The following is a 144,179-nucleotide window of genomic DNA, read 5'->3' on the forward strand; positions in this document are numbered from 1 at the left end:
GAGTGGTCCCCTGTGGTGTGGGCTGCCTGTGGGGCATGGTGATGGGTGATGGGCTGCCTGCAGGAGATGGTCATGGGTGATGCGGGTTCCCTGTGGTGTGGGCTGCCTGCAGGGCATGGCCAGGGTTGATGGACTGCCTGCGGGGCATGGTCAGGGGTTTAGGGGGGTACCCTGTGGTGTGGGCTGCCTGCGGGGCAAGGACAAGTGTGTAGGGGGGTCCACTGTGGTGTGGGCTGGCTGGAGGCGGTGCACACAGGTCCTCACCACACGAGTGCATGAATCTGTGGGTACACAAGTGCTCTTCTCATGTGATTTGGCTGGCACGAGCGGGGTATGTGTATTCCGGGGTAGGCGAGTGCACTTTTCACACGATTTGGCTGCCACGAGCAGGGTACGTGTATTCTGGGAGTACGCAAGCGCGCTTTTCATGCAATTTGGTTGGCAAAAGCAGGGTATGTGTATTCCGGGGTACGCAAGTGCACTTTTCACGCAATTTGGCTGGCGCAGGCAGGGTACGTGTATTCCGGGATATGCAAGTGCACTTTTCTTGAGGGGTTCTCTGTGGTGTGGGCTGACTGCGGGGCATGGCCAGGGTTGATGGGCTGCCTGTGGGGCATGGTCAGGAGTTTAAGGGGGTACCCTGTGGTGTGGTGTGGGCAGCCTGCGGGGCATGGACAGGTGTGTAGGGGTGTCCCCTGTGGTGTGGGCTGGCTGCAGGGGGTGCACACAGGTCCTCACCACGCAGGTGCATGAATCTACGGGTACGTGAGTGCGCTTCTCATGCAATTTGGCTGGCACGAGCGTGGTATGTGTATTCCGGGGTTCGCGAGTGCGCTTTTCATGCAATTTGGCCGGTGAGAGCGGGGTACATGTATTGTACGCAAGTGCGCTTTTCATGTGATTTGGCAGGCAGATCACACCACAGGGAACCCCTACACCCCTCCCCATGGCCCACAGGCAGCCCATCACCCCTCTCCATAGCCCACAGGCAGCCCACACCACAGGGTAGCACCTACACCCCTCCCGATGGCCCACAGGCAGCCCATCACCCGTCCCCATGGCCCGCAGGCAGCCCACACCACAGGGTACCCCCTAAACACCTCACCATGGCATGCAGGCAGCCCATTACCCCTCCCCATGTCCCGCAGGCAGCCCACACCACAGGGTTCCCTCCTACACCCCTCCCCATGGCCCGCAGGCAGCCCATCAACCCTCCTCATGGCCTGCAGGAAGCCCACACCACAGGGTACCCCGCTACACCCCTCCCCATGGCCAGCAGGCAGCCCACACCACAAAGGAACCCCCTACACCCCTCCCCATGGCCCGCAAGCAGACCATCACCCCTGACCATGCCCTGCAGGCAGCCACACCACAGGGTATCCCCCTACACGCCTCCCCATGACCTGCAGGCAGCCCATAACCCCTCCCTATGGCCCGCAGGCAGCCCACACCACAGGGTACCCCCCTACACCCCTCCACATGGCCCGCAGGCAGCCCATCACCCCTCCCCATGGCCCGAAGGCAGCCCACATGGCACCATGCACCTGCAAGCCCCGACTCATGTCCCCCACAAGTGATGGACACCTGCAAGCAGAGAACTACAAGCAGACCCTGACTCATGACCCCCACCAGTGATGGGCACCTCCAAGCAGGCCCCGACTCATGACCCCCACCAGTGAGGGGCACCTTCCAGCAGGCCCTGACTCATGACCCCACCAGTGACGGGCACCTGCAAGCAGGCCCTGACTCATGACCCCCACCAGGGACAGGCACCTGCCAGCAGGACCAACTCATGACCCCCACCAGTGACGGGCACCTGCAAGCAGGCCCCGACACATGATCCCTACCAGTGACGTGCACCTGCCAGCAGACCCCAACTCATGACCCCCACCAGTGACGGGCAACTGCAAGCAGGCCCCAACTTATGACCCCCACCAGTGACAAGCACCTGCCAGCAGGCCCTGACTCATGACCCCCACCAGTGATGGGCACCTCCAAGCAGGCCCCGACTCATGACCCCCACCAGTGAAGGGCACCTTCCAGCAGGCCCTGACTCATGACCCCACCAGTGACGGGCACCTGCAAGCAGGCCCCGACTCATGACCCCCACCAGGGACAGGCACCTGCCAGCAGGACCAACTCAATGACCCCCACCAGTGACGGGCACCTGCAAGCAGGCCCCGACACATGATCCCTACCAGTGACAAGCACCTGCCAGCAGGCCCTGCAAATGTCAACCCAAATGCCGCATCACGGTGCCCCTCCACAGTGCAACTCCACAACCATCCATTGAACCCACTTCCCAGTACAGTCCCCATGGCATATCATTCACATAAGCACACATGCATGCACCCAAAGACATGTCCCACATGGCCACAACAGCGAAACATGACTGAAGCAATGACGACTAACACATGTGTTAAGAGGGATTTCTGAACTCTGACCTGGAGGGGCAGAGGTTCAGAAGGCCAACCTAGTTTCTTGGAACAGCGTAACCTCTGGACAAGCCAGACCAATCAGGGTAGCTACAGCAGGCGGTCAAGACTAATCTCAAGAGGGGTGAGGGTGACTGAAAGAACTCAATGAGCACACAAACCATGGACACTTACAAATTACTCCAGACAGGTGTTATATTAAAAATATAGACACATTTATTACAAGGCCTTTGTAATATAGATCATAACAAAGAACCACAATAATACTAAAGTAAACCAATACTTCACAATCAATACAATATATATATAAAACCAGAGGGGTCTACCGGATTAAGAAGCACGAAATATGTAGACCACGTAGATGGGGAGGAAAACAGGCAGTGCAAGTGATCTTTAGACCCAGTTCCACATCAAGAATAAACCTAACTAAGAGGCAGTCCAAGCCCTAGGAAGAGAGGAGCCTTATGCTCAATAGTACATGCACGCGCCTGTGCCACGGGACAAAATAGGGTATCTTCAAGGGTCACTAGCAGCTCAAGAAGGGGGATAAGGTTGATGAAGAACAAGTCCCCACTATTCAAGCAGGACCTCCACTTGCGGGCAGAGGCAGGTTGAGAGTGCGGGATAGAGTCCCTATTTCGCAATAGTGGTGGAAAGTAAAGGGGCCCTCGGGGCCACTTCATGCGTAGAACTGGGCTCCTGTGCTAGGGGCCACCGGTTGGGGTATGGACTACTCACCGTTCCCCGACGCAGGCAGACCAGGACTTCGACAGTTCAGTCCACTTCGCTGGCAGGATCGAATGCGCCAATCAGGACATCTCGACAATGTGTAGTTTCCGCGGTAGCAGGATTCTGGGTCAAGGGGGTCACAAGTGCAGCGAACTTGCACTGGTCGTTGCCACAGTAGGGCAGCACGGTAACCGCGTTTACTCCGGTCTGGGCGCACTCGTCTCACTTCAGACCTGGGAATGCCAAGTGTATGAAATTCGATGTGAGGGTGCCATGGACACGGAGCAAGCAGTATACCAAGTTTCGAGGGCCTACTCGAAACCGCGGCAGTAACAAAGCAAATGTCCCGCGTAAGCTGGTCAGCCCACTGGTTGGCCCAGGGACACTTCCGAAGAGGCTTACTTGCGGGATTTGATAAAGGTGCCAAGAATAGTTGGTCCCACTATTCCAATGGGTCGAAGCGTCTTCGCAGACCTTCTAGGATGATCAGATGCAGAGGGGTCTCGCAGGACGACAGTGGGCTCAGGGTGCCAAACCTTCCAGCGGGTCACCAGCGGTTCCTCGACTTGGCTTCTTGTTGCAGGATACTTGGCTCCTTATCCTTTGGTCGTGTGAACTCAGGAGATCGACCTATTAGTGGTGTTCATGGCCTCCTCTTATCCAAAGGTCCCTTTGCGCCAAAATGGAGAGGACCCAATGGGAGATCTGCTCACAAACACTCACTGCATATGTGGACCAATCACTGACCATGGTAGTCCCAGGCATTCAGGACACTCCAGACTCTCTGGCACCAAGGATGTGTATTGGGAACAGACATCCCAGCCACATCCTGGAGGCACACACACAAGGCATGCAGATGCCTGCAAAAGATTTGGGTTTTGCGGGAAAGTGCATGACCAAATAAGGACTGACCGGGTCGGCTCATACTGGGGAAGGTGAAGAGGCAAGATGGCCAAAGGACAGGACAAAGAACCTCGTGGCATGGCCATTTTGGAGCCAGGCCACCTATTAGTGCCAAACGCGGTAAGCGCGGATAACATGGCAAGAAAGGGTTTAAAACATAAGAAAACGATAGCTGCCACCAGTCCTGTCTGTGACACATCTGCCCAGTTCATATAAAGTCCAGCGAGAGTTTCTAGGGCCTTTGGAATGACTAGAGACCCAAGGGTACAGTAAAGTAAGTTACATTGCACTCTTGTTACATGTTGCGCAAAAGCTGCAACATGAGGAAAGGACTAAGGGAAACAAAGTCTCCCAGTACTGACTGGCTTAAGGGCATGTCAGTTTCCCCATAAGAAGTGAGCAAACGCCCAGAGGAGTGCGGTTGAGGGCTGCGTTTCTCTGGCAAAGGTTAGATCAGAGTGTAAAACAGCAGCAAAAAGTCAGGGGGTTGACACATGGAGGAACATTACATTCAAATATGAAATCTTTCCTAACACTCGCCCTTCCCAGACTAAAGACAGGGGGAACTAATCCACCCCTGGATGAGATTCTTGTTCAGGTCAGTTAAACATTCTGGACAACCCATCAGCATTGCTAGGTTGGACACCTGGCCTATGCTCAATAGTGAAGTCAAAGCCCTGCAGACTTATAGACCACCTAAGCAACTTTGGATTCTCTCCCTTCATGTTCATTAGCAACTTTAAGGGCTTATGGTCAGTTTGCACAGTGAAGTGGGTCCCATAGAGGTAGGGCCTCAGCTTCCGTAGGGCCCACACAACAGAGAAACATTCTTTCTCTACCGTGGACCATCTGAACTCTCTGTCCTTAAGCTGGCGACTAATGAAGCCAATAGGGTGTTCCTTACCCTTCTCATCTACTTGTGATAGTACAGCTCCTATCCCAGTGTCAGAGGCATCTGTCTGCACAATAAAAGGTCTTTGATAATCAGGGGCCCTGAGCACAAGGGCCTGGCACAAGGAGTCTTTTAAGCCATTGAAGGCATTCTCACACTCTTCAGTCCAAGTTACCTTCTTGGGTTTCTTTGGAGGAGTGAGAGCAGTCAGAGGGACAGCTATGGTGCCATAGTCTGCCGTGAAATTTCGGTAATACCCAGTGAGTCCTAAGAAGGCTCTCACTTGGGTCTGTGTAGTGGGGGTAGGCCAGTCTTGTACTGCTTGTACTTTACTGGGTAGAGGCTGTATCCTCCCTCCACCTAATTCATGTCCAAGGTAAACCACTGAGCCTTGTCCAATCTGGCACTTACTGGCCTTTATGGTCAAGTGGGCCTTCTGAAGAGCCTGTAACACAATCCCAAGGTGTTTCACATGGTCTTCCCAGGTGGCACTGAAAACTGCTATATCATCCGATATGCAAGACAGAATTCGTCCAACCCATTCAACACATGATTCACAAGCCTCTGGAAGGTGGCAGGTGCATTCTTCAACCCAAAAGGCATTACCCTAAACTGGTAAAGGCCCTCTGGAGTTGAGAAAGCTGTCTTCTCCTTGCTGTGTTCTGCAAGGGCTATTTACCAACAGCCTGCAGTGAGGTCAAACATGCTTAGGTACTTGGAGGCGCCCAAGGTATCCACCAGCTCATCTGTTCTAGGCAAGGGGTGTGCATCTGTCTTGGTGACAGCATTCCAAACCCTGTAATCCACACAGAACCTCAATTCAGAAGTACCTGCTTTTGGACCCAAAACCACAGGGCTGGACTAAGGACTACTAGCGGGTTCAATCACCCCAAGATCCAACATTGTGTTGATCTCTGTCTTATTGTAAGACCGTACTTTGTCTGACATTCTGTATCCCCTACTTTTGGTAGGTACACTGTCTTCTGTGTCTATGTTATGTTTGCACCAAGGTGTCAAACCAGGGGACTGTGAAAACAGGGGGGGAAATTGCCTAAGCAAACTTTTCACCTCATCCTGCTGATCAGAGGTCAGATGAGGGGCCACTCGGACACCCTTGATGGAGCTATCTGAAGGACTGCTTTGGAAAAGGTCAGGAAGAGGTTCAGACTCCTCTTCCTCAACATCGGAAGCCAATAGCAGTGCTGTGATTTCAACTCTTGGGATGAAAGCCTTCAGCCTATTTACATGCAACACTTTGAGAGCCTGTCCGGCCTTCCAAGGTCCACTAAAGAGTTGACCTCACCCAGTGACTCCACCACTGTGTAAGGGCCTGACCATTTATCCTGTAAAGCTCTAGGCCTTATGGGATTCATGATCAGGACTTGGTGTAAAGTTGATGAGGGAAGGTTTATGAGCATACCAATGTTTCACCAGATCTTGTCCTGCCTTCAGCTTGTCACTAACCAGACCCATCAGGAGTACCATCCTTTTTCTGAGCCCTAACACATAGTCTACTGCGTTGGTAGTAATGGGTGGAGTGGCCATCTCCCATCCCTCCTTGACTATGGCTACGGGTCCCCGTACAGGGTGACCAAACAGAAGTTCGAAGGGGCTGAAGCCAACACCCTCCTGTGGTACCTCTCTGTATGCAAACAGTAAGCATGGTAAAAAAAGATCCCATTTTCTTCTTTGAGGTTCTTCCAGAGCCCCAATCATACTTTTCAAGGTCCTGTTAAACCGTTCCACCAGACCGTTGGTCTGGGGGTGGTATGCGGAAGAGAACTTATAGGTGACCCCACATTCCTTTCACATAGCCTGCATATACTTTGACATAAAGTTGCTGCCTCTGCCAGACACAACTTCTTTAGGGAAGCCAACCCTAGTAAAGATGCCAAGTAAAGCTTTTGCAACTGACTTGACAGTCACAGTTTTCAATGGGATGCCCTCAGGATAACTGGTGGCATGGTCGACCAGCACAAGGATAAACCTATTGCCAGAGGATGTTTGGGGGTCAAGGGGACCAACTATGTCGATCCCTACCCTCTCAAATGGTACCCCCACAACTGGGAGTGGTACCAATGGAGCTTGGATTGTTGAACCACTCTTACCAGATAACTGGCAGGAGGCACAACTCCTGCAGTGACTTTCTACTTGCACCCCCATCTTGGGCCAGTAGAAGTTCATGAATAACCTTTGCTTGGTCCTCTTAATTCCAAGGTGACCAGCAAGTGGCACTTCATGCACCAGCTGCAGGAGGAAGGTCCTTACAGCAAGGGGAACCACCAACCTCATATTGTCTCCTTCTGTAGACTCTGTAGGCTCACTATACAGGAGCCCACCTTCCAAATAAATCCAATGCTTCCCAGGAGGTTCACCCTCAAGCTGGGAGCAGGCCTGTCTCCCTAGGCCTTCCAGAGATGGGCATTCAAGTTGGCCTTTACTGAATTCTTCCCTGTCAGGACCACCTTCTACTAACAAATCATTTAGTTCAGGATTGTCATTGGGGTCCAATACTTCAGGCATCACCACCTCCTCGTCAGGTCCTGGTGATTTACCAACTACCTCCACTTCAGTGGTAGATGAGTTAGGGGGAATATTTTCTTTCCCACTTTTTACTTTTCTGACTCCTTTAGCCTTGGGGTTCCCCTTTGGCTGGGGCAGGGCATTGGTCTTGGCCAGTGCTGCCCTCGTTTGAGACCTTGTCTACCACAAGCCCTAAAGCTCAGAGATAATTGCCCAACAGGACGTTTCCTGGGACACTCCTCTGAATGCTCACTGGAATCCTGACTGCTGTACCATTGATAGTAAGATTTACAGGTATTACTGGGAACATGAGAGGTGGGCCATCAGCCAACTTAGTGGGCATCAGAGTAGCTCTGGCAACTTCCTCTGAGTCTACCAAAATAGAATCCACTACAGTTCGACTGCACCCACTATCCCTAAGAGCTGGAGTATCTACTCCATTGATCAGCACACTGTCTTTAAAGTAGTGCTTGGTGTTATCTGGAATCCTAGCATAAGCCTCTGAGACTTTAGGCTCCCAGGAACCCAGGGAAACTAAAACTACCTCAGCTTCTATCCCACTGGGGAAGGAGTCTGAGGAGAAGGATACACCGGTAATATCTTCTTCCTCGTAGGAGGAGAAGGCCAGATTAGCAGAGTGGACCCCCAAGGTTTTGAACTTACATCTGGGATCCCCCTTCACGTGGTTAGTTGCTCCACAAGCAAAACAAGATCCATTGGGTCTGTTCACATAGGGAGGTTTACTATAACCAGAGTTCTGTTTCGGAGGATGACCTCCACTACCTTGTGAGTTCTCTTGTGTCTTACCCTTATTTTTCTTTCTGTGGCCCTTTTGTGAAGACGATTTATCAGTTTCTCCACCCTCCTTATCTTTGGACTTTTTCCCTTCCTCCTGCTTACTAGGATGAGTCTTGTCCTTATGGGGCACTCGATGTGACACCCACAAATCTGCTGCAATGGTTAGTTTCTTAGGATCTATCTCCTTTGAATCTGACAAATGCAGCTTAAGCTCAGGGGAAGAAGATGCAAAAATATGTTCCAGCATGACAAGACTTACCATACCTTCAAAGGTAGAAACCTTATAACCTTCAACCCAGCCAGTCAAGTTTTTTGAGGATTCAGTTACATAAAATACCCAAGTACCACCTTCCTTTTTCTTATACTCTCTGAATATTTTTAAATATTGGGCAGGAGTCTTTCCAAACTTTAAGATGAGAGTTTGCTTCAACATTGCAAAATCTGCTCTCTCAGCTTTCGACATTTCCATAATGGCACTGCAGCCAGAATGGGCAGACTGCTAAGTAAACAGGCAATTTTATCAGCATTGTCAACTTGTTGAACTTCACATGCATACTCAAATGTATTCAGCCAGTCCATAATGTCATTCTTTTCCCCGTACACACTGAGCAGATCTTTTGGAAACCTTGGATGAGAAGAGGCCACAGACCCATGTCCAGGACCCTTGGATCCATTGGCAACTTGAAGCCTGGCCAGTTCCAACTGGTGATCCCTGTCTTTTTGTTTTTCTGCCTGCTTTATCTTTAGTTTTGCCATATTGAACTCAAGCTCCTTCTGCCTAAACAGCAATTCTTGCTTCTTGAATTCAAGTATGGCCTCCCCATCATCACTGGCAGAGGAAACATTCGACATTACATCCTCCATGTCCTCATGGTCGCTGTGGATCAGTGCAGCGGTAGAACCATCAGTTCTACCAGTGAGAGCAGCCCCACCTCCTTCTGCACTGTCCTCGGAAGCTATAGCTCTAAGCTGAGCTTCGTGCCAATCCATGATTCTCTGGATCATTTCTACTTTTGTGGCTTGAGTGGAGACACCTCTCTCAGCACACATCTTTCTTAATGTGTCGGTTTTGAAGCATTTAAAGTTAACAAGGTACTTGTTTCCATACTGTTAGATAGGACTATGGTCTTTTAGAAGTTATACTACAACAATTCACTATGTGTCCTGGTAGAAATAACTCAAAATTCCTTCACTCGTGTGCAACACTGGATACCTTCAGTCCTATCCCACCGCTGTACACCAATTTGTTAAGAGGGATTTCTGAACTCTGACCTGGAGGGGCAGAGGTTCAGAAGGCAAACCTAGTTTATTGGAACAGGGTAACCTCTGGACAAGCCGGACCAATCAGGGTAGCTATGGCAGGCGGTAAAGACTAATCTCAAGAGGGGTGAGGGTGACTGAAAGACATCAATGAGCACACAAAGCAAGGACACTTACAAATTCTCCAGACAGGTGTTATATTAAAAATATAGACCATAGCAAAGAATCACAATAATACTAATGTAAACCAATACATCACAATCAATACAATATATATATCCAAGACCAGAGGGGTCTAATGGATTAAGAAGCACGAAATATGCAGACCACCTAGATGGGGAGGAAAACAGGCAGTGCAAGTAATCCTTAGACCCAGTTAAATATCAAGAATACACCTAACTAAGAGGCAGTCCAAGCCCTACGAAGAGTGCAGCCTTATGCTCAATAGTACATGCAGGCACTTGTGCCACAGGACAAAATAGGGTCTCTTCAAGGGTCACTAGCAGCTCAGGAAGGGGGATAAGGTTGATGAAAAACAAGTCCCCACTATTCAAGCAGGACCTCCACTTGCGGGAAGAGTTCAGGTTGAGAGTGCGGGATATAGTCGCTATTTCGCAATAGCGGTGGAAAGGAAAGGGGCCCTCAGGGGCCACTTTGTGCATAGAACGGGACTCCTGCACTAGGGGCCACTGGTTGGGGTATGGACTACTCACCGGTCCCCGACGCAGGCAGACCCAGACTTCACCAGTTCAGTCCACAGGACGCCACAACACTGTGTAGTTTCCGTGGTAGCAGGCTTCAGGGTCAAGGGGGTCACAAGTGCAGCGAACTTGCACAGGTCGTTGCCACAGCAGGGCAACACGGTAACCGCATTTACTCCGGTCTGGGCGCACTCGCCTCACTTCAGACCTAGGAATGCCAAGTGTACAAAATTCGATGTGAGGGTGCCGTGGACACGGAGCAAGCAGTATACCAAGTTTCGAGGGCCTCCTCGAAACCGCAGCGGTAACAGAGCAAACATCCCACGTAAGCTGGTCAGCCCACTGGTTGGCCAAGGAACCCTTCCGAAGAGGCTTACTTGCAGGGTTTGATGAAGGTGCCGAGAATAGTTGGTCCCACTATTCCAATGGGTCGAAGTGTCTTCGCAGACCTTCTGGGATGATCAGATGCAGAGGGGTCTCGCAGGACGACAGTGGGCTCAGGGTGCGAAACCTTCCAGCGGGTCACCAGCTGTTCCTCGACTCGGCTTCTTGTTGCAGGATACTTGGCTCCTTATCCTTTGTTCGTGTGAACTCAGGAGATCGACCTGGTAGTAGTGTTTGCGCCCTCCTCTTATCCAAAGTTCCCTTCGCGCCAAAAAACGGAGAGGACCCAATGGGAGATCTGCTCACAAACACTCACTCCATATGTGGACCAATCATGGACCATGGTGGCCCCAGGCATTCAGGACACTCCAGACTCTCTAGCACCCCGGATGTGTATTGGGAACAGACATCCCAGCCACATCCTGGAGCCACACACACAACGCATGCAGAAGCCCGTGAAAGCTTTGGTTTTCACGGGAAAGTGCATGACCAAATAAGGACTGCCCAGGTCGGCTCTACCTGGGGAAGGTGAAGGGGCAAGATGGCCAAAGGACAGGACAAAGAACCTCGTGGCATGGCCATTTTGGAGCCAGACCACCTATTCATGCCAAACACGGTAAGCGCGGATAACATGGCAAGAAAGGGTTAAAAACATAAGAAAACGATAGCTGCCACCAGTCCTGTCCGTGACACATCTGCCCAGTTCATATAAAGTCCAGCGAAAGTTTCTAAGACCTTTGGAATGACTAGAGACCCAAGGGTGTGGTAAAGTAAGTTACATTGCACTCTTGTTACATGTTGCGCAAAAGCTGCAACATGAGGAAAGGACTAAGGGAAACAAAATCTCCCAGTACTGACTGTCTTAAGGGCAAGTCAGTTTCCCCATAAGAAGTGAGCGAAAGCCCAAAGGAGTGCGGCTGAGGGCTGCGCTTCTCTGGCAAAGGTTAGATCAGGGTGTAAAACAGCAGCAAAAAGTCTTGGGGGTGACACATGGAGGGAAAATTACATTCAAAAATGAAATCTTTCCTAACAACATGCACAAAACAAATGAGAGCAGACAACAGAAATATCTGAACAAATGAAAATGTATTAGAAAACAGAAATGTACCAAACGCAAAACAACCATGAGAACAAAAAATGTATGAATGTGAACTGAACTGAAATGTAAATGGCAAACAAAATATCTGATCAAAAAAGGAAAACATTGTGCAAAGTGGGCTATGTTCAGAGTTCAGAAATGAGAATTGAAAGGGCAAATAAAAACAAAAACATTCCTTCATGGGTGTCCAAATAAAGATGAAAACAATCCACAGAACCACAACTATTTACAAGGAAATTTTGAGGGTCCATGATCCCAAAAGAAAATTAAACTCACCAAAAACCCTACAAAAACACAACTATATACAATAAGTGCAGCAATGCGCGTTGACTCCAAAAATAATAATAAAACTAAAGGAAACCTAACCCTAAAAAACTATTTACAGTGACGGCGGGCTAGTCCTACGGCTCACCATTCTTCCCAAGAGTCTTGGCCAGGGAATCATTGAACTCCGAGTCACTGGCCCGAAGGTGGGACTGTGCTCTATCCTTGAGGACTCACAGGGACACCACCATGCTCTCCTCCAACTCCCTGCGAGTCTCCATGAGGAACTCTGCCCACCTCAAGGCTCGCCGCATGTATTTCTCTGCCCTGACCATGGTGAGCAGTGTCCTCTCTACCCGCCGCCACTCTGCACCTATCTGCTGGACCAACCACTGCCACACGGCACACTTTGTCCAGGGTCCTCCTGCCCTTTGGCCGATGCCTGCCTCTGTGATGTAGTCAGCCCCGAGTCATGATGCCTCCCATGTTGAGCCTGCTGCCGTCTTGATGACATCTGTCTGTGCCACCACGACTGCCTCCCGGAAGATGACAACACCCGGGGCCGTCGTGCACCTGCCCTGCTTGATGGTGCCTGCACAACCTCTGTTGCCAGGGGTCCAGTTGCTTGGGTGACCACCTCTGCTGGACCTCCAACTCCCGACTGTGGCAGGGATGGGATCTCCACCAGCTTGGCCGTGGTAGCTTGGACAGGTCCACAGGAGGCCCTAGTGGCATGTGGGCTGGAAGAAAGCTTAGATTAAAGAGGAGGAGAGGGTCCCAAGAGTGCCCAGCACATGGTGTAACCCCCAAACAATGAACCCTCCTAACCGGTTCATGTTTGCACTCACGTGTTTGTGATGACGTGCATGGTCCCCCCCATGAAGCATGCACATCATCACGAATTGCGTGTGTGCACAATGTGATACCGATTAGGATGGGCTCAACCCTGTCGCGATCGCCACATCCGCAGGTAGAGGAGTATTATTTGAGTGGAACTCCCCCCTACCTGCAGACAGGCCTTGGACGGGGCATCCCTGCCGGTGCATGGTGATGCAGTCTCAGTATCAGGGACAGGATTAGGCACAGGCCCCTCCGCGGCAACCTGTGCTGCCTCCTGCCCCTGCCTCTGGGCTGCACCACTTTCACCAGTAGAAACACTCCCACCAGGCCCCATGTGTGGGTCTGATGCAGCCTCCTCCTCTTCCTCACTTACCACCAACCCGGATGCCTCCGCACCATCTTCTGCTGTGGACAGCCCCTGTGGGGGCTCACCTGCCCGTACCACTGCTGAGGAGCCCACTTCCAACTTTCGCCTCTTGGGCATCCCCTCAGCAGGCCCAGCCATGGATGCGGCACCAGTCCCCTCGCTCCCGGAAGATGACATGTCTTGGGAGGGTGACCGGACCTTGCGTCCCCGCCTGGTGGAGGAATCCCTGCCGCTCTGCTCCACAGCGCCTTCTCCGCCCACTTCCTCAGTCGCTGCTGTAGAGATTGAACAGAAGCATCAGGGTACTGAACAATAGTCTGCTACACAGAAACCAATTGCGCATGAGTGGCACTGTCAAGCGTCACTTCCATCATAACCCTCCACTACACATGGGTCAGTGCAAGCAACACACATGCAGAAACAGGCATGGCACATGCAACAGACATTTGTATCCATGTCCAAGCCAAGGCACCGTTGAAACATCGGATGGTGACTGAACGTCACATGCATCATGGGACATGCTGATCACATGCACACACACCACCGGACAGTCATGCATCTGGCCATGTCCACCTCCCGACACAGTGGATTCATTGACAACTAGGCCACATCAGTGAATTCACACATTGTGATGGTCATGTGTCCTGCATCGATGGTGTTTCCCACTCACACACACACTACGCCAAGTCTAGACACAGGCATGCAAACATTTCTGCATCGTCATATGCTGGTGCACATCAAGCATTGCGACATAGATACCATTGACGTGGACAAGGCTTCAGTGGACTCACATGTAGCACTGCCATGGTCCTGTACACAGACATACATACATGGGGCATGCTAGACATGAGGCCAAGGCCAAGATGCACACTCCTGCCACACCTCAACATGCATTACGCTGGACAAGAACACATGGACACTTACCACACAACTCCAGATGGGTCTGCAGCTTGAAGACCTGGTGGTGAAGCACTGGGCGTGTGCTCTCCAGGACCCTCATTTGGATTTTGGACAACTGATCCCGGCGCCCCACTTCTCCATGAGCTGCTATGAGGCACCGGGCATTGCTGTGGGTCCTGGTCCTGAAGTCCTCCCAGCGCTTCAGGACGCAGTGGTAGTCGCGGGATGCCACCCCCTCTGTGTTGATGGCATCCATGATGTCCAACCAGATCCTTCTCTGTCCTTCCTTGTCGAGGCACAATGTTGGTGAGAAGAGGGCATCATAATGCCCCAGGACTGCCTCCACCAGGATGTCAAATTCATTTGCAATGAAGCTGACAGCCCTCTGCCTGTCTGTCGGGGTGTTACCACTGGCCCTGGATGGTGTTTGGTCTGACATGGCAGGTGTGGGTGGGCAACTGGGTCCTGGGGCTGTGCTGTGGAGCGATGGTACACCAGTCGGGAGTCTTCTGGGTCAGCATAGGTGGTCTCAGGAACAGGATCCCTGGCAATGGCTTCTGTGCAGGTACCAAATCGCAGGGCACGTTGGCAGCAGGCAGGCTGGCAGCATCAGATGGCTCGTAGGAGGCTGCTCGGGGCTCTAGGGGTCAGGTAACTGGCCTTCTGGGCAGGAGCGTGGTCTTCTGTTTGTTGTCATGTGGCCAGCTTGATGCAGAGTGAGTCCGCACGTGAAAAAACAGCATGTGAGCGTATAATTCGACGAAAGGGCCTTAGTGCATAAGCACGTACGTGACGTGACGCGTGTAGGCGTTGCTTTCCTCGCGGGTTAAAGGTCTGAGCAGCATGCCATTTTGCTGTATGTGCTTATTTTGGAGAGTGAGCGTGTGATTCTTCTACTTCTTGTGGGTTCACGCGCGATTACTTCACAATGGTTACAGTGCGTACTTCTTGTTTATTGCAGCAGAGTTTAATTCTTGTTTTGGCGGGGGAGTTGCCAATGCATGTGTTTTTTTCATACTTTTTCCAGGCAGGCGGTGAGTCGTGCAAGTATTATTCCCACTGTGGTTGCTCCTGTGTGTCATTTACCCCATTCATGAGGTCATAGTAGCCTGCGTGTTCCACGTGTATGCATTTTTTGTGTTTCTGGGTGCCACAGCGTACTGCAGGACCTTAATTCCACGCATGTGGGCTATAGAGGGGTCACGTGTACATTTATTTTTGTTTTGGGGGTGCCTGAGAGTTGCGTGACCCATCATTTTTCCCGAGGGGTCACAGACAGCCTTGCAGGAGCACAGAGGTACCTATTCTATCTAGTACCCTGCCCCCTTTACCCCAATTGCCCAGGACAAATGTTTTCTGCATCTCTCATTCGCACAAGTACATCAGTGCCATGGTTGGCAGGTGACCAAGTGGTAAGGGAGGCAGAGCTGTGCGACCTCCAAGAGGTGTCCGCGGTAGGGGATGTGGCCAGGATGATCAGGGGGGCCAATGTGGCAGCGGTGGGCGACGTTGGCAGGGTGGCCCAAGAGGGCAGTGTGTCCATGACCATTCAGGGACAGCTATGCCCCCTCCCCTAGTGGGTCAGGGAGATGCAGCTGACACCATCCCAGCTAAGCCCCTGCTAGCCCGGCCCAGATTGGTCAAGGAACAGGCATGGGATGACTCACAGGCTGACTTCTGTATCACGAAGTCCAAGCCACGTGTGGCGGTGAAAGTTGCTTTCACCAGGCCACATGTATTTGGGGCAGCAATGTCATCTGCTGCCCCAAGCAGCCAGGTTGTGGAGGCTGCAGGGGCAGCTGCAGTTCACACTACCTTGGCTGTGAGTCACCAAGCCAGGACAGTGTTGGTCCTGGCCCCTCACACCGAGGCAGTTGTGGCACTTGGTCCTGGCAACAGCACCCAGCAGCCAATGTCTGCAGTGAGACCTTTGGTCATCGTGCCATTGCCTGCTTCCAGTGGCCAGTCCACCTGCACTTCAGCCCCTACAGACCGGAGCGTCATAAGCCACTCAGGGTCAGCACCACCTCTCAACAGGAAGAAGCGTGCTCTTGTGGAACAGGCTGGGATCCCAGACACGGCTCAGCCCCCCGGCACATTAAAGAAGCAGAGTTTCAATAATGTGGAACTGGACGCTATGTCTCGGAACATGGCCACGACATGCTGGTTATGGCAGGGTGCAAAACTACGCCTGCTCAGCATAAAGCCCACTGGCAGTGCATCGTAGACAACATTAGTTCCTTGGGATTTGTGAAGCGCACAGCTGATGATTGCTCGAAGCGTTGGAATGACCTCAAACGCCAAGCTAAAAACAATCAGACATTGACATATATGTCCCGTCGCAGGTGAGTGTTTCTGGCAGGGATGTTGTTCTGTCCAGCGCACCTGCACTGGGGGTAGACCCCTCATTGGCCCATTCAGTGTTGGAATGTCCACCTGCGGCGGTTACGGATGCAAGGTCACACTCCAGACTATTTGCTCCTGTTCCTGGGGCAGAAGATCAAAGGAGGAATGCAGTCCTGCAGCCACAGACAGCGCCAGCACAGCAAGGTGCACGTCTCCTTGGGCCCAACAGGTGTACTGTCCAGCAATGCAGTGGCCGTGCACAACTGGGCAAAACTGTGTGGGAAAACTCCATTTATGCAATTGCACAACAACAGGGGGCAACATGTGAGATGATGGCTCAGGCCGTGGAAAGGGTGGCCACTTCCATTCTCCCCCCTGAAAAGCAGGTGGAGCTCCAGCAGCACGCAGCGTGGTCCACGTGCCACTCACACAGACAGGACATGGTGGCCACCAAACAGGGACGGACGGGCTGAACTGGGGGCTCTGCGGACAGCCATATCTGCAGAGGCACAGGCCCAGGAGGATGCCCTGAGGGAAGATAAAAGCTCCCTCAGAGCTACTCTGGGTGCACTTGAGATGGGCCAGAGTAGACGGTCAGAAAAGCAGCTGGAGCAGCTAACAAACAACATCTCAGCTGGGCTCCAGGCAACCCGTGAGGAGATCTGTGCATCACGTGAGGCCATGCAGGCAGAACCCCGTGCTACACCTGAGGTGCTGCGTGAGGACCTCCGGACCATCATCCTGCAGAACCAAAACTTTCAAACCTGCATGCTTGCTGCCATGGAGGAGCATGCCAGGGCTTTGCATGGTCTGCCTCCCATACCACGCACGCCTTCTCATGTTGCACCAGAGGGTGACAACAGCAACGGCAGTTCTCCCACTATCGACTAGATGTGCAGGCCATGAGCCCATTGAGGAATTTTTTTTTCTCATCATCCACGCATGTGGGTGTTGAGGTGCACCCTGTACTTCCTCCCTCCTGGGTGGTCCCCCCCCACCCCGGTCGACCATGGCCATTTTCGATTTTGTTTTCTTTTTTTTTTCTCTTTTTCTGTCTATTGTGCCTTCATGTAACAATGTGTTGCTTTGTGTGGCGTTGAAGGTATCCACTGTGTGTACCAGCTGGGCCCATACAGGCTTGTCTTGTGTTTGAGGCTTGGGGTCCAGACACATATGCCACTTCTGCTTCCCCTTTCCAGGGGCTTGCAAGGAGGGCACTGTGTGACATTATCTTACACAGAGGCATTGGGCATCCATCAGTTGTGTGGCCAGTCTGTAGTCCAAACTGTGTATACACCCCTAGTGGGGATTCATGATGGTTTATCCACTGCATGGTTGATATGTACATTTTATCTAATATTGCTCGTTATGCATATTGATATGTTGGTGTTTTGTGTTACCTTGCCTGCCTCCATTACAGATGCAGGACATGCTGTCTGCAGTACCCTGCCACATTTACCTACCAGCAACACACTGAAGATGAAGGGGTCCATGTGGTGGCTTTGTCAGATTGTGACACGGGCTATTGTGACTGGTCACTGTCTGATCTTGCCACTGTGGGGTCCTGTATTCATGATTAGTCATGCTGGTAAGTATATGTTCATGTGTGCAATTTCATTTTTAGATGGGAGAGGGAATTGTTTGTGGTCTGCTTCCATTTGTAACGGTGCACTTTGTGACAGTTGTGTCACGTGTTGTGCATTCTTTTGGTTTCTTTCATGTTTAATGCCATGCCATGGTGTGTCGGGCAGGTGACATGGGGTTTGGGAGGGGTTAGGTGACATACCAGTATTTGGGTGTGCTGTTTTGCAAGGGGGTAGTCCATTATGCAGTATGAATGTGTGGCTTTTGGTCACACGGCATTGGGTTTCTTTAAGTTGCTAGGGATGCACACAATGTAGCACTTCCAGGGACACATTCTCAGGTTGTTAAGGTTGTGACAGTTGACTATCCCGTTCTCATCATCGATTGTCACCTGGTATGTGCCAGGCCTGTGCATTCCGCAGGGGTGGGATTTTAGGTGAAAAATGTAGCCACAAGATGGGTACGGGCTGCCTCGCTACATGCTCTTTCCCCTCCCATGCGCCGCGGGCGTGCATATGGTTGGGGATGTGGGAGCACCACCATGTTCACTGGTACGCCCCGCCAGGTTGCATCGTTGTGCAGAACACATGCTGCCACAATGATCCCGCACACTACTGGGGGTGCATATAGCAGCTGGCCACCAGAGCGGTCAAGGAGGGGAAACGTGACTTCAGCACTCCGAATGTGGTGCTTTGACTGAACCTATTACTATTAATATGGGAGTAAAACAGGGATGTGTAGCTGTGCCTACGTTGTATAACCTTTACATCTTTGACTTACTCCCTCATATGGGATTAAGGTCAAACTGCCCCCCTAGGTTGGGGCAAACTGCAGTAGTAGTTATGCTCTATGCAGATGACCTGATCGGGCATCAAGAGCTTGCTTGAGGAATTAGCACAGTACTCCTCTGAGCTGGGTTTGACCATTAACCTGAGGAAGACAAACGTAATGCGGATCAGTAGTAAGGGATCTATCCGCCTGGGTATTGAATCTAGCTTGGGCTTGATCGAGTTTGCTGATTCCTACCCTTATTTGGGTCTGGAGTTTGACATAACCTCCAACTACAATAGGATAATTACTTGTAAAAAAAGATGAGCCAAAATACTAACATTACAGGCATGCAAATTCTCAAGAGGTAATGCGGGTTTTAGCCTGGCAAGTACTATAAAGTTATATCAGCAGTGCTTTGTTCCAGCTATACTCTATGGCCTTGAAGGGTTAGCTATGCAGGACTTAGACTGGCTCAATATCTTAGAAGGCCAATATTGGTAAGCTGTGCTAGGTCTGGGCCCATCATGCTCTATGCAATACCTGAGACTTGAGCTAGGTCTAACTTCCTTGAGAGGTATGGCTTTGTGTGCCAGGGGAGTTTTCTATTTAAAATCTGTTTCTTCACCAAAATGTAAACTGCTTGCGACAGTGGGAAATAACTATGATGTCGAGAAGGTAAAGCGGGGATATAACTTTAAAACATTGAATGAATCACTTTTCCTCGAGATTGGTTGATTCACGCAGAAAAGAAAATGCAACCATTTATCCATTTGAAAAAATAATTTATGCGTAAATTAAATCATTGGGATTTGTGTGAAAATTATTCCCACCTTGACAGATTGAAAGGGTATGACGGTGTGGTTAATGTAATACACAGGTACAGGAGAACTCAGCCCTACTTATCATTATGCCCTGATCCGGCAGTAAGAGATTTTTTGCTACGGCTTCGAACAAATCAACTTCAGGTCCTCGCTATTACGGGTGTGCAACAGGGCCTAGTTTTAAATGATAGGACCTGTTGTATTTGTAGGAAACCAAGCACCTTGGAAACTGCCAGGCATGTTCTTACCTCTTGCCCAAAATTGGGTCTGTTATATATGAATCTATTGGGAAAACTTGTTCATAGGTACGAGAGTATTGTTGGAGATTTCTTTTGGGCCTACTGTCTTAACTCATATACAATATCCTCCCAACTTTCCCTGTATAGAGCATGGATCCATGTTAGAAAGTTATTGTTGCTAACCTAATTTAGCTTGGTTGAAACGATTTGATCAGTTTTACTGTTTTAATGTTGAAATGGTTTACTTGGAATGCACTGATAATGTGTTTTTAAGACTTGTGTATATCTTTGTAATATTAGAATATCTTATTAATTTTATATGTAATTGTTTACAAGTATTCTTATAGTATAAAGAATCATGAAGTTATGAAGTTTTATGAAGTTATATGAAGCTATATGAAGTTCTATGAAGTTTGTATTTTTCAACTTTGTATAATTATGAAAGATGTGTCCTACTGTTTTACTATTGTTGTCAGTACTCACTTGGTACACTGTAATGTTCTATGTTTTATGGGATATTTTGTGTAAAGTTCTAATATTTGAACTAAATCACAATAAAGTTATTATTATTAATGTGTGCTCCACTATGCCCCGGGTTGCAATATGGGCTGTGTTGTATCTTACCTCAGGTAGTGAGATGTAAGGTGGTCAACCCTGCTAGATTCATTTCAGAGCCTTGCACTGTGGAAGATATGCAAGCGCATGATTGTGCAACATATCAAGGAGAAGAGAGTGGGGCGGTGACTGTGAGTGAAAATGCACTAGCTGAAGGTGAAATATTTTTCATAGATGGGTCAGCCTCCATAAATTCAGAAACAGGAGAAAAACATGTGGGGGTAGCTATCATACGGTTAGAAGAAGGTGAGTACGAAGTGCTAATACCACATCGCCTGCCAGCCCACTTTTCAGCACAAGCGGCAGAACTTATAGCACTGATTGAAGCGATGCGTGCTGCAAAGGGGTGCGCAGTCACAATTTACACAGATTCAGCATATATGACCACAACAGTACATGAGGACTTTCCAGGTGGGGGAGAAGCAGATTCAACAGAGTTGATGGGTCATCCGTGTAACATGCAGGACTCTTGAAAGAATTCATAGAAGCATTGAAAGATCCCACTGTAGTAGCAATAGTGAAATGCCAGGCCCATACTACTAACACCGATTTCATTTCTTTGGGAAACGCGGCAGCGGACGCTGCCACCAAAGAAGCCTCCTATTTGCTAAAAGAAAGTACAGGTGAGTATTTAGTGAGGAAACAAACAGGAGGGCCTCCTGGATGGTTACAACACTATGCCTGTGTCACAAATATTAGAGCTACAAGAAGGGGCAACATCCGACGAAAAGCAACTGTGGGAGAAGAGGGGATGCAGCCAGTCAGCATCTGATTTGTTATGGCGACAAAACAACACAGCAAAGGTGGTCATGCCAACTAAATTATTAGAAATAGCATTTCAGCAGTTGCATTTCCCAGCGCACAATGCAAAACAACACATTGCTGCAGAAATACAAGAACACTGATTTATACCTGGGTTGCAAGAACAACTATCAAAATTGGCGATGGAATGTACGACGTGCCAGAAATACATTTCAGGCATGACTCTAAGAACACTGAGAGGAACGATACCCAAACCGATAGGCCCATTCAGGGCGTTGCATATAGACTATGCAGATATGGGGGAGAGGTGCAATGGAACAAGGTACATGATAGTAGTAGTTTGCCCCTTTTCCAGGTGGGTCGAGGCAGGACCATGTGCACGTCCAGATGCAAAATGTGCTGCAAAGTTCTTAGTGAGGGAGGTATTCCCCTGCCGGGGAATTTGTGACATAATTCGCTCAGACAATGGCACACACTTTGTTAATGACCTCTTTAAGGAAGTAACATCAATGTTAGGAATAAAATACAAATTGTGTTCGATTTATCAGCCGCAAAGCAACGGTGTGGTGGAAAAAATAAACGGCCTGCTGAAGGGGAGACTCTCAAAACTTTGCTTCACTCTTAAAAAGAACTGGGTGCACTGTCTCCCCTTGGCCTTGTTCGAGCTGAGAAATCAGCCCAGCAAGGACCACCATCTGTCACCTCATGAGATTGTGACAGAAAGACGAATGCACACAGAAAACTCACCCCTCCGCAGACATTCTGATGCCCACAGGAGCACAACTGTACTAGGAGAAGAATTCAATGAGTATCTGACAAAACTTACTAAAGCAGCTAGCATGATAGCGAGACAGCTCGCACCACCATTCACAGGCGAGGGAGAGGCGGACACATCAAATATGGAAAAGGAACACCCAACAAGTCAGCTAGAGCCAGGCGACATGGTTTATGTCAGAAGTTTTGTACGTCGGTGGAATGCCCCAAGATTTCATGGCCCATACGAGGTAGTGTATTGCACGCCCGCAGCAGTAAAAGTGAAGGGCCTGAGGTATTGGATACATTTGACAGACGTCCAAAGAGCTTATGACAGCATGACACAAGTGAACAGCACAGAAAATGATAACGAACAGAATGCACAAGAGTAGAGCAGCGACAGTATAGCCACACTGAATGTCGCATCATTATGTAGAATATACTGAATGACAATTTATGACAAAAACATATACATTATGTCAAGATTTGAAAAAAGAATGTAAATAAGTGAAATGTCTCTCTCTCTCTCTCTTTCTCTCTCTCTCTCTCTCTCTCTCTCTCTCTTTCTCTCTTTCCTTCTCTCTCTCTCTCTCTCCCTTTCTTTCACTTTCCTTCTATCCTCCACTTCTTGCCTATACTATCAAAAGTAAGGAATGCAAAGTTCAATATAACTGTATGCTTAATACTCTTTTATGTTTTAAAATGTAGGAGAAACCATGGCGACGAACAGGCAGCCTGCAACAACTAGGGATAGGGAAATTAGAAATAGACATGTAACGTTTGACTTGCGTACTTATTCATATGAATGTGGCTTGACTGTTGGTGCAATTATATTTTTCACCCTCATGTTCAGACTCATAATTTACTGGGCTGTTGCGTTTATCTCCATTGAGATAAATGAGGGGGGGGTGGAACCAGCCTGGAGAATGGAACAAAAATATTTAAGGAGGGCAATTATTTGATATGGGATGGTTTCCAGCTGGTATGGGGGTATGGCCTTCACCCTGACCAAGCAAAATGCCCAAATGATACCAGCAGCAGCACGACCCCACTCCCAGAGCCCCGACACAATGCTACAAATGTTAGTGTATAAGAGTTAAACAATCGTAATCCCTCTGTTATATCATGGCTATATGACACTACTGCTATCCTGCCCACAACAGCAACCAGTCCACCAAGAGAAAATGACTACATCACAGATAGGATGAAAGAAAATGCGGAAATGGCTAACAACTTTATGACCCTGTATGATGAATGGGAAAAGGAGGGGGCGGGGGAAAGAGATACACTACTACGAGCAGCTAGGGACGCGAGAAAAGTCCTTAGAAGCAGCAGAAGGAGGAGGGAAGTGAGTAGGAAAAAATATGATAAATACTCCGGCCTAGGGCTGGAAACAATAGAACACCCCAGACACCCACGCCAATCGAATAAATGGTATGCGGACATGAGCTCCACAGCAAAGCAAACAACTAACGAAAGTTGTAATGTGTGCTCGTTAATTTCCAATGCCTCAGGCACACCTAAGGTCTTGCTGCCACAAGAACTGACTCTTACAAATGCCCAATGTCTCCCTCATCTTATCCTGTGCAGAATTAAGAACACCTTCCAGGCACACACAGTATCATTCGAAATGATGCAGAATGAGAAAACATGTTACTCGAGAGCCAAAGGAGTGGTGTGCTTGAAAGAACCTTTTTTCATCATAAAAGGAACATTGTTCTCCGAAAACAAATGGAAGGATGACGTGATAACATGCAAAGCAGAGGCACTGTGAAGGTTGCCAGCAGAGAAATTGCAGTGGATTGAGAAAACCTGCACCCGAGTCTGGGCAGAACATATCTCCAAGCTAACATGGGTGAGCGCCATCGAAAAGCCATTCAAACTACAAAAAGAAAAACAGTCTGAACTATGCTTCCAAGGGGAGGGAAACATGGACATGGGGAAAAACAAGAACTGTAGCAAAACATTCACGATTCCAGACATAAGAAAGGGGATGGCAGCCCTCAGGGACACTTACTGGGTGTGTGGCAAATGGGCATACCTGCAACTCCCGCCATCTTGGAGGGGCACATGTCCTCTGGCGACGCTGCACTCTGCTCTAATGGTAATCCCGGAGAGCCACATTGAAGAAGGACGAATACCAGCAGCTCAAAACACAGAAAGTGCACCGCCCACTGAGGAGCCACTGCTGTATGCCCTGTTGAAGGACAACATTCAAGGGGTCGTATCCAGGAAACGAAGGTCGTCAAACTATATATCCAAGGCCTCTTCAGAAATACTGGCGCAAATCCCAGATCAATACAGGTTGTTCAGCTCAGCCGAGACTTTCTTTGCCTCCCTTGTCCCGAGCATCCAGGCACGAACCAACGCGAAGTGGTTGCAAATAACATGCTGGGAGCTGATCCAACTGGCAAACAACACTGAAGAAGGGTTCAATGTGATCAAGGTGGAGCTCAGGGCTCTGAGATTGATGACAATGCAGAACAGGTATGTGTTAAGATTATAAACTACGGTATGAATAAGCAATTGTTTACCAACTCGCTCACCTTGACAAGTCGAAGAATCCAATATGGAAGAGGCAAATGCTGCTGTGAGATTCCCCAGAGGCAATCCTGCCCCCCCGACCTGGAAATAGAATAACCAGGGGAGAGGACAGGACCGCCAGGGAAACCCTCTAATGGGAAGAAAACCCTGGATGAGTCTGGAGTCTCGAGGTTCAGGCGGGTGTGGAGTGAAGATGTTCCTGAGGTGCAGTAGAAAACTGATGTCCTCTGGGAGGCTTCCTCTGGATACACGGAAGGAAGACAAGAAGAGGGTTAGAATGGAAATGAGAGTTGGAGGTTTAGTAAAGGGCAGAAGGAGGATCCTCTCACCGTTAATAGAGTCTAGAAAGGCTTAGACTTGACGAGATGGATACTCGAAAGGTTTGCAGGTAAGTAACAGGAACTCTATAAGAACAGATAGGTAAGTGCTTTGATTGAAACAAAGAGCGGGGAGTTCAAAGGAAACAGGGCTTACCCTTGCGGGTTCCTGGGAAGAAATGAAAGCCGGAGAGACTTCTCTCGAATCGGCTGGATAATGTTGGATAAGCTGGACTGATCTGCACTCGCAAGGAATGGGGGCTGAGTAGAGCAACTGTAGAAAAGGACTGAGAAACAAAGAATCAGAAGGGTAAGAAAAGATTAGCATGGAATTTTCTTCAAGTAGGCAAGAAAAGCGAGGGCGAACTCACGGAGCGTCAGTAGCAGAAGCGACACAAAGATCCGTAGGCTTTGAGTCTGGAAATAGAGTCACGTGAGCGTTCTGCAGCGTCTCGCAGGGACGTGGGATGACTGAACCGCTGTCGTCTGCTCGAAGGTCTCAATGGGCGTCCATCTTGGAACTGCTCCTCCAAAGGATACCACTCGTATAACCGGGTACGAGCCCATAATGACCATTTACGGCCATGTGTAACAGTATACCCCCTTCTGCTGGTGGGCACCCCCGGTTTACCCAGGTGAAGACGAAAAAACCGGCGCACCAATCTAGGTGCATGAACACCAGAGGCCGGTTCTCATGTTCTTTCCGCCGGGGAATAGCCCTTACAGTCAATCAAAAACTGTAATCGGCCTCGTCGATAATGAGAGTCACAAATATCGGCAACCTCAAATTCTGGACCACAGTCTGTAAGGATAGGAGGCGGAGGAGCACTTTTGTTCCGGTGAAATCGATCTCGCACAACCAATTTGATCTGAGACAGATGAAACACAGGATGTATACGAGACCAGGAAGTAGGCAAAGCCAATTTGACCGCCGCTGCATCCACCATGGACAACACCTTAAACGGTCTAAAGTATTTTGTAGAGAGTTTTGATGGGACAAGGCGGCGAGTGTTAGGCGATCCTCTGCACACCGATACACTGCACACCAGAATACTGCTCACATTTCCCCAACACCTCCCTCCAGGGTTCGAGGCTCATGTGATTCGGTTTACCCAAAGGACCGAAAGCTCCGTACCAGGTATGATTTACGGGCTCGATTGCAAACCTTTCTGCACTGGCAGTTGCCATGGAGAACATACAGCAGAAGAGGCGGCGTTACATCTCCACGCCGATCGGTCACTTGCTCACGTGATCCAGAGTGGCGTTCATCATCACGTGACCTTGGTGGACGTCACATGATCCCGAAACGTTCAGTATATAAGGCTTGAGACACAGAACACTCATTGCTTCTCAGCTGTCTTCAGACCCTGTTTGGCGTTACGTTTTGGTTTGCTTTCCTGGTTTACCTTGATCTTGGAACTCTCTCTTGGACTCCTTCGGATTACCCCTTTGTACCTTTGCTTGGAACTGTTTACCTGTTGCTGGATTTCGGACACGACCCTGACTTGCCTTTGGATCATCCCTTGGTACCTTGTTGAACTTTTACGCCATTTCCCTTTTTGGGATTCAAGTCACGCCTTCAGTCCTACAGGTGGTTTATCCTGCATCCACACTTGTCTGCGGTCCTCATGTTCTAGGGACCGTCTCATCTGAGTCTCGAACCTCCCTCTTAGGTTTCCTGGGTTTTCTAAACACCGGATAGGTAAGGCTATTCAGATCCTTTGGTTATTGTGATTATATACTGTAATTGCCTTGTACTTAAACCTCACTCTTTTTGACAGCAGCATTGGTGTTCCAGAGGTTCCGTGGATCCGGGAAGTAACATCTCCCACCTGTGGCCCCAAAGGTCGCACAGCGGGTTTCTTTTAGTTCCCCTGTGCGTCACTTGAGGACGGAGGTTTTAACAGTCTACACGACACTCAAGTCAGAACAGCGAGGAAGGAAGCGGGATGCCAACCAAACAGAGTGACCGCTAGTAAGTGTCGGGGCTAATCTACGATGAAGATCGGCAGATTGTTTAGCACGGTCTTGAGCCGCCAGAAGAGATTGTTTAGCCAGCTTCTGCCCTTCCTGAATGTCGGCAATAAGGCTATCCTCTCCCGGGCAGCTGGAAATAGAAGTCGAAACAGTAGGAACGAAAGAGGGATGGTAGCCATAAGAACAATGAAAGGGACTGGTCCTGAGAGCAGAATGGTAAGAATTATTGTAGGCAAATTCAGCGAATGGAAGCAATTCCACCCAATTATCCTGAGCTGCTGATAAGAAGCATCATAGATATCCTTCTAGGGACTGATTCAAACGTCCCGTTTGCCCATTGGTTTGGGGATGGTACCCTGAGGTGAGGGCATGTTTGACCCCTAAGACTTGACATATCTTTTGCCAAAAAAGGGAGGTATATTGAGGACCCTGATCTGAAACGATGGTATCTGGTAGAACGTGATGAGAGAAAATTTTAGAGAGGAAGATTTTTAACCATTAATGTTGCTCCAGGTAACTTCACTAAAGGGGTAAATTGAGCCAATTTAGTGAAATAATCTATAGTCACCATAATGGTTCTTTTGTTCTCAGATGGAGCTAGATCAGACACAAAATCAGTGGATATGATTTGCCAAGGTCGGTCTGGGATAGGCATCCTTGTTAGTAATCCCAAAGGTGGGGTTCGTGGAGTCTTTGCATGAGCACAGATACTGCAAGCTGCAACGTAATCACGGACATCAGATCTTAGATTTGGCCACCAGAAATGTCATTGTATAAGTTCCAATGTGGAGAGAACCTCACGGTGACCCGCAGCCCGTGAATCATGGCACATTTGTAGCACTTCCAGCTGTAACGAAGGAATGGGAATCAGAACCTGAGTCCCATGAAAGAAATAACCCGTTTCTTTAGTAAGCTGATGGGAGGAAGCGATACTCTCACACAATGATTGATTTTGCGCTGTAGCAATTCACACTTTTTGAAGAAAGTCTGTGATGACAGCGATGAATTGAGCATTGGGAAACATTTTCTCCAAACAGAATTTAGAAGTAGGAGAGTCCTTGCGGGATAAAGCGTCTGCCCTTTGATTGTGTTTTCCAGGCAAAAAGGTGAATTCGATCCGGAAGGGAAGAAAAAAATAAGCCCAACGGGCTTGTTGACTGTTAGTAGTGTAAGCATTTTGGAGCACTCTGAGATTCTGATGGTCTGTGCGAACCTTAATAGGATGGGTAGATCCTAATAGTAAATGTCTCCATTCCTTGAAGGCCTGTTTAATAGCCAACAATTCTTTGTCAAGTACAGAGTAGTTCTGTTCTGCTGTATTAAAGGTCTTAGATAAGTAGGCCACTTGTTGTTCTTCCCCCTGCTCCGTCTCTTGTAGAAGTACGGCTCCTAAAGCATATTGTGATGCATCTGTTTCCACAATTAATTGCTTAGATTGACCGGTTGTGATAAGAATGGAAGCAGAAGTAAACTTTTCTTTTAAAGTTTGGAAGGCTTTCTGAGCTTAATCGTTCCAAGAGAATGTATTACCTTTTTTCAAAAGTCTGGTGATCGGTAGAATGATTTTGAAAAAACAGGGAATAAACTTCCGATAGAAGTTTGCGAACCCTAAAAACCGCTGGACGTCCTTTACACTTGCAGGAGATGGCCAATCCAAAACTGCTGATACTTTCTTCAGGTCCATAGAAATTCTCTGAGACGACAGTACAAAGCCTAGATAGTTAACTTGTTCCAGATGAAACTCACATTTGGCGGCTTTACAGTAGAGTTTATTTGAGTGAAGCCATTCCAAAACTGTATTAACATGTTGGATATGATCCTCATTGTTGTTGGAATACACCAGGATATCATCCAAGTAGATGATGACAAAGTGAAATAAAATATCGGCAAATAGATGGTCCATAAACCACTGAAAGATAGCCGGGGCATTAACCAAACCAAACGGCATAACGTGATATTCGAAATGCCCAAAAGGTGTGCGAAAGGCTGTCTTCCATTCATCTTCTGGAGCTATTCGTATGAGATGATAAGCACCTCTAAGATCGAGCTTTGTGTAGAGAGTCACCCCTCTAACTGCTTCGATGATGTCCGTTATGAGAGGCATGGGGTATTTGTCAGCGAAGGTTATTTTGTTTAGACCCCGGTAGTCAATACAAGGGCGGAGTTCATCTGAGTCTTTTTTGGGGATGAAAAACAGAGAAGCTCCCGCCGGTAACACTGATTCAGTTATAAGGCCATTTCGTAAATAGGTTTGAAGGTACTCTTTCAAAACATTCTTCTCACGTTGGGAGAGTACATACATCCTGCCAAAAGGAATGGGCTGTTCAGGAAGCAGATCGATATGGCAATCATCTTTCCGATGTGGAGGTAACATAGGGAACTCGGGATCTTCAAAGATTGCTCGGAATTTCCAATGACATTTAGGGACAGTTTCTAGTAGATTGATAGTTGCTACTGAAGGATTAGGAGCCTCTACAGAGGGGATATGTAAACCTAGCGACTCCTGAGAAAGGCAATGGTGTACACAATATTCTGACCCAAGGAAAAGAGTACCCGCTGACCAGTTAATGAAAGGATTGTTGAGTCTCAACCACGGAAGCCCCAAGATGATAGGAAAATGTGCAGTTTTGATCAGATTGAAAATTAGGGTTTCCTTATGGTTAGCTATCATGCAGGTAATTGGATTTGTTTGTTCTTTAATAGGGCCAGAGCTTAAAGGACTCCCATTTACTCCTTGGATGGGAGTAACAAAGGCCTTGGTTATGTGAGGAATACCGTGTCTCTGTGCCCAATCGTGATCCAAAAAAATACCTGCTGCACCGCAGTCAATCAACGCGGGAATGCCGGGTAGTAAATGTTCAGATAATATCATAGATAGAGATACTACCACCATCGTCTGGTTATTTGTGGCTTTGTCTAGAGTCATATTGGTTTGACATGGGGAAGGAGGATTCTGTCTCCCTACCGCTCTTCCCCTAACGGTAGGGTCTTGGAGTTTCCCGACTTGGTGTTAGTACTGCCACGTGGGGGAACCAAATGACAATCCTTTAACACATGAGAGGAGGACCCACAGTACATACATAATCCGAGTGTCTTTCTTCTTTCCCTCTCAGTCGTAGATAACGGCCCTCTTATGTTCCCTATTTGCATAGGTTCTTCATTTTGAGGGAGAGTTTTATTCCCTGTAGAGGAAAAATCACTATGTGATCGTAGTCCCTTGCCCTTTCTTCTTTCGTAGGAATGTTCATGCATCCTATAGTCTATCTGCATAGTTAGAGCGATCATATCAGCCAAGTTGGCTGGGCGGGGCACTTTAGAGAGCTCATCCTTAAGTTCTTCTGTTAATCCTCTACGAAAGAGGGTAAGAAGTCTGTCATCTGGCCAACCCAATTCCGAGGACAATTGTTTGAATTGGGTAATGTACCCTAGTAAATCCTTACTTCCCTGTTTAAGATCAAGGAGTCTTTCTTGTGTGACAACTGTTATTTCCTTCCTGCCAAACATAGATTTAAGGCTATTAGCGAAGGCTGGGTAAGAGTCAAGAATAGCATTGTTAGAGGTGACTAAAGGAGTGGCCCAAGCTAATGCAGGGCCCGAAAGATGAGAAATCACATATCCCACTTTGTCTTTGTCTGTAGGGAAAAAGCGTGATTTAAAGGTGAACTGTAAAGTATAACTATCGAGGAATTCCTTAAGTTTATAAGGATCACGCTCATACATGATTATGTGTAGGGAGGATGGGGGAGTGTCTGAAAAAGCCCTTGCGACTTGCTGTCGCAGTTGAGCGTTATCTTGTTTCAAAGATTGCACCTCTAATGACATGGCTTGCATGGCCGCCATTAATTGCTGCATTTGTTGTTCCATGAGGATATCAACTTGTCAATACTTTTATGGCGTCGCTTACTGTTAAGTTTATAAACTACGGTATGAATAAGCAATTGTTTACCAACTCGCTCACCTTGACAAGTCGAAGAATACATTATGGAAGAGGCAAATGCGGCTGTGAAGATTCCCCAGAGGCAATCCTGGCCCCCCTGACCTGGAAATAGAATAACCAGGGGAGAGGACAGGACCGCCAGGGAAACCCTCTAATGGGAAGAAAACCCTGGATGAGTCTGGAGTCTCGAGGTTCAGGCGGGTGTGGAGTGAAGATGTTCCTGAGGTTCAGTAGAAAACTGATGTCCTCTGGGAGGCTTCCTCTGGATACAATGAAAGGAAGACAAGAAGAGGGTTAGAATGGAAATGACAGTTCGAGGTTTAGTAAAGCGCGGATGGAGGATCCTCTCACCGTTAATAGAGTCTAGAAAGGCTTAGCATCGACGAGATGGGTACTCGAAAGGTTTGCAGGTAAGTAACAGGAACACTATAAGAACAGATAGGTAAGTGCTTTGATTGAAACAAAGAGCGGGGAGTTCAAAGGAAACAGGGCTTACCCTCGCGGGTTCCTGGGAAGAAATGAAAGCCGGAGAGACTTCTCTCGAATCGGCTGGATAATGTTAGATAAGCTGGACTGATCTGTACTCGCAATGAATGGGGGCTGAGTAGAGCAACTGTAGAAAAGGACTGAGAAACAAAGAATCAGAAGGGTAAGAAAAGATTAGCATGGAATTTTCTGCAAGTAGGCAAGAAAAGCGAGGGCGAACTCACGGAGCGTCAGTAGCAGAAGCGACGCGAAGATCCGTAGGCTTCGAGTCTGGAAATAGAGTCACATGAGCGTTCTGCAGCATCTCTCAGGGACGTGGGAAGACTGAACCGCTGCTGTCCGCTCAAAGGTCTCTATGGGCGTCCTTCTTGGAACTGCTCCTCCAAAGGATACCACTCAAGCGGGTACGTGTACCGTATAACCAGGTACGAGCCCATAATGACCATTTACGAACATGTGTAAAAGTATGTCCTAGACCTGCTGACGGCGACGGATGGAGGTGTTTGCCAAAAAATTGGGAGTGCGTGTTGCACATTTGTGCCTTCTGAAGACGCAGAGAATGGGACATTATCACACGTCATCACTGCAGTGCACAACCTGGGGGAACGCATGAAGAAGGAAGGTGGTGCGGAGTCAAGCGCATGATTCGGCAACATTTTTTCATGGGTGCCTACCTGGATGGGACTCGCCGTCAAAATACTGATGCCTCTCATCGTGTTTTTCCTTTTAATTTTTTGTGTGTGCCAGCTGGGTCTTCGCTGCTGCACAAACGTAGTCCCCAATGGAACAATGATGATGGTGACAATGGGCAACACCAGAGGAGTGGCACGAATGCAACAGGAGGTACATGTGCAGACTGGTGAGAATTATGAGCCAAAGTTTAGAATGGTGCCCATATATTATGACGGGGATAAAGTGGATAGGTTATATCATACAACAATAAAAGAGCCTTTGGAACTAGAATGGTACACAGAGGTATGGGTAGACCTGGAGGGAGATGGGGGATGTATATATATGTCTTGCATGCCAGATGAGTATGCTAGAAGAGGGGAAAGCCTCCGGGGAGTCTGTAGAGCGTGGATGCCAATAAAGGGAACACCGGCATGGGAAGAAGCAGTCATAGAAGAGAAGGAACGTGAGCGGCTGGGGGAATTACGGTATTTGTTACTTAAGTAATGAAAGGGGGGAAATGAAGGGGAGGGCAGGTCATTAGGATCCCCCCTCACCTACATCTACTACCTATGTGAAGAATCATGACTCGTCGGCAGCCCCCACGCCCCAGAGCCTAGGAAGCGGGGTGGCTGCAGATCGACACGTGAGGTTGCACAACCACATATATGGCAGAGCATAGACACCATTTTGTAGTAGACAACTCCATTTTGTTAAAGGCGCTAAAAACCTAACACATGCAGAACAACTCGCATACACAGAGAGCTGCAGCCTGACCCCTGCTTGACCGTGCTCGCAGAGGCCTGTACTTCCCCCCAGCCTCCTCCTCGTGGTAGATCCGCTGAGAGCTCGTTCTCACAAGCAACCAGACACGAACAAACAACAAAATAAACACTGTATCGTCTAACCTTCCGCAGTACATCATTGTTCCAGCTGTGACCAGGCTCATTCGTAAGCAACTGAAACCAGCCCAATCCTGCATACCCTGACCATGTACCAAGCCCCAAAGCTGGACTGTGTGGCACCCCTCATCCCCGCACACCCTCGAGGCACCTTGCATTGTATGATAATCATTTTGTGATACATGTCGCGTTGACTAAACGTTTGCTGCTATTGTAAAGAAGAGGGGTTATATGATATATGACAGCTTCTGACAGCACCTTTATGTAATCTAATAACGAACATTTGAAACACATCTAGACCCACCAAGGCACTGGAGCCAGATTGTATCATGGTATAATATGTGTTGCCCTATCTGCACACAAACCAACCTAATGCTACCTCATGTTCGTATGTCAACTGCTGTTATGAAATGTTAGGAAATGTGCTAAAGGATAGAGTCCCCCAATTTATATCCTCATTAATGTAAATATACGTGCATAATCCCAGGAGTCCTAAGTGTTGTCGCCCACCCTTTGCCAAAGGTACGATGCGCTTCTCTGTGCAGGGAGACAGGCCCAGAGCTGCAAGGTCGTCTCCCCCTCCTCACGCCCAGGCCCGCCAGGGATAGCTGGTGTTCGAACAGCACAGCCTAGCCTCCCCTCCCAATCTTGCTGCGCCTGCATCAAGCATTCACCTCCCCCATGTCAGAGGCCGCCACAGCCTGACTCCATGAATTATGAACTACCTGGTACTAAATCCCACCGCCTCCAGGGCACCAGTTACATACCCCCACGGCCCATTGGTATTTCTGATGACCCCCAGTTAATGGCCCTCAAAGGGGGGGCACCCACCGCTTGTACCAACAGATGGCAATTCCATCTTCCACTGCACCCATCAGAACAGGGTGATCGAATAACCCCTCCTGTACCCCTGACCCAATGCATGGACTCGTGGGACTAGTATGTTTGAACCCAAGGTGTCACTACAACAGATGTATTAGGGTACTTCCTATCGCATATCAATGTCCCTGTCTCCTTCGTGATCTAAGGTCAATGTATTACAAGAGTTACAAGACAACTGAAACTGCATAGTATAATGAATGGATGTGAGTGTGTGGCCACAAATGCAAAGTAGCAACTCAGCCACCAATCATCACGACAAGCTATGTCCGGCCCAGCACTCCACCCCGATGAGCCCATCTGACCGTACACCCCGCACTGGCACCACATAGATCTTCTAGATTATGCCATCCAATCCCAACGACTATGTGCACCCTATAGCTACTTTAGGCGTGACATATTTTTCTGTAATAAGTATGACTGTCTTTGCTATTGTCAGACAGAGTGCTCTCGGAGTTTGCAGAGTCCTTTGCATGCCCTATATTGATTTAGATAAAAACCCTTTTGATCTCATCCACACTTGGTCCTAGTCTCATTCCCTCCTGGGGTGTGTCCTTTATTGCCTCTCACTAAGGGGGGTTGCGTTTTTGGGGGACGCTTACATTCAATAATAATGACATTGGTATGCAGCACAGTCTAAAAAGTAAGACAGTTAACATGTATCGCTTCATATACACCTAACAGATATTTTCATCTTTAACATGACATACTGGAAATTAATGGAATGCACCACAAGCAGCACCTCTTCCACAACAACATATGGCCACAGGAAATGAAGCAAATTCTGTAAAACCCAACCTAGACAGCCTGGACGCCAAAATGGATCAATTGCTAAACAATTTAGCCGCCTTAAAATATGTTGTACAAGGACATGTTATGGGAAAAATAAAATACCACTGCCCCACCTTCACGTGTACCCCTTCCCCATTTACCAGCCCACCATCCCCAACAAAATACCTGTGAGCAGAGACATTACGATGAGACCTCAATCCTTGGCTCCCCTCATGACGAACTTGTACAAATCCCCAATTCCCCTGTGTATGTATCCATTTCTGCTACCCCTTCCCCTTTCCTAATAGTGTCTATGTATATTTGAAATTAAAGGTGTAGATGTAAAGTTCTGCTGAGTGTGTGAATGGCTTTTCCTTTGACTTTAAAATTGCATTATGAGTCTGTGGCGCACAGTACTGTCCAGGATGGCTCCAGTTAAGCAAAATTGATGTTTCCTAGGGACACTGCACCTACCCGGCATATGGTAGGTGCAGTGTCCACCTACCATATGCCGGTATCCATAGGACGCCAGTACTGGCCGCCTGTCTGCATCTTCTAATGCACCTTTAATTAGTTATGGGAGCGCACGTCTGTCTGTTCCACAGCTATGAGCATGCGTATGTCATCCTCTGTGTCCTAGTAACACCGCCCATCTCCAGCATGGTGGGAAAAAGTGTTAACATACTTTCACTAGTTCAAGGCGTCCACCCACGTCCTAGAGACAGCTGTGTACATGAACATTGCACTTGCTGTAGCCTACAAACACCCAGTTTGTACAAAAATGGTTGCCGGACATGTGTCGCTCTTTTAATGATTTCGGTGAGGCCAACCCTGTTCGTAGGACACCCATGCACATCCGTACAAAGTATTCCACCCAAAACCATCCTGCGGACAGCCGTTCCATTTGAGAACATTCACGATGTCACTATGTGACCACATCCACACTGCGCGTGGGCCCTTATTTGCCGGACACGATCCAGATTCTCGGACATCTGAAAAGTACTGTGTTCTGCAATGTAAGGAGTGTTATTGTGAAAGCACATGCTTTCAAACATCCCACACTGTGCCATTGTACATGTAACTATTTGTTTGAGCGATTTAGGCCCGCTTTTGGGTACCAACGGCTCCACAGCAGCCCTACAAAAGGCCACATCCCAGAGCCGCTCCGCATTCTGGTTTTGGCTTTGCAGAGCAGAGTAGCGGGCCACATTGCTTTGTGCTGGAATTGCTTTCTGATCAATACTGCTGTGCTATATTACCTTTGCTACTAATGGCAACCATGCCAGCAGCACCCACACCACCACCACATCCTTCCGAAGGGCCTGGACAAGGGAACAGGCATGGTGATGTAGATAGGGTTCAAGAGGAGAACGAGGATGAAATAGAGTAAATCCCCAATCTCTACAGCCAGTGTGACTGCTGGGTGTGGAAACTGTTTACCAGCATAGGAGACATGCCGAAATGTCATGCTAACCAGGTGAGATGCACTGACTCAAGCGCAGAAAACCTGGCTTGTACAGCTAGGGCACCACCTCCATGCAACGACACCTCAAATCGAAACATAAGGAAGCAGTTCGGGGGTAGTGCCCTTCAAACAAGACAGTAGGTTACATTCCTCTACAGCATTCTCCACATCTGCTACTGCCAACACCAGGGACACTCCTGTGGGGCAGCGGATCCCTAAAGCATCCTTGCAGGCCATATGCACTGCTGCAGACCCTTACTTGTCATAGGTCATTGTATTGTGCATTTACTGGGACGTTGTACTCTGCAGGGGGGAGCAACTTCAAAGTACTTTCGAGGGTTTGGTCCGGGAGCATGAGAATGACTGCTCCCTAACTAAGTGAGGGCCACCCAACTCATTACGAGGCACGCGCTGACGGCATGAAGGGGGCCAGTACGGGACCGGCCCCCTTGATTCCGTCAGAGCTGATTATGAGCTTCCCATCGTGGGACCCGGATCAGACACCTGATAAAACCAGGCGTCCTTTCCGGGTCCCGCCAGGGGAAGAGGGAGGTAACAACGGGACACTTATAATGTGCCTGTTATTACCTCCATCGCCATTCCCATTGAGCCCTTTGGGGGTATCCCTTACCGCCCTACTCGTAATGAGGCCCTAGGTGTACAAATTGTATGAATTTTCAATATGATAAATTCAAATAGAGCAGACTTATAAAGATGGAATAATACAACAGAAATTAGGAGAAACAGTAGATATTTATTTTCCAAACTGTTTCTTTTCTATAGCCAGATAGAAGTTGGTATGAAACACCAACAAATTAAGGAACATCGCCATCCACACTCTAGACAATGCCTCACCCATGGTCAAAGGAATTGAAAAGTCAGTGATGAGCCACACAAGCCATATAGACATACAGAATATTTCATAGTTTTTAACCAATACGCTTGCGTTTTGGTTTTTAGATTGTCAAGATTAGAAGATCTTCATACAATGTGCCATTTGTAACTTATCTGTGCTACTACAAGGTGTCCTGAAGACGGGTCCATCAGACATTGCAAACCAGATTGAGTCGGCTGTATACAGTCACAGTTCCGGGACCTAGAAACACATTTTTAATGTCGACCAAGTCAAGGAAAACATATATATATATATATATATATATTAAAAAAGAGGTTTGACCAACTGATTTTGATGCTCCCCTAACTTCCCTACTAACCTCACAATGTTCAATGTTAGGATGATTAGAAGTCACTTGGTTAAACTTGGGTACCATCACACTAATCCAATAAGGCCATTGTTAATAAATTATGGTTTTTAATGTGATTAAACTTTTATGATTGAATGTTCTGTTTATATTGATTAAAATATATGAATTTAAAACATCTCTGTCTATAATACATAGTGGCATTGATTTGGCGCTCTTTGTAAGCTATCTGACACAACACGTGGGAAGGTGGGAAAGTGGGAAGCTGTTTTGTGGATTCTTGTGCACACTAGTGTTATTTGTCCTCCTCCACACAGCCCCGAAAAAAGAGGACTCTTGTACTCTTTACCATATATTTCGTAAAAGTAAGTTCTACGTAACTGGAGCACTTAGCATCGGAAATGTATGATGAAATGGTAACACGTTGCCACCTGATTTTGTTTTTGTACCCGCATGGTGGCCTGAAATGGAAACCTACCATACCTCTCTATCAACAGGGGAAACGCTCATTTTAAAATAGGCTTGAGAGGTACACATGAATTGCTCCAAATGTAGAGGTTCTATGCAATTTAAAAAGAAAATAATAGATAACTTTGTGTCATTGCAGTGCACATTTTCCGCAAAGGTAGTCTGCAAGTGTTTAGTACGCCATACAGTGCGATTTCCTGGAGACACAGTGTAACCATGGAATTTGCAGAAATTATGTAAGTAGAACTGTGCATAACATTTGCGTAGGGATTAAAATGCTTTGTGCGCATAACTATTAACGTACCGGCCGTGCACTTTGTCTGTTTGCAATGTTGTGGGTTTTTTCAGAATAGTCGTGCACGCTGCATTACAGTACCATTTCTGCAGCATTCAGCCTAAATGAGTACTATGATTGGTGTTCATTTTGTTCACATGCTTCTCCAGGCAATTCAAACCTATGTATGGAGTACAACAGTGAAAATTAACGCAACTCCTCCACTGAAATAGTACACCTTATGTTCAAGTGTGTGCTAAAAGATTTGTGGTATGGTCCTTACAATGACCTTTCAAACATTTAACAGTTTTAAGTGCCTTCATTGTATTAAAAATAATAACGGTCAGAGGCGCATATAGCACTCGGCTGGCACATAGATGTTGACAGCTAGTATTTTACTGTTGAATGGTATGGAGAAACACCTCCTGCATTGTCCTGCATTTGGAGCGGTCCTGTAGGAAAATTGTTTTGTTTTGTATGTTTGTTTGGGCACACACAAAGAGAAGGTGCCGTGGTTCTGACAACACTTGCTGCCAGTGCCATCTGTTGTGAAAAACAAACACATGAAAGAAGGGTCTGTTCACAATGTTTGAAAGATGAAGAGCATGTGTGTAGCCGTGTAAGGAGAGTGGCACCTACAAAATAGACAGCAAGCCTGTGGGTGAGCATCCAACAGTACTCATTAACACACAGTACCTCACCGTAAGGTGCATGAACTGGCCATCTAGGGCCCTGTTTGACAGCCTTCCCTCAGAGTCCTTGTCCTTTATGCTGCCACTGAAAATGGCTACTGAAATGTATTATTTTTCTTCTGCGTTCGCAGATACCTGATACCTTACTGGCCGTGTGACCCCTTCCACATGGCAACAAACGGATTGTGGAACAATCATTACAAGTGTACCATAAGCGGTGTGTAGATGCTCATCGTTATCTGGAGGATCGATGCTGGATGGGGGAGAAAAGAATAACAGCATACACATGTAGCTGAAGAGATTTGTATAACCAATTATGTAGAGCAAGGGTAGGTCATCGTGAATTTCTCCTTTTGTTGTAATGGGACATGTTTGTTTCCAAAGCATTTCTATAAACAACACATCTCATAAATGTGTATGTGAACTACACCTTCAACTATATCTGGGTGGCTGTGTACATTGTCCATATTTTAAATGTGTGATGCAGAGGAATTGCTTTCATGGCACAATTCCTTACTGCACTTCCTAAAGAAAGGGTCTTATCAGGTGCAAACTGTAGCAAACGCAAATTGTGGCATGTCACTCCCTAATGTGCAACAAGTACAATAACTTACAACATATGGTAGTGTATGCATGTCAGCTCACTTCTGGTGCTCTAGCAAGTAAAAAATGTCCTCCACAACCATTCTTGAAAGGTGACCACCCTCGGAGAGATGCACAGTTAAAACTGTACGATGCAGCCACGTATGGTTGTTACAACTCATCCTAAGGAGCGAAGGTAAAAAATAAATGACCCCATAAACATATTTGTAGCATCCATATAGCAGTATCACAGTGATGGCATGCATGGCTGCATTACGTTGCAGTGGGTGTGGCCAAGGCCTACCCTCTTGGCTGCATGGCCTATGGCCTACGGCCTTTCGCCATGCACCTAAGAGCCTAGGCCTTGCCCACACTCACCACAACGTAATGCAGCCATTCATGTGAACATGTGGCTAGGTACCAGAACCCACAAATGTAATACAGCCACCGGCACTCCTACCTAACCCCGTACAATAATACAGCCATGCATGCAAACATGCAGACAGTTAGCAGAATCCACAAACATAACACAGCCTCTGGCACCTCTACCCACTTCCATTCACATAGTATTTTACTACTGCCAACCAAACTACAAAATCTTCAGAAAATTGCCCCAGCTCCCAGCAGTCTATTAAGTACACAGAACCAATACATCAGAGTACAGTAAAGTACTCTTTACTCAGTAATCTGCGCAAAGGCCACAACCCAACCACATACAACATCCACTGGAACCCTATGCACCTCTATACACACAGTATTCCAACACTTCACCCAGTGGACACACTGCAGGACTGTTGACTCCATCATTTCCAGCCAATCACCCAAAACTGTAGGATGTGCTAACATTCACCACACCCATACAACCAACAATGTGTACAATGCTGGCAAACCACACACACAAGGCAACAATGTGAAACCTACTTGCAACCAGTGGACATACTTTTTGGTGCAAGGCCTCCAGCCATGCATCCAAGGTGCTAGGGGCTTACCACACACAACACAGCATAGTACATTCTATGTGAAAATGCTCATGTCATGTGCAATCCACTCCCCATCTGCAAATGAGCCTGCCAGCACTCACCACAGAAAGAGGATGCCTCAGGACCTATCGTTTCATAACGAAGGCTGTCTGCAGTCACCACAGAAGCTAGTTGCCTGAGGAGGTACCCACGAATTGGCGCAGTGCACATGGATACACTCCCCACCCTTTCCATCTCCTCTTCCCACCTCCAGATCTTGGAAAGCATGTTTTCCACCCCTTTCAGCGCTGCACTATCCTCAGATACAACATGGCTGCGTTACCCAAAATTATGACGCACATCACTCTTTTCTCCAGCCAACCACCAGGTGCATGTAATCTCAATCGACATCACGCCACACTCCAGCCAATATTGACCGCGGAGCGGACAGGGAAATGGGACCACGGAGCGGAGCCAGATATCAGTAATTTCTTGAGACGTACATTTTACATGCTTTAAAAAAAAGTACAGGACAGATTATCACCACATTTACAAAAGCATGCTTTCTTCACCAAGCCGCCACTCCTGCCTCAAATTTGAAGAACATCCGTCCAACGGTTTGGTCTGTACGCGTGCGCACAGTTTTTGGTTTTTGTCCATTCAGTCTATGGAAAAAATAGAATTTTGGGACCCCCCCTATAACCATCCTTCCGATGTTGATAAATGAGCACACAGTGGGTAATAATAAGCAGTGCTCAGATGCCTGAGGGTTTGTAGCACTATATAAATGCAAATTATTATATAATTTACAACACAGTCCTTCCTTCTATTTTTGGACTTTCCATTTTCTACTTACGCCCGTGGCTCAGCCTGAGTCCCTTGGCATCAACTCTCGTTCAACCGATCTATACACCTTCCATCCACGGGGCACCGGCGGGGACCGGGGACCGGACAGGAATTTCGTCAAAGTGGGACCTGCCAACCGTATCTTTTTACATGTGTTTTGTTGTGCACCATTCTCCACAAGAAGCTCTATGGTCTTCTGGCTAATGGCGGGAGCAGCCAAAAGTCCTAAGATCGGGATCTGTGCCTAGGTCAATTAGACCTGAACCATCCATGCCGCTACCAACATGTGCTCTAGCACCTTGAAGCGTCTCTTGTGTGCTAGATGGAATTACCTATCAAGATCTCAGACCAAATAACCATACAGACTTAAAGAATATGGCAAAGTACTACTTTATTCTCAAATTAATAAAGCAGGGTCAACTCTTAGACATCGGACTGATGCTTGCACACTCACGCACAAACATGATTACACAGAGGTCTTATACCCCAATATGCATCATTTATTATGTCATCCTATGTGGCAAACTATAAAACGTATCAGCAGAAGAGATTGGTTAGGGGAACAGGTCTACTTATAGGAAACATTGGGGTTAGTACACCATTGGCTGTCTCTTATCTGTGAGGCATGCCTGGAACTACCTCTAAATACATATGATAATGATTATAGCGAACAAACTGGCAGCAGATTGGTCTATGCAACATTGTATAGCAGGTTGCCCAATAGACCCACTGATTGGATGGCTTTCTCACCCAACCCTGGACTTTCGGCTCAGCTCGCTGCACGTAAGTGAAATGAAACCCAGGTGGTTGAATCACGTCAGATTGCTCCCCACTTTCCCAATTAGTCCATCATCTCTCATCGGTACGGCCACAAGCCAAAGTTTCTCATCTGTAGTTTACCTTGTAGCCTGCTCTCTGTTCTGGAACATTCAGGGGAGTGTAAGGACACCACCATCTTGATCTGAGGCTTAATGCACACCGCTTGTTTTTTACTTCTGAGTCACATGGGAAGAGACCACACATTTGTCCATTTCGGCCTCTTTACTCCTATTTCATTTAATTATATCGAGTGTCATTGCTCTTCTCGGCCTCTAGAGACTTGCTCAATCTGCATTGTATAGACTTTACACACTTTTAATTGTCCAATACTTGGCTCTTGCAGATGTTCTTCTTCTTTAATCTAAGATAAATATGTCTTGTCCATGGTTTATCCATCTGCCTCCCTTAGTGCTTTGCAGCTATTCCTTAAAAATAGCATCCTTGATCCCAAGCCAACATAGGGTCCTCTTGCTTTGCACACAAAGCTGTTGTTCCAGCGTCTCCTGACTCTTCAACACTGATATTTTTCTGAGGTAGCTGAATTGAATCTTAACACGAGCCGGCATCCATTTTTCAATTATGGTCACCCTTGCCACTTTATATATTCCTCTATAGCAAGCTTCTATATGTTTTTTGTACCATACGTTACTGTGTATTTACACTTATTGGTTAGCAAGTTACTTTGTATTCTTTTGCATTCATGATTGCTTTATCATTTTGTACATGTTTCTCTTGTTACTTCAGTTACATCATCTTTCTTAAGTATTTTAAAATCATTTCAGTATGGGTTGGTATATTTGCTTGGATGACCTCACTCTGCCCTCATCAGTTTTCACTTGATGTCCAATGATCCGTGTTGACATCCATCCAGATGGCATACTTCCACATTTTCAGTGCAAGGGTGCATTCAGTATGGCTGTCTGAGTGCATATTGTCTCTCATACACTTGATGTGGTATAGGAACAACACAGTGTCCCATACAGAGCTCTTCTCCTACTGTTCCAGTATAATGGTGGTGAGGGTGCCGGAGTTAGGGATAATGCATCCACCTGCTTCTCTACAACCTCATCCCATGCTGTCTAATCCTTGTTTGTAGGTCATTAAAACGGTGTCCAGTCAAATGGTCGACAGTGATTTGGTCGACAGACAATTGGTCGACTGAATTTGGTCGAATGCCAAATGGTCGAATTTTTTTTTTTTTATATATATGTGTTTTGTGGGTGTTCGTGTGGGGAAAAAAAATAAAAAAGAAAAAAAAGGGGGTTGGGGGGGGACCCCCCCAAAAAAAACCAAAAAATGGGTAAAAAAAAAAAAAAAAAAAATTCGACCATTTGGCATTCGACCAAATGGTGTCGACCAAATTGTCTGTCGACCAAATGTTTTCGACCATTTGACTGGTAACCCATTAAAACCTCTGTATTGCAACTTCAACTTTTAATTCCTTAATGCTACCGGGCGAACTTTGAAGTGGAACTTAGAGCAAGTTTGTGGCTTACAAAAAACACACACACACACGACTTAAACATATACACTATTAGACTTGCTGTATGTTTACCTACACACATGCAAATTGTGCATTAACACACAGACATACACATAGGTACACATGCCACACAAACCTGCATGCAAAACAAAGCACATTTGAAACATACAGAAAATGATACTTTTACCTTTATGTACACAATACACAGAAACAGACACACACACACACAAAAGCACACCATACACATATATATAAATAAAACCATAAACACATGGACACCCACATTATTTAAGCTCATACACTGTAAACTATGTACTATATTTATATGTTTATTGTATTGCAAAATTGCACACAGACATATTGATGAAAAATCATTTGAAACAACCTTTGTAAGGCAACATGCTTTATGCATTTTCACTGGAAGGTATATTTCACACCCACAACTTTACAAACTTTAAAAAAGATGTGCTAGTGATTTTTTTAAATTGTAAAGACATATATTCTTCCTACAATTATTTAAATGCACTCCATCATCTTTGAATATCTCATGAATTTTACTTTTAATGTTGTAGTGATATACTGTAGAGACACTGGTCCTGATCACGACTTTGGCGGTAACCCTTAAATCTGGCGGTAGCGCTAATACCGCCAGATTTAAGGGTCCACCATATCAGGACTTCGGGGGACTTCGCTCCAGCTCTTAGCTGGGGGGAAATCTGCCAAAAATTCACACAATTACCGCTGGCGGGAAATCCGCCAGCGGTAAGAGCGCGGTTTTTCCCCATTGAGCCCAATGGGGACTAGGACATTGCCGAATGGGCTCAATGGGGAATGGGGAATTACATTACCGCCGAACTCGTGATTCAGCGCTATTAGCGCCGGGGAGTTCGGCGGTAGGGCTAATACCACCGGCAGTAATACGCCAAAGTCGTGATCAGGCCCACTATGTTCAAACATACATTTAAACATACATATGTTTACAGTTACGCAAGCCCAATTAATTTGACTGAGGAACTCCACCTCAGCATATCCATATTTTATGCACAGAAAAACCAAAAACAAAACGTGGGAACTTGGGAAGATAAAAATATATTTTTTTCTTATGTACTTGCCGGTTAAGTTCAGCTATTTTCGTGTATCTGAGGTAATTCGCGTCAACATGTAGAATAATTATGTCTGGATTATATCCACTTCTGTAACACCCTTGCAAAAATGCATATAATGTATTGCTACTTTGCTTGATCAAGGGCATGCATAGTTTGTAAACAAAGGGTTCAAGAATCGGCAATATTTCAAATTAGCTTTTGCGCGCATCTAAATGGAAAACAAAATTACACAGGCACATTAATATTATATCCACACTCACACTACATCACAACATCACCACATGTACATTAGGAGGATACTGACCAAAAAAGAAAACAATCCCCCACAAAAGCACATCATTGCACTAGACAAATGTAAAAAAAAAATATATACAAAGATAGCCTTACACCGTACACCATCACATAAATCATACACGTCACAGCAACACTGCAACATGGTGATAGGGTCAAAACAAATTAAAACATATACATCACAAACTATGGTTAGAGGAACATGATGAAATAAGGAAAATCATCTGCCACACAACATCCACTATTAAATCACAACATTACAGAATGGAAATGAGGAGTATATGGTGCAACATAGAAAATAATATGTTTAAATAGGTATAAAGAATCCCTATTAACATGAAAACATCCTACTCCACCAACGGGGATATAGATATATGTAATACAATAAAGAGCAAGATGATACGTGTTGTTTACTTGCCTCCAACCCCCTCACACAGGAACTCTATAAGGTTTTCCAGCATCACTAGTCCTGAAAAAATGGACCGTCTGCTATAACTGATTTACACAAATGTATAACAAGTTTATTATTCAAATAATTCAAACTGAATTTAAACAAAAAACACTACCCTCACCTAACACAGTGTACTAAACATTAAAAAACAAATATAAAACAAATATAAAACATCAGATAACTTATTTATACGACACAGAAGATATCACATAACACACAAAAAAATCTCAATGTGTCACTAAAACAACAAGCATCCCAACATGTTTCTGTTCTTAACTGCCCAGTTCAGGCGAACATTCTTCAGGGGATATATTTAAAAGCATCCACTAATCTCTTCCACACTGTGTTGAAAGGGTAGATTCAGGCACCCAAGAGGGTAAAAGGAAAACAACCTCCAAGCCTGTAAAAATAAAGGAAAGGAGAAACCTAATGAGTTCCAAAGAGGGAAGGAAGTACTACAAAATGTAAATGGAGGCATGGCACAGGGATTATGCCACACTCACAAGGGTCCCAAAGGGCACCCGCAGATTTACCTTTAAATGGTGAAACTTCAAAGCACGTCACAGGATGACAAATTTGCTGGTTTCCCTCCAAATGAGAAATCAATACTTCAACAAAGCGTCACAGTCCGCTAGAGTATCACCACACCTAAGTAAGACAAAACCAATACACAGAGACCACATGCTCTGTTATATCCAGAAATCACACTGGCTTCAATACCACTGCACATAAAATCAAGGCTCCAAATAACAAAGTGAATTACCTCCACAAATGTAGGGATCAAGACTGCAATTCACAATTCAGTAATGAACAAGTTGAAATGGAAACATCCATACGATCAAGCAATAAAGTACAGAGTCAATCTGGAAAGCAATGGGAACATAACAGTAAACACCATTTATCTGGCATTACCAAAACCTCAGCTAACAACATGCCGTCAACATGCACTAGAGGGCAAACAGAAGGGGGTGCTTATATTTCACACACGTGAGGAGACCATGCATTATCTAATGTGTAAAGACAACTACTCAGCGTCCATGCTGTCCAACCTCCACAACGTAAAAGAAACGCGGAAAATGGATAGCCACACAACATGTGTAAAATAAGTGTAAAATAAAGTACCCCAACCACCAAATAATGCAAAAGGTGTCCCGACATGGAGACAATATCATGCACAGAGTCACATCCAAAGGCGAAATGCTGGTAGCGTGCTCACCTATACACACGGAGGGATTTATTCACTCCACTTGCAGCATTCAAACATACTCGGCCAGCACTCGATTCAGAGGAGCCATGGCTGCTGCACAATCTCAAAGCGTCTATGGTTGCGCAGCAACACAAAGAGAGGACTCTGTTAAAGCGTCTATGGTTGTGCGGCAACACAAAGAAAGGACTCCACTTCTCGAAGTTAATCAGGAGTACAACAACCAAGGGGGCCATATTGGAACAGACCCAGGATCAACTGGTGTAGAGGAGTTTAGTGGACACTCAGCGCATCAAAAAGATGTAAATTGCACTAACTTCATCAATTGAACTAAAAACCAAATTGTTCACCAAAATTAGGTGCCCACATGGTATATGCACCACACAATGTCCAAAATTATATTTGGCTAACCAAATGCCAATCAATGCTTTCATTGAGCCCTAGCACATTGCTTTGTAATTTGAAAATTATTTTTTGCTCTATATTCAATAATTTTCGATCTGTTTCAATTTTGGTATTTCCATGCACCTTTTCCAAAATCAGCCAGAGAAGTGGAGTCCTTTCTTTGTGTTGCCGCACAACCATAGACGCTTTAACAGAGTCCTCTCTTTGTGTTGCTGCGCAACCATAGACACTTTGAGATTGTGCAGCAGCCATGGCTCCTCTGAATCGAGTGCTGGCCGAGTATGTTTGAATGCTGCAAGTGGAGTGAATAAACCCCTCCGTGTGTATAGGTGAGCACGCTACCAGCATTTCGCCTTTGGATGTGACTCTGTGCATGATATTGTCACCATGTCGGGACACCTTTTGCATTATTTGGTGGTTGGGGTACTTTATTTTACACTTATTTTACACATGTTGTGTGGCTATCCATTTTCCGCGTTTCTTTTACGTTGTGGAGGTTGGACAGCATGGACGCTGAGTAGTTGTCTTTACACATTAGATAATGCATGGTCTCCTCACGTGTGTGAAATATAAGCACCCCCTTCTGTTTGCCCTCTAGTGCATGTTGACGGCATGTTGTTAGCTGAGGTTTTGGTAATGCCAGATAAATGGTGTTTACTGTTATGTTCCCATTGCTTTCCAGATTGACTCTGTACTTTATTGCTTGATCGTATGGATGTTTCCATTTCAACTTGTTCATTACTGAATTGTGAATTGCAGTCTTGATCCCTACATTTGTGGAGGTAATTCACTTTGTTATTTGGAGCCTTGATTTTATGTGCAGTGGTATTGAAGCCAGTGTGATTTCTGGATATAACAGAGCATGTGGTCTCTGTGTATTGGTTTTGTCTTACTTAGGTGTGGCGATAGATACTCTAGCGGATTGTGACGCTTGTTGAAGTATTGATTTCTCATTTGGAGGGAAACCAGCAAATTTGTCATCCTGTGACGTGCTTTGAAGTTTCACCATTTAAAGGTAAATCTGCGGGTGCCCTTTGGGACCCTTGTGAGTGTGGCATAATCCCTGTGCCATGCCTCCATTTACATTTTGTAGTACTTCCTTCCCTCTTTGGAACTCATTAGGTTTCTCCTTTCCTTTATTTTTACAGGCTTGGAGGTTGTTTTCCTTTTACCCTCTTGGGTGCCTGAATCTACCCTTTCAACACGGTGTGGAAGAGATTAGTGGATGCTTTTAAATGTATCCCCTGAAGAATGTTCGCCTGAACTGGGCAGTTAAGAACAGAAACATGTTGGGATGCTTGTTGTTTTAGTGACACATTGAGATTTTTTTTGTGTGTTATGTGATATCTTCTGTGTCGTATAAATAAGTTATCTGATGTTTTATATTTGTTTTATATTTGTTCTTTAATGTTTAGTACACTGTGTTAGGTGAGGGTAGTGTTTTTTGTTTAAATTCAGTTTGAATTATTTGAATAATAAACTTGTTATACATTTGTGTAAATCAGTTATAGCAGACGGTCCATTTTTTCAGGACTAGTGATGCTGGAAAACCTTATAGAGTTCCTGTGTGAGGGGGTTGGAGGCAAGTAAACAACACGTATCATCTTGCTCTTTATTGTATTACATGCAACATAGAAAATAACTCAACACCATACACTCAGTACATTTAAACATACATTTAAACCTCATACAAAAATGCTACCCAACAACATTTAATACCATAAACCTTAAAACTATAACAGTGACACAGCAGCTATGTCACAGTGACCATATGGATTAAAACATGTACACACAATCATAAAGGCACAAATAATGAGGAATATACTGTATGACAAACATAATTATCAGCAACAACATATCCACAGCATGGAAGCAAAAACAAATCCCACAAAATATGTGAACATACAAAGGAGAACATCACAACATGCAACCATTAAAATGCAGAACAAGCAAAGACATGGATAAAGCAATGCATGTCGTTGTCATGGATGTATGGGGACTCAGTGGCAGCATATTCCTAACTTCTCACAAGCACAAATAGTGCAGAATAATTAAAACGATTGGCCCAACAGACAAGCAACACATCATTGCATCACATTTTCACTTTTTGCAGACATCAATAACAATCCCACCAACCATTAAATCGCACACACATGTCAGAAAACATGCAAACACAAACAAATATGATTGATCAAGCTGTGGAAAACACCCAAAATAATGAAACCCTCCAACTTTCTGGATGCCAACCCAGAAACAGAAAAGATGTATGACTGCTGAAGCTGAAGCAACATTTTGGAGACTTGGGCTACACATAAAGATGCTCACCATCATAGTCATATATTCACTAAAATATGTTAACAAAAAAAGAAAAAAGCATAAACTTGGATGTAAAACTAATCCATAGAGGCCTAACTCAATTTTAATTCCACAAACATATCACAATGAAACTATACATAAAAACAACTGTATACTTGGTTTAACTTTACATACCTGTTTTTAATATACATAAAAAACAGAGCAAATAGAAAAGACTGATGTTCTATCTGTTAAATAAGAGGTCACGTAGAACAACATTTTTTTTTAAATTTGACATTTTCCATCTGTTAATTCTCACAGTTCAGACAGTGGCAAAATAAAAAATATGATACCCACTTGTAACAGAATAAAACATTGTTTGCATGGAAGGATTGATACGCTCATACTAGCAGCATTCAAAACAATCTAGATTGGCGACTGCACTGTGCAAACACCATATATTGTGGAAATCACCAAGGTAAATCAACAGCAAATAAATGTACACTGTTCAAATCACAAACAGGTAAGAACAAATGTGTATAAACACATGCTTGTGAGCTATAAGTAAATTTATGTTTCACAGAAAAACATGGAAATAGGCAGAACATTTTTTAAAACATTAGTTTCTTTGTACAAAATATTAAAAACCATAAACATAGGGATGCCAAGGTTAAGCTTAATACAGTATTAAACACTAAACATAACAGGCAATTAAAGCAATATTGTTGGATCTTTAACTCCTGAAATACCTTTGCATTATAAATACCCAATAAATAACATATATAAATGCAACTGACCCTAGTAAATAACATTAAAAAAATATCATCAGTGCATATGTATGTAGATATAACACAAAAACAAAGAAACCAACAGACATTGTAAGCACACAACACTTATATCCACACTCACACTACATCACAACATCACCACATGTAAATTAGGAGGATACTGACCAAAAAGTAAACAATCCACCACAAAAGCACATCATTGCACTAGGCAAATGTAAAAAAAAACATATACAAAGATAGCCTTACATCGTACACCATCACATAAATCATACACATCACAGCAACACTGCAACATGGCCATAGGGTCAAAACAAATTCAAAAATATACATCACAAAATATGGTTAGAGGAACACAATGAAATAAGGAAAATCATCTGCCACACAACATCCACTATTAAATCACAACATTACAGAATGGAAATGAGGAGTATATGGTGCAACATAGAAAACAACTGCCACAACACAACACCATACATTCACTACATTTAAACATACATTTAAACCTCATACAAAAATGTCACCCAACAACATTTGATACCATAAACCTTACAACTAACAGTGACATGGCAGCTATGTCACAGTGATCATATGGATTAAAAAAAACATGTACACACAATCGTAAGGGCACACATAATGAGGAATATACTGTATAACAAACATAATTATCAGCAACAACATATCCAGAGCATGGAAGCAAAAATGAATCCCACAAAATATGTGAATATACAAAGGAGAACATCACAACATCCAACCATTAAAATGAAGAACAAACACAAACATGGACAAAGCAATGCATGTCATTGTCATGGATGTATGGGGACTCAGTGGCAGCATATTCCTAACTTCTCAGAAGCACAAATAGTGCAGAATATTTAAACACATTGGTCCAACAGACAAGCAACACATCATTGCATCAAACTTTCAATTTTTGCAGACATCAATAACAATCCCACGACCATTAAATCACACACACATGCTTGAAAACATGCAAACAAATATGATTGGTCAAGCTGTGGAAAATACAGTCTTAAAACACCCAAAAAAATTAAACCCTCCAACTTTCTGGATGCCAACCCAGAAACAGAAAAGATTTCTGACTGCTGAAGCTGCAGCAACATTTTGGAAACCTGGGCTACAAATAAAGATGCTCACCATCATAGTCATATATTCACTAAAATATGAAAACAAAAAAGAAAAAAGCATAAACTTGGATGTAAAACTAATCTATAGACGGCTAGGCTAACTCAATTTTAATTCCACGAACATATCACAATGAAACTATAAATAAAAACAACTGAATGCTTGTTTTAACTTTACATACCTGTTTTTAATATACATAAGAGCAAATAGAAAAGACTGATGGTTTAGCTGTCAACTAAGAGGTCACGTAGAACATTTTTTTAAAAATTTGACATTTTCCATCTGTTAGTTCAGACAGTGGTGAAATAAAAAATATGATACCCACTCGTAGCAGAATAAAATATTGTTTGCATGGAACATGGAAGGATTGATTCGCTCATACTAGCAGCATTCAAAACAATCTAGACTGGCGACTACACTGCGTAAACACCATGTATTGTGGAAATAAAATCAACAGCAAATAAATGTACACTGTTAAAATCACAAACAGGTAAGAACATATATGTATAAACACATGCTTGTGAGCTATAATTACATTTATGTTTCACAGAAAAACATGGAAATAGGCAGAACATTTTTTTAAACATTAGTTTCTTTGTACAAAATATTAAAAACCATAAACATGGGGAATGCCAATTTTAAGCTTAATACATTATTAAACACTAAACATAACAGGCAATTAAAGCAATATTGTTGGATCTTAAACTCCTGAAATACCTTTGTATTATAAATTCCCAATAAATAAATAACATATATAAATGTAACTCACCCTAGTAAATAACATTAAAAAATTATCTTCACTGCATATGTATGCAGATATAACAAAAAACACAAAGAAACCAACAGACACAGTAAGCACCCAACACTTTGTAGAAACACAGATCATCATTTATATAAATAATAATATTTACCTTACATTAAAACATCTCAAAACATCACTCATTCTAAAAAACGACCTTGCAACAACATAAACTATTTCTGTCATCATGTCACACTTTACACCAGTCAACAAACATTCTCAAAGCAATTATAAAAATATAGCATCAGTATACCAATTAAAAACAAAATACTATTAAAATATCAACATATATACACATTACCAAAAATCAAAAAAAGGAGAGCAAATTGAGGTTTCAGAAATATCGTTTTTATATATTATGTTTATTGTTTATCATTAATTTTTTAAAAATGAACATGACATTTGCAAAGTGTGTCGATTTTGTTCTAGATAGTTTCAATAACTTTTCAATAAGTGCATTCTCCAAGGTGTAGAGGTCACCAAAAACACCTTGAAATAAAGGTAAACTGTGGTCTCTCTTAAATGAACAGCTAACATTGAATGGAAATAGTTCAGTTAAACAGATGTTATGGCTAAACACCTTTCAAATACCCACTGAAATTCAGTGAAAAAACACCAAAATTATCTGTAATGGTCATTTCAAAACAAATATTAGATGACCACCCCTATGCATCACTCATAATGTCTCTCTGTGTGATGATTACATTGAGCTAGGGGTCTGAAACCTCTGATGATTCAGATGTTTTTGACTATGAATGCCATGCTCCATCTCCACTGATTGTGCTGGCTAGGGCTGATAACAAGTTGTAGTTTAAACCACCTCAGGCCTTTTTATTTTTGTTGGAGGTGTTTGTTTAAGTTTGGGCTGTAAATAAATGAAAGGCATACAAAGGAAATTAAAACATTGAAAGGGCATGTGCACCATAGAGCAGGGGTCTACAACCTGTGGCTCTTGTTGTTTTGGACTACAACTCCCATGATCCCTAACCTTTGCATAAGTTAACAAGGGGTGATAGACCTTTTATACGGTGATAAACCGTATAAAAAATAATTGGTTCACAGAGGATATCAAACAACTGAGGATTCTAAAAAGGAAAACCTTTTATAAATGGGGAAATACAAAAAAGGAAGATGATAAAATAACGTATTCAGGTGCAGCCAATGCCTTTAAAAAAGTGGTTGTTGACGCAAAAAAAGCAATCATATGAGGTACGTATTCATGAAGCTCAACACGACACTAAAGAAATGTTTACGATTTTGAGGGAACTGGAAAAGCCAGATGTCCTTCACCAACTGGTTTTACATCAATCAGGTAAGTTCCCATTTTTGTTATAGGGGGATCAGTGCTCACAGGGAACTGGAATCAACACAGAAATATTCAAAGATGAGACTGATTACCCCTCTTTACTTCACCATGGAGTTAGAGAGACAATGCTTATAAACTCAACACATATGGTTTTTCAAATATCCATATTATAAAACAAGGTGTGATGAGGCACAAATGCAACTGATGTGAGAACATTATTTTATTAGTATCTCAAATTGTTTTTAAAAAAAATTCAAAAGCTCATGTTTAGATTATATAGTTTTGACAGAGTTAACATAGATACAATCTGGACTAAAAACAAGTTCCGTACACAACATCAAAAATCACAACAAGTGAATAGAGAAAGTTAACAAAAAATTGGGGGGGGGGGGGGTAAAACAGAGGCATAAACTTAGTCACCCTATAATTTCACAAAAACTACATTTTTGGCATATAATTGCACAAAAACAGAAGAACCCAGAGGTTGTTACTATGGGTATCTTAGATAGTTGTTGACATGTTTCTGCCTATTTGGTACATTTAGACACTATCCCTAATGCCTTTTTAGCTCTTAGATTTTGGCAATCTTCAGGACAACGATTTCTTCAAAATTCACATGGTAATTTCTTTTTACCCCTGGTAGATATTTGTGTGTAGTATTTCCACAGCTTGTATCCATATTATTTTGAGTAAAGTAAGTGACTAAACGCCCATGAGACTTTGTTTATTTTCTTGAGGCCCAACCTTATGCTGATTGTTAGAAGTTATTTAGTCAGCTCCACCGCAAACTGCTTTTTTTGGGGCTTTTGGTATGGCAGATGGTGAGGAGGACAGTGAATTCCCTCTGTTCAGGCCACACTACAGATCAATTGCATTAGTGCGACAAAGTAGCTGTCTCGCCGTCTCCCTTCTTAGCCAGGTGAGGAACAGGACAAAAATCAGGAATGGTGTTCTCGCATCCCACAAGCTATGATTGAGAAAACAACTAAGATAAAAGACACCATTGAAATAAATAGGAAAGCAAATTTCGTAAAACCACCAGACTTAATGCCAATTACTGACAAATCTCATACAATACCGGAATTTTGCTTTAAGACCATTTCAGAGGATGAACTAAGGGTAATTCTCACTAAATTGAAACCGCCGTCCTGCAAAGGGGATCGATTCCCAGCCACATCCATTAATGCATGTTCAGAACTACTTATTGGATCATTAACTAAGATTGTTACTACCTCGTTTAAAGAAGGAAAAGTACCCAACAGGTTGAAGGGCTCGTGGATTACCCCCTTCTAAAAAAGCCGACCTAGATCCTGGAGAGGCAAAAAACTACCGGCCAATTACAAACTCTGCATTTATTTTAAAAATGATGGATGGAGTAGCATATGAATAGCTGGCAATCTTTATTAAGGAACATCCTATTTTGAATAAATGGCAATCAGGCTTTTGGCTGAGGTATAGTACGGAGTCAGCCCTAGAGCTCAAACCCAAAATGATGGCAAAAATGAATGAAGGATCCAACATGCTACTGTTGTCCTTGGACCTTCCAGCAGCATTCAACTCGGTTGACCAACAGCTCCTCTTGGAGAGACTGGAGAATAGAGCTAATTTCTGCGCAAAGGCAAGAAATTGGATGCAGTCTTTTTTAGGCTCTAGGACAATATGAGTTTGCAGTAAACAAGCAGAGGCAGACCCAGTAGCCATGCCCTATGGTATCCCACATGGAGCTGCACTATCACCAATTTTGTATAACTTATTTACGGTCCCTTTTTTTGACAAGCTGGGAAAAAAAGAATATCTGCTTTCCCAACTACGTGGATGATTCTCAGTGCCTCATCACTCTGTCAGGGAATTATGAGAAGGATGCATTACTGGTGACAGAAATCTGTGATTTTATTCGCGATTGGATGGACGCCAATGGCATGGCTCTCAACCATGGAAAAACAGAGCTTATGCTGGTCGGCTCTAAACCCAGACTCACCAAACTGGCACCAGTATACCAATCCTTTAGAATTGCAGAACATGAAAATTCTGGGCATTTCATTCGATCAATCTCTGAGCATGTCAGCCCATGTGAATAACCTGGTGTCATCATCAGCATACCATCTAATGCTGTTAGCACACATACAACCTTTCCGATCTCAGGTCGGTTGTGAAACTATTGCCAGGGCCAATATATCTGCAAAAATAGATTACTTCGGCTCCCTCTTTATTGGCATAAATAGGGCTGAAGTAAATAAAACTGCAAGTAGTGAAGAACAGCGCAATAAGAGCTATTATGGGCCTACGTAAAGTTGCACACGTTTCTGAGGTACGAAAAAAATTGCACTGGCTGCCAATTGAAGAACGAGTGGAGTTTAGACTACTCACTATGACATATAAAACACTCTCCGGTGATGCCCCACCATACATTGTTAATAGATTAAAAATCAAACAGAAGCTGCGATCACTTCGTTCCAATGTAGACAGGGACCTACAGGTGCCAAAAACTTTTTTGGAATTTGTGAGAAAGGATGCTTTTTGGTGGAGTGCTCCCATCAAATGGAATGCACTACCTCCAGTGATAAGGAATTGCAGGACAATTAAGGAGATTAAAAATAAACTCAAGATGCACATTTTTAAATAATTGGTTCATTTCTGTGTGTGCATGTATGTTCCACTCATTGCACCCGTATGCCTCCGGGCCATCTTTTTGATTGCAATTAAGAAATAATCTAATAATAATAATAGGAGCTGTAGTCAAAGGCACATACAGCTCAATGGGATAATGAGTATTGGGAGGTATTAATTTGTAAAAAGACTTTTAAATGGTTGAAGTTGATGGGGAGTCAGGAGTTGATAACAATTCCAGGGGTGGTTCTTCAGCCCTCCCCAAAAACCCACCGCCCCAAAGTGATTTTGTGTCTATGATGGCCTCAAGCAGGCACCCAATACGATGTTGCTGGGCTTAACCTGCACTCCTGCTTCACTTTTGAAACTCTGCATGTGGTGTGGACGCCTTTCCCTGCCACACAGTCTGTTTACCAGCCAGATCACTGGTGTCACACTGGGTATACAGTCTGAACTGTCATTAATGGAACTAGTGCAGCAGCCAGTGGAACTGCATCAAGGAGGCTGATCTGCAGATGTCTGAGGCCCCAGAATGAGGTTCCAGGAGGAAGAGAGTTCTCCCCATGGCCCACTCTCCTTGTCAGTCAGCTCTGCCTCAATCACCAACTATCAACTTCACAGAGAAAGCTCTTTCTGTGCGGCAGATTGGAATGTTCCATCAGCAACAGCTTTGGAGGATGGATCCTGGCTTTAGCCCTTACACATTCAGCGTTGAAACACACCATTTTCAAATGTACCAAGCCTTTAAAATATAACTACAGTAAGCTGTTACTCATAATCCTAGTAGGATGTCACAGAATTAAAGCTGATGAGCTTCCATTCTTCTCGTCAGTGGTACACATTTTTAAAACATGTTCTTCAGTGATCTTTTTCAGTGTCTGCGACAGTGAGCTGTTACAGTGCACTGCTTTGCACATGTTACTCCATAACTTCATTCATGGTCCTGACACCTGCTCATAGTACATATTTTGATACCATCATGACAATATTTATACCTGCACAGAGGCAGCTCTCCTACTCCAGCGGTTGCATGCATACTCAATTGGATGTAAGTTGTATCTCTTTGATCATTTCCCCTCCAGATACTCAGCATTGTTCTTCTGTATTTCTGTACAATGAAAGTATTCAACTCCGCAAGTGAGCATGAAATACCAATCACACAGCCTGTAGAATTATTGTGATTCCTGTCAACCGAAAATACACTCTCAATCTGAATTGTCATTGATGGTGGAGTGATACTGCTATCAGACAACTCCAGTTTAAGGTGAAGGTCAAAAGTACCATTCACACTGCTGAATGAAGTGACAGTGTGCTAAGGACCAGCTTAAATGCACCCTTAACAGTGTGGAATCCACTATTATGTGTTGGGGTAAAACCACAGCTTGCTCAAGTGTGCACTACCCCGCGCTGGAAGTCTTTCACTCCATCCTGACAGCATTTCTGCCCAAAAGTGAACATTGTGCTTCATTTGGATGTGTGGGTGTCGACAAACAAATTTTGGAAGAGCTGGAACATAAATGACAATTTGCATAGCCTCTGGATTCCTGGCATGGCACGCTTAAGGTCTTAACTGGACCCCTGTAACTCTTTGCATTTTTTACCTTTAAAGGTACACGGTGACTCTAATTGTTGCTTTGAAAATAAAAAGGGTTTCCTCTGGGAAATACACTGTTGTGGATGGTATACTTTTACAGAAACAGGTTATGCTTTCGTATAAGGCAGTGTCATTAATCAACGTAACAGCCCCGAGCAGATCTGGGAGGGACGAATGCAATAACTGTTGGTCAAGGCAGCAGGCATAGCTTTCTTAAATGTCACTTACATCCTTGTAGTTCCAGATATTGCCATCATACGACATATGCACATATTGTACCAGTACATGCCAGGTAAAGACACAGATGTCCACCTACAGCCAGCATTTGAATGGATCAGGGCCTACATTGAGAAAAAGACCTCACTTCACGTTGATGAGACATGAATAGCTCCTAAAGTCTTAAAGAAACAGGACATGTGAACATTGGGGTACAGATATAAACCATCATCCTTCTAGATGTTTACTCGAAATTTGTCATTGGCATAACATCCACAGACTTTTTTATTTTAAAATATAGTTTTCTACAGTTTATTACAAACTTTCCACATTCATCAAAACATGTAAACATTTAAAAGGTCATACATTTCACACAGAAATTACAATCATCCATCAATATATTGCCATATCTTTGTCAAAGAAAGAATCGGAGAAGTACTCCTCTCTGAAATAGATCTTTAGCCCAATTCATTTGGACCAATCATTTTAACTTCATGCACTAATTTACTTCGAAATAACTGACACAAATTTACCATTTCTGGCATTAATTTGGACTGTTATTAAAATTGCACCTGTGTTCTGTGGATATTGATTATTTAATCAAATGAATAGTACATATTTTAAACTAATTAATTGGACAGTTGAAGAAAGTGAAGATATAGCTGTTATTATAAAACAAATTAAGAAAAAAACTAAGCAAAGATATTACTTGATATTTAGGTAAGTTAAAAATATGTAATAGCCCAGAATTGATAGGCTATACATTTTTATATCCCCAACCATATTTTCTAACTTTCCAATATTTGAAATTGAGAAGAATGTTCATGTATAAGACATTTAATGTAACTCCTGCCTTAAATTTAATTGGTCCTAGATTCGGATTGGCATCTGATAAAAAATATTGCAGATTGTGCAAAAATAAAGGTGAATTAGAAGCTGCACGAAATGTTTTAATCGCAAGTTATGTTGGGGGGTGCCGGAAATTGCATTTTCCCTTTCATTCTCAATGGACACATATTTAGTTGCAGCTACAGCCCAAATTGTTGGATGGATTTGCGTCAAAACCTCACGATGACCACACATCTTGTCTGACTCTAAAATTCTTTTGTGTTTTGGCAGATATCTGCTCAAAGTTTTCTTTTTAAAGTTTAAAAAAATAGCCACATTTGAATTAGCTAGGCCTTAGAAAACATGGTATACTCTACGGGCCTGTATGACCATGTATCTGCCTGCTGGTTTCTTATGGCCCTAAACCCAGGTTTCCAAACACAGTGATGGATAAACAGATTGCCAATCTGGTTGCAGGCCAGTGGGAACTTTCTGATATACTGGACAATGCTTTTTACAGACGCTTTGCCAGGTTATGCACACTTTTCTCTGCAAAGTCTTTGAAAAGAGATCAATTGCAGCTCTGTGAGAAATTCGCCAACTCTAAATAAGGTCACGAAGGAAACCGAGGAGTTCAATATGCTCTCCAAGGGCAAAGTGGCCACTTGCTCACAGACTCGAATGTCAAGAAATAAGTGAACATGACTGCACAGAGAATGGCAGACTTAAGACACAGAGTACTCCAATGAGAGCTTGACACAGAGAGTTAGTCTAAATAAGGATCTAATGTAATCAGAAATAACTTTCACAAAATCAAACGCCCCCCCCATGAAATAGAAACCACAAAGAGGAATAAGGCTCCTGTTGAATGTGCATTAAAGGAGAAAAAGGATATAAGTCACTAACGCTCAGTGAAATGGTCTGTGGCCTACGATTGGTCACACATCATAACTTCTCTTCATGAGCAAAACTGTGTGTCAAGGGGTTCAAATTGAGCTAATTCCATTAGATTCCTTTCATGGAATGCACGCGGCTTTAACCCTCTCTGTAATAACGATGTGATCTGGAAATCAGCTGATTTGATTTGTTTGCAGGAAACGTTTTTGTCAGATAAAGCCTATGTTGATGGGTTCTCAATTGATTTCGAACCAGCCAGAAGAGGTATCAGAGACAGACCTGTTGGGGCACTCATCAGTGCCTTGAAGGTCTCCCTTGGGTCAAATATTGAAAATCTGTCACTGCCGCTGCAGCCTATGTGGGAGATTTTCTGGCCATATCCAATCTTATTGATCTACATAGTTTCACCAAGAACTCTCCTTGTGTTATTATGGGAGATTTCTACTCATAATGCTGGAATAGCTATTATCATGAGTGTGAATTTAATCAGCTACATTCTGCCGTATCTAGAGCTTGTGGGCTTCCATTTTACTCGGTTTTTGATGCATGAGACCCAAAGATTCTTAATGGTACCGTTAAAGGGGACATGCCCCATAATTACACATGGTCTAATGGCCCTGCTAGCACCACCTTAGACTACGTATTCTGCCCCAGCATTCTATGTTCTAGCTTTGATTACTTTGAAGTGGTGTCCAATGCATGCAGTGATCACTCCCAATTGCTGTTTTGTCTGAGAGGGCCTTGTCTCCCTATTTTAGGGACACATGAATTGGTTTCAATTGAGGTCAGACCCAGAGATCAGGCGATTCTGTGGCATCCCAAAATATCTAAAAGCTTCAATATTATTGTCGGTCAGGATCTGACTGATGGTGTTTGCTCTTTAATCCTGCCACAGAATTTTGGCTCTCATGTACAGTCTCTGCTTCGAGGTTTCATTTCTGTAAAACATTCAGGAGGGTCCTTGAGAAGTGTGCACCTCGCTCATAAATAAAATAATATGCTGAGCTCGAGGAAGAAACTACTTAGAAGAGAGATTTGGCATACAAGGAAGGCGTAGCAGGAACTCCCATTATTAGGAGTTTAAAGTCAGTTTACAGAAATTGGGTGAGGGGCTTTAGGCACATACTGGTTCAAAGAGACGCTGAGCCTATGTTATCCACTCTAGCCAATAAGGACTCTATTGTTTATGGAAACTAAAAAGAGGGGTGTGTGTGCAATCCAGCCTGCAGTTGCAGCCAATCTCTGGCTCAACTTGGGAATAGTATTTTGGAACATTGTATGCTGTTCCGTCCTCAATGGTCGGCTCATTGACACAATGTAACCGTGTTCATGTGGGGCTGTTAACATTGGGGTGCCTGGATAAAGACATTGTGGGTATCTTGTCAGCTATAACAAGGACTAAATCAACCAAAGCACAAGGGCCTCACAGCCTTTCCAATCTTACTTTGAAATTGCCCCGCAGCTGTGGGAAAGGGCCCTTTTGGTTCTCTTTCAGAAAAGTATCTTGTTTTCTCCATCTTTGTGGCCCTTAATGCTCTCTATAGGGTGGGCAATTGTTCTCCTCTGAATGCTTGGATGCAAGGTATTTTAATCACTCTGGAAGCAAATGGTATATTGTTGGATGATTTAGAGTATAGACCCTCAAGGGTTAAGGTGAAACTATTTCAGAATGCCTGGATTGCCAATAGGGAATCCGTTGAGACGTATACAATCGTCTCACATTTCTTGTGGGATATTAAATCATACAATCAAATTCTGAAATGATTGATAAGATACCCATCCAAACAACTAAGGGAGTGCTGGGTACGCATGAAACTAAATTTGTTGTTAACCAATGATGCCCTTGGTGCAAGGAATAGATTGACGAAGGAACTACGGATATGCTACTTAGGCCAGATTAGCATCAAGACTATTAAGCATATAATTATTGAATGTCCAGTCCTAGATGAATTGCAAAATGAAATGTTTCAATTATTTTGTAAATCAAGACCTTCGTTTACATGTGACATTTTGTGGTGGAAATTTCTTTCTGATGCTACTGACTGATTGCTGCTCACTATTATGAATTTTATAAAAAGCATTGTGATTGACTTTGTTAAGCTACTATCAGAGTGTGAAACGTAAGGACTCGAAATGTTGTCTGTTCAAAGATTATCAATATGAGCTGTATTATCTAAATGAATTGAGATGATCTAAACCATATTTTAGTATTGAATTTTATGAATTGTATTGTTAGGAACTGTTACTTTGCGTCTTCTTAACTATGAGTTTTTACTGTTGCTATTTTTCATATTTCATGTTCTATTTTTAACTGCCATTGAATGTTTAGTATTGTTGTGTGTAAAGTTTTACTTGTTGAAGCTGTATCATACAATAAATAAATAAATTAAAGGAGAAAACATGACAGAAACATGCACATATAAGGCAAATAAAATAGTCAGAGTCCTATGTAAAATGACAGGCTTCAAAATATGGTGAGAGTTGGCAAGTATGAGTCATAGAATGTTGTAAGAAATGATATCAGCTGTAAAGTTCTAAATTGCGCATTTTAAATAAATGTTTAGGTAATTGTGTAATTTTTATATATCTATTGTGGTAACCAAGTTCTGAATACTGTTATGTACTTTATACACTGTATGCACTTTAAGTTCACACGACACTACAGCACTTTCATATGTCAGTATTGTACAGTGCCACTGGCTCAATGCAGAGGGGTATTTGCGTGGTTGCTGGAACTAGAGGTTGTTTTTAAATGGATTTGTATTAAATAATTGAAATGTTAAGTTTATCATTGTGATATTGTTGAGATTAGTATGATAATAGATACTAGTGTGTTCTGTGGGATTGTACATTGTGCATAAACAAAAAAAAAACAACAACCTGATGTAATTATGCAGGTGAAGTAGGTGAACGGCCATTGATGTGGGGAGAAGATGGCAGCCCTCAGATGTTTTAAAGTTATGGTTTCTAAAGTAATCATAACTCTATTATAACAGAGATTCCCAGATTAAAACATGCTTTCAAGTATAAGGTCCCCACTCTATTGCTAACATTGTACAGAATGATATACGTCCCAATTCTAGCCTCAGTAATTGTAAGGGACACATTGTGGGAGCCCCAAAACAGACCTCCATATCTTACATATTATAACAAGCTGGCAGTTAGGTCATAAAATATGGTGGGTACCACACTTTGTTTACATTCCAATGTGATCACCTTTAAGCTATATTTAGCAGATGTGAGTGAACATTTGTCAAAAGCTAATATCAACTCTCACAGCTCTCACAAACAGAAAAACAACAGGCCTCAAAATGTGCACCTGCCACTCGCTTTTGCAGGGGCTAGTTGTCTCTTGCCGAGAGGAGGTGGTGTGTTGTGTGCACGTGGTGAAATTAGAGTGTGAATGACATTTTGTGGGCGACTAGCAAAATGCAATTTAAAGTTCTGACCACTGGAAAAAATATAAACCAATTAAAATCAATGTCAGCAAATAAATAACATCAAACATTAACATAGGTAAAACAATTATTATCTGCTGCAATAGAAATTACAAACACTGAAGTAAAAAAAAATCATGTCTTGCTGTGTCAATATATTTTTTCTGAACCATCTTTTATATGGAAAGTGAGCTACTGCAAAGACAGCATGCAGGTGTGAAGTGCAATTTGAATCCTGAAGCAGGCGAAAGCATTGTCTAACACAAACAATATGAAGTCACTAATACTGAACCTCATTGTGCAAATGGTTCTTCATGCACTTTAAATACGTTCCAGCCCAGGTCCAGACTTTTTTGCACTTGCTGGTTGAAATGTTTTAGTCAGCCAGCTACCAGCTAGCCAAAACTCACCACGCCATGAGAGCCAATTCCCCATGTGTTTTAGGCCTGCACATATATAGCTATCACATGCCAGAAACTTAATTTGCTAAATACAAACAACGTTACATGTATTATTAATTTATTTGACATCTGTAATAAGTGGAGCAATCTGCCACTTAAGAGCACAGAATGGAAAAAGGCAGGATGATCATACAGAGTAAATAGGAGGGTGATGGGAGGAAAGAGTAGTGAAGAGGGAAAATGGAGACCAAATCCATGCCCCCGCACCCCAAGCGCCCCAGCGCACCCATGGGTGACAAATATGCTGAAACACACCCACTTCACCAACAGTGCAACTTCTATGCTACATTAGAATCAATGCTGCAATATCAGAATCTACAAACACAAAAATCCCTGTTTAAAGGCTTGCAAATGCCTATATGAACTAACATGGACTAAATGCACAGTGTAAAGCTATGTTTCAGGAAAATTACAGCTAAGTTCATTTCGCTCACTGAACACTGAACACTGGCTGCGGGAGCCTTATCAACATTCCTCGCAAAAGAAGTCCGACTTGCCAAGGCCGCAAATTCAAGATAAAACTACTTTCTGCAGACAGACATTTTTTAATTATCCACAAATGCGAGTAAATCACGGCAACCCAGTGTGCTTTTTTTTTTTTCTCTTTCTGGGAAAGAAAGACATTTTCTCAAGGACACGCACAACATTGAAACATAATTTGTAACAAGCCAGAACCAGGTGCGAACTGCTTGTCCAGCTAAAAAGTTATGGGAACAAAGTCACATTGCAACATGATTAGAATTAGGTAAGGGGGGCTGGCACAGCTAAATCAACCCACTGACGCAGGAGGTAAATATCCAATTATCAGGCTCTCTATAAGTGCTACATATGTAACCCACCACTCTGCAGCCAATAACAGGAGGAGATAGGTTTCTGGGAGCTGATCCAATTCTGTGAGGTCAGCCTGCAGTGTGATTATAAAACTTACTTGCAAGACAGCCCCGGGGGAGACGGCGCCTGAACTCACGATGCTTTTCTTTGGCTTTTTTCTCTTTTCTGTGCTTAGAAATAAAGCAGTTTGAAACATGTTGCTGCCTGCTTGGAACTCTGGTGCATTTCTGGGGGCCATATGGGAGGTGTTGGGGCCTCCCATAGCTGGTGAGGATATGGCTGCTGGCCCCCCACTGCCCTGGGGGTGGGGGGGGATCCAGCTTCTCCCCGACAAGTTGGTGCCCTCTGTGAGGCTCATTGCTCATTGTAACATGGGTAATTGAGCTCTGCCTGCGCAAGCCCTGTGATGGACTGAGCTCCCTGCCGCCGACTCAAGGAAGCTGTGAGACCCTCGCCTGCACCTGAAGACCACCGGAAAAACGCGTAACCGGCTAAAGGCTTCGGGGGCCACTTGGAAATACCCCGCTTGAGGGCAGGTGAGAGCCCTGCAGGAGAAGGGGTCCGGTGAAGCGCATTGAGGGAGTGTCCAGCAGTGGTGCAATTGCCAGTGCAGCATAGGAAAATGTAAGTAAACCAGCAACATGGGCTCTGAGGGGGGGAAATGTTTAAAGTAGAAATGTTAAAGTGTTTTTTTTTAAAAAATTTTTTTAGGGAGGGATTGTAAATTGGGTGGTGGGTGATTGTACATTGTCACAAAATTCAGCGCATTGGTAGTGATCGGCACGTGAATTGTAGTTGGGACTGGGGTGGTGGCAGTGGTCCCTTCTTGTGTTTTTGAGCATATTGGGTGGGGTAGTGACTCCCTACACATAGAACAGGAGTGCCGCGCTGATTGGTCTAGAACAGGAGTGCCGCGCTGATTGGTCTAGAACAGGATTGCCGCGCTGATTGGTCTGGATGGTGATTGCATGTACGGGGTCTGGATTTCCTATGAATTGACGTTATAGATCAATGAGTAGATGAGGTTCCCTGCTAATTGAGCGTTTTAGTTCAGTGAGTGGATGATGTTTCCCCGCAGGAGGTAGCTACATTGTTCCCGAGTGCGGAAGATAGTTGGCTGGTTAAGGTCCCCTGGTGAGGAGCGTATCATGCACTAGGCGACGCAGTGTGTGCAGTCCAATTATAAGAGTTTATTGTGGTTTACCTTGTTCCAGTTGAGACAGGAAGACAGCTGTGGGGATTGTGGGGTTTTATTTTGGGATTTTTTTGTGGGGTTGGGAGAAATGGGTTATTGTTCTGTGTATGCACATTTGTCTTTTCATTTGCATTGTGTGTTTAGTTTGGTGACGTCACCTTCAGATTGATGTATAAGGACACAAAGTTTTGATGGTGAGGAGATAGTGGTGTGGTTTTGGATTTGGAGAATAGGTGACCAAGAGGCGGTGTGTGGAAGACACATGCGCAAGATTGTGGGAGTGTGCCGGAGAAGGCAATGGTTTGGTGAAGATGGATTGCACGCGGAGTGCACTGGCTAAGGTGCGGAGCCAAGAAGGCTCACAGAAGTTGAATATTGTTCAATTATCTTCTAACTTTTGCTCCCTGAACAGCGGACTACCGAAATTTTCGAATTGAATAGAGGTAAAATGTATCACACAATACAGAAATGACTCCCCTTCACTTGTTGTGTAGCACACAGCTTCCATGCTGAAATAAGTCAGTAAAACATAGTGTGCAAAGATTCAAAAGTACTGAAGGTAAATTAAAAAGACCATGGCTGCTCATAGGCGGCTTCTCCAGAAGCGTGCAGCAATCGCTAAGGACACACATACACAGCACTTACACGGGAATAGCTTTAAAAGCACATGTGCAGCAATCGCTAAGGACACACATACACAGCACTTACACGGGAATAGCTTTAAAAAGCACATGGCTACAGTTGAACTGTGTGCACGAAGGAAAAGGAAAATGCGAGGGGTCAGCTGATGTTGAAAAAACACGAGCAGAGGGAAGAGGGGACTCACCCTTCTGAACCTCCGGGAGTGTAATATTTGATGACACAGGGGCAGAGAAAGGCAGTTGAGGACAAGTAGGCACAAAATAAATAATTCAAGCATGCGATGGGAGGGGCAGTTAAAAACAGCTTCAACACTCACGCACACAATAGCAGTGTCAACAATCACCACAATATGCACCGCCCATGTGGGGAGGATACATGGGGCAGGATGGGATCATTTCAGCAGACACCACAAGCACCAATGCAGGTACTGTTACCACTACATGTACAGACACAACAAATGACAGCACCACTACCCCAGGACTGACTAGAATGACAACACAGGGGCACTGCACAGCAGCCAGCACCCATACAGAACACTGACACAATAGCAATGGTACCGGTTACATGACTGGGTGGGGTCTTCCTGATGGGGAACAAATCTTTCAAAGGACATAGATTGACATTATACCGCTAATAGGACAGCCCAAGACAAACTTGATTTGACTCACTCTGCCACACACACTCATGCTCCGCTTCACCGACAGAGCGGGCGAGACGCGCGCCGACACACACACTCACGCACACTCAATAATGCAGAGGACAATTGCATAGGGGTGGTGATAGGTATCAAAACATTTTCTTTTCTGGGTGACAGTGGGGCGACTAGGCCATGCATTAGGGAAGAGACATTTGTGACATCATGAGCAATGTGGATATGACCACCTTATTAACCGAGAAATACATAACTTGTTAAACACCAGACATACACATGTTGAAAGTAAGGAAGATTGTTTAAGAATAATGGGGGTGCACGGTACAGAGGGGGGGTGCATAATGATAGCGCATCACAAGAGAGTACATTTAGCTACATTTTGAGCACACATCTTTCAGTGAGGAGACTGGGCTCATGAATACACGATTAACACAGAACAATTAAATGAGACACACAAGGTGGAAGAAGGTGCACTTGAGGGGGGAGGACTACATTTCATTGACAGTTCACCACAGGAGGAGAGAAATAGGGGTAAAGGGTGGATGATCCATGTTCCCAACAGAATTAATTTGGCGACAAAATAACAGTGCAAGTGGTACTGCCACTAGCGCTTTTGAAAATAACACTGGCACAAATGCATTAGCCAACACACATAGGGAAAGAGGTCATTGCTGCACGAACTGGAGCATAATGGTTGCATTAAAATTTGAGAGCAGATATTGGGGGGAGAAATATATATTGTTTAAATGTAACAGTAATTAGAAATATATATATTGTTTAAATGTAACAGTAATTAGAAATATATATATATTGTTTAAATGTAACAGTAATTACAGTAGTGGAGTAATAAAATACTAGACTAAATGAGTAATTAACAGAGTAGGTAGGATTTAAAAGGTGGACATGGGGTGGGATAGAGAGAATGGGAGCAAATTGGTAGCGGATTTCATTAGTACCAGCTTAAAGTGCCTGCAGTTCACTGCAAGGCACACCCTGAGAAGTGAGAGAGGAGCCATAGAAAAAAAAAAAGATTTTAAAACCCTGCGATTATCTTAACTAAGTAACATGGTGCACTTAATTTAGAAACACAGCCACCCTATATGACAAATTTACCACCCTGATGTTTCCCTATTTAGCTTGTCAGTGCCTGATGCCCCACGGGACAAAGGCACGCACTATAAATAACGTATAACAAAAGCACAGTAAATACAAAGATCCAAAGGCCCATTTGTACACTAGCACCCAATTTGCATATATATGATCAAAGTGTGTAATGAGTATCTTCACAAAAATTAAGTGCCTACCCATTTTCTGGGTACATTCCGAATTGTGTAATAATTTACAGTCAGACCGCCATTGAACGCCACCAGGTGGTGACAGGATGGTGCATAGGTGTACCATTGGCTCCTCCCACTAGGACACTGAATAGTGTGAGAGTAGTGCAGAGAGGTTAGGTCAAGAAATTGAAGAATATGTAAATTCTCAGGTCTCAAGCGCTTCCATTTCATTTCTCGCCAGATACAAAGGACCCAGGGCAGGCCTGAAGACAACGGACAACCAACACCCAATGGCTATGGACTACAGTGGGACATTTTCCCCTCCTGACAGACTTTGTCAGAAGTGTAAGGCGTCAAGCCCTACAAAGCGGTGGCCACCCTGGCAACGAGGGAGCAACGATCAACAGGGCCAACGCAAGAGATTTTCATGAACTACAAAGTAGCACGAACACTCCCGAGTTAGGGAAACATGGCCATCCCATGGTCCAACGCACACCAGCAACTAGAATAGGGACAGACACACGCATTTCCAAAGTTTAATTGAGTTTCATATTACATTTTGTGCACCTACAGCTGTAACACTGTTTTGTTTCTTCTCTTTTCCCCGCACATGCAGGTTGTTGCGTATATATGCTGTTAGAAATGTGTAGGAAATTTCCTTAATGTTATCTTCCATTAGAAACTGTGAGGTCCACTGAGTAAAACATTGTGAAGCATTCCCCACTCAATTGCCCACCCTATCAAGAACCTCAGACCCCTTAGAGCATGTTTCCCTGAAGTATATTTCCTTGCTTCCATTGAATAAACAGCCCAAGATTTTCCCTACCCATATGGAGAAATTTTGAAAACACGAAATGTCCAGGGGGAGGTTTGATTTTGCCCTTAGTGATTGTTTAGTTCGCGGAGCTTGAGGTCACTAACATGTACTAACGTATTAACGCTTTTCTTGCGATTTTCAGGCGGGCAACTTTATCATCTCATCAGCTGCAAGGACCCAGCAGCGTAAGTGGTTATGGGCACGCAAATAAGGACTTTTACCTTCACGATGGAACTATTAATGATGAACGAAATTATGGGGGTGGTACTTTGAAAATTATTTGTAATAATGAGCATTACCGCTGTATCCCCTGCTAACATTCCCTAACCTAAGCAGGAACAGTTACGGCGTCAGTGGGTAAGGAAAAGCTGCTGCTAAAGTAAGGAGAGTTAAAGGCAGACACAAGGGGAGTAAAACATACACATAACACACATATCAGAAGTGACCAACAACATGCACACATGTACAAAATTGGTAGGGACACCACTGGAGAGAGCTGTCCTGACTGTTCTTTAACATATGCCGGAAGAGAATTGATTACAACAGAACTTACTACAGCAGAGCACGACGCCATGTATGACAAGGTGTGAAGAAGATTGCAAGGGAAGACAGCAACATTGAGATTGAAAAATAAATAAATAAATAAATAAATAAATAATAAAAGAAGAAAGAAAAACAAAAAGAGAGAAGAAAAAATAAAATGAAAAAGACAAAAATATGATAAGTGCCTAACAGTGTGAGAGAAAAGAGCAAAGATGGTCACTGAAGAAGGACGTATACTGTTAAGGTACCAACGTTATGTTACCAGCACAACAGTGACAAGAAGTGGACAATCATGCTGGATGCAAGAAGGTTGAGAGAAGTTGCGAGATGAGAGCAGGAACATCACTGCTTATGGACTACTATTGAGCACATGCCTCCAAAGGTCAAGAGAAACTACCACTGAATTGGGGAGGAGAGTGTTCATTGGAGCGCATCAGCATGCCCTTGTTGGTGATGACCAAGGAAGATGTGAAGAGTGACACATTCACCAAGGTGGAAAACAACGGAAGAAGAGAAACAGACAGAGAAGTAAAAAGAGGGGGGAATTACTTCTCGAGCGAGAAAGAAGAATGAGTGGGTGCAGTACCAGCATACCAAAGAATGATCAGCAAAAAATGTATCTGAAAAGAGAAAGCAAAGAACTAGCTAGTGCTTGCATGGTGATGGATGACATCATAACTGCCTGGTTGCTTGAAGGTGATAACGGAAGGACGAGTACCGAGCACAGCACCATTGTGCAAGATAGAGATACATTGCAAGAGAACAACAGAGGAAGTTATCGGAATGCAAATAAGAGACATGGTGAAAGGAAGAGCCGGACTAAGATAGCGGTGCGCAACATGGTTCCAGCAGTAATAAAGGTGGCCACTCCCTGTGATCAGAGGAAGTACGAAGGGGAGTGAGTGTGGTGGAACACAGAAGGGGAACACTCCTATATGTACTGTTGATCAACAACAATGCAGAAAATTATGGACACTTCAAGGAATTGGCAAAGATATGCAGACCGGAAGGAGGTGAATGTTGCTTGGTGGTGTGGTCGACAAAAGTCGACCAGAGGGGGGACTGAAGAGGGAAAATGGAGACCAAATCCATGCCCCCGCACCCCAAGCGCCCCAGCGCACCCATGGGTGACAAATATGCTGAAACACACCCACTTCACCAACAGTGCAACTTCTATGCTACATTAGAATCAATGCTGCAATATCAGAATCTACAAACACAAAAATCCCTGTTTAAAGGCTTGCAAATGCCTATATGAACTAACATGGACTAAATGCACAGTGTAAAGCTATGTTTCAGGAAAATTACAGCTAAGTTCATTTCGCTCACTGAACACTGAACACTGGCTGCGGGAGCCTTATCAACATTCCTCGCAAAAGAAGTCCGACTTGCCAAGGCCGCAAATTCAAGATAAAACTACTTTCTGCAGACAGACATTTTTTAATTATCCACAAATGCGAGTAAATCACGGCAACCCAGTGTGCTTTTTTTTTTTTCTCTTTCTGGGAAAGAAAGACATTTTCTCAAGGACACGCACAACATTGAAACATAATTTGTAACAAGCCAGAACCAGGTGCGAACTGCTTGTCCAGCTAAAAAGTTATGGGAACAAAGTCACATTGCAACATGATTAGAATTAGGTAAGGGGGGCTGGCACAGCTAAATCAACCCACTGACGCAGGAGGTAAATATCCAATTATCAGGCTCTCTATAAGTGCTACATATGTAACCCACCACTCTGCAGCCAATAACAGGAGGAGATAGGTTTCTGGGAGCTGATCCAATTCTGTGAGGTCAGCCTGCAGTGTGATTATAAAACTTACTTGCAAGACAGCCCCGGGGGAGACGGCGCCTGAACTCACGATGCTTTTCTTTGGCTTTTTTCTCTTTTCTGTGCTTAGAAATAAAGCAGTTTGAAACATGTTGCTGCCTGCTTGGAACTCTGGTGCATTTCTGGGGGCCATATGGGAGGTGTTGGGGCCTCCCATAGCTGGTGAGGATATGGCTGCTGGCCCCCCACTGCCCTGGGGGTGGGGGGGGATCCAGCTTCTCCCCGACAGTAGGAAGATGCATCAGTTACTTATAGTCATTAATGATAATTGGGTTAGTAGGCATGGCAAACTGGTAAATGGTTCGATTAATTTGGCAGTGAGTGGTGGAGAGCATCCCAAAAGCCTGTAGCTGGAATTGCAAATCTGATCTCTAAGGTGGTGTTTATGAATCCTTTGTATGTGTAAGAGTAGGAGGAATCTGGAGGATTTCAAAGTGCTTGAAGGTTGGTGGTTCTTGAATGTTAGAGGGGCTTAACGCTTGTTGTTAGGAAAAGCGGCCCCATGGGACTACACATTCCATAGTGCAGTGGGCCTACATTAGGAAAGAACCATAACACCACATTTACCAGAATGCATGCTCCTTCTCGGAGTGCAGGATCCCTAACAAGACTGCATATAACAGAATGTGACCTACTCTAGAAAAGTGCATGGCATATTACTGTATGTCCCACTTGTCTTTCCTAATATTTTGATCCTATCCTGAAAACATTATGTAACTTCTGTTTCACCTCCCACCTTTTTAACCTTTGAACCTTGTAAGGCTCACTGAGACCTTGTGGCTAGGTCCAACACTGAACAGCATTTCTAATAACATAAAATAAAATACCTAGACATGCATTTGTTGAGACTTTGGGTGGGGTATTGGGTGGATTTGGGAGCTGGGCTGACACAAATACAAAGGAGTGTAATAACTGCAGCAAGGCAGGAGGATCCAGCCTGTAGCTGACCACTTCTTCCTGCCTTTGCACACATTCCATATATAGATGCCTTCATGGAAGAAAGCATACCCAACACCACTAAACTGTGCAATAAGCCTCCTGTCATCATGTGGCTGTTGTTTGCACTCCAGATGTGTTTATTTTCACATGCATTACCTCTACCTGAAAAGTAAATCATTCTTCATATGGGCTTTACAAAAATACAAGGAGCATTTTATATTCTGGGACTTTTAGTTTGGACTATCCCATTTTAAATGTAGTACTCAATGACATGTGACCGTGATTGGCTTGTTCACTGTTTATCCAAGCGACCTAAGCCCTAACCCCAAATTAGTCTCATTAGGCTTAATTGTTTTATCCCTGAAAACCTGCTCGTCTCCTTGTATATACTAACATTTCGAAACAATACGAGCTAAACTAAAACCCATAAATAAGCACCTCGTTGGAAATTATCATCTATATTTGCTTCTTTTTTGACAGTCTCTGAGTGCCACTAAATGGAAATTTTTTTTGTGAAAGTCCATGGACGGGATTGTGGATTTGGTCTTCTCATCCTAAATTTGTATCCAGAATTACGGACTGGCAAAAAGCAGGGCTGAAGGAGGCACTTATGCTGGTCATGCTGATCATGGGGTAAACTGGGATCATGGGATAAACTGGGATCCCTAAAGTTTGCGTTACTTCTCTGTCCGAAAATTGACCCGTGATGCATAAAAGATATGTAGCCATCTTTGCATTTTAGTGCACATCACTTAGAATGTTGGACTTAAAGCCGTGTGTTTATAATTGGAAATGTAAATCTACAAATACCAGGTTGAAAAAACATTGCATGCTAAACCGTTCACGGGTATTTTTTGACCACATGTTTCGCAACGCACACTTCTTCACACGTCAACATCTTAGCGCTGGCACATCTTGCTAGCTGGCTTGACAAAACTCACCTTTCCTTGTTCATAGGAGTGGATTCAGATAAACCATACTGTGAAAAGCTTCCACATTACGACACCCTGCTTATATATATCTGAAGCCCCTCATGCAACCACACGACACTTATTTCTAGGAACAAACAGCTCCAACCCTAGATATTGCCAATCATGTAAAAGCAATATTTTACTACAAGCTACACATCCATCTTAGTTTCTTTCAATGCTGTTTTTTAGCAAACACAGACTGTAGACAACCTATCTTACTACCTCAAACATTCCCCCTTTTACCCCTCTATTAAAGTAATCCTTCGCTGTTTGTTAACTCTGTTTCTATCTTTACCCTTATATCTTTCTCTCACGCGTATACATTCCTTACTACCAACAAACTATGATATGGACACAATCTGATGGGGTCATAATACCATGATACAAAGACAAGGATAGGTGCCTTAAGATCACTAGGTGGTGATGGGCGCAGTATAAATATATCTTAACGCAACATCGCATAACATTTTATTATGTTTGTATTGGCACTCACATGAAATTTAAAAATAAATATAAGCATTAATTTTAATTATTTGATGTTTTTCATTGTTTGAGTCTGGTTCAAAGTTTGCTTATATGCATGTTATTTTTTTTTTTTTTATTGGTTTGTACAAGCCTTTAAAAAGAAAACACAAACAAGACAACATATATATATTTTCCACAAATTCCATTTCTTCATCATCTGATCAGTTCATTCTCCAGTTTAGTGCACAGATTTCAAATCTGAAATGCAAGGATCAATCCACATTGGACTTTAACTATGACTAGGCTTTGGATTTATGATCACAGTGTCTAAACCGTCCTTTAGAACATGAAGAAACGCCTCTAGAGCGTATAGGGCAGGTCGGTTAGAGCCGTCAAATAGTACTCTCCACCAATCGTCAGCCATCAAGGTTTGGTATTTGCGAGTTATTGGACCAAAAATGTTTGTTCTTTGGTGAACAAACCCAGAGCATGACGTCGTCAAATGTTTTAGGGTCTCGTTATCAGTGTGACAAAAGCGGCACTTTAAGTCCAAGTCAGCATGCTGTGACTTAAATGTTCCTTAGTTGCCAGTATGTTGAGCCTAAAATGCATATACAAGGCTCTGGTATGTTGGTCTGGAAAGCAGTTTAGATAATTTTGCAACTGCTCACATACTTTGTTTTCTCCGGGGACATCCTTCATTGTTTTAGATTCATTTCTTGCAATGCATGTGTTGATCCAGTCCAATCTCCACATCTTCTTCTTAGGCTGATCTGGGTTGTCCATCAGGATCTTTATCGAAATGTCGTACATTTCTAACACCTCAAGACATAGGGCCTCATTACACGGATGGCGGTAAGGATTTACCGGTACCGGTAAAATACCGGTACCGGTAAATCCTTACCGCTTTACTACGAGGTCCCTTTGCGGGTTGGGGGATTTAATGCCTGCTTTTTCAGGCGTTAAAAACCAACCCGCAAAGGGACCCAGGGAGCTAATTACGGTACCGCAATTTGCGATACCGTAATTAGCGCCTTCCCCATTCCCATTGAGCCCTATTGGCAAAAAATGGGAATGGGGAAGGGCAATGGTGGAAGGGGGAATTACCGCCCCGCCAACCTTGGAATGGGGCGGTAATTCCCCTTTCTGCCAAGGCTGACAGTCTGTTCCATTGCAATAAAATTGTTTCAGATTTTTCTTTTTCCAATGTCTGTAGTATACGAATTTGAGGCAGTGGATCTTTTTGCTTCGTTTTCCTGAACAAACTTACTAGATTCCAGGCAACTCGTGCTTGGACCGAGATGTAGCCGAGTTCGAATCTTATGCAGGCCGTGGAGGTCCCCTTTGGTAGGCGTAACACTTTGGACTAGAAGATATTTTCCAATGAGTACCACAACTCGTGTCCACATCCAAAGGCATTTTCTCCACCATATATAAGTGCAGGCACCACTTTTTGTTGAAAAAAGGTGACAGTTGGTTTCAAGGAAAATTTGCCAAATTTTCTGTTAATCAAGGAAGCCTGACAAGCCAACTGGCGACATTTATTTTTAGTTGCCTCGACCCAGGATGCATCATTTCTGCTCTGCATGTTATTTAATGTATTGGGCATTTGTATAGTGCCATTTTTACAATTTGTATGATCTCAAAGCCCTGTGAATTGAACACCATCAGGGACTGTAGTCCAGGTCAGTGGCGAGAGTAGGGTAGTAAGTAGTGCTTGAGTGCACTCTGTATGTGTGCAGCCAGGCTGAACTTTGACGGTGGGTAGCTGCATAATAGTGCTAGGAGTGGTGTGGAGGATGTGTGAGGTCAGTAGCATGTATGCAGCGAGGCCAATTGACTTGGGTGTAGCTGCAGTCTGGCGGTGGTGGTGCTTGTATATAAGATTATGTGTGCAGCTTGGTCAATTTCCCATTGTGTGTAGCTGCGTCCTAAAGATGGTTGAGGTGTTTGTGGTGGTGTATAATTATGTGTGCAGCTATTCTGAATTAGTCAAGGTGTACAGCTGCATTCTATTGTTTGTTGTTGTAGAGGAGAGAGTCAGCGAATGTGTATGTGTAAGTATCTGTGCAATTCGAGGAGCTCTCTTGTTCCTGATTACCTTCCAGTGCCTGCCAACGTAACTCTTTCTCACTATTTTAGGCGTTCAGTGCTTTATTTCTCTCTAAAACATTCTCTGTCTAGTGTGGGTTTAGTTCTGTTTATCAAGCTTGTCTGTATCTTTCTTGGCTTAACAATATCATCAATGTTGAGTTTGCTGATTCCAAACCTTTATTGGGCCCAGTGATTGCAGGTCTATGATCATCCCTGTGTATAATTGAGTCTGCAATTTCGTATCGGTTAACGCCTTTTCGATGTGCAGTTACAACCAGTTCTGTTCTAACAGAATTACAAGTACATCCTAGATACGCAGACTCCTTCTCAGTGAACCTGAAGGTCCAGCATCAAAGCCAAGCTGTGGTGTTGGTGCTGTACTTGTCTTACATTATTACGTGCAGCAGAGGTTTGAGTGTTACAGGTGTAGTGTTTGGTTTGAGTATTGATAACAGGAGAAAGCACATCGTTGTCACTTGAAGGAGTTTGTTTTGCCAGATTCATCACCTAATTTAAGAGCATAATACCTCAACGGTTATACAATGCCAGTCCATTTCTAAAGCTAGAGCATAAGTGTCTGTGGGCCCATTTTCTTTTTTTTTTGGCATGTGTGGCATCATCAGGAGTACATGGTGAGAGTCCAATTATGGTTGCTTTACAATGGCAATGGCAAAGTTATGATTGCTTTGGAAACCGTGACTTGAAAACATCTGAGGGCTGCCAGCTTCTCCCCACATCAATGGCTGACCACCAACTATACCTACATAATTAAATCAGTTTTATGTGGGGGGTTTTATGCACATTGTATGATCCCACGGAACACACTAATATCCACTATCATTCTAATCTCACCAATATTACAATAAATAAACCTAACGTTTCAATTATTTAATAAAAATCCATTTAAAAACAACTTCTGGTTACATCAACCTCCAAAATACCCATCTGCATAGAGCCAGTGGCACTATACAATACTGACATATAGACGCAATACTATGGGCCTCATTACAAGGTTGGCGGTAAGGCAAAAACGATGCCGGTATGTTAATACCGGCATCGTTTACCGCTCCGGTGTATTCTGACCCGGCAACCCGGTATTAGCGGCACCCTAAGTAACGGCGCCACGAATAGCGGCATGGGCGCATACACGCGCCTCTTCGGGGAGCAAATACCGGCATGCCGGTAATAGGGGGACATCCCAACCCACGCGGACATGCGAATACCGGCATTGCGAAGCCGGTAATCACGGGCTGCATGATGCCAGCCATACAGGCATCGTGGACCACCCGCAAACAGCAATCAGAAACAAGCCAACTGCCACAGGTGCACACAATCCCCACAGGTGGAGGCAATGGAGGCTGGGCCAGTATAAAATGAGCACACCCACACACCGCACCCCTTCCAACACCAAAATGCCACTACTAGCTGTTGCAATCATGGCGCTGGAGGACATGCCAATACTTCTACAACTACAGCAACAACACCAACTACAACAACAACTACAGCAGCAACAACAGGCAGCACAGAGGAGACGCAGGAGGAGAAGGAGGGTGAGACAGGCCCAGCAAATACCACCAGCGCAGCCAGCAGTGCCTCGTAGGCAGCCACCAATCCCTCGCACCAGACCCAGCCCATTCAACCTAACCCCTGAGCAGATCCACACCCTGTACCGGTTGGACCGGGACACCATCAACACCATAGTGGACATGATACACAACGACATAGGCAGCCTCATAGAAATACGCACTGCCATCCCCCCGCTACTAAAGGTGGTGTCCGTGCTCCACTTCCTGACCACAGGTACCTATCAACACAGAGTGGGGCAGCTGCATGGCATTTCCCAACCACTTTTTTCATGCATGTTGAACCAAGTCCTGGATGCCCTTCTGAAGCACGCAAGAACCCACATATCCCTACCACGGACTGGCCAGGAGATAGCCGACACCAAAGTAGGCTTCCATGCACTGGCAGGCATGCCCAATTGTGTTGGTGCCCTGGACTGCACCCATGATGAATTGGTAGTCCCCCATGCCATAGAGGCGGTGTACCGCAATCACAAGAAATACCACTCCATCAATGTGCAGATGGCATGTAACTCCAGCAAGATCATCACACATTTCTGCGCCCGATATCCCGGATCAACACATGATGCCATGGTACTGCGCAACTCCACCCTACCCCGTCACATGGAGCTAAATGCTGGACCAGGTGCCTGGCTGCTTGGTGAGTTGCACAACTGGGCCATGGCATTGCTCTGGGGTACTGATGTGTAGGGATGCATACTCCACCTGGTTGGGAAAGGGGTGGGAGGATGCATACCCCACTTGGGTGGCAATTGTCAGTGATTGGAGAATGCATGCAGAGCTAAACACTCCAGACATGAACCTCACAAATGGAACGTCACACATCACTGGCACAAATTAAACAAATAATGCATATCGATGACAACAAGTAAGAGGCACAACCAGGCCACCATGGTGATGGCAAGCAATGCATGACTGTACAGGATGGCAAATGGGCCAATGTGGCTAGTGTGACCATGCATAGAACTAACTGCTTGAATGAGAGGCTAAACATTGTCGTACTACCACAGTACATCCGCCTCAGCATGCATGATTACACCCTGCATCATCTATTGAACGCCATCCAGACTACCACACCTCGTCACAGTTTAGAATGCATCTAGGTGACAATTTTGCATACTTACAGGAAAATATGCATGTCCACACCAAATTGCTGCCACCATGACTGTGCTTCCTGAAGGTGCCAGCTCAGAGTGACACACACCTATTTGTATTTGCTTGCAGGTGACGGAGGATGTCCCTTGAGGCCGTGGCAACTTACCCCTGTGTGGAACCTGCAGAACAGCCATGAAGAGGAGTACATTTGTGTGTACACCCGCACCCGTGTTGTGATAGAGCAGACCTTTGGCCTGTTGAAGGCGCGTTTCCGCTGCCTAAGCAGGTCTGGTGGGGCACTCCTATATAGGCCTGAGAAGGTGGCAAAGATCACCATGGCCTGTGTCATGCTGCATAAATTTCTACAGGGGTATTACCCCACACATATCTGGTATTCACCCCTCCTACTAAGTGGGGATATAATCAAATTATTTTACAAACAAAGGAGGAGTCTAATCCCTAGTAAACATTAACAATGTCCAAAATGTTCCAAATCGCATATTTTAATATTCAAAAAGAACTCAAAAACACAAGACCGTGACAAAAAGATCTAAAACACATAAAAAGCATATGCACATGTTACAATACAATATATACAAAGCAAAAAAAACTATTTTAAACAATTAAAAGACACAGGTAACAAAAGTTGGAACCTGAAAACCTACAACAGTGCCAAATTAATTGTTATTATTCCACACTGTGCTCGTCATAGCCCGACTTATATAAGTTTCTGTCCTTAGTGTTGTATGTTAACTGGACATTCCTCAGGGGCAATCATATCTCTTGTGCTCTGAAATGGCAGTCCTTTTCCGCTCAAAATTCTATTCTTAGTTTTCAAAAAAGGTATTCCAAAATCTGTGGGTGCAACAAAGACAATATAAACATATCAATATGTGGGCGTCACAGGTTTACATTACTACACCTAGCCCTAGCCCTCAATATCAAAAGGGGAAGAAAAAGGTAGGAAAATGTGACTATATCTCTACCTGAAAACTGGCGTCCCAAGAGAATAATTTTCTTAGGCCAAATAAGGTTACAACTCCTTAGTTCTGTAGACACTGGTCGTCTAGTCCAACAACAGACCCCACGATTGAACTGTACCAAAACAAATAACGGGGCGAAAAGCCCCCAGAACAGACTGTTAACAAGCATCTACACAGATCTGTTATACAGATACACACAGAATCTCAAAGCAATCTAATGGGACACCCCGTGTCTCCAACACCTCTGGTCCCTCACCTTAATAGAGCCGTAGAGAAACGTGACATTTCCAATGGATAAAGTGTCTCAAAAGGCTTCAAACGTCCTCCAATGGATCAGGTAACAACCTGATGTTTCGCCTCCAAAGTAGGTCCTAAACACAGAATAGGCAAGTATCCATTACAACCCAATATAACCAGGCAAGGCCTTATTCAAAGAATAGGCTCCAATATGGGGTTATACTCACCTCCCTCAACACGCGCTCGTAGCGTGTCTCAGTATCCACTCCCTTCGCTGTGAGGAGCAAGCGACTTCGTTGACTCGCATCGTAGGGAAAAACAAGTTTGAGTGCAGGTACTTCCCATGCATATGACGTATACTAGTCTTGCGACCGTCGGTTGCCAAGCAACCATACGTATCGCGATCACGTGATATTATCACGTGATGGCTTGTGTACAAACAGACAACGCCTTAATTTGCTGAACTAATTCGTGCTGTCTGAACGTAAACGCTTCTCGCACATGAGTCGCTAAACAGCCACCTCACACCATTTATTTCCGATCACGTGAACCCGTCACGTCTCAAAAAACCGTATCATAGCCAACCCAAACAGGGTAAAGGCTACTCTCTGTGTACTCCAGTGTACATGTCCAGCCAAAGGGACCCAACAACTTCACAACTACTGATCCACATAACTACATATGGATCAGAAACGGGGATTGCAAGATCTCACTAGGGTATGGGCTGCATCAAGGATAACACATGGAAAGTGAGCCTCTTGATCAAACCGGGAGCCTGGACATATGAATAAGCCCCATCCTTGGAATGGACAAAATGGTCATAAATATGAGTGCACATAATGCATGTATCAGACAAAAGTCCCAAGAAATGACACACAAATTACATTATGCCTGTCCCAAAATCAGGGTCAAAGAGGGCATGGAATATCGCCACCAGGAAAATAGATAGAACCAGGGTAGGATTAGGCTAGGGAAATGTCCCATCTCACATTATGCCATTCAATACTTTCATTAAGTCCCACCATATGACTTTTGGTCATGGAAATCAGTTTCTGCTCTAAATTGACCAATTTCCTGTTAATCAAATCTTGACATTTCCCTGTTACTTTCTGCAAAATACACCACTCAAAATAATTTTCTGAGTGACCCAACCTTCTAAAATGGGACACCAAAGGTGCGGAATCAATATTGTTCCTAATGCAGCTCCTGTGTTCAATCATCCGTGTTTTACATTTCCTGTTGGTCTTCCCAATATATATCAAAGAACACGGACACTTAATCATATAAATTACATTGTTGGTATTGCAATTAGTATGTTCTTTTAATACCAATTCATGTTTAAGACCCAAATTGACTTTCAAAACTTTCTTAGTCAAGGGACACATTACACAATTCCCACACGGATAGTGGCCCAACACTTGTGGAAGATTCCAAAGAGTGCCTTGTGTGCGTGGATAGACTGTAGTATGCTGGACATCATTTTTCATTACAAGGTTCCTGATGTTAGTACTTTTCTTAAAGGCCACAATAGGTGTAGGAAAAGGCATACATTTTTTCCAGTTTTTGCAAATAATACCCTTGATTTTATATGACAGGTTACTGAAAGTGTTAACCAAAACCAAAGGAGGATTAGAAGTGTCTTTGATCTTTTTCTCAAACAGAGAGCCACGATCATTATTAAAGGCTCGTTTTGCTGCTTGTTTCACCACTCTCGGAGGATAACCCCTATTGTTCAATTTCTCAATTAGTACGTTTGCCCCTTCTTCATAGTTCTCTTTGGTACTGCTATTTCTTTTGATTCGCAGAAATTGCCCAAAAGGTAAGTTATCGCGGACATGCTTTGCATGGTGACTCTTGTAATGGAGAAGTGCATTTTTATCTGTTAGCTTCACAAAGGGTTTGACACATAATTCCAAATTGTTGTGATAAATTGTGAGGTCCAAGTAGTTAACTTCCATAGTACTGAACGTGGCCGTGAATTTTAGGTATCTATTTTGGGTGTTCAACCATGTCATGAATTCTTTGGCTTCCTCTAAAGAACCATGCCATACCACAAAAACATCATCGATGTACCTCACCCATGTAATTATCTGATTTTTGAAAGGATTCAATTCTGAGTACACTACTGTCTGTTCAATCATGTCTACGTACAAATTAGCTAAATTCGGGGCCATGGCAGCCCCCATCGCTGTACCTTTCACTTGTACATAATATTGTCCGTCAAATTGAAAAAAAGTTGTTAATCAAGGCAGTCTCAGCACACCACAATATGAACGAATTGCTCACAGATGGTTATCTTCCCTTAGTAGCAACGTTTCCTCAATCACTTCTAGGGTGGCTCGCTGGGGAATATTAGTATAAAGCGATTGAATATCCAAACATATTAACACATCTGTGGAGGGATTGAATGGTACACCTTCTATTTAGGAAATCGCATCTCGGGTGTCTTGTACATAGCTGCGCATTTTCATCACAAAAGATCTTAAATACATATCCACAAATTTGGACAGGGGTTCTAAAAGGGAGTTAACCCCCGAGACAATAGGTCTGCCTGGAGGTTTCTCTAAACTCTTGTGGATCTTGGGGAGTATATAGAAGACCGGGGTCTGGCTGACTCCCTAGCTAAGTATTCTCCTTCCTGTTTACTGATCCACTCTAGTTCTACAGCTTTTTCGACCTTCTCTTTGATCATTTTCTGTAATGTCGGGGTGGGATCCCGATCCACTTTGCGGTAACTGATGTTATCTGAAAGCAGTCTTTCGCATTTTGCCAAGTAATCCTGTTTATCGAGAATAACTATCGCCCCGCCTTTATCGGCTTGGCGAATCACGATACCATTGTTATTCCCTAAATTCCGTAATATAGAATTTCTTTTTGGCTAAGATTAGAATTTCTGGGGATGCCTTTTTGTTCCAAACACTCTATTTCCTTTAACACCTTTTTATCAAAGACTAAAGATTCAGGAGAATGTGTATGAACAGGAGGGCAAAAAGTAAAGGGATTTCTTAAACCACTAAAGTTAGTACAAATATTAGATGGTTGGTCACCAAAAAACTTCCTAAGTGTCATGCTGCACAACATGTGCGACCGGAGAAATGTACCACTGCCACCTGACATTGACATGCATGCCCCGGGTGGGGATGATGAGGATGGAGACGGAGGTGAAGTAGCCCACCTGCTAGTACATTATGCATGGGATGGCCATGCAGTACGCCAATACAGATTCACGAATACTCCTGACCCACAGGGACTATGAAAGACATGTGTCAGTCAGACACTGGGCCAATGTGGACATGCACACAGGGAATGTTGGGAGTTGGGCACTGAACACCGTAACACATTAAATGGATGCACACGAAAATAACAATGTCCAGCCATGGATTTTTCTTATCACAATGTGTGTATTATTTACAATAGCAAAAATGTGCCCACTCCCCCTCCCTAACCCCCCAACAAACTCCCAGACCCCCAACAAACTCCAAGACCCCCCCAACCAACACCAATCCCCCCAATGGACTCCACAAGATGCACCCCTTCACCCCCAACCTTGTGTCCCACACCCATTGTCCGCCCACACTACTTCTGGGACTTCTTCCTGTCCGGAGGCGGTATTTCAGTGTGCCTTGCACTCCCATGTGTCTGGCGCGCTGGGCTGGTGGGGAAGATGAAGCTGGTGTGGAGGTAGTAGGTGAGTCGCTGGCAGGTTCCACACCTCCTGCAAGACGTGGCAGCTGCATATGGAGCAGCATTGAAGTCAGCACCTGTGTCACCGCCCCCAGGCAGTCCCTCATTAGCCGAACCAATGCATTAACAGCGGCTGTGGTGGCTGCGATGGCCGCTGTGGTCCCTGCAATTGCTGTGGCAATACCCCACCTGGTTTCCTCCCCGTCCGCTATGTACTGGCGGAGTAGGTCTAACATGGCCTCCTGTCAGGCCTCCACCATCGACAATCGTGTCTCCAGGGTTTTGGAGGGGGCTGGAGTGGTGGGTTGTGCAGTCACGTGGATGGCATTTTCGGGACTGTACTCATCAGAGGTGGGTAGGTCACAGTCACGGAGGCAGGGATCAGCTTCACAACAACAAGTGTGGGTATGGCCTGCTGGGTCAGTAGTGTGTTAGGCACACTGGCAGCAGGTGTTTCTGGCTGTGTCCCAGCTCGCACAGGCACACTGGCAGTGGCTGTGGCCTGCTTGCCTCCAGCGGAGGTGGTGGTGGTGGTGGTAGCCCTCTTCTTAGGGTGTGAGGTGGATGTCCTTGCGGTGGTCTCCTGGGTTGCTTCTTCCTCATCGGTGCCTGGGGGATAGAAGAGATGCAGGGCATCAGTGATGGTGTGACATGGCAGAGGCACACGATGGTGCTGTTCATTATTAATTTGCTCATGCATTCATGTCTTACAAGTGTGTCACGCAGGATATTCAGAGGGGGCATGTTAGCATTCACTGCATGGCAGGTGGCATGCCGTTGATATGGGGTTTGTGTGTTGGGTTACATGGGCACGGTCCTGGTATGTTGCCTGTTTGTAGGTTATGCGATTGGTACTCAGCATGCATTTCTGTGTGGCAGGGTTTGGGCCGCAATCTTGACTTGGATATGTTGATGTGGGTGTTGGGACATGCATTGCCTTGCCTAGTCTCACATCCACGCCACTAGTGCTAAGTCATGTTTTCCCCTACAGGGATGTGCAGGGTCACTCACCTCTTTCTGTGGATGATGCTGCACCCATCTCCATCTATCCAAATCCCTCTATTGACTCAGGATCAATAAAAGTGCTGGCAGTCTCCTCCCAGGGCATCAGCTTAGCAGGTGAATGTGGACCCCACCTGTCTCCATGGCCGTCCTCCTGTTGCTCGATAGGATGTTTCGCACCCTCAAGCGGAGGTCGTCCCACCTCTTGCGGCAGTCATGCACGGTGCGTGGGGTGGTCCCCACGGCTGACACCTTCCGGGCAACCTCCTGCCAGATTTCCTTTCTCCTCATCTGGGCTTCTCGCTTCATATCATTGCTTTTCATTATGGCTGCATTGCAGCCAGAGTGTCAGCAAGCATAATGAGCTCAGCATCTGAAAAACGCTTCTTCCGCTGCCGGGTAGTCATCTTCCAGGTGGCCTTGGACATCCTCAGGGTTTTCCAACACAGCACGACACGAAAAGACTGGTGGTGAGGGAGGATGGCAATGGATTGTGTTTTTAAAGATGGCCGCCGGCCCATTTCCCGTTCCTGCTTGATGACGTAATTTCCGGGTCTGGTTTTGCGAACCCGGTATTAGCATGGTGGTATTACCGGGCCGGTATTTAGGGGTTGCTCTGAGGCGGTGCTGGTATTGGCGGGTCCCGTGATGCCGCTATCGGGGGGTTGGAGGGCCTTTAGCGGCATGCCGGTATTACCATTACCGGCATGGGGGTTTGCGCGTGCTCGCGCACTCGTAATCACCCGCTATTAGCGGGTTCATACGAGCATGGACCCGCTCTTACCGGCATGCTGGTAATGAACCCGTTTTTACCGGGCTACTCGTAATGAGGCCCTATGACTATATGGCAAGTATTAGGGACTGCAAACGGGACTAAAGATACTTTAATTGCCAATTTCAACAGTGAGGAATGTTGGAAAAACTATATCCTTAAGAGAATGAACACAAAAGAACAGAGAGATCCTATAAATAATAAAGGTGGTGACCACTGGTCTATAATCATAGACGGAGAGATTAGCCGAAGTGCAATAGTAAAACTAAAAAGTTCTAAGGAGCCAGACCCTAATCTACTGCCAATGAGGTGCTCAAGGGCGATCCTAAGTTGTGGTCTGCGATACTTGAAGTACTCTATGGCAAAGTCTGCAGTATTCGATCTATCCCTGACTCATGGATGCAATCAATTTTGATTCCAAATGATAAAAAAGGCAATTGTACATCACTAGCTAATTATCAATTGCCGTCTATGTTAGATGCAATAAGGAAGCCTTTCCCTACCTTTGTACTTAAAGAACTGTGCACAAATGGACTGAAAGGAATTGTATTTTAGATACCTTCCAGAACGTATTTTGACCAGGTTCTTCCACACTACACAACATGAGATTGTTGGACAGACTGTCAATTAAAGCTAGACGTAAAGGGAGCCCTGTTGTATATGCATTTTACTTTGGCTTCTGGGCCACTTTTGATTTTGTTAACTGTAGATTGCTCTGGTATAAATTGGAGAAAAAAGGTTGTCCGGCAGACTTGTTACACATTATGAAACTTCTGCACCATGAAACAAGGTCCAGATTAGGTTGAGTAGGCAAGCTCTCAGTGCGTGTGCCAACCAACAGGGGAGTCAAGCAGGGTTGCATGCTGGTTTAATTTGTATCTTGCTGACCTTCCTACCAGATTGCGTACTGTGTCTAACTATCCTCCTTAGATCGGAGATGAGCATATTGTATGTCTTTCTTGGGCTGATGACCTAGTCATTTTTGTTAAGAACCCTAAAGGAATTGTGGTTGTATGCAGACTAATAACGACCTTGTGATAAACATAGAAAAGACCAATTCTATGCTGTTCGCGAGCCAGTACATAAATAGGCCTGCTTTGACTGTGTCAGTTGGAATAATTTAATATGTGGATAGATATCCCTATTTTGGAATTGAGAAAAGCCAGCTGGCTGATTACACCGAAATAATTATAGCCAAAAATAAGGGCCATTCAACCCAGTGCACTTTTTTTTTAATTTTGCAAGAGGCGGCCTGCTAGATATAGCTTTGAAGGTATCCTTGGCCTTCATAAGCAGAGTTTTTGTTCAGCTATGCTGTATAGTCTGGATGCCCTTACATTGAGAGATATTAATTGACTGAACAGACTTGAAGTGACATTTTGGTGGAAAATGTTTAATCGTCCCTCATCTGACCCTATGAAATTTCTCAGGCTCTGAAAAATCAGGGGGAGTTATTAATTAAGTCCAAGTATTCTCCAAAATGTCCCTTGCTCTCCAGGATTGGAGCACATTTTGGTTTTGAGCTCACTAACAAGTCTCAAAACTTTTAAGATTTGGATAAAGAACAGTTCCAGCGTATCAGTTGGAACCTGAGCTGGATAGTGGGGAAAATGTGTTAACATAGAAATGTTCGAAAAAAAGCTGAATGGAAAAAAAAGACAAATTCGTCACGGCAAAAAAAACAAAAAAAAAAGGAAAATGAAAATGTTGAATTAGGGAAGCCCTGTGGCCGGGATGGTTTCCATCCATTATATGGAAAGCAGGGCGACAACAAAGAAAAATTAAAAAAAAAGAGAAAGTGACCCGCCAGCGTCAGATCCAAACCATAATTGGTAGATGGAACTGACGTTGCAGGGACAAGCCTGATACGCAGAGTTTAAGGCAGGTAAGTGGGGGTATTTAGGGATAATTATAAGGGATAAAGAGGTGGTGGGTGGAGGGGACAAGGGCATACAAAATATGTGTAATTCAAAAATTTCAGTGGTTATTTCCTCTGTGGTAAAATCGGACACGATTTTATCACGGACATCCGAGAAAATTATCATCTGCATAAATTAGAGTTTGACAAGTAAATCGACCTACGGAACTGGAATTTGAATTAAGCTCACTTCACTAAGCTACAGTATTATCAGATAGTTTCTTTTGTAGTTCATAGATATAAGAGAATGTAAAGTCCTAATCCTGCTGTACGTAAACTGATTTTAATGTTACACATAAATCAGCTTTCGGTTTTAACAGTGTGTGGCCCTCAACAAAAGCTACCACTTGTAGAAAGATGCTGTCGATATGCAAGCAGAGTCATGTTTTACAAACTGCCAAACACGGGTGGGAACTGTATATATGTGTAACTTAGAGAACTTTGTCAGAGACTATGGCATGATCAAGAGTTTGGACTTCTGGGTCTGGGGTCTCAATTCTGGTAACACTTCATTGCACATTGCATTGTTACGTATTTGGTTACATGTCACTAAATTACAAAAAAAAATATAAATGTGACTTGAGAATCAACGATATTGAATGATATATTCAGATTGCTTTTATGTACTAGTTTAGATTGGATTTAAACATGATTTTAATATGTTTTAAAGGATGTTATATATGCACACTTGGATTTTAATTAATGTTTTCTATTTTCTTTGCAAAACAATGTTATGTAATTAATATTTGGGAAATGTTCATATCAACTATCACAATAAATAGAAATACATACAATACATAATTCTGACATATGAAAGTGATATAGTGTCATGTGAATGTAAAGTGCATACAGTGTATAAAGTACATAACAGTATTCTGAACTTTTTCCCCACAATACATATGCCAAAATTACACAATTATCTAAATATCTGTATAACATACACAATTTAGAACTTTACAGCTGATATAATTACTTACAACTTACTATATAACACATATTTGCTAACTATCACCATATTCTGAAGCCTGTAATTTTAGATAGGACTCTGGCTATTCTATTTGTCCTACATGTGCACGTTTCTGTCTGATTGACTCGTTTAATGCACAGACATTCAACAGGAGCTTTTTTTCTGTTCTTGGCTTCTTTTTTGGGGGGTTGATTTTTTAAAAATTATTTCTGATCACCTTGAATCCTTATTCATAATAACTCTCTGTGCAAGCTCTCAGTGTAGTACTCTGTGTGTTAGGTCTGCCATTCTGTGTGCAGCCATGTTCACTTATTTCTAGATTTCACTCTATCCTGTCCTTCTTGCTTGATTCATGTCTATGAGGAAGTGGCCACTTTGCCTTTGGAGACCAAATTGCACACCTTGGTTTCCTTCATGAACTTATTTAGAGTTGGGGAATTGCTAATTGATGCAACAATATGTGCATTTTCAAATATTTTGCAGTGCAAGGTGTCCATAACCTTGCAAAGTGTCTGTAAATAACAATGTCCAGCATCGCAATAAGCTCCCACTGGCCAGCAAACAGATGTGCAAGCTATTCATTCATAACTTTACTTTACTTTACTTTAATATATTTATATAGTGCAACCATGGTCCCATGGGCCTCAGGGCGTAAACAAAACATTAAAACCAAAAAACTAAAAGGAGAAAAGAATCTCAAACAAGGAGAATCCTCAATCTACACTGCCCCAAATGTTTAGGCAAACATCCAAGATTTCAGTTTTTTCTTAAAAGGTTCCAAGGAAACCTGGCCTCAGAGATCAGGGGGAAGCAAAATCCAGGCTTTGAGCTGCAATAAAGCAGGCTCTGCTTTCAGCCTTCTTAGTCCTGCATCTGGGGAGGATCAGATAGTTCTGGTTACTGGACCTAAAAGGTCTACTGTTCACCTTGTTAGAAATTAGATCTTGCAAATACAAGGGCATAAGGCCAAGTCTACATTTTAAAGTAATAACCAGAAGTCGAAAGAGGACCCGCGCCTCCACAGGGAACCAATGCAAAGATCGTCTAGCAACCGAGATGTGGTTGCAACGAGATAGTCCAACAACCACTTTAACAGCGCTGTTTTGAACTACTTGTAATCTATTGGTGTCAGCTTAACTAAGCCCAACCAGAAGACTACTACAGTAATCTATTTTTGAACTGATAATTGCTCTGGCAATTGTCTTGGTGTTAGCCTGGAAAATGATAGGTCTGAGATGAGCCAAAAGCTTTATATACTAAGCTGCCTCTGAAACAAGACTCTCAACATATGCTTTCATAATCAGTTGCTGATCAAAAACCACTCTCAAAGTTTTAACTTTCTTTGCGGGGATTATTTTTACCTCTCCTAGATGAAAGCATTTATAGGATGCCCCAAGCTTGGCCAGCATTGAATGCATGCCCACAATCAGCAACTCCATTTTAGCTCTGTTTAAGGCAAGATTGCTCCACACTATCCAATTTTCCATCATAGTATACACTCTATTGAGTTCTTCTTCATCCTGTGAGTGAGTGCCAACAATGGGGACGACACACTGTGTGTCATCTGCGTAGTTGGTAAACATCACCCCCTCCTGCTCCGAAAGAGCAAAGAATGGGGCCATAAAGATGTTATATAAGCAGGGAGAGATGCACGCAGCCTGCAGCACTCCAAAGTTGACCGGGGAGGCCTCTGCCACCTCAAAGAAAACTGTTGTCAAGAAAGGAAATAATCCATCGAAGCGCAACTGGGGGAAAAGTTGGCTACCTCTTCCATTCTGGTGACCAAGATGGAGTGGTCAACCAAATCAAATGTGTCCGACAGATCTAGTAACATTAATATAGATGATAAAACCCTGTCAACACTCTCCATGAGCCTCGACTTCAACTCTAAGAGTGAAGTCTTGTTTCTAAAACCTTGTTTAAAGCCTGACTCGTAGTGATTAAGAATTGGATACTTATTCAGGTGTTGAGAAATCTGGCTGTAGGCAATGTGATCCAGGATTTTTAACACGACTGGTGTATTCGTTATAGGCCTGTAGTTGAGCGGCATCTCAACTGCAAGACCAGGTTTTTTTTAAGATGGGGGTGACCCAAGCCTTTTTAATGTCAGCTGGAACATGGCAATCCAAGAGAGAGGAGTTCACACATTTGCGTATGGCATCCAATAATAAAGGTGGGCAGGACTGAATTATCATGGAAGAACAGGGGTCTCCTTTATATCTAGTTGCCTTCAACTGTTGCACCACAGCTGACAAGTCGCCCACAGTGATGGGGGAGAAATTAAATTGGGGGATAGAGGGACATCTAACAAACAACCCTTTTCCCGCTGTTACTGGAAACCAAAAACAGATTGTCTTTTTTATGGCCTATGACAGTCCTGATGCCATTTAATTTGTTTTGCATGACTTTCTGAATTTCCTGGCACCAGGCTGCAGCCTTAATTAGATGATGACCCAGTGGGTGTTTAATATTTTCTTGTTCTTTTAGAATTTGAAGAAGACTTCAACATCTGATTTAGCATTCTGAATTCTAGAATTGTGGACTTTTTTCACCTCTACAATCGTCAGTTTGTGTTATTTAGCAGCTACTTTATAGGCTGCCAGTGACCCTGGAACAGGGTTTAATTTCCACACATGGAACAGCTTAATAGTTGAAGATTTTCATTGTCGTAAATCAGGTGAAAACCAAGGTTGACTTTTCTTTAATTCAACAAATTTTCTCTGTTTTAGTAGTGCGAGAGAATTAGTAATGAAATCCAGATTAGCAACAAGAGAATGGGACATTGCTACCGCCGAGTCAGTAGAAAGAAAGTTGATGGAGGGAGCTAACAAAGGTTGAATTTTATCTTGTGAAAGCAGCCTCAGGTTTCTTGCCAGGGAAACCTGTGTTCTCCTGTTCTTCAATTTCATTGGAAAATCTGCCAGAATGGTAAAGTGCACAAAAGCATGATCGGACCAGGGACATGGGGAGACCTGAAAATCCTTGCTTATGACATATTGGAAGTAGAAACCCAGTCAATAGTAGGACCATGGTGATGAGTGTGAAAGCAAATATTTTGTTCAAATCCCAGATCTTTAAGCACCTGCTCCAAATCTGCAGCCAGAGCGTCCTGTGCATGACCCAACCAATAATTAAAATCTCCTAATAAAACAAAACTGGAGTTGGGCTTAAGAGTGGCTAGCAAATAGTTGGATAGGGCCTGTATGAAGTCTTCAGTTAAGGAAGGTGACCTATAAATTAAAAGAAAATTCAGAGTAGATTCTGTATTAAGACCCAACTTAATGTGCCGCGACTCTATGCCGCCATTAATTTGGCCACGTACTTCCTAAATACTCAAGTTAGCTTTGACGATCAGAGCCACTCCCCCTACCTTTCACTCTATCTTGCCAAAACATGGCGTATCCATCAGAAATAGCGTGGTTGGGAGAGGGGCCTGCTGCACTGGAACCCCAAGTTTCGGTCAGAGCGCAGACATCAATATTGTTATGTTCAATGTATGCGCACACCTCATGAGTGTGTTTGACCAAAGATCTTGTATTCAGAAGTATGCATGATAAATTATTAACCGGAGTAATCTGATCAAATTCATAGCCTCTCCCCCTCCAGCATTTGTGTGCCAGGAACAACATTAACAATGGAGGTCAAACTGACCTCAGTCTGCACCCCTCATAACAAGCCCAAGTCCGTCAGTGAAAGAGGGGATAAGTGAGACGAAGCACCCATCGCCAAGTCATGAACAGAGGAATTGAGTGGTACATTGGAATGGGGCATATGTCTCGTTAAAAGACAGACACCATAATATGAATCATGAGTTTAGGGAGCAGGTGTCACAACTCCTGCCCTTGGACTTGGGTGTCAGTCATGTGGGCTGCACCCAGTACCTCCATCAGGGCCTCAAGGGCCTTGACATTTGCCCCCAGACTCACTTGGAGTCAGTCCTGGCGCCTTTGGCACCAGGCTCATGTGAAAAGCCAATTCCATAACTGAGTCATGCGGTCTAGCATTTTGGGTGTGGCAGGCCCAGGGACACCTGGGATACCTGCAGACTATATAAGCCACGCCCGGATTGCAGAACACGCTTCGCATTGCTCTGCTTGCTGCAGCGTGACGTTCACCGCGGTCAGCTGGAATCTTCATACACATGCCAGACCTGATCTCCTGCAAGAAACAAAGATAAAACACCATTAGTATTCGCTTACCTTTTGGAATCAGCTCTCGAACTCCGCTCCAGGATCGCAGCAGTCAACATCTCGGCGGATCTCGCTCCATCAAGAAAACCGCTACCTGGGAAAAGAAACAGAGAAAACAAAATTAGTAAGTGTTTATTCTTCACATTCAATCAGCACTCGCGTACCTGCATAGAACGGCCTCCAACGCCTGCAGAAGAACGGAAGGGCTGGTTCCAACTCAAAGTGCCAGTAAGCGGTTCGCTCACCACTACTCACCACTCTCCATCTTCTCGGCATGCATATTCCGGATCAGCACCGCAGCCTGCAAGAAAGACATTATAAACATGTTAGCACAAGAAAAGCATGTAGTGCCGCGCTCTGCGCTTTCTTACCATCTCGTGCACAAACTGCGCGACATCACAAGGACAGCATCCACACCTATAAACAAAGGAAAGAGTTAAATAGAGACAATTACTAAACAAAGAACACACCATCAACACAGATTTACCTGAAGAATGGAGTTGCAGCAGGTCTGGACTCTGTGGAGTTGCTCCAGTGAAGTAACTAGGTAGCGACAAACCCAACCCCAACGCACCCCTGCACCGACTGGCAGGACGGAGAGCGCACCTTATCAAGAAGCAAGGTGAGAAGTGCGCCAGGAGGTCCTTAGGTCCATATGGGATGTGGGCCCCGGGTCAGAGGAGAATACCAAGCTAAAATCTAACTACTGTGTTTCAGAACTGGTCTTCAGTTTACAAGGGTCCAAAGGAAGAGGTCCAAGGTGAAACAGTTCAGACTGGGTGGCGCCCCCGTGGATACCAGGCGAGCGTTACAGCAGAACATACCTTATACTCATCAGCAGGCTTCGAGACAGGGGCATCGAAAATATTTCTAGTGGCCACAATTGCGGCTAAAACTTCAGTGATCCCGATAGCAAGCGTACAAAACAAGCAGAGTCAGTGGCCTCACGGCCCAAACACGGACTGGCACAGACCGGCTGGGCTCCTTCTCACCGGCGCGTTCGTGCCAGGGTTAAATATGTTGCTGAACTACAAAATGTATGGGTAATGTAGTTCAGAACAGCAGGTACGTGCAGAGTCAGAAACAAAGACTCTGTTTAAAATCGCACAATGCAAATAATGTATGCCTATTTTGCAAAATGGCCCTGCTTATTCTTTTTATGCCATTGTTTGTTGGAAAGGTCCTTCTTGATATTTACTCTGCGTGCCAAACCAGGTTTGGTCCCTTTGTTCATTTTGTCTTTGGCGGGGTTCACTGGTGAAACCCACTTCTGGCTCCAGCATGTCTGGCAGGGCAGGAAGCGAGGGAGGTTCCCAAAGCTCTCTGTGCTTAGTCTCCTTAGTTACAGGAATGCGCCCAAAGGTGATTGGCTGCCTGGCTGTCCTTGAAGGAAAACCAACCTGCTCTGTGAGTGACAGCCAGGCTGCGAATGAATGGGATAAACTTGCATAAAAGGCGAGGTCTTTTGGACAGAAGGCAGAGTCAACCACTGGACGAAGGAATCCAAAGAAGAACTTGGAAGAGAAGCTTGCTGCAACCCCTGGATCATTGGTTTCCCCAGTGAAGCCCTGCTGCAGTGCTGAAGCTCCAAATCCACCTTGACTAGAGAAGCCCTTCAAAGGATGACTTATTCCCTTGGTTTGGTAGGTCCAATCAACTCCAAGATTAAATCATCTGGGAATCCTCACGTTGCTGGCTGTACTTCCATTGCTGCTGCAGGAACCAAGTGCCAGGGACAGGAACACCAAAATCGAGTGCATCATTTTTAAGTCAGTCCCGAGCTCCAGGAAGTTCCTGCGGACTCCCTAGAAGCAGGACTAAACAAGCCAGAGCCACCCCAACAGAGTGTTGGACCCCAGAAGCAAGGAAAGCCCACAAGGTATCGGAGAACCACGTGGTGCTATTCGTGAAAAGCTTAAACCGCAAAGTGCCCCTGATCTGAACTTTGCCCATTGCTGCCGCTGACCTTCAAATTGTAGTGTAGGAGTCCCCAGATAACCTCCATCTTGTCTCCACGACTGAGGCCCAGGAACAACAGGATCTGCCATTCTACAACAGGAACAGAAGCCAGCTGAAAGCAATTTCTTCAGACCTAGGGTACTGTAAATTAAGGGGTACTTACCTCCTGTTGTGTAGCTTGCTAGCTCTCAGTTGAGACTTGCATTCGCTGTCTTTTGCAGAGTTGCTTGCAGCTTTGCCCTTCACAAGCCTCTCAGCTTGTGGCTCAACAGTGATTTCATTTTCCACCAAACGCTCCATAATATTGTGCAAAACGTTTTACTTACCTTCAAGAAGTGCCTCAGCTCCCCTAGACTTTGCTCAATTGACATTGGCTGTCCTGGCTCCTGAGGACTCTTCTAACCTCTGACTTTGTGTTTTAACTATCCCTCCAAAAAGTCATACATTCTTTACTTGTGTAGCTGGGAAAGGATTAATATACATTGCATTGGGGGTGGACGGTGGGTTCAAAAGTGCTTACCTCGTTGAGAAACTTGTTAACCATTGTTTCCTTCCCTAACCTTTTCCTTTTCACACCAAACTCAGTATTTCTCTAAATGTACCAGTGATATATCAATGTCCACAGTGTCCTAGTTATTGAAGTCGCCTCAGGGTGTAGGAAGTGTCAGTGTGACATCACACATGGGTATCTACTGATTTATTGAAACTGAGAGTGTGTATTTTTAAATATATTTCAGTGTTACATATTTGCCCCCTTCTAAAGACGGCTTATTCAAACTGACTGTTAAATTAATAAATAATTGTTTAATCATGAAACCCTGAGTGTAAGTGTTATTTGGATACTTGTCACTTTTAAACTCTATGTTACAACCTTATTGCTCACATTGAACCCTCTTGAGATAAGCCTGGCATCTCAGTCACTCTACCAACGTGTGTAGTACATGCTTATACCAAAGGTTGGGTTAACTATTGCCAAGAGGACAAGGCTGGTGCAGTCTCCCAGAGGGTGCTGCGTACAAACTTGCCTAACACCAACATAACTTTGCTCATCCCTCAATGAAGCTGTACAAAACATTACAATTACATTTCATAGCCAGATCTACATTTGTGGGTAGTTTTTTGGGCAGATTGATCAACTGGCACAAAAGTTATGTCACCCACAAAGTGCTTTTCTAATTGGAACTTAAATGAACCATATATCTGCATAGATTATCCCGTTTTTACTTAATTGTAATTGTATACATGACCAGTGATTTAACTTTTAATCAGGAATAGTTGATTTACAATTTGATGCAATTATTCAAGTTTATGTACCATGACTAGCTTCTAAAGTGTGGAAAAATCCACCTTTGTTAACTAATATAGACGAATCTTGCAAATGTGTAGTTATATGCATTTTTCCAAAATTCGTACGTGTTGTAGGTGATGCTTACACATGTGAAGTAATTGCATTTCTCCAAAGCGACAACTTATTTTATTGCTGCCTACTAATGCATAAAATAGGTCTCCCCAAACTTTACTGCTCACAATTTTGAATGTATACGTTTGGTGCAATACTTCTCTTCGTTTTAAAACCTTGAACCTCAATGTCTCTTTGTCAAGGGATGGCCGAGTACCAGCGCAGTCATTTTCCGAAGTATTTGGCATATGTCCCAGTTTTTCTGAATTTGAGAAAAGGACACATAAAATTCCAATGCAAGCAGATTTGCAGTTTATTATACCTGGGGAACCATTCACCATGTGCAGTCAAAGGGAAAAAAAACGACAAATGGGAACAAACCAGAGAAATCTATAAAGAACATAAGGAAGATTCAATTATTTTGCCTCCCTAGACAGTTATGAACATCAAATAAAAAATAAGACATTTTTAATGCAAAAATGTGAGAACACTGTCAGAATCTACGTGAAATCGTGACCCACTGTTTTTGGATTTTGTTTAACATGTGGTTTGTCCATGGAGCATTTGTATTAAAATGTGATCGGCACGAGTTGAAGACTACATCAGGTGTTATTAATGTGCTGATTCCAGCCGCATACACAACTGATTGTTTGGTAGAGGAGTTGGAGTGAAAGTAAGAGTTGGAGGAATAGAACACAAGTCAGAATGAGAGAGCTCAGAGAGAACTACAAGGAGAAAGCAAAGAGACAGTGATGCACTTAAACAGAGACTGGGAGAGACAAAGATCTGGAAGGAAAGAGAAGGTGAATATATAGTGAAAGAGACACATGGGTCAGAGCAGGGAAAGTGGCTATAAGGGGGAATGAATTACAGAGAGTGAGAGAACATAAAGAAAGATGAGAGAGCGAATATCATCAAAAAAGGGACAGAGTTAACGAGAACGATCGAGAAAAGCTAGAGAGAAACACACCGAAAGAGCGAATAGATAAAAGAAAATAAGAAAGAGAAGACACGAGGCAGGGAAAGGGCCTGGGGAGAAGGAAAGGGGAAATGGGTGGGATACAAAGAAAGATGTTAAAGAAGGATTCATAGAACAATACAAAGATGAGTGAAAAAGAAAGGGAGATGAACAAGAGAGAGAGAGGAGAGATAGGAGAGAACAAAAAATGAGTGATAGAGGCAACGAAAAATGGAACGAAGGCTCCAGAAAGGGATAGAGAGGGAAAGATGTGCACTTTATTTATTTGTGAAATGCTGTACATATGACAACAGCAGAGATAGCAGAGGTTGTCCTTAGGCATAGTTGCTTAACATAGGTATAATTATTGCAGAGTTGGGAATGAGTCAATTGGTGAAGTGGTATTCCATAGTACATAGAAAAGGAGCATTTGTATTATGTGTTAACATAGTTAAATGAGACCGATATTTAGACAATGGTCCAGTATTTACAAATATGCCATATACATGCGTACATTGATATCTCATCCAGGTAGGGCAGGTAGAACAGTCAGACGGGCAGGGAATCACAGGTTGTCAAGGATGCCCCTTAACAGTGAAGCAAATAGAGATTGAGCGTAGGCTCGAATAGTTATGCAGACTGGATTACGTTTATGGTGGTGGGAGAACATTCCATTGAAGTAGGGGCAGTATTTAGCAGAAGCAGGAGATGGTGATGGAATGCTGGGGACAGCTATGGGGTTGGGAGTTGAAGATGGTAGAGCTGAAGAGGCAGAGTGGAGAGAGATGCAAGGTAGTTGGAGACAAGCCCTTTGAAACACATTCAGCCTGATTCATGGAATTATTTGCGTAAAAAACGCAGATTTGCCGGCCTTTCTGACCGAGAATCCCCGTTTGAAGTATGGGGATTTTCGGGCACAAAGGAGCGCAAATCTGCGTTTTTTACGCAAATAATTCCAAGAATCAGGCTAATTGTGTATAGGCGCTATATACATAAACTATCATATCATATCATAAGGTCATGGATTGTTTTAGGATGAGGACTAGGAACTTGAAGGGGGAGTGAATTTTAAATTGGAAATCATCTTGTATGGAGCCGGTACTTTCAGATCAGAGAGATTCTAAGTAGATTGTTAAGGGTGCACATTGTATAATTAACTAATTTGTTGGGGGGCAAAGAGTAGATGGGAAATCTCAGGACTAAGTTAAACCAGTAATTCAGTTATCTAATGACTTGGGTAGAGACAAGAGTTTTGCATAGTGGGGAGGAAGATGTGAACTGATTCTCCTGATATTTGGAACGGTAATGCTGGAAGCTGCTGCAGTGGTAATGACGAGGTGCTTGAGTCCACTCTCAAAGAGGCATAAAGGTCGCAGTACTTGCACAAAAGTTAGAGGAAGTCAGGATAAAAGGATATCTCATTACACGGTAGGCGGTATGGATTTAACGTTACCGGTAATGGAATACCGGCAACGTTAAATCCCCATGCGAATTACGACCCAGCTCACCGCTATTAGCGGCACCGTTAAGTACGGTGCCACTAATAGCGGGCATTCCGCGTGCGCGCGACCCACCATCCCGTAAATTACGCCATGCTGCTATCAGCACAGCATCACAAGGCGAGCAGACATGCCAATAGCGGCATGGTAAAGCCCCCAAAACCCCTTACCGCCATGGCGCAAATACCGGCATCGCGAACCACACCTTAAGAGAACTGAGCAGTGTTCCCAACTGCCACAGGTGGACACAATCAGCACAGGTGGAGGCAATGGAGACTGTGGCAGCTCAAAAGGAGCACACCACACCCCTTCACACACCCTTCCCACACCAAGATGGTTCCAATACTAGCAGCATTACATGGGCTGGAGGACATGATTGCAGCGCAGCTGCAACAACAACAGGCAGCCCAAAGGAGACACAGGGGGAGGAGGAGGAGGGCAAGACAGGCACAGCAAGCACCACCACGGCACTTAATCATACCACAGAGGCACCCACCAATCCCCAGGATCAGAGCCAGTCCATTTAACCTAACCCCTGAGCAGATACACACCCTGTACCGTCTGGACCGGGATACCATAACCAGCATCGTGGACATGATACACAACGATATTGTGAGCCTCATAGACATCAGAACTGCCATCCCCCCTCTACTCAAGGTGGTGACTGTGCTCCACTTCCTGGCCACAGGCCCCTACCAGCATACAGTGGGCCAGATGCATGGCATCTCCCAACCAGTATTTTCACGCACGCTGAACCAGGTACTCGATGCCCTCCTGAAGCATGCACCTGAACACATATTCATGCCACGGACTGCCCAGGAGATTGAAAACACCAAAGTTGGCTTCTATTCACTGGCAGGCATCCCAAGTTGCATTGGGGCCATCGACTGTACACATGTGGAATTGGTGGTCCCACATCGCAATGAAGTGGTCTACCGAAATAGGAAGCAATTCCACTCCATCAATGTCCAAATGGTATGTGATGCCAACAAGATAATCACACATTGCTGTGCCCGATTTCCCGGATCAACCCATGATTCCATGGTCCTGCGGAACTCAACTATCCCATGCTACATGGAGCGACAAACCGCACAACGTTCGTGGCTACTTGGTGAGTAGCAGGGCAAGCACATGGCAGTGTGTTTGGGGGGGAGAGATACATACTCCAACTGGGAGTAGCTTGTTGTCTGTCTGCAAAATGCACATACAGATGTACGCCAATGTCCATCTGGGAAGTCCGCAACGTACTTGAGTTGAACTGACATGCAAGTATGAGCCACACAACACAGATGACATTTCAGGTCTAGTAACATCAAACACCCATCCACATACACATTGCACAACATTCCACGCCACAAAATACACAGATTTCATACTTGCCATCAGGATAGTCATCCGGAATCAGTCCAGCACAACATCTATAATGTGATGTGCCCTATGATGTATGCAAAGGGATCAGCCCTAGCCATAGACATAGCATTTCACCACACACCTTTACCACCACTGAAGTGATGCCTCCCTGCATGGCAACATCTATGTTGGAATGGCAGTACAACAGCAGTGAGGAACCAAATCTGCCTGGGCTCAGGGACACCTACGACCTCGCCTCACCCAGGACATGTCAATTACTGTTGGAGGCATCAATGGGGCATGTCTACTTGCAGGGTCGAGCTCACCCTTGCACATTGCTGTCACACAGACCATCTGCATGTATGCTGTTGACTGTGTACTTGAATCACAATGCAATGTCAATTTGTGTGATATGAACAGGCCGCTCTTGAGGTGAACAGTAACAGGACCCCATTCGTTCCCCCATACAGGTGATGCAGGCTATCCCCTGAAGAGCTGGCTCCTCACACCTGTACGGAACTCACAGAACAGGCACGAATAGGAATACAATCGAGCACATACCCGTACCCGCATCGTGATCGAGCAAACTTTTGGCCTTTTGAAGTCACAGTTTAGGTGCATTAGCAGGTCTGGTGGCGCACTCCTGTATGGCCATGAGAAGGTGGCCAAGATCACCATGGCATGTGTCATGCTGCACAATATGTGTATCAGATGGAATGTGCCACTGTCCCCTGACATTGAAATAGAAGCACCTGATGAGGATGATGATGGTGAAGAGGACGGAGGTGAAGGGGATGCAGGTCTTGCAAGAGGGGATGGGCAGGCGGGACGTGCTGTGAGACAGCATCTGATCAGCCAAATATTCTGAGGAACATGTTTTGGTACTGCCACATGGATATGTGTAGTAATGCACTGGTGTATGTTTAGAAGCACGCAATGGACCCTGTCGCCAATAAAGTACCCATACACAATGAAGATGTCCAAGCCTGTGTTTTGATCAGACACAAGTGTATTAAGTAACGGAAAGATGAAAAAGTGCATGTCCCCAAACATCCCACCACCCTTCCACCCACCCCCCACAACAGACCCATAACACCTTCCACCCCCCCACAACAGACCCGTAACACCCTTCCACCCCCCCACAACAGACCCATAACACCCTTCCACCCACCCCCCACAACAGACCCATAACACCCTTTCACCCACCCCCACAACAGACCCATAACACCCTTCCACGCACCCCCCACAACAGACCCATAAGACCCTTCCACCCCCCACAACAGACCCATAACACCCTTCCACCCACCCCCCACAACAGACCCATAACACCCTTCCACCCTTCCACCCTTCCACCAACCCCCCACAACAGTTCCTCATGTGTCTGCCATGTTTGCGTTGGCCCATGCACGCAGAAGAATCGCCATAAACCCCCTATTGGCCATTATCTGCAGCAGCATTTGGAGGATGGGCAGACATGCGCCTGGTGGTGCGTGTTGAGCGGCGGAGGGGGCTTGTCTGCGTTGAACCAGTGGACGACGACGTGGCAGACTGTCCTGGTGGTGTGAAGTGGCGGTCCATTGTGTCAGCTATTCGAGTGAGGACCTCCCTTAGCCTAGCTATCTCCTCACAAAGCCTGTCAGTACAGGCCTCCATCCTCTCACTGGAGTGCCTTGCCGTCTCCACAATATCCTCCCTGAGATGGGCAGCCTCCTCAACATGCTGGCCAACCAGCACAGTAAGTTCCTGTTGACGCTGCCGGATGGTGGCCAGCTCGAGGGCAGTGCTGGGTGATGGTGTAGTGGCTGTTGTGCCCTCAGATGCATCCATGACAGCAGGTGAAGCCACCATGGGGGACATTATGGCTGGAATGTTGTCCTCACGAGTGATATCAGACCCAGGTGTCTGGAATGGTACTGGCTCAGGAGTTGTAGGGGGGCTTGGGGTGTGCATCTGCATTGTGCCAACTGTTGTGTCCTCAAGGTCAGATAGGGGGGCAGTGGCGGCTGCCTCAACTGCAGAGCTTGGCGCAGCTGATGGTGGGCCCTCGGTGGCTGGTATTGGTGGTTGTGGGTTCACCTGCGGTGGTGGGGCTCTAGTTGGTGGTGTGGCTACTTCAATCCTGGCAGTGGCACTCCTCCGAAGCTTCACACTCATCATGTGGCACCTTCCCCCCTTGCCCCTAGATGTCGTGGGGGTGTCCTCAGAGTCCTGTGCCCTTGGTCTCTTTGTTGTAGGTGGTGCCTGGGATGCATTTGCAGCATCCTCACCATCTGTATGTGAGCCTGTCAGGGACAAGAAGGGGGATGGCATTGGTTACGTTTCTATGTACTTCATGCAGGATACATCAATAATGCAGTTGTGGCCATTGGGACTTAATAGTTGTGGATGCAGGTGATGTGTCAGTTCAGTGCCTCATCCATGCATGGTTGTGTTTGGCACTTGTCTACGGTGATGTGTGCATGTGTGTGTGTTTGGGTCTGACACTGCCATGAGCAGGGATGGATGCATGTGTGGATGTGTGTCCATGCATGAGAGGATTCTGGGCTCACATTTGGGGGGAACAGTACATTCACATAGCATCCTGTCATGTGTACACTCACCTCCATCCGAAGTGGTTGACACGCGTAGCTCCATAGTGCCTACTCCCTCAATGGATTCCACTGCAATTAGGTTTGCACAGGTCTCCTCCCATTCCTTTAGTCTGATGGGTGAACCGGCTCCACCTGCAGTGGCTATTCAGTGGTTTTCGGAAAGGATGCCCCTCACCCGCAGTGTGAGGTCGTCACACCTTTTCCTGCACTCACGCACCGTGTGGGTGCTGGTGCCCACTGCACTGACTTTGACTGAAACTTCTTCCCAGATGGCCTTTTTTTTCAGTAGTGTCGGCCGCCGCATGTCGTTGGCAAAGACAACCTCAGCATTGTCAGCCAGGGTCTGGGTCAACATGTTCAACTCCTCCGAGGCAAATTTTTCTTTGCGCTGCCTGTTAGTGCTTTTTTTAAATGCCTTGGGCATGTTGAAGGTGTCCCGGATGATTTGCAACTGCAACCTACTCCAAACAGGTCCAGGGGGCAGTGGATGGCAATGTATTGTGTTTTTAAAGATGGCTGCCGTGCTCTTTCCCGTTCCTGTGTGATGACGCTATTTCCGGTTCCGCAATTTAACGGTCACCGCTAATTGCGGTGACCGCTCTTTGCATGCAGCATATGGGCGGAGGTGCTATCTGCACTTTCGTCGAGGGCAGTAAGTGACTTTTTTGGGTCTTTAACGGCATGGCGGTAGGGTCTTTACCGGCATGGCGCTATGCTCGTGTCCGCGTACTCATAATGGTACGCTTTTAGCGCCCTCTTGCGAGGGCGGACACGTTAAGAGCGCCATGCCGGTAATTTGAGGTTTTTACCGCACAACGTGTAATGAGGCCCATAGTCTTTCTTGGCTCTCAGGTGCCATGTGGTCCAGTGTGGTACAAGTGTAGTCCCTGGGCTTCCAATGTAAGGGAGACTGGAGTACACTTTCAGAGGTCCTCCTCCATGATGAGGGCCTTTGCATTGGACACCGAGTCTTCACTTCACTGGCAGAGGGTTTTGAAAATTCAACTCTCCCAAAATAGGTCCAATGAATTCAGGTGTCTGTTTATGAGTGCATTCTAGAAGGAGTGTGAAATCCCTTATTTTCAGGACAAGGTCTACATGTGATTGGGCTAAAGGGGTCTAATCTCTGACCTTGAGACAATGACCTTTGCCTTCTGACATCACACGCTACATGCATTGTATTAAATTAAGTGGGATGGGACAGAAAGGAAAGATAGAGATTGAGAGAAACAAGATGGTGGAATCTTCCTCCCACTATGCAGAGCTCCCTCTGTCTACACTAACTCCACCCATTCACTTGTCAATAGCATCAGATGCCCTTTTGCTATGCAGCACCACGATGTAAGGCTAGTCCTTTTGGAATGGGTGTGCCCTTTGATTCCTGCTTCTGAGGACAGATCCTGCTATGAGGGTGTCCTGCTGGAGACAATTGTTACCAGACCTCAGAAAGGATCAAATGAGAAGTCCAGAAATGCAGTCTCTTGCCCTGCAAGCTGCCATGGCCAGGATATCTGACCAGAATACACATTGCCATTCCCAACTGAGATGAGCTCACAGGACTGAAACATGTGTGATATCAATTTGATGCAGCATTAAATGTATAGGAGAAACAAGCCACCATACCTTAAACTCAGTTATGGCTTATTTTTCAGGTTTACAACTGCCACCAGGCTAGTTACTCTCATAATAATGTAGTTTTGGGAATGTGAGTGAACATCTTATTAAATGCAGCCTGTGCACTGCAATGACTTAGTTGGCTTTCACTGCAGTTGTCAGAGGGAAACTGTGAACACTGAACCTAGTATCATCCACATTTTTGAAAATTCAAGATGCTAAAAGGTAACACCCTTCGCTGTTCCACAGATTTGTATGATAACCCTACTATTTCCCCAATACTTTAATCATATTAAGACTTTCTGAATTTCCTAAATATAACTTCAGAAAATAGGAACCAAACCTCAGTCATAACAGAGTTTCTATACTGGGAATCCCCAATTCAAATCATACAGCACAGTTTCTGAAAAAAGCCCTATTAACCCAATTTTTTATTTTGTGTTATCTCAAGCTGAGAGAAATTTGAATGACCCCCATAAATCACTCCTGTATAACAACAAGGTACACATCTTGGCTTTATAGACAGTAGAGTTGGTAGAAGTAGTAGTTTGACATTTATATAGCACCTTCATCACATTAGTATGGCCTCAACGTGCTTGTGGTGGTAACAGCCTCGAAGTCCACGGTATGGGGTAATTGTCTGAATGATAACAATGCATGGGTGCATTTGTCCAAGATAGGGAGTTAGGTGGGCTGGCTGAGCTCCAGTAAGCTACCCATGAAGGTCATGCATGTGGATGGGTGTTGAGGTGGTCAAGAGAGTGCACAAGTGCAAGAAACTCATGTGTCCAGCTAGACCGAATTTTGTTGTAGGTCATCGCTGCATTCTGATGGCAGATGTGTTGTGCTTTGTGTTTTTAGTCTGGTGTATGAAGCTGAAACATTACGGGTCATCCCTACTTTCTGATTCATGCGGGTGGGTAGCCTTGCCTGCGGCTTATGTCCACCAAAGTCGTGCATGAATACGTACCTTGAGGCTCACATGCAGCTTTGTTTTTGATGTATTTCTGTCATCAGATCTTCTGTTTAATAAACAGGCTACCCTCATATATCCCTTCAAGTGCAATGTACAGGTAACCCTCATAAATCTTCTAAGTGCAATGAACAGGCTATCCTAATACATCTTCTGAATGCAATAGACAGGCTGCCTCAGAAATATTCTAAGTGGAATTTCAAGGCCGCCCACACAGATCTTCTGTGTGCAGTTCATTGGCTATCCTCATTGGGCCTTATTACAAATCGCCCGGTATGGAAACAACGGTGGCGGTAAACCCGCTGCCACCGTTGTTCCCATGCCGGGCGATCACAACTCTGACCTGGCGGGTTTAACATTGCCCACCTGCAGGCGGACGAGGAAACACCGGCAGCATTACGAGATGCTGCCGGTGTTTCCATGATCCCCATTCCCATTGAGTCCGATAGGACTCAATGGCAATGGGGATTAACACCATTCCGCCTCCGTGATTCCCGGGAAACCGGGGTTGTAATGCCTCGGTAATTCCGGGAATCACGGAGGCGGGATGATAATATGAGTCCGGCGGTAACCAGGTGGTTTTACCGCCTCAGTTACCATCGGACTCGTAATGAGGCCCATTGATTTATAAGCACAATAGATAGGCTAACATCATGAATATTCTAGGTGCAATACCAGGCTAAGTGCAATAGACAGGCTATTCTAATACACCTTCTAAATGCAATAGACAAGCTACCCTTAGAAATCTTTTAGGTGCAATATTAAGGCTACCTGCAAATATCTTCTCTGTGCAATACATTGGGTAACTCATAGGTCTTCTAAGTGTAATAGACACGCTATCCCTATAAAATGTTTAGTGTAATAGACAGGCAATCTAATAGGTTAAACACATTTCCCACACCAAATTCCATCTAAATGCAGCACATTGCCCACCCCCAAATTCCATATAGGTGCAACACATTGGCCACCCCCAAATTCCATGTAAAATTGAATCTAAGTGCAACACATTGCCGACCCCCAAATTCCATCTAAGTGCAACACATTGCCCAACCCCAGTGCAAAACATTGCCCACTCCAAATTCCATATAAGTGCAACACATTGCCCACCCCATAGTTTGTCTAAGAGCAACACATTGCCCACCCCAAATTTTGTTTAAGAGCAACACATTGCTAACCTGCAAAATCCACCCAAGTGCATCACATTGCCTACCCCCAAAAATTCCCGGAGTGCAACTACTGCCTGCCCTCAAAGTTCCTCCCTGTGCGAGACACAGGCCTCCCCCATGACTCCTCTGAGCGCAATATCCTGCCTACTTTTCCAGTTGTTCTAGTGTCACATTATGGCTAAAGCCTCACAGTAGTTCCAAGTGCTATACACAGGCTACCCTCAGAATCACTCTGAGTTAAACACATTGGCTAATTACCGAGTGCACAATGTAGGTCAATCATCATGTTAGGCACAGTGAATAGTAATGAGGACTGGCAGGGTTTTACCAGGCACAGTAATGGATGTACCCCCGGCCATACCACCTTACCTGGCTGTAACTGAAGGTTGTCCTGCCTGATGTCCCAGGCAAACAGGGGCAAACAGGGAATGGGAGCCACTCAGAAAGGAGCTGTCCTTAGCCTGCTGCCCCAGGCAAGGCTACCCTGGGAATCTCAGCTAAAAGGTGCTTCCTGGATGCAAGGCCACCAATCACGGAGGAGGGTGGTTGGGAGCTGGGAGGAGAGGGGAGGGAGTGGGAAGAAGCGAAGGAGAGCGGGCAGCAGGGGCAGAGGGAATGGTCTAAATAGTTAAATAATGCCACAACTGCATAAGGGGTCACAGAGGTTACGCCTCAGTAAGGATGCCGCAGATGGTTCATGTTCAGCCCACGGAGTGTAAAGGACATAAAAGCTCCCAGGAGAGCGATGTATCTATGTAATGGTCCTTCCTGGATGTGAGGCCACCAATAATGGAGCAGGATGGTCGCGAGCTGGGAGGAGAGGGGAGGGAGTGTGAGGGAGCGAAGGAGAGCAGGGAACAGGGGCTGACAGAATGGCCTAAACAATTAAATAATACAGCGCAAACTGCTTAAGGGGTTGCAGAGGCCTTACCTGAGCAAGGATGCAGAAGACGGTTCATGCTCGGCAAATGGAATTGATGCATGAAATTCAGAAGATAAAATAGGCAAATTACAGTACAGTTTCCCTAACACGTAATGAGTCCAACCCTAAGATGGTTTGGGGCCTTGTGCCCCAAGGTCATCAGTTCCAAAGTTATGGTTTCCGGGTAGGTTTGCTAAGATTTTGGATAATGCAAGTGGTTAGGATGCAAACATCAAAAAGGTAAGTAAAGTGCTGGTAAGTGTACTCACTCAATCCCAGACACTAGGATAGGCCTAAGAAGGATTCCTTGACCAAGTCTACATTGACCAAAGTCAGCAAAGTATAATTTGGAGACAGGTCTTTACTCCTATGTAATCCTATGGGGAACAGGGGAGAAAGGAGCAGATATGTGAACTTACCCTCCTGACTCCGATTTCTCCATAGACCACTGGTGAGGTTCCAGAATCCATTGAGGTCACAATCTTCTACGCATGGTCTGGCTGAGGAAGGCACAGGGGTCACAGGTGCCGAAGATGTACTTTTGGACTCAGGATTTACTTTTGGTTGGTTGCGGTGCTTAGAAATCAGATCCAGACACCTTTTGGCTGAGCACCCTAAATGAAGAAAAGAAGAAGACATCTGCTGAGCAGGTGACCTCAGGACACTTCTAGAATGCAAAGAAAATAGATTGCAACAGAGTAACCACTATCAGGCAGCTACAGGTGATCTTCCAGTGACAAGCAAAGGCTTTGGTTGATGCATGAAGACTGAACATTCAGGAGTAGGAATCTTGTTGTACAAGTTAAAGACCCTCCAAGTTGTAAGAATGAACAGCAATGGCTACAGTGAGGTTGCTTGGGAGAGAGCTGGTCATTTCTCCGGTTGGTCCAATCTCATTTCTGATGGCATGGATCCTCGAGCAGAGGTAAGGACCAGCTGTATCTACTGGGCCAGGGTCTTCTTGAAATCAAGCAGAGTAGCAGGGCTTCACCAGGGCTTGCCTGTAGTTGGTTCTGGTCAGCTGCAGGGGTCATGTTCAGATCAACAAGGCTGTTGCTGTTCTTAGAAGACTTGGGTTCACTGATGATCTGAAGAAGGGCTGCAGGATTCCTCCTTTTATCAAAGAACAGGACTGGAAGGTCACCTAGCTCCACCAATGGTAAGCATCTGCACCATTCAAACTGGTAGTGGCTATTCCAAATACCAGTTTGAATGGTGACTTCAGTGCAGGGCATACGACACCCTGGAATCGCCTCATCAACAAGTAGTTGCTTCCTGTGAATGTATAATACATGTGTGCAAATCATACCACCAATGTTAAAGCTCTGCAGGATTTTAGGAACTTACCAAGTAAGCAGGCTCCATACTTATGATAAAACCTTGAATGGCCTTCAAACCATGATGATGCTTTCTCAGTGATCATTACTTCCCTTTTTTAGAGAAAATAATGCCCAGATATTAGTAAGAGTCTACCTCCTCAATATGTTCTCTCTTTAAATACCAAGCATAGGGATATGTACCGTTCCCAAACACCATGCTTTTATTTTCATGCATATTAAGCTTTAAACAATGAGCTCTTAAATATTCCTCTGCATGTCTGAGTCTTTGCTGAAAACCCCATGGCGTCAAATCGTGTAGGGCTGTATTGCTTTCTGATAAAGGCACCCCGTTTAATGTACTTTGTAAAATGATGGTATGAACTTTTCTCTGAGTAATGGAGGGGTTACAATCAGAGAGGGTTTAAGTAGATAATAGAGGGGTGAGAAAAGCAGCCTTACTTCACCCCTTTGTTAGTTGGACAATCTGCTGAAGGGCTTCAGAATCTCATACGCTGCACTGCTGTGCATGTCACGTCCACATAAGAAAGTAGGATAGAATTAAGCAGCCTCTTCAGAACCTTCAGTGTATCCAACCTGTGCCGCAGCAAATTCCAGGGTATGGAATCAAAAGCTTTCTCTAAATCAAGAAAGGCTACAAACAACTTCCCTGCCCTGATCATGCAGTATTTTTCAATATCGACATTTAAAAGAAAGCAATGGTCTGTAGCTGAGAATCTCTTCCTAATCTCTGCCTGACATGGGTTCAGTATATTCATTGAGAGGGCCCATTTCTCTAATCTAAACAAGCGTTTATTAAAAATCATACCTGTTGTATCTAAAAGGGACATAGTACAATACGAAAGGGGGTCGCATATAGGGTCTTTTTTTAAAAAAAAGGAATTAACAGACTACAGGTGCATGATTTTGGCAGAACACCAAAATGATTCAGACCATTAAAAGTGTTGTATAAAATGGGTATCCACCAATAAGGAAACCATTTATAAACATTAGACTGTAATCCATCCAGCCCAGCCTCCTTGATATAATCAAGAAGCTTCATAAAATGTAGGATTTCCTCCTCACCAAACACTATGGCCCTCCTTTCATGTTTGCCGGTATCCCAGTGGTAATTCTTCCAGGATACTGGCAAACGGTCAAACTGTTACTGGCACAAGGTACGGTGGAATGTCCACAGGATTCTGGGTTCCTCTGATGGTGGTAACTCCCCATTCCATGGAGTTCTACAGCACTCCATGCAGGAGTTTGCCGGTATTACTGGCACCAGTATTACCAGCGTCTGTAATAATGGTGTCTTTTGCTGGTAAGGTGGTGGAATTTTGGCCACCTCACTGCAAACTCGTAGCTGGCCAGTGCGGTAACGTGCCAATATACGTTAATACCAGCACGTTAATACTGCACTGCCCAATGTATAATGAGGGCATATATCTTTAACACAGTAACCCTTAACACTGTCCCCAATCTGTTCTGGCTCAAAAAGACCACCTGAATTATGGATTATCCATTTATCAAGGGGAATAGAGCTATGCTTGTTCTCACTTGGCAAGTCAAACCCATTAGCCAATAAATCCCAAATCAATGTACAATTTTGCTTATATACATCCTTCTCCAGCAAATCCCATTGCTTAGCTGCATAATCCACTTTTTCATTTTGAACAACTTTTCAAAGTCTGTCTTCAAATGAATTAATTATCCTGACCGATTACCAGCATCCCTTAACTGCTCTATAAGTCATCAATGTTCTACTGCTGCACTCATAATCATACCAGGGAATCACTTAACGTATTTGAATTACTTCACTGGGAGTCTCTTAGTGGTGTACATTTTAATCAAATAGATTCAATCAAATTTCCAAACTCCTTAACCACAACATTGTCCATGGTTTGATTCAATAGAATTCTCCCTATGATACTTTCAGTTTTAGGCAATTGAATAATTCCCTCAAAAGTATCCTTCCCATCTCTTTTTAAGGGTATATGTTAATTAGTTGGGGACTTCTTTACAAGAGGTTTATTATCAATGCATATTGGAATAACAGTGTGAGTAAGAAATGGTTGCTATCCATTTGGTTTGCCAATGAACAATTTACACCTCTAGTGAACAGGTAGCAATCTATTCACCAATAGTCTATAACAGAGGATGTTATCCCTCATTTGAACATAGATTTAGGGGGCATGTCTCTGGAACATCTTCCATTGGGCTTAACAAGATCTTGTTCTCTCAAAAAAGTGTAAACTGCCATCCTCTGGAGTCCTGATTCATATTTAATATGTTTTCAACCTGACTTCCACAAGGCTCTTCTAGGAGCATTATTTCATTACAATTCTCCTGGTTAGGGCCCAATTGTGCATTAAAATCTCACATCATTATAATGTTCTCAGTAATCTTAAGGTTTACTAGCCTCTTGACCCTATACTTCAGACTGCGATAAATAGATCAAATATTTTTAAGTTCGAGATACACATGAATAATTCTTAAACATCAAGTACCATTCTTTCTACTAACAGATATTGCTACCATCTATTCCAAATCAACCCAAATCCTTTTGGACTAAGTGGCAGAGACCCCCGCACCAAAGGTGTGGCACCCCTTCTAGAGTGCCCCCTTGCACTTTGCCCTATCATTAAAACAAATGTAACCCTTCAGGGTGACATCATCAACCATTCATGTTTCTTGTAGGCAGATGGTGTTGTACGTCCTGATTACATAAGATAACCACTCCTTATCAATCATTTTGTCTCTAAGCCCCGCAATGTTACATGAGATCAATTTTAATGAGTAGGTGTACAGCCATTTGGCAGAGTTACAGATGTGTTGGTGGGGTTTGATTAATGCAACCAAAAAGTTAGTCACAAGCTTGTCTAGCAATCTCATTACTACTTCCTCTTTGGTGTAAAATTTGCTCCGGCACCACTGGTTCAAATCCATACTTGGAAAATTAGTAATATCTGACTCCTGCACACTTCAATGTACCAAAATGTGTGCTCGAGGTGATTGCATAGCACCAGAATAAAGGACTATTTTTTAATTTTTTATTTGTTTCTTTTTTTTTAAAAACTTTACAAAATTACATCAGAAAATTAATAATTACAGATTACATCTTCAAATTACATCATCGGTTGCACTAAAATTACAATGTTAAAACCATTTACGACTTAAAACATTAAAACTTTAGAATTTACATTTTCTATTGCTTGCATTTACATTATCTAATTTTCATTCATCATTATTCACATTACTATATTTTACTAGGTATATAGCAGTCTCATTCTCAATTTGCACCTTGAATCGTCTCACTCAAAAGCTTTTTACGCTTAGAGCCTTACGTACTGCCTGAGATTCAGAATTCAGGCAGAATAACCAAAAGGCATCACTTTTGATATTATCATTATCATGTACTAGATTGCCTATATGTATCATGTATTCGGTTCCTAAACCAGTGCATTGAGAAAGTACATGTTGTGGTGTCTCCAAATTATTATGCTTCTTCCAAATTCTGCATATTCTCTCATCTCGTGGTATTTTCAATTGTGCCCCCGTCACTGCTAGTAAAGGCAACTGATTAGTTGTTAACCTTAATCGAAAAGATCTAACTGCCGGACTTGGACATCTTCTTAGATATGCTTGGGTTTGTAGGTACTTATGTACTATTCTGGTCACATATTTGTTACTACTTACAAACTCGTAAAGAGGCCCTTTGTGTCCTTTCTAAACACTTGTTGTTGGCAAAGACATAGGGGGTCATTACGAGTGTGGCGGTAAGGGGTTAACGGCACCTGTAAGGATGACAGTGCCGTTAACCCCTGACTGCCGCATTCCGAGGTCCCTTAGCGGGTCCCACTAAGGCCGGCTGGTAAAACCAGCCGTCCTTAGCGGGAGCCACTAAGGGACCAGGGAGCTAATAACAGGCCCGTAATTTACCGGGCCCATTATTAGCTCCTTCCACATTCCCATTGAGCCCTATGGGGGCTAGAATGGGATTGGGGAATGGTTTTCGGAATGGGAATTTAGCGGGTCCTCCAAGGTTGGAATGACCCAGAAAATCCCCATTCTGAGAACCTGGACCCGGATACGAGTTTGGAGGCAGCCATGGCACTAATAGGTAGCACAAAAGATACTTAAAATGGTGACAGTGAACATTTATGTTACACCAATTGCCATAATTTGGATGATATACAGGAAGTATTGGGTGAGCTTTTGACCACTAGAACTGGGCAGGGGGACGAGCAGATATTTCTAGTAGGTGGTGACTTAAATGCTAGATGAATGGATGATAAAGAAAGCCCCATATATAGACAGGTAACACAGACATGCCATATGATTCAAAAAGAAGGAACACTTTGGGGAAAGGGTTTTGAGGTTGGCAAAGAATACCTTGATTGAATACATAAGACTGGAATTGCGTTCAGTATCACTGCAGGGACAATTACTTTCTCTGCAGGGTGGCATGCACTTAAAGGCTAACTCTAACCCTGGATTAACATTGCTGGCCATTTTGGGAGTAGATAGCTGTAAAAACAGGAAAAGAGGGGATGATGAATTTTCCATCATAATCAAGGCTCTCTATAATGACCTTGGATGGTACCCTAAATTCGAACGGGTAACCAAGTATGAAATACTTAGATCATTATTTGGTAATAAACTGGCTCAGTGGGACTGGAACAGTAATTACTCTCGACTAGCAAAGCTAATATCCCATGCATATGTAAAAAGGGTGGTGCATAGATACTTAAGCTTACAACCCTATCTCTACCAAAGCCCTTTGCCGGCAGTTCGAAGCCTCATCAAATACCAGCTGAAGAAAGAATATGTCGCATCTGCAAAATGCCCAGAGCAATTGAGACTCCGAAACATGTTTTTACCCAATTTCCAACTATGAGCAACACTTATATGACAATTTAGGGCAAATATGTCCATAATTATCAGTCCATAAAGAGCGAGGATTTCCGGATGAATTGTCTTAATTCTGATGTAGAATCCTTCCATATTAGCCTTTATTGGCTTTGGCAAAAAATCACCAAGCGATTATTTATTAATGAAGTGGAACCTCTATCTGAAGAAGGCTGCGAGTAATAATCTTGTCTATTTGCCAAATGTTGCAGTCTCTTAGCCAGATATGCTTGTTTTAATGTTGTATGTATTTGCTTTTCAAACAAAGATGGTGTGCGTGCAAAATACAATCGTAATGATAGTTATAGGAAGCTTAGCAAACCCTAATACGTTTAACCCTGCACTGTTGGGTAACTTGAGACTGGATCACAAGTTCTGGGGACAGATACACTAATATGCATCCATCAGCACCACTCAATCTCTGTTTTAATTAGTAAAAATAAAAAAAGGCATGGCTTATACACCCTTGTCAGATGGCAATCCTTCACAGTCATGACCTTATTAAAATACATTTTTTTAAGGTCTGAATTAAACTTGAATTTGTTGATAGTTGAGGAAGGGGTGTGTGAGAGCACAGAGATTGTGCAGTGTATGAGTGATCAGACGGTAAATCATTGGTGAGAAAACACCAGCAACGTTAATAGATGTAGAAATGAAGATGAAGTCACACACATTAGCATACGTGTGAGTAAGGAGATTGTGAAAGCTGATAAGATAGTGGTATTAGATTAGGGAGTGTACCTGTAGCTGAAAGCTTGGACAAAGGTGCCAGGTGATACTTGGTCGTGATAATGGAATGGACATGAGCTGGAAAAGTTTGAAGCACTAGATCCTGTCAGAGGAGGAGAAGTTATGGGTTGTTGGAGAGGGAGGATAGGTGGATTGCGAGGGGGTGGGAGTAAGAGGGTAGAGAAAGTGAGTTGTTAGTGACATGAAGTAGACAATTCTGTCAAATGTAGTTTGAATGGATAGAGTGGATGTGAGTGGAATGATGAGAGTGACATTTAAGAGGGATGTTTGAGGATGGAATTACACATATACACTGGTTTGAGTTACAGCTCCCTAATGGAATTCATGGGCAAACAAACACTAAGGCAGGATTGGCAGTAAAGTAAAGTGTAGAGTAAATGCTAGTGGAAGGGGATTGCTGTTGTGTAGTTAAGCCAGTTAACTGCTGAACCCATATGCATGCATTTGTATTGGCCGAGCCTCAAAACCTTCCCCCAAAATAATTAGCTCACAACTTGTGCCAAGTGTTGGCAATAAAAGGCCGTAGGATTTTGATTGTACAGTTGTGGTTATGGCATAACAATAATTACAAGATAATAACAGTATCATACTTTTGGGCACTGGGTCCTGAGGTTACCCCCTCTGGCCAGTGCCGCCTTCTTGTGTCCCCCGACTTGTTGTGGGTACCACACAGTGCCTCGTAGTTCTTGTTCTTCTGCCTTCTTTTTGTAGGGTGGGAGGGTTCTGCGGTAAAGAAGCAAAAAGATTGGAAGACACTGAGTAAACAGTGAACCTCCTGTTTGTTTCGGTCCCCGTTCAGGGTCCACAAACAGATTGGCCCTCATTCCAACCCAGGTGGTAAGTTCCCTACTTCAGGGTGAGTGGGGCGGTAAATCCCCAATCCCCATTTACTCTTGGTTTCCCATTATTGCCCAGCATTCTGCTGGTATTGGTGTTTAATTTTATTATTTATATGGCGCGCCATACCCTGGGGTATCAGGGCGCAAACAGACAAGGATATGCTAAACTTAGTTACAAGTACATGAAAAGTAGGAAAAAAAATACAGACATCAACAATGTTACAATATAGGCAGGTAAGTACAAGGTAAGGTCAGGGTCAAGGAACAAAGGGTAACAGGGTACATATTTTGAGCATAGTCATAAGGTAGTGATATACAGTTATGTACAGTGTGACATATCAGGTCACCAATGTCAGAATGATGTGCTGCGCACAGAGTTTCAATCGCATGGTAAGTAGGCTCCATGAGCAGGGAGTGGGAGTCAAGGGAGGAGCATTTAAAGGGTCATGCAGGTTAGAGTCGTTAGATGTCATTGGCTCTCAACCACCTAGTTAGGTTCTGTCTGAAATTGGCAAAGGGCTGAGGTTCTCTAATGTCATGGGGGAGGGAGTTCCATAGCTGCGCAGCCTTGACTGGGAAGCTATGCCCTCCTATAGTGGAGAGTTTGAAGCGCGGAACTTGGAGGCAGTTTGCGTTAGCTGTTCTTGTTGGTCTGGAAGAGGTTCTTTTGCATAACCTGTCCATGAGGTAGGGAGTGCTTTATTATTGAGGCATTTGTGGGTGAGGGAGGCAATCTTGAGTTGAATTTTATCAGAGGTGGAAAGCCATTTGTGTTATTTTCTTATAGCGGATATATGCTTATTTCTGTTAATCTTGAGTGCTGCTCTCAAGGCATTATTCTGGAGGACTTGAATTTTGTGGATGGTCTGTTTATTAGCCCCAATGTAGAGTCTGTTACAATAATCTAATTTGGATAGTATAAGGGCTCTGGCAAGTGTAATGCAGCTGTCTGTGGAGAGGAATTGTTTACTAGCTCTTATAAGTTTGCATGTGTATCCTGTAGCAGAGGCTAGTGAGTTAACTTGTTTGGTAAAGTTCATGGTGGCGTCTAGGTAGAATCCTAGGGTTTTCACTTCGTTAGCTACTTTTATGTTGTTCCCATCAATAATGAAGTTGGCATAGTCAGGGCTGAGTTTGGATATATAGGTTGGGATGCCTAGGATGATAAGCTCGGTTTTATCATTGTTCAGGCATAGGCCGTGTGTGGCCATCCATGCCTGAACGATACTATAGATTCTGTTCACTAGGGCCAGATCCTTGGCGTAAACTCCTGAGAGCGGGAGGAGGATCTGGGTATCGTCTGCGTAGTTGGTGTAGGCGATACCCAGATGATCGATTTCATCAAAGAGGGGCTTCGTGAAAACATTGTAGAGGGTGGGTGAGACACAAGATCCTTGTGGTACACTGCATGTTATAGGGATTGGGTCTGCTGAGGCTGATGGAGCGAAGACTCTCATAGTCCGGTTACTCAGAAATGACTTGATCCATGTTATCGCCTCTTTTGAGAAATGGGCAGCAGAGTCAAGGTGGCTAAATAGGACTGTGTGGTCAACTAAGTCGAATGCCGCTGATAGGTCCAGAAGGAGGAGAAGGGCTGCTTGGCCATTATCTCTGCATTTGTCTATTTGGGCCTTAAGATCTATTAGAACTGTCTCAGTCCCATGTTGCGGGCGGAATCCTGATTGGCGGGTTCCGAGTAGGTGGTTGGATTCTAGGAAGTTTTGTATTTGCATGTAAGCCACTTTGTCTAGAATTTTTAGAAGAAAGGGCACAGTTGTGACGGGCGTCATCTGCTCCTGGGCGTGTGGTGCTAGCTCTCGGAATCTTGGCCACTGGAAGCGAGATAAAGCATCAGCAATGTTATTATACGCCCCCGAAATGTGCTTTGCTTTGACCACAATGTTTTCTTGTAGTGTGACTGCTGTAATGGCTCGTGGGACTTTCAGCACTAAAGGGCATTTGGTAGACCTTCTGGTTATGGAGCCAACTACAGCCATGTTGTCACACCAGACCAGTAGTTCCGTGTTAGCTAGCTGCCTGCCCCAGATGTGCAATGTTAGCCAGATGGGAAATATTTCTAGGAGGGTGATGTTTTTTGTCCACCCTGCCAGTTGCATGAGTTGGGCCAGTGGCCTGCTACCTATTCTGAGTCTAGTATGGCTCCAAAACCTTTGCTCCCGGCTGCATCGGTGAATAGGACCCTGTTTGACCAAGTGTTCAAAGGCGTTCGCCAAAGTGCGGTCCCTTGAAATCTCTAGGAAAATTTGCCCAGGTTTCCAGGTCCTGTTTCACCTTCTTGCCTAGCCGTATGTGTAGGTGGGGTTTGGTGAATGTTTCGATTTTTAGCTACAGGCTTCTTGGAAATATCATCCCTTGGCATATTATTCTGGATGCGAAATTGAGACTACCTGCCAGAGATTGTATTTCTTTCACTGTCCGCTTGTCTTCAGTTATCAGGCCTTGTATTTTTTCCCAAAGTTCTGTTATTTTTATTGTGGGAATTCTGCACAGGCCTCTTGCCAAATCTATTTCAATCCCCAGGAAAATATGGATGTGTCTGGTTTAGTGTTTTTTTCTCTAGCCAAAGGGATTCCCCACTTGGCGGCCATCTGTTCTAGATTTAATATGGCCTTGCCGCATTCTTCAGAATTCGGTGGTCCCATTACCATGAAGTCATCACGGTAATGTACCATTTTGGTCCATGGTCTCTGTTTTTGGAAAGCCCATTGGAAAAAAGAGCTGAATTGTTTGAATAGTGCGCAGGATACTACGCAACCCATAGGGAGGCATCTGTCCACATAGAATTTGTTCTTAAAAGAGAAACCTAGCCACTGCTGTGAATCTGGGTGGACAGGCGGTAGTCTGAAAGCGGATTCGATGTCTAGTTTGGCCATCAGGGCGTTCCTGCCATATTCTTGTATGAGTCTTACCGCCTCTTGGAAATGCGTGTAAGATACGGCGGATTCCGTATGTGGGATGTCATCATATAGTGATTGGCCCTTGGGATAGTAGTGGTGATGTATTAGCCTCATTTTACCAGGTTCTTTCTTGGGGACCAGGCCTAGGGGAGATATTAAATAGTCCTTTAGTGGCATGAGGTCCCAAGGACCTGCTATCTTGCGTAATCCTAGTTCTTTTTCAATTTTGCTCTCCACCAACAGGGGGTTGTCGCTGGCTGATTTTAGGTTCATTGGGACGGTTTGTTACCCTGTGCCCTTTAACGGGATGGGGAAGCCGTTGGTGAAGCCCTGCCAAATTGCCTTGCTGGTTTCTTTGTCTGGGTAGTTGTTGAGGGCTTCTCTAAAATTGCTTGGGTTGATGGATGTTTTTCCTGGTACAAAATTTGGGATGTCATTCTTTTTTGACTGGTAATCTGGTGGAATTGCTTGCTGCGTGGTCACCGTTGCAGTTTGTGCAGGTGTGTTTGTACCAGCATTCTTTTCCCCATGTACACTGGTTTCTCCCAAAGTTCCTGCATGGAATGTTGGATTTGGCAGACTGGTTTTTGTTCTGCCTGTGGGTATTATTTTTAGCCGCCCATGGCTGGTTCTTCCGAAAGGGCTATTACCCTTTCTTGGGTTTATAGTTATCATTTAGCCTGTTACCCTGTGTATTCTTGATATTTTTAGACAAAGTTAGCGGGCCCTCTTCCTGCGGGGGAGGTTTAGCATTGAGGGTGTACAAGTTATTCTGGACCTCGTCCCACTCAATGGCTGGCCTCTCTGACATGCTTCTCCTGAACCTAATATCATAAGCCAGCCATGTATTCCCTTTCTGGGTGACTTTTGCTTCCCTTATTCTGTCCATATATGCCCAGAGTTTCCTACATTCCATTGGGAATTTTTCTTTGTATATTGTTGCTAAGAGGGCAAAGGCTTGTAACCAGTTGTCCCAGTTTTGTTCCACTTGGGCATTTCTGGCAATCGCTTTTTCTTCTATTTTCTTGGGGTCCATGAAAGCATCTTTCCCTTTACGCTGTGCTTCTATCAGTGAAAAAATGTCTATGAATTATTTGGCCCATATGGCTTCTTTGATTGTGGTGTCCATGTTCCATGCTAGGCATATCTTGTATATATTTAATATTTCAGTCTGGAAAGATTTCATTTTTAAATCTAAATGTGCGTTGCAGATTGTTACTATGTCTGTTGTGCTGTTGCCGGGTGTCCCTGTCAGGCTTGTGGTCTCTGCGATGGGGGTTGCCCACGCCTTTAGCGCACCTGCTGCGTCTGTTGCTGGGGTAGTTGGGGCCACTGTGGTGGCTGGTGTGGGAGTCAAAAGCACCTGTTGGAGTGGGGTTGTTGGGGCTGGTGTTGCCGGGGTGTTGACTACCGTTATTGTAGGTTCTAATATGATGGTGGGGTTAGGGGCCCCAGGTTCTTTTGCGGGCAGTGTTTGCTTCACCCTTATTTCAAGCATTAGTTTCTGTAATTCAGATATATTCTCACATAGTTTTGCCAGTTTTTTGTTACCTTTTTGGCACCTTCCGATAGTTTTCTCTTTTTTGGTGCTGCACCGTCCTCAAAGGTGGGTGGCCTGGGGGATTCCTTTTCTGGGTAGACCGTACATGTTTTCTCTAACCCATGCACATCCGTAGTGCTCGACTGCTTCGATGGCTGCTAAAAGCTGCAGTGATTTGGGCTTTTGTGTCGGTGTTGTGGGCGCTTGTGTTTTCCGCTTGGGACCCATATTCTTTTTTGGCCTGTTACATGAAAAGGATACAAAAAGGAAGTTTTACCAAAAATTCTGGCTGGCTGCCTGCAATTAGAGTGTTGCTTATGGTTTGTTATATCTAGCACCCGTGTTGGGTAACTGGTAGCTGCTGTGCCACCATTGTTGCAGCTTATGCTCTTTGCCAACTGGCCCTATCCCTAGCGCTGATTCAGCCCTGCGTTGTTTAGGGAGGTATTATTGTTGCGGTAGGTCAATAGAGAACTCTTGGAGCAATCTTGGTAATTCTCCCCTTAAAGAAAAGATTGGGCCACAGGAAGGTTTTAAGCCTATTATTATCCCTGTCTATGTGCCCATTTAAATACTTAACCATTAAAAAACAAAAATGTTTTAGATGTCTCATTGCGTATGGATTTTGGAAGAAAATGATCAGCTGGGTTTGGTCCTGCCGTGGTTCGAACTTGCATTAACAAGCTCTGCCCGGATGTTAAAGTAGGCTCTCTGTTTGCTGTGCTACTTGACCGGCTGTATAATTTTCCATGTCTTTAACTGGAAAAAGCGTGTTTGGCATGTGCAGGCTTTTTGTTGCTTATTATTACTCCTGTATATGTGCCCATTTAACTACTTAAACGTTAAACAACAAAGAAATGTTCAGCTGTCTCATTGATGACTTAACTATCACCCTCGGTGCATGAATGCACGCGTATTGATTTTGGAAATAAAAAACAGCTGGGTTTGGCCCTGCCGTGATTCGAAACTGCGTTAGCAAATTCTGCGCTAATGTCAAAAGCAAAAAACTCTATTTGCTGTGCCACTTGACCGGCTGTAACTCTTTCTGTTTTTAACAGAAGAAAGCGTGTTTGGCATGCGCAGACTTCTTGCAGCCCCGGAGCTCCGCTTGCAACATTCTTTCCTAATGATTTATTTGCAGTTGTACCCGTGGAGCCTTACGACTCCCGGGAACTGATGTCTTTTCCCCTCCTGTGCTCCCAGCGTGGCGGCTCACCTGCAAGTTCTCGCCTGGGCTGAGTTGAAATAATTTCGCACATCATGTGTCCCTGGAGGTTTATCTTCTTGTTTCTCCAGTGCTCGCTGCTCGTTCGCCCGTCTTGAGTGGTTTGAACAGTACAATGTTTGGAAAAAGGAAACAAGACGCTGCGGAATACAGCAAACTCAAAGGATTTGCTAAAGAAGCAAAAAGATTGGAAGACACTGAGTAAACAGTGAACCTCCTGTTTGTTTGGGTCCCCGTTCAGGGTCCACAAACAGATTGTGTTTACTCAGAGCATGATGCTCTTATTTATAAGACGCACAGAAGCCCTGGGTCTTTGTTATGTAAGTGGTGGGGGCTGCTGTTGTCACAGCCCCCAGCCGGATAGCCGACTGTCGGGCCCTCTAATGGGGGCAGGTCTTTGAACCTGGGCCCTGCCTGATTGTTGGTTTCCTTATGGTGCTTAGCACCTTGCTGTTTGGATGAAGGGTGAGCTGGTCGTTCACACCTCACCCTTCCTTGGCATTTGTGTTGCAGAGACTGTGTGTCTCTGCAGCTGAGTGGGCGGAGAGGAGCAGGCTGAGGAAACGGTGGGGGATGCCCCTCTCCCAGGCTGCTGATGGTAACAGCAGTTACCCTGCCTCACTTTGGGCGGCCCTGCAGCATTGCCCAGACCTGACAGCTGTGGGTGTTGCCCCCCTTGGTGGCCCAGAGTATGTCTGGGTGGGGTGCACCACACATCAACAAAGGGAATGCAGGGACTACTTTTCATAGACAATGCAAGCCTATATTGCATCTGGAGGGCCCAGCAAGAATAATTTACTCAAAGGGATATGAGGATGTCTTGGAAACAATAATTGTACCCAAGGCCTGGCTCAGTATAAAAACGCTTGAAGACCACTGAGTTACGGTATCACTCTACAAACACTGGAAGAATGTTTCCATGGTAAGGTAAGGCGACCCGATAGTACTAATTTTCTGTGAACATATTTTCAAACAAATGAACAGGATATCATGAGACAGGGTAGAATAATGATTATTTTGTACAAGATACCAGAAAACAGAAGAGGTTAATGAGAGATTGTGTGCCTAACCACCTACAGGAATGTAAAGAAAATCAAACATCATTATATGATCTTCAATTCTGCCTGCAGAACTTTCATGTAGGGGATCAGGTATTAGTTATCCTTCCAAGTCCAAAGAGAAAAATCCTAGAACAATGGCATGGCCCCTATCAATTCCCCAAGTGCTAGACTGGATGTCTTATGAAGGCTCTGTATAATCTCCCAGAAGGTTTTAGAAATTGTGAGGATTGAGGCATATTCAATGACCTGCATCTATATGATCATCAACACAAATTGGACATGCTACTTCTATAGCTACATTAGACCTGATAAAAGGCTTCTGAGAGGTACCTTCTTCTCCAGAATGATGATAAGAAGACAGACTTTTTGACCCATGTAGGACTATTCTATTTTATGGATCTACTGTTCTGTTTCTGTGAAGCCCGTGGTGAGCTATCAAAAAATGTCCATCCTTGCATGTGGGGGTAGCGGGCAACACCGGACTTGACTGATCTTGCTGATACACAATGTGCCTCACAGAAGGTGTAATAGGGGCGATGCCAGCAGCTCATTGTCCCCTCAGTTACCCGATCAGGTATCCCATTGCAAATCTTTAGCCTGCAAGAATAAAGTATGTGACACAGTGTTAAATCAGAGAACAGAGGAAAAGTCTAGAGTTGGCATGTAAAACGGAAATAGAAGAGAAGATATACCTTCAAGAGAATAAGTCAATGGCATGTTGCAGACCTGGAGTGCAGAGATGCTTAACAATGTTCATGTCGAATCAACTCAGAGGAGCTCTGGAGCAACACATCACAGCTGTCTACATCACTGACAATACTAAGATGGCACTTATATACACAAGCCTGTGTAAATGGCCCAAAAGCCCATAAAACAATTAGCCAAGATGAAACCACTATTGATAAGTCTTTTATGAGGGATATATAAATAAATCCTGAGAATAGCCAGTCAGCAATAAGATTTCAAATGATAATGAAGAATAATCATTCCGGGATAAGATCGGAAACCAAGCCACAGACCTGGTGTATAAAGAAGACTGGAAACAACTCAGAAGGGCATCCACTCAGAGAACACAAACTGGGATAACCATGCTGCCTTGATAACATGGGAGGTACCTGGAAGGAAGAACCAGAGAAGAGAGTAAGGGTCCTCTTATGCAGGCTGGAAGCAAGTAGGCTGAAGACAGTACATGCATAGAGACCCTGGAAAGAGATGATTAGTAACTTGTGTGCTGGGCTGCTCTCATCAGGAAAGGAATTGTTGTTGCGGATCCTGGAGACAAGAATACCAATGTGCAGGAAGGAACGGTTTGAATCATAAGAGAAAGGTAAAGTTGAGGACCAAGAAGTATGACTTTGAATACTGAGAGAAAGTTAATGCTCAAGAGGGACCTATTGGAATTTTGATGAAAGCCAAAGTCTAGGTGGGACATGTTTGAATTCTGACAAAAAAATAAAGGTGCAGGAGGGACCAATTGTGGACTGTGGGAGAGCCAAGATCCAGGAGGGACCCGCCTCATGAACAATGTTGTTAAAAGTCAAGGAGTGACCTGTTGTGAGCTGTTGACAACTCGGGAGTCTCTTGAGGAGTCCAGAAGGAATTGTAGTAAGCTCTACATAAGGCTGACATGAGAAAGAGTAATGGAAATTGAAACCCTGGGTAGAAGGCTTCAAGAAGCATGTGAAAGCACAGAACTAGACTGTAAGCAACTACTACAAGAAACTTCCACAAAGTGTATTTCCTTTTGTTTAGAATATGGTTAGAATTTTAAGAATAGGTTTGAACTGTTATTTTCACCATTCCATGGGACATTTGACATTTGACAATCTATCATTGGGCATTGATAGAGTAGGGTAGAAGAAAGAGCTGCAGGACTTATTAACAATAGGAGTTGAAACATTGACTTGGATATTGGAACTGTATGGCGTGCATTAGGGTATCCCAAGAGGTGAATATAGCTCAAAAGTTTAGGCATAAAACTAGCAATTTGGAGACTGCATTTTAAGGTCATAGACACCTTGGAGGAAACCTGCCTTTCTGTTAAGGTCCCTTCTGCACTTTCTTTTGTCTAGTAGAATTCCTTTTTGGCTACAGCAGTACCACTAGATCCTAAAGGCATTGAATCAACCCATCATTATTAAGAATATGAGAATAAAATAAGTTGTCAATACTCTCAGTGTATGTGTCACTTGTATCATCATTTGGCCTTAATACAAACCTGAGCCACATTTCAAAGTATGATGGACCATAACTCACAGCTTCACCAGGAATATGTTTGAGCCCACTTAGGCGGCAGTGTGATTTACAGCAAGACCTGTTCAGAACATATGCAACAACACTGCCTTGTAACACAAAGCTTTAGAAAATGAAATTGAAGGCCAACCCTGACACCTGTCAATTGGCTGCACCATCAGTAATTATTAGGGATTTGAGGTGTGGAAAAGAACAATGCAACTAAAGGAGGTCAAGTTCACAGACAATCTGAATGTCCTAAAACAGATGACCTAAAAGGAATTCAGAGCATGTTTGTGCTTTGCGGTTCCAACCAATGGTTCATCCCGTATTCCTCAATTTGGGATGGACCTTTTAAAAACATGGTCCTATGGTCCAAAATATAACCAGCAAAATTAACTGCACCACAAAAGGGTTGAGCTGTTTTGTCAAAGGAGGTAAATGGCTGTGAACAACCCAATATGTTCCTCAACTGCAAACTCTTCTATAGTTTAAATAACTAAGCTATCCGAAAGTTAGAGTTTCTATCAATTATATAGGTCATAGTGGCACTAAGGTAATACCTCACAGGGTGTTAATCCATCTTGATCACAAACAGTGCAGCTTTCACCTGACCTACAAGGAACAAGTATGCCAAATCCCAGGGCCTTTATTGATATTTTCTTTTTTAGCATTTCAATGTATGACAGTTTATAGTGAAAGGAGCTGGCAGGCAAACATGGAATTTCTTAGTTGACATCTATTAGAGAACATAGTAGGTAGCTCAGGTGTGAGTAAGTGGATATATGAGTTTGAAAAGCAAACAGCAGGGGTGCCCCTGGCAGTGGGGGACATCAAGAGCTTGATGGTTGCTATAATTAGGCCAGACCGATGATATGTGGGTAAAAAGCTGGGTATCCGAGAATAACCCTGGGGGACGATGCACATGATGGAGTATTGTTGAATGGGATTAGAGCACAGGTGTGGGATGCGCTATGAAGGGCTTTCCCAGATGCACCTGATTTACAGTCCCTGATGCATTGTACCATGGGCAATGATCAGGACCCAGCTAAATGTATTCTTAAATCACAAGAGATGTGAAGAGCTGAAGCAGGAGGACTGTCGGATTGTTCAATACCATTTTTCTATTTTATCGTAAAGAGGAGTTTGCCAAAGGAAGTGCGGAAGGCTTTAGATAAGATAGATATCGAAGCAAAGGGGTGGCAGAGATCCAGAGTATAATAGTGCACCAATGCAAAAGAATCAAGGCACAGGATAGGGAAACAGCCCAAAAGCGTCAAATGGAGGAAGCAAAATTGGTTGAAAAGAAAATGGCAAAAGTTGTTGTCCAGGCACCTGCATTGACACCAGTACAAGTGGAAGGGATAGAGAGCACCCAGAAGGTCGTAAGCACAACTATTGCTTTGCTCTGAGCTGAAGGAGGACAAGGACAGTGTGGGTGAGGAGCAAGAGAACCCCGGTCCACAGTGGCAGCAAGGTTGACAGGAGCGAGGAAGAGGGGGATTCCGAGGAGCAAGAGGGGAAGGTTTTGGACCCAGATGGGGTTGGTTCGCACCATCACATTGTTGTAATTGTTCGAGGTATGGGCATTTTGCAAGAGAATGCAGAAACAAGTCTGCTATGGTGTATACTTATGGGTCACAGCAGCAGGGCCAGAGAATCTGCAAAAGTTCAAGGCTATCAAAGCCAAGGGTATTTACTGTGAGATCTCCAAACCTATAACCCGCAGCCCCTAGCATTGAACACACCAGTGCGGCACCCGCCACCACAACAGCAGGCACGGTGTGGCCCTGGTCAATAGGGTACAAAGCGAGACTACCGCCCCTTTGAAGGAGCAAAAGTGATGGGGGTAACCCCTTTCACTCCCCGGGACAAACACATATCCCAATTAGGACAGCCCACAGAGAGCACTTGCATGTCCGGTCTTGTCAATGACCATCCACGCTGATGAGGAACCCTTGGTGGGGGCAGAGATAGGAGACAAACTGTTCATATTTATGGTGGACTCGGGTGCAACCAAATTGTGCATCATGGAAGGGAATTTCCCATTATCAGGCAAATATCTCTACATGCATTGATTCTCTGGGGCGATTTCCACGGTTCCATACAGTGAGGAGCTGGACGTAAAGGTGGGAGGGAAGGTGGTGAGGGCTCCCCTACTATATTCTGAAAGTTTCCTTGTCAATTTGCAGGGCAGGGACATGCTCAGCAAATTAAACATGACAATATCATTCACAGATCATGTAATAGTTTGCTCCACATCTGGGATGTGCGCAATAAGGGCAATGTTGATAATTCACACAATGACAAGGAAGGTGTTGGTTTGCAGGACTCCGTGGACCCAGACATGTTTATTTATGGTATTACTGTGCTCATGGAGGCAATGCCTCCGATTGCTAAACAGTGTTGGTGAGTGCCCACAGATTTTATCTTTCATCCAGTTGTGTCACCTGAGGTGGTGGCAGGAACAATATTATCACTGGCTTTACAGGGATTGTTGGTCCCTGACAGGAGGGTTGTTGTGCTAGGAATCAACAAGGATAGGTGTGAGGGGCGCACAGTGCTCTGTATAGATCCAACTGAACAATTAATGGAAGTGACGGATGAAGAGCTGTTTGAGAACATTGCCAAAAATGGGGAGATAATATTAGAGATTTGTGTCCCATGTGACATAATGGTGCAGTACCAAACGGTGCAGTGCCCCCTGATGGCAGTACTAACACCACATCTATTTCTTAACAAAGACTTACAACATGTGCCTTTGCAGTTGTGGACTACATATCCACTTGATGTGGGATTACCGAAAGACGTGACCCCTGTGCTTATAACATTGTAGTCAGATGCGATGCTACCCAGAGTAAAACAATATCCATTATACAGGGAGGCAGAGGAGGGAGTTAGAAAGAAAATACAGGCCCTACTGGAACAGGTGATCATTGTGCCATCGACATCTCCAAGTAACGCAGTGAAATACCCTGTCAAAATTCAACAGGTGGCAAATGGAGAATGATTCAGGACTTGCACCCACTAAATTATGTGGTACAGAAAGAATATCCAGTCATTCTGAATACGTGACAATTGTATGTAGTATCCCCAAAGAAGCCACATACTGCACTTTAGTGGACTTATGATGCATTCTTCTCGATTTCACTCATCCTGAGTCGAGGTACCTCCTGGCATTCACACAGGGCCAGATGCATTTCGAACATACCAGGTTACCTCAAGGGTACTGTGAGAGGCTGAGCATCTTTAACAGAACACTGCACATTGATTTAGCAAACATTCAGGTTACAAGCATAATTATAAAGTATGTGGACAATCTGTTAGTGTGTACTGATAGTGAGCAGCACTGCCGAAGGGATTCCATTAAACTCTTACAATTCTTGGCCTATAAGTGTTACAAGGTCGACAAGGCTAAGTTGCAATACTGCCAACAAGAGGTGTTTTATCTGGGACAGTTCATATAAGTGAATGGTAAAAGGATACTACCAGAAAGGTCATCGTCAGTACACACCACCCCCATACCCGCCTCATTTAAAGAATTGTAGAAGTGTTTGGCGTAGTACAACTACTGTAGGGCATGGAACTTAGATTATGCAGCATACACAAGGCCACTTCTGCAAGCCCTTAAGGAAGCACAGAAAACAAAGGATCATAAGTTACAGTGGACTGCATATATGATCGAACAGTTTGATGATCTAAAAGAAGACATTAGTTCATCACCCGTACTGGCCATCCCAGACTACACACAGAAATTGTACTTGTTCTAACATTCATATGGCCAACTCATGACCACAGTATTGAAACAGAAATGTACTATGGGCCATAAGCCATTGGCCTTTTCCAGCAGCACACTGGATTCAGTGATGCAAGCGCAGTTTGCGTCTGAACAAGTTTAGCAGCTGCTGCATTTGCAATAGAAAAACGTTATACTATTGTAATGGGGTGTTCAGTTACATTGTATGTGGAACATTCTCTATTTGCCATCCTAGAAAGGTCAAAGTCCACCCTGACAACACAGAGATCTTTGGCATACAAGATTATTATTTCAAAGCCCCACATACATGTAGTTAGATGCAAAACAGTGAATCCTGCCACCTTCCTAACAGTTATGCCCACAGCCGAAGATCTAATGGTGCACGACTGCGCCACATGCGAGGGGGAGGAGGATGACATCCCCAAAGTGAAAGATTGCACATTGACAGAGGGTGAGGTATGCTTCACTGATGGATCATCCACATTTGACCAGGAGGATGGACAAAGACATGCAGGGGCAGCAGTCGTATGACTTGAGGAAGGGGAGTACGAGATGGTGGTTATGAAAAGATTGGCCGTGCATTTTTCTGCACAAGTGGCAGAACTCATCGTGCTCAATAAAGCATTGAGAGCACCCCATTGGTGCCATGTCACAATAAATTCAGACTCAGCGTACGTCACAACAACTGTGCAGCCCGGTCTATCCCACTGGAAAAAGAGGGGGATTCAGAGGGCGGATGGATCCGCAGTGCAGCATGCAGCACTGCTCCAAACACTGATAGAAGCACTATCCCAGCCATTTGTTGTGATGGTCATCAAATGTGCCACCTACACTAACGGGACAGCAAAATATCGATGGGGAATGCAGCCGCCGACACGCAGCCAAAATGGCAGTGTATTTGCCAAATAAAATGCCTTCTGAGTACATCCTGACAACCCCACTAGTCAGAGAACAACCAATACCTTAAACAGCATTGCCTATCTCCCAAATAATTGAATTACAAGGAAGGGCACCAGAAAGGGAGAAGGAATTGTGGTTACAGGGGGATGCAAGCAATCTCCAACAGATTTATTTTGGAGACAAGAGGGCTCCGGGAAGACAGTAATGCCCCCGGAGCTGCTAGCAGTAGCATTTGAACAGCTATATTACCGTCCCACAGTTTGAAGAAGCACATCACAGCAGATATAAAGGAGGATCGGTTTAAACCAAATATTCAGGAGAGCATCACAGAAATGCTTGTTCACTGAACCACATGGCAATGGTTCAGCACAAGGATTACACTACAGACGTTACGGGGCACATTGCCCTGCCCTACTGGGATGTTCCATGAATTACACATAGATTATGCTGATATGGGTAAGCGTTGCAATGGCTCCAGGTACCTCATAGTAGTGTTTTCTCAATGTGGGTCAAAGCAGGGCCTTGCGCACATCCCGATGCCAAATGTGCTGCTAGATTCTTGGTAGGCGATATTTTCTCTCGATGGGGTGTGTGCGAGTTCAAACAACGGCACATATGTTTTCAATTTACTGTTTTAGCCTGTCACAACACTACTTGGAAATAAGCATTGGATGTGCTCAATTTACCACCCACATGCCAAGGGCATTTTGGAGAGGATCAACGGGCTCCTCAAATAGCAAATAGTCCAAACTATGTACACATCCCAGCAAAGACCACCATTTGTCAACTTACAAGGTGGTTACTGGTCAGTGTATGCACACTCTCATATCACCTGTAACAAGAGCCTCAGGCACACATAGGGCAGCAGTAGTGTTAGGTGATGAGTTCATAGATTATTTGAGCACACTAACGCAGGCAATCAAAGGTGTTTCCCGAAAATATTGCACCTCCCAGAAATGAGATGACAGACACACCGGATGTAGCAACCATGATGGCGAAGAGATGCAGAGTGCATGACCACACAACCTCTGCTGCCTGGTGACTTTGTGTACATTTGCAATGTTTTGAAAAGGTGAAACAACCCTCGGTTCCAAGGACCCTACAAGGTGGTGTTTTGCACTCCCCTCGATGTGAAAGTAAAGGCCTTACGATATTGAGTCCACCTTTCCACTACCTGCAGGGCACCTCCAGACAGCACGTCTACACTTTAGTTATCTTAAAAGGAGGGGAAGTAGTACCTGCATCTTCCTCACCGGCCTGTCCAGGCATGATATGTGTGCAGTGTCACACTCTGTTGACGGGATGAAGCTCTGCTGCTAGCTCCATATTCTTCTTTTTACCGGGAGCTCTTTTCCTCTCTTTTTCTCTTTCTCTTTCTCTTTCTCTTTCTCTTTCTCTTTCTTTCTCTCTATCTCTCTATTTTTCTGTAAAGGTATGTCTTGTACATCTCTCCTTTTCTTTGTTTTGTATCTTTTGCTTCCATTTCAGGAAAGAAGATGATGAATCTTACAAATGTAAACAATTGTTTGTTAAGTAGGGATCCGAAGTGTAGATGCAAAAAATTACAGTATATGGGCATATGGCTACTATTGTTGAAGGACCATTATTGCAGGTTTATGTATACTATTGATGGCACTGTTGGAGCTTTATTGGGAGAGTATGTTATAGCGGGAGGTCCTATAATGGGGGAGTGGGACTGTTATTTTAAACAGGACAGTATATATGAATGTTAATAATATTAGTGGATTTTCATACATTAGTAGCAACATGAATTCTAACAATAATAATGGAAATGTATATAGGAGTAGCAATAGTGTTCATATGAATATTAGTGATGATTATAGCAGGAACAATATGACAGCAAGCGTGCATGCACAATTGGCAATGAGGGTGATAGTAACGAGCTTGGTTCCAGCAAGTCAAGGATTGTTTAATAATTCAAAACAGTATGGTGATATTTTCGATAGCACTGTTCAAGCAGGCACCCCTGAGAGCGTGTAAAGAATAATTAAAAGGGAAGTACGAAAAAGTATGATACGTATCAAGGTATGGGTTTGGATGTGATTGAGGATATATGCCTTCCCGAATTTATCAACTCTTGGTATACTGATATGAGTGGCTTTGGAAGAAACGTTGTGAATGGAAGTTGATACATTTGTTCACTCATTCCACATGCGTCAGGGGCTCCCAAGCTGTTAGTGCTGCAAGCAGTCCCAATTATAGAGGGAGAAAGCACTATGCAGACTAAAAGTAACTTTCCCGGGACACAGTGTGTAAAACTGCAATTAGTGGGTCAAGATCATGTGAAGTGCAATGTCAATCCAAACAACATCACGTTTGTAGAGTTACCCTATTTGATGGTCAAAGGTTGTAAATATTTTGATAACAAATGGCAGGACAACACGCTACCTTGCCTGGCAGAAGGAATGGTAACATTTAACACGGACATGATAGCACGAGTGGACCATATTTGTGCACATATCACAAAACTGACGTGGATTGCAACAATGGAAAAGCCGGTGCGAGTGCACAGTGTATAAATAAGTGTATAGATTGTGTTTCCACAGCAAAGGTACAGTCTATGGCGGCTCGTACGAACATTGCAATAAGACTCTCCTGATTGCAGGCATGAAGAAGGGAACTGCAGCTGAAATTGATTATTACTGGGTCTGTGGCCAACAAGCTTACTTGCACCTCCCACCATCATGGAGGGGGTGTTTTTCGCTAGCTGCACTGCATACAGCTCTACTAGTAATCCCAGAGGAACACTTGAAGGGGGAGCACAGTCTGCTGAGGAGCCAACTAGCTCTCCCAGTTTTGAAGAAGGAGGAAAAACCCTGTTGTCCACACAAGATCTCCACATCCTGACAGGAATTTCCAACAACTAAAGAGGACAAAAAAGATCAAATTACATATCCAAAGACTCTTCCACATTGCTTTTATAGAATACGGGCTTTTCAGCTGAGCAAAATCCTTTTTTGCATCTCTACTGTTGCCGGGAGTGCAGGCCACAGCAAATGCCAAATCGTGGCAGTTTGTGTGCTGGGAGCTGGTCCAGCTTGCAAATGATACAGAGAACAGGTTCAACGCAATCAAGGTTGAGTTGTGTGCGTTGAGATTAATGACTATGACGATGCAAAAAAATATATGTGGTGATCGTCTTAATAGCAATGGAAGGCAGGATTTGCAAAAAGTTTGGCAAGTCCTGTGGCACGTTTGTGCCTTCAGAGGATGCAGAGAATATGTTGTTATCTCACATCATTGCATTGCCTGGATGTTGCATTGCATTGCCTGGATGTTCATATGGGTAAGGTGGAATGAGGAATATGCACATGGGGGAGAGTTTGCTGCCAATTTGCATAGTGTGGGTACCAATTAAGGGAACACAGCCATAGGTGGAAGCAGAGAGGAGGCAGCGGGAGTGCAGGGGTATTAAGTAGTTTGTTATTATAGGAGTAATGAAAGGGGGAATGTTGGGAAGGAGGTGATCCTGTCCCACTCCCCTAAGCACTTTAGAGTAAGGCAAGCAGCATTCAAAGCACTATGATGGGCCAGGTTGGAGGGGGGCAGTGGTAGTACCCCACCTCAGTATAACCAACCCACATAGTGTAGCTCAAGGCACAAGCAAGACTGTCATTTTGTATAGATGTTAGTGCATTCGCTAGGCCCTAATTGCAAGATGAGAGAAATCTCCATTCATGCCCGAGCTCCCATGAGGACAACCCACAACACCAACTGCCATGAAGCTCATTCATTGTTATAACAGTGTTGCAAAGATGTTTTTGATCATAGACCAGCGTCTGGTGTGCATGTTATCTCACACTGGCCAGAGCATGACCTGGCCCATCCCCAGGCGACCACGAGAATGTGTGGGAGTAAGGGGTTGTTTAGGCCCCCTGCCATGCATTCAGGACAGTTTGGACCATGTGCCTCGCAATGGTGGGGGACGCCTCCATCGCCCTTATGTTAATATCAGCCTTATGCTGGCATTGGCGTAGATGGGGCTGTTGCACAAGACACGTGGCATCCATTTTGTACACCCTTGACTCCATCTTTTTAAATAGGCCTCATGGAGATAATACGAAAAAGCTTCTCTCCCCTTAGCAGTACTGCGCACACAGCGCACAGGGCCCCCACCCTTTCTAATTTTGTCTGAAAGTTTTCGCAGCTCAATTCTCACACTCAAGCTGGACGCAATTGCAACAAAAACAAATGTCACAACTCGCTCTTCCTCTGAGATCATTGTCCCGTGTGTGAACCGGCCTGAGCCAGGCCTTGTAGCTCATCCATCTCCACAAACCTGCCTGTGCCCCCTCACACTCTCTGTTGGAAAATTACTGCCAGTGTAACCCTGTGTCCCTGCAAGGTGTTCTCTTGATGTACCAGATATGTTACCCTGCCATGAGGCCCACCCCAGCATGACCTTAGCTAAAATCAGACCTCTGTCACAGTATATTGCCTCCTGCACTAACAAACGCCAACTTTCCCCCTTCAGCTTCTTTGAAAAGTCCAGACCCACCCGCAATCAATGTTATCACACTGGTCAAGACCCTTAACCTGGTACCCCATATAAGTCCCAGTAAGTAATGGTGAGATTACACAAATACAATTTATAGTTTTATGATGATTTGCTCAAAGGAGTTGTAATGACTATTATGTGGTGCATGTTTTACTGAAGTGCATTATGATAGCTTAGTTAGTGGCCACCCTGCCTTGCAGCAACCTCACCCTCACCCCTGCTTGGACACAGACAGATGGACCTTGTGATGCTCAACCTCCCGCCAACTCAACAGCCAACCACGGAGGTGCTACACCAATATGTGCCTACACAACACGAGCTGTGTCCAACCACGTTGAACTTTGTGACATTCCAGTCTGACATCATTTATGACGTTTTCTGCCCTTATGATCAATTGTAAGTGTATTGTTTGCCAGAGCAAGCTCAGGGAGCAATGTTCTCTGGATGCCAATTTTTGATTAACAGACTAACTCTTGCAACCTGTTTTCTTAGTCTCATTCCCCGTTGGGGTGTGTCTATTTATTTGTATTTCACGTGCTAAAATGGGGATGGGCCTTTACATTTGGTGACCCCCCGCGAGGCCCCGTGCCATGTGGCGAGATCCGGACTCCCCCCAGCAAAACCATCACCTCCATGGTTGACCAGCCTGTGCGCACAACAAGAGGGTCCAAGGGTTCCTGTTTACCAAATACCCAACTAAAACCTGCTCGCTGAGGCGGGCCATGGCTTGGTTGGAGTACGGACTAGATTGTGGATAGACCGTGAACGGTATCACTTGGACCAAGTGACTGAACACGTGAGTACCGTTTGCGAATGTTTCGGAGGGAGAAAAAGATGGGGTGGGGAAAGGGGAACAGATGAGTGGGTAAGACAAAAGTTAGGGCAAAGTCAGGGTCTCTGTGAATGTTACTGAGGCTTTTTCTTATCAATCCTTTATATGGCCATTAGGTTTTTGTGAAGAAAAAAGAGGTAAAAAAGGTACAAGGGATCCTAGCCCGAAGCGGGTAGAAGGCGCCTCCGCGTAGCATTGTCTCATCCAGTGCATGTAAATCAGTGAAGATAAAGAGAAAATAGTAGGAGTCTCATATATTTAGTAGGCTCGGAGTAGTAATTTAGATTATTCTTTTAAAGTGTGAGCAGAACTCTTGGTTAGGTAGATTGAGGGGGCTTAGAGGTGAGGAGTGCATGAGTAAGCAAGGTTAAGGGGGTATAAACTGAAACCATTAAGAAGGGGAGCAAAGCGAAGGTAGTCGATGTTATATGTTAATGTGTTTTATGTCCATGTGCAAATTAAGAATCACTGAACATAGATCCAAACTAAGGAACAAACATCTTAATGCACCCCTTGTGGCTCATTTTCTGGAATTTAATCATAGTCCAGATACTTCAAAATGGTGGGCCGTTGAGAAAGTAAGAGGTACAGATTCAGCAAATACAGCCAAAAGGCTTTCACAAAGGGAACAATGGTGGATCTATCATACCAAAAGTTACAGTGATGGACTAAATTCACAGGAAGAATGGAGTTAATACTTCCCTTTTCGCTAACAAACCCCCCCCCGCCTTGATTTAGAAAGATTAGCGAACATCACAAACCAATTAGGGTGTGTCTTCTGTCATCATATGATGCATTTAGGAAAGCTGTTGCATTTGCAGAGGTTTTTTATGCCTGTTGAGACTAAGAGGAGAGGCTGCGCTATCTAAGCAACATCACTTTGGGGCCTTGTTCGATTGCTTCGGCCTCTGTATGATTAATTTATTCTTTTCCCACTTTAAAGATATTTGGTGGGCGTGTTCTTTCTTCCTTTTCATTTTATTTTATTTTCATTTTTAGTTTTATTTTCAGTTTTCTGGGATTAATTAATTATTTTTTTTAGCTCTGGCTACACTTTTTACTTTAACAAATAGGTTGCCTTTTTCAATTCTATTTTTATTTTTATTTTATGACCTGCTTATGTATTGGTGCTATTTTGAGAAAGTATTCTGTACCTTCTCTATTCCTCAGACAGACGAAGCGGTTGTTCCGCGATTGGTAGTTGTAGATGCGACCATCTTCTAACAAAAAAAAGCATTCCTTTTTTTGTTTTATGATTAGCTTACGGACCGGGACTACTGTGAGGAAATGTCCAGTCCCTTCTCGATTTCCGGGAGTACTGTGAAGAAATGTCTAGTCCCCTCTTTATTTCCTTCATGATTTGCAAGAAATATTACGTGATTGGCGTTGTTGGAGGCAGCCACTCCTTATAAATAAATAGGAAGAAAACCTTGGTTTCGGTACAGCGCAGCCGAATTACGCCTTGCAGCTTTACGCGTGTTTTTGAGTAGGCGAGTTCCCTAATCTCTTCACCGACATCAAGGTAAGCAACTTTTAGGAGCGCTATCAGACGGGGCTCTCTATGCTGAGTAAAGGGAAGCTTTACTGATTACCCCTTTCTTTCTTTCTTTGTTTCCAACTAGTCTATGCGAGTTGCTGTATTCCGCACGAAGGAATCTTTTACATTCTAGCCTACCAGGATTGGAACAAAGGTAAATGCCTTTGACAAAATAGTATACAGATTGGGGCAGCTAATAGCAAATTTTCTAAAAGACCTAAAAACACAATGGTTTTTGCTTTCTTACCTCTCTAGCCTACTAAATTGGGATGCATTTTGCAGCTGGGGAGCATCTGCAGTTTAGCTCACTAGAGGCCGAGAGAAAGTAAATTCCTCTCAGTACAATGCGAGATGCACTCGCATAGTCGTTTGTATGTTAAAGACTAAAAATATAACGACTCTATTTGCTCATTATGGTTTTAATGTTTTCAGAAAGTGAACTTGCCGCTGACATGGAATTAGAAATTCCACATCCACTCATCTAACAGTAGCAGGAAGAGAAATTGGGAATCTACTAGATTCAGAATTGTTTTGAAAATTAATAGAAAAAGAGATCTTTTCAAACAAACAACGTTTAAAGGTACAGATGAGATTATACATAAAAACTTTTTTTTATAGATATTATGCTCTTCTATACTATTGGTCACCCCCACCGCCCCCCCTGTCTGGGTACTTATTTGTCTGAGTCAACCTTTCAAATACTGCAGGAATGTATATGTTGGGATGTTTTCGGCTTTGTATTGAAGATAGTAGGGAATGTAATTGGCCCACTCTAACAGTCAGCAATTTACCTCCTTTTGTTTTGTTTTACGTACAGGGAGATTAATTCACCCCTGAGCATTTTGGGTTTGAGTACAGGAAGATTAATTCACCCCCGACCATATCGGGTTTGAGTCTAGATAAATATTGACTTTTGCTCCCCAGCCATGAAATAATTGTTTGCATACTGTAGAAGTTCAGAGACTGTGTTTTTTAACTTTGTTGTCGTGTATGTTTTTAAGTACTTTTATTGTTCTAAATTATGTTGTTATTTTTTGTTTTATATGTTGTAGCATTGATAAAGTCTTTGAATAAGTCTACTAATCCTGAAGAAGACGTTGACCAATGGTTATGAAAAATCTGGCCAATTAATGTCAAGTCGAAAACTATATAAAAGGAAATCCAATGATGAGAGGAACATTATTAGAATAATCTTGATTACGTATAGTTGATATTTAATGGTGGACTGTCAAATTAAACGTTATCTAGAATTGTATCAGCAATATGTAGATGTGAGAAATGATTACAAAAAAATGTGCTATTTGCACACAAAAAACTTTTTTTTTAATTTACTTTGTGCAATTTTTACAAGAATGTTGCAGATCATTGTTAAAAGAGCCACAAAGTAGAGAAAAGGACAACAAGGAGGAAGATGAGTGAAAAGGAATAAGAAAGTGAAGATTAAGATGAGGCGTAAGATGCATGGATAAGGAACCGAGGCAGCGACAGTTAGAGCCAAGTCTGGCGGGCATAGTCAGGAGAGAAACGTTTAGTTCAAATGCGGTCTTTCATCCGGCACCTCCGCCTGGACAGTTGTTCCAAGGGCAGTCTGTGTGGCAATCTTTTCAAAGGCGTTTTCCAGGATTTTTACTGTGGCTATTGTCCATTTTGTTTTCTCCCCTGACATCAGCCTGTTCCACAAAGTGGTTTCTTCTTCTTCTGTCATTCCAGGGAGATCTATGCACAGGCTGTTCAGGTATGTGGCTCTTGTCTCTCTTAGCTCTGGACATTGCAGCAGGAGATGTTTTATTGTTTCCGGATTATTTGGCTGGGCACATAGGCTACATTCTTTGGGATTCGCTTGTTGCCTGATTGCCTGAATTTCACGTGTCGGAAGGAGGTATAGGCGAGCTCTCATGTAAAATTTCCTTAGTTGTTTGTTTGGAAATTTGATGCAGTATGCCATAGGCACTTTCAGTCTGTTGAAATTTGGAGGAAGATGCTTGGTTAGTTTATTTGATTGGGCTTTCTCAAGGGTCTCTATCCAATCCTGGGCCTCCATTTTGGATTTTACTCTTACTAGGTTAGCTTTTAGATCATCTTCGGTACATGCAATCTCGTTTAGCTTCTCTCTGAGCTTGTCTGCCCACCGATTTAGGACAGTTAGATGTCGATTTGCTATTTTGGTAGCAATAATTTTGTAGATGTGCAGGCTGTCAGGTACGAGGGTGTTTCTAAACCGTTTCATTGCGCATTGTAGCACTGTCGCTTCCAGGGAGAGTAGACCAAGCTCTCTCCTGATGATCTCCATAGAGGTAGCGTTGGGTAGTCCTAGTACCGTTTTCCATATGTAGCCCTCCAGTTTCCGCCAGATTTTATTTGGCATAGTCAGGGTTGCACCTATTCCATAGGTAAGGGTTGGTACAACCTTACCTATGTAGTACTCCATCACTGGTACCAGTAAGAACTTACCATATTTTTTGTCAATAATTTTCATTTGGGCTGCAAGGTTTTTCGTTTTTTCCCATAGTGATTTTTGCATTGCTGATTCGTTCGCCGAGTGGTCGATGAGCACTCCTAGGAATTTGAAGCTCGGAACTACTTCGATTTCGACTTTGTCCAGAGCCCACTTGTAGCCTGTCTTGATCTTCATTGCGCTTTTTCCCAGGGTTACTATTTTCATTTTCGATTTGTTTATTTTTAGATTATTTCATTCCATGTATTGAGCGAGGTTGGTAAGTTGGCGTTGTAAGCCGATTTGGGTTTGATCTAAGAGTATCAGGTCATCAGCATACAGTAGGCGCGATATATTTACATTTCCCAACTTGGGTGGGAATGCTCTGATTGAGGGTTCCATTTCTTTGAGATCCCCCAAGAAAGCGATAAGCAATGCCCGGACCAGTGGGCAGCCTTGCTACTCTCCCTGCACCGACTGTATCTCTCTTGATAGGAGACCTTGGTTGTTTAGACATACTCTTAACTTTGTGTGTGTATGTAGGGCCATCACAGGGTCCAGCCCTTCCCCTAGGCACTTCCATTGATCCAGTTTGTCCCACAGAATTTGCCTGTCTACTCTGTCGAAGGCCTGTGACAGGTCTACAAATGCCAAGAAGACCGTGGGATCTCCTTGTTTAACCTTTGATTTTATAAGGTTTAAGATTAGAATGTTGACTGTAGTTCTCCCTTTCTTTAGAAATCCCATTTGGAATGGGTCGTTGGCCGGTGACGTTCTAGCCCAATTTCGAAAGTGTGCCAGGAGGAGGGTTGGAAAGATTTTGCCTATTATTTCCAGCAGGGCGATGGGACGGTAGTTACTCGGATCTTCTCTGTTTCCTCGTTTGAAGATCGGAACCACCACTGCTTTGGACCATGATGGAGGAAGGACTCTTGTCTGTCTGCACTGGTCGAAGATGATACTGATAAAGTTGGTCCATTCTTCGATGTTCTGTTTGAGGTCTATGTTACGTAGGCCATCAGGGCCGGGAGCTCTTCATTTTTTAAGTTTGATTATGACGTTCTTTATATCGTCTGTTAAGGATACGTTGATCCATGGCGTTTCGGCTCCTCTTTCAGGTAGCGACTTGTGATGTGGTGGAGCCCTGAACAGGTTTTCAAAGAATTTGCGATTTGGTTTTCCATCATTTTTTCTGTTTTTTTGATGTGCCCAAAAGTCGCTGTTTTTTTTTGTGCTCAATGACCGGAGCATTTCCTCCGCATCTTTTTGGAACATTTCGTGTCTATGACCTAGCAGCCAAGATTTGTATTTTCTGTTTTCCTGTAGCCAAGTGTTCCATGCCGTCGGCGAGTTAGCTTTTATAGTTTGTCTTTTCATTTTTCTCAGTGCTCTTTTCCTTTCCCCGACTGCTTTGTCATATACATGAATATTTTGAGATGCCTTTCGATTTTCTCTCTTCGTGTTCATCCTATATTGAAGTAGGAAATGGCAGGTAATCCGGGGATTGTATCTTTTTTCTTGTGGCTGGATTCCCGTTTTATACTTCTCGGTAATACTTTCTATATTCGCGGCGGTGAGGCGTAAGCGGGTTTGGTGGTTATTCACCTCGATCGAGTTGTTATAGTTGTTAATTGTAGGACGTGGTGATTTACATGCTATGGCTAGAAGGTTGTGGTCGCTTTCTGTCGTTTTGGTTACCGAGTAGTCTTCTATGTATGGCAGTAGACTGTGGGAGATGAAGAAGTAGTCGATGTTTGCACTGGACTCACCTCTCTCCCACGTGGGTGTATTGACCTCCCAAGACTTCACTGCTGCGGCATTGTGGAGGTTTCTGGATTTCATGAGAGTCATCCAGGTTGTTCCTCTTTCTTCCGCTGGAGTTTTCGTCTTCCTCACAGTCATATTGTTCTTTTTACTGCTGCAGTTGGCGTGTAGGTCACCACATATTATTATGTGTGTCTGAGGATCTTCCTCGATGGTGTTGTCAATTGTCTTTGCTACTTGGTTGCAGAAGTCTGCCATTGTTGTTTTCTCCAGGTTCCAGTATATCGTTATGAGAGCTGTTTTTGCTGTTTCCCTACCTCTTCCGCTGGAGGCTTCCTGGGTCCATGAAGTTAGAACTGCCAGTATGCCATATGCCTCTGTTGTTTTTTTATGATTAAGATTCCTGAGACCAGCCTTATTGCTATCAGAAGCCCTGAAGACGGACAGCCAAACAGGCCTTTTGTTGCTGATGAAAATGCGATTTCGAATCCGTCCAGGGATGGTTTTTCTGCAAGCCAGGTTTCCTGGTGACATAATATATCGAAAGCTCTGAGATCCTGGTTCTTCGGATTTGTTAGGTAGTGATGGCTTCTCCTGTTCCATGAGGCCATGGACAGGTGTGTTTGAGGTGGTATCTCTTGACGATGCGTCAGAGGAGGTCGGCTTCTTAACACTCCTCCTGATGATTGCTATTTTTCATGGTGTGGGTTTAACGCCGCTTTTAACCATTTCCATGGGCCCTTTGGTTTTCTTGCTTCCAAGCTGTCTGCGTTGTTTGCTCCCCAATCCGCATTCTTTTACAAAAAAACATATGTTTGTGGAAAACGATTTGTGGATTTATAATTGTTTAGAAGTGATGTACTTGATGAAATTGTAACAGAATAAAATGATATAATTTCAATAAGAACACATTCTCTGTCCCTCAGCATGCATTTTCTGAAATTCTCTTATTGAGTCGTTTTCAGTACATAGGGCATCCTTTCTGTTTAGTACATGTGCAACAGTGTTACATGTTGTTCTGTTAAGTAAGTGCCTATGTGTTTGTGAATCAAAAAGAATTAAGATTGGCCAGGAAAAATTGGTAATGAAAGGTGTGAATGATAAGATAAACATGTTGAATAGCGGCAAATAATGAATACTTTTTAAAACACTTTATGGTTCCAGCAAGGTAGTGTAAGTAAAAAGGTTGTTGAAATATTGTTGACACCAACAGTTAAAACAAGGTTGAATAAGAAGCGTTGCAGAATAGAGATTTTTGGCTAATTCATTGTGTATTTATCCCCAGAAAATGAAGTGACCAAAAATATGAGTACAAACACGCTATCATGGGAGGGACAACACCATTAGCGCACATTTGTCAGCATCTCCCTTTGTATAGTGAGAAAATACAAAAGTATCACGATCAGTGGGTGGTGGAAATAAAAGGAGACAGCGTAACACCTATATGGCCAGAGGGAGGGTCCTTCGACAAGAGAGTATTGGATCTAGTATCAACACACATGCTCGCGAAGTACACGGGAAAGCAATTACAGAACAGAAGGGAAGTGCGAGATTGGTGGCGAATGTTCGAAGAAGTAGCGCCTACAGGTGAGGTAAGTAAAGACGCGATAGTTGAAAAAGAGAAGGTGCCGGAGGGAGGAGATGGGGCCACTGGGGGAGACTGCACAACAACCTCAACAGAGAGTCACCCTACCAAGATATACCCGTTGATGACTAGGCCTGCAGTGGGTTATAGTGAGCCCCTATATGTACCAATATGCACAGCACCAACAACCCCCCGCAATGGCGCCTGCCAATGCGCCGCCTCCGTATGAAAGAGGAGGGCTGTACGGTCCAACCAGTGCCCCACCTGTGAATTCGGTGCGGTTAACAGGAGATTTAGACAGACAGCTTGCGCATGCCCAATTGGAAATAACACGGTTTCGGGCCTTGTGTGACAGGGCCCAGATGTTGCTGAGTGGAGGGGAAGTACCACCATTAACGTTGGGTGACCTAACACCACCGCCAAGTGGCACAGGGAGATCTACACCATCCCCACCACCACCGTCAGCGCCAATACCAAAAGGACAAGAACAAGAGTGGCAATCAGGTGAGTTTCTATTCCATTTAAATGGCAAACCCGTGAATATAATATGGTCAGCAACACCGGATAGCCAGAGAGGGGTTGCCCAAGAAGGAAGGGAACAAGAGGAGGAAGTAGAGGAAGTATGGAGCAATTTAGATGAGGGAGTGGCAGCGACGGGATCTCCATTGCCATTCCCATTTGACGAAGAGGATGAAAGAGCTGCACCAAGATGGCAGGAGAGGTTAAGACAAAGAGTAGGAAACATGCTGGTAAGTAAAACAAGGAAGGGAACGGTAAGTAAGAGAGGGGGAAAACAAAGCTGCAAATGCCCCTAATACACAAAGGAGCAGGGAGGCCCCACTACATACCATGGGCACAGATGGACAAGAATAACTTGTTGAAACTTCTCCTTCCACTCACGGGTGGGGCGGGAAAATGGATACATGCATTCGAAAAGAACAAAGCGGGAGTACCATTGACCATAGGAGATGTGGAAAGTTTGCTGGTGTCTGCTGTTGGTGATCAAGCAGACGCAGTGTGGGTGACCGCGGGGCTCCCGGGAGTGACAATGAGTTGTGACCGCCATGACGGATCGCCACTTAACAACGTTAGAGCACGGGATGCATTGCAGAGAACGTTTCCAGATATTCCAGATTTACATTTAGTGATGCAGTGGATTATGGGAGAGGAGGAGGAGCCTACGCAATTCATCCTCCGGGTGCAAGACCTGTGGAGAAGTGAAACGGGTACGGCATGGGTTCAATCTACCGCATTGTTCTACTTTATAATCAAAAAAAGGCTTCCAAAGGAGGTGCAGAAGTCCTTGAATAAAATAGCTGGGATAGAAGCCAAGGGTTGGCCCGAGAGTCAAAGCATAATTGTGCACCATTGTAGGAGGATCAAAGAAAGAGTAAAAGAGATAGCACAGCGAAGGTTGGCAGATGAAGCGAAGTTAGTACAAAATAAATTAGTGAAGGTCGCAGCGCTCAATGCAACAACATCAACTGACAGGACCGGAGAAGGAGAAGAGGGAGGGGGAAACACACCAGCTAGAATGGCCGCAACATGGGCTGCAAATGGACAGGAGCAGTGGGATGGAGAGGAACAGTACGGAGGGCCCCAATGGCAAGGAAGGTCAGCAAGAGGACGAGGTGGGTACAGAGGACCAAGAGGGGGAGTCGGAGGAATGGGAAATAGAGGATTTGGAGGGTCTGGAATGAGGGGAGGACCACCAGGGTCATGTTGGAACTGTGGGAGGTGGGGCATTATTTATTACCAAGGACAGCCCCCTATGGGAAATGAGCAACAGTACAGTCACCCACACCCAGGAAGTCCCTATGGGTTACCTATGGGAGGGAGTCAAAACGAGCAATATTATATTGAGCCCCAAATACAATAAAGGCACCAGCCCCGACAACAGCCACAGCAGAGGGGTATACAGCAGCAGATGGTAAGACAAAATACTGTAGGAAATGCGAACAATAACATTTTTGCGACATCCGCTAATGGCGCACCTGCACCTTTTTGCGGTGCAGCGGTGGTAGGAGATAACGTCTTCTCAGTTCCAGGAACGGAGATGTATGCAGATTAGGACAGCTCACAGAAAGCACTTGTATGTCCAGTCCTATCTACTACCCTACGTGCAGAAGAGGAACCACTAGTGAGAGCAAAGATACGCAACAAACAGTTCATCTTTATGGTAGACTCGGGAGCGGAAAAATCATGCCTTATGGAAGGCCGGTTGCCGCTCTCGGGAAGAAATTTGGAAACGCAAGTGTTCTCTGGGGCTATTTTAAAAGTTACTTACACAAAAGATCTTGACATAACGGTGGGGGGAAAACAGTGTGCGCATCTCTACTGTACCACAAAGATGTGCCAATGAATTTGCTAGGATGAGACCTTTTGAGTAAATTAAACATGGCAATCTCCTTTACTGAACGGGGGATAGTTTGTTCCACCCCAGGAGTGTGCCCTGTACGGGAGATGCTGATGATCAGTACAATGACAAATGAAGTTGCAGTAAGAGGGGTACCCATTGACATGGATATGTTCATTTAGGGTATCAAGGTGTTAGCAAGAGTGGTGCCAGAGATAACAAGGAAAGAGTGGAAGGTACCCTCAGATTTTGTCTTTCGCCCAATTGTAAATACAGACATTGTACCAGGAACAATTTTGTCTATCGACTTAGAGGGGGTGCAGGTCTCGAACAAACGTATCGCAGTAATGGGACTGGACACACAGGGGTGCGAGTGGAGAATAGTGCTATGTATAGACCCAAACATAATGTTGCGCGACCTAACTGATGAAGAATTGTTCACTGACAGTGAGAGTGACGGGGACATAATAATGGAGATAAGTATACCCTGTGATATCATGATCCAGCATAGGGAAATACACAACCCTCTTATGGCTAGTGTTAACGTGCCACCCACCATATTTGAGAATGACATGGAAAAGGTGCTGCCGGAAATATGGACCACAGGCCCCCATGATGTAGGGCTATTACACGAAGTTACACCAATCAAAATAAAATTTAAACCAGGAGCCTTATTGCCCAGAGTAAAACAGTACCCACTATCCAGGGAAGCAGAGGAAGGAATACAAGAAACAATAAACACCCTATTACAACAAGGGATAATAGTGCCATCTAATTTGCCATGTAACACAGTGATTTTTCCAATTAAAAAAGCAAAGGGCGGGGCTTGGGGGATGATCCAGGATTTACGCCCACTTAATGACATCATCCAGAAAGAATTACCATTCCTAAATTCCTAATCCAGTATCAATATTGTGTAGCATACCTAAAGATACCACATGTTTCACAGTAGTGGATCTGAAGAATGCTTTTTTCTCTAATCCAATTGACCCAAGCTCTCAGTACCTCACAGCGTTCACGCTAGGGGGGAACAGTTATGAACATTGCAGATTACCGCAGGGATATTGTGAAAGCCCCAGCATTTTGAATAGGAGTTTGCATGAAGATCTCGTAAACATTGATGTATAAAGCACAATAATACAATACGTAGACAATTTACTTGTCTGCAGCAAGAGCGAAGGGCAGTGCAGGGCGATTCTTTAACATTGTTGAACTTGTTGGCCACGAAAGGGTACAAAGTAGACAAAGGAAAACTGCAATATTGCCTAGCAGAAGTGCTCTATTTAGGACAGCTAATTTCAAAAGATGGCAAGAGGATATTGCCCGACAGGGCAGCAGCCATACGCCATATGATAATACCAAAAACAGTAAAGGACATGCAAATGTTTCTCAGCATCTGTAATTACTGCCGCGCATGGATACTTGATTACGCGGCATGCACACGGCCACTGCTACAAGCGCTGAAGGAAGCACAAAAGAATAATGTCCCAATAATATGGAC

The sequence above is a fragment of the Ambystoma mexicanum genome, chromosome 5q, assembly GCF_040938575.1.
Source record: "Ambystoma mexicanum isolate Mex_15411 chromosome 5q, UKY_AmexF1_1, whole genome shotgun sequence".
In the NCBI taxonomy this organism is placed as follows: Eukaryota; Metazoa; Chordata; class Amphibia; order Caudata; family Ambystomatidae; genus Ambystoma; species Ambystoma mexicanum.